This window comes from Diadema antillarum, unplaced genomic scaffold, assembly GCF_040938485.1.
Source record: "Diadema antillarum isolate AM-2024a unplaced genomic scaffold, OU_Dant_1.0 seq00001745_RagTag, whole genome shotgun sequence".
Classification (NCBI taxonomy): domain Eukaryota; kingdom Metazoa; phylum Echinodermata; class Echinoidea; order Diadematoida; family Diadematidae; genus Diadema; species Diadema antillarum.
Window position 1 is genome coordinate 44,575 of NW_027272428.1, and position 144,179 is coordinate 188,753.

The 144,179-nt window shown below is 38.4% G+C and overlaps 3 protein-coding genes across 3 annotated transcripts; 1 reads left to right on the forward strand and 2 right to left on the reverse strand.

The window, feature by feature from the left end:
• Positions 1-13,277: 13,277 nt before the first annotated feature.
• On the reverse strand, positions 13,278-43,008 carry LOC139711990 (nucleosome assembly protein 1-like 1). Its single transcript, XM_071623834.1, has 13 exons — positions 42,993-43,008; positions 42,169-42,220; positions 30,809-30,945; positions 29,448-29,544; positions 28,664-28,805; positions 27,803-27,931; positions 24,302-24,344; positions 23,649-23,791; positions 22,637-22,776; positions 21,774-21,942; positions 20,811-20,927; positions 14,187-14,273; positions 13,278-13,313 (listed from the first exon to the last, which is right to left on the reverse strand). The coding sequence occupies exons 1-13, from the start codon at positions 43,006-43,008 to the stop codon at positions 13,278-13,280; spliced, it is 1,308 nt and encodes a 435-aa protein (XP_071479935.1).
• Positions 43,009-55,506: 12,498 nt separating this feature from the next.
• On the forward strand, positions 55,507-64,827 carry LOC139711988 (tetraspanin-9-like). The gene is made up of 6 exons (XM_071623831.1): positions 55,507-55,569; positions 58,708-58,905; positions 59,917-60,102; positions 61,351-61,473; positions 62,440-62,523; positions 64,691-64,827. The coding sequence occupies exons 1-6, from the start codon at positions 55,507-55,509 to the stop codon at positions 64,799-64,801; spliced, it is 765 nt and encodes a 254-aa protein (XP_071479932.1). The 3' UTR covers positions 64,802-64,827.
• Positions 64,828-70,710: 5,883 nt separating this feature from the next.
• LOC139711991 (A disintegrin and metalloproteinase with thrombospondin motifs 6-like) lies at positions 70,711-96,148 on the reverse strand. Its single transcript, XM_071623835.1, has 22 exons — positions 96,097-96,148; positions 93,244-93,392; positions 92,756-92,819; positions 91,792-91,937; positions 91,008-91,091; positions 89,356-89,480; positions 88,605-88,766; positions 87,287-87,421; positions 85,790-85,940; positions 80,850-80,954; positions 80,248-80,399; positions 79,763-79,826; positions 78,832-78,943; positions 78,152-78,303; positions 76,960-77,080; positions 75,895-75,972; positions 74,849-75,003; positions 74,240-74,378; positions 73,571-73,703; positions 72,978-73,165; positions 71,481-71,677; positions 70,711-70,884 (listed from the first exon to the last, which is right to left on the reverse strand). Exons 1-22 carry the CDS (start codon positions 96,146-96,148, stop codon positions 70,711-70,713), a joined length of 2,838 nt encoding a protein of 945 aa, XP_071479936.1.
• Positions 96,149-144,179: the final 48,031 nt, after the last annotated feature.

The window sequence follows — 144,179 nt, forward strand, 5'->3', positions numbered from 1 at the left end:
ACCAATAACGCATACTGCAAATCATTAAAAAAAAATATATTCCCCGTCCCCAAGTTTGCTCGCATAAGCATTTGGACCAAGTTTACATTTAACCCTAACTAGGCCGGGAGCCGGGGGAGGCCTCCCAGGCCCCCCCTCCAGATCTCCGCCGGCGACCGCGCGATCGCGACAAAAATTCGCACACACATTGCCTATGATGTAGTATAAAGTACTATGAAATTAAATTTAAAAAAAAAGTATCAATTAATGCTTAATTATGCTAATTTATGCATAATGATGCATGAAATCAGACAATTTGGTATAAATCACTAAGTAAAGCTCAAAATGGGCACGTTTGTTGTGTAAATATTCTTTTTAGTGTCCTGAGCAAATATAAGAGAAAAAAATTGTGCCATGTGAAAAAATTTCTTAAGTATTTTATTGTTTTTTGAATTTCTTATGTATTTCTTTGTTTTTCCGACTTAATGTTTTTCTTTTTTTTTTTGATAAAACGTGTCCGCGACATTGTTCCGAACAAGAAAATATGTTATTAATTGATTTTAATCAATAAAACCCTAAAATAATCATGCTTTTATGAAATTTGCCTGTAAGCACAGTTTGCATTGAAATTGTACATGAATTCACATTTTTGAGCAATTTTTGGTCTGACATGCACATACATATTTATGCACAACTTCGGAACCGTGCGCCCGCGCATCGCAAATTTGGTGTCAAAAGATGCGGGAGACTTGAAAGAAAAAAGTCGTGAAACGTCGCGGAGTTAGCTTTTCGCGTTAGCGATACATCGCGCGAAACGTCGAGGGGGGGGGCCTCGGAGGCCCCCACCCCCGGCCTAGTTAGGGTTAATGGACAAGAATCAATTCATTTTTCTTGCCAGACAGCAAAGTTCTGGTTGCCCTCGGCAAGTTTGCTCGTGGGTTTGCAGCGCCTGGCATAACTACTGTAAAATGCATGGGAAAAAACAAAAAAAATGACCGTAGACTTCCAATGGTCAGGCAGAACATTTCTCCTATGTGCTGCAATGTAATGCCATGTCAGTTTTGTGCAAAGGGATACACCCGACAGAATGAAGTTTTCACCCACCTCCAGATTGTTCCCTTTTTGTGGTGAAGCACTGTTGTGGAAGTGTCTCATAGGGGTTTGGATTTTCCATGGTCCTCACATAATCATTGCCGAAAGTATGGCCTGTAAATTGCTTTGTTCCTGCGGATATGAAAGATTTGTGTCTTCTAAATGTGTGGTGTTTGTTTTTTTTTTTCCAGTTTTCGTAATTCCTGGCTTTCATTTTTGATTGTCAGTCCTTGTCACGTTGATGTTGGAAGTTGTTCATGAACTCACTGTCTGATGGCAGATTTGTAGTCCAAATCATGGTTGCACATGCAGTTTATTCTTCTGCTCTTCCTCAATTGTTTAATGCTATGTAATATTATCTTTACTATTTTGCGTCCAAATGTCTTCTCTTCGAAAGCAGGGTTGAATAAGATAGATGATAGATGGTAGACTAGTTCTAAAGAGCACTGATTCGACAAACTCATTTATAACCAAGTTAGTTTCTAGCTCCATGGTTCAGAGCTTCTCTTTATTTTATTGTGTTTGCCAAAAGTCCAGAATACTGTAAATGTGGAAATTTTCGGGGTGTTGAAATTTTTGCGCAACCAGAAACTAGCGTGAAAATAAAAGCATGCAAATATTTTTGCATGCCATATGTTCCACTAGTCGATGTCTTGATTCGTCAGAATTAAAAACACCCGAAACTCTTCATAACCGCCGAGCATGAAAAATTAGTTGCACGCAAATACATGTATCCACTTTTACAGTAACAGGATTTTGACATGACAGAGTGAATTAACCCGTCGAGGACGGTTTGATTTTACTGCAACACGCATTTCCCATAGACACCTGCCCGAGTATACTCGGGACTCGTCCTCAACGGGTTAATTAGTCTCAATCATAATTATTGTCATGATGGGAGTCTGCTATATTATGTTTGGAAATTAGAGGGTTGCGGTGATCTTAGGATGTAGGACTTGACCAAAGAACCATTGGCAGCGCGTCCTGTTCTTGTGAGGGAAAACTTGCATTTCTCTCAAAAGTGTGTGCAATACAATACTAGCAGGTCGTTGTGTGGTAGCGGAGTGGCTTCTAACAAGAACTCACCTAGTAATAGATTAGTGATTGCAAGATTTTGGGTGTTGTACATACCTAGAAGAGACGAACAGTGATTGAGGAGTCTTTGTTGATGTTAATTAGTGTACATAGTGAGTTGTATGAGATGTTGCTGGCATTGCTAAGGATTACAGGGGAGCCCCGTTACAGCAAAATCACTTATCAATGTAGGCATCACTTTCAACGAAGTGAATTCAGCAGTCCAGATTTTTCGTTACTGTCTATAAAGGACAAGTTCACCTTCATAGACATGTGGGTTGAGTGAATGCAGCAATATTAGTAGAGCACATCATTGAGAGTTTGAGGAAAATTGGACAATCCGTTCAAAAGTTATGAATTTTTGAAGTTTCTGCTCGCTCAAGGCTGGATTAGAGGACTACTATAGCTTGTGATGTCACATGAGTACAACGATATAAAGAAAGAATAAAGAAAATTCAACATATTTTCACTTTTCTTGCATAACAAAAGAACACTCGACTTCTCTCTTTCAGAAGGCAGGGGAAATGATATTACCCTTAACATTATGTCAGTAACAAGTGGAAGAAATGTGCACTTTATTCAAAAAGTAAAGTTTTGTGAAATTCTCTTTTTATTTTCTTTATATGGTTGTACGCATATGACATCATACACTGTAGTAGTCTTCTCATCCAGCAGTGACTATGCAGATACTTTAAAAATTCATAACTTTTGAACAGATTGTCCAATTTTCCTCAATCTTTCACTGATGTGTTCTACTAATATTGCTGCATTCACTCAATCCACATGTATATGAAGGTGAACTTGTCCTTTAACCGGTCTCTGTTGTAGAATGTTTTACAGTGAGGTACCCAGTTACAAAACAGTAAAATTGGCGGTACCCAGCAACCCTGTTGTAGTGGAGTTTCCATGAACTGTAATTGTGAGTTGGTGGGTCTTCTTCTTTTGTGGCATGCGTAGGAGTGGAGCCAAGGTCGGACCTGGTACGGCAGCGAATTGAATTGTTATTGATGTGTACTGAAATCTAATCTCTGTAATTCATACGTTATACAATGTATTGACACAAACATAGACACTGTATGGAGAAGACAAAACTTTACAGCTCATTGAGTCAGTAATTGTTGCAGGGATGGTTGGTTGGGGGTTTACAAAGACTTCTCCGTGGGACAGGGTGTATTTTCTTTATTCCGCTGGAATCTGATTGGCAATTCAATGACATTTCCATTTTGAAATGCTATCACAAAAGTGGATTTAAGAGGATTCACACTTTTTTTCTTTCTTTTGAAAGAAGTATTGCTGAAATTTCATTGAAAATTTGAAAAGACATTGCACTACCACTCGGAGAGCTCTGGGTGCTGAAATTTCACTAAAAATTTGAAAAGATGTTGCACCGCACCAGTAGAGATGTTCTGATTCGAAGAAGAAAAAATAGAATGAGAGAAAATTCCCCAACTCATCTTGCATTCTGTGGCACAAAAGCTGTTTAATTATAAACGTAACATAATACTTGTGAAGTTCTCTCTCCAAAGGAGATATATGCACGAACAGCCATATAACTATGCACAAAGAGTTAATTGATACAAGTCATATCCAAGTTGTACAATATACTCAGCCAGGTTTTAATTAGAATCAAGTTCAATGCATGAAGTAGTTGTGAGTGCAGTTAGCCAATCATTTCGTACTTAAATAAATATGGAAATAACAGTTACTGAAAGGTTACACAGCTGTACATGCACCTCAGTAGTAGGCCTGATAATACTGCAGTGTATGTGTAAAATTGGGAAAGATCCAGTTGTGGCTTGCACCCATCTTCATTTTGAATGTGTAGGACTGTTGGGGAAAGCAATTTTTATTCAATGAAATGGATTTGGAATCCCTCATGAAGTTCACGTCGGGAAGCTGACATGTGATTTGACACGCACAAGAGAAAGTTACGAAGTGCTCTTTTTTAAAGTGAAAGTTATTATGTGTGAGCAGCGGATGAGCGAAAGCATGAGAAAATAGGACGGAATAATGAATTTTGAATTCTCATCAGTCCCATACATGTACGTGCACAGAAGTGTCGACATTAATCTGAAATTGAAAAAAGATGGCTGATGTAGAAGCAGATTGGAAGTTGCATGTAGTAGGATACATAGGGAATGACTCCAGACAAATTGGACTGGACTTGTGGGGCTTTTTACAGGCAGACCCTGTTTTATTTACTAGATAGTCGGGACTGCGAGAATTTTTTAGTTCAATGACGAAATGTCGTCGGAATGGACAAAGTGATTATCTGGTAGGGGAATTTAGTGACAGTTTTGGAGTAAAACCCTCTGGCATTCGACAAAATCTTGCTGAATCCATGTTTGTTATGATGGGATTCATTTGTGCATTGTATGTGGTGGTGACAACTTCAGTGTGATGATTTCTATGTATATTTTTGCACTTGCATGTATTTTCTATTAAATGTAAAACCAGGAAAAAAATCTTCAATGTCACCATACTGTGTCATTAGTGTTTGCCCTAGGGTGAGTGTATACCTTATGACCCCTCCCCCCCCCCCCCCCCCCCCCCCACAAAAACAAAACAAAACCAACAACATACAATTGGACTTTCCACAACAATAACTTTAAAAATAGTGAATCGATCCGCGAGAGGAGGAGATTGTTTTGGTTTTGGCATGGGCTATGTAGCTCCATGGTGCGTGTGTGTGTGTACGTGTGTGTATGTGTGCATTACACATTGTCAGCACCGGCAAACTGGCAATGCTCTCCTTCGTATTCCTGTATTTTCGTTATTTACGGGTCAATTTTTTTCGTTCGAAATGTAAAATGGATGACCATAGAATTTCTCAATAGAATATAAAATTGAAAACTTTAGAAAGGATAGAGAAAATTGAGTTCACTTTGAATGGTCTGCCACAGGCAGATATCCTTATCATGCTCTTACGTAATACGACAGCTGCTGGAGTCATTAAACCCTGGCTTGGCCTCCAGGTTTGTCACGCCTGAGCAGAAAGTTAATTTGCAATGGATAAATACTTTGACTCCCAACTCCCAAACGAACAATCTTTAGCGAGGTATAGCACCCCATCAGCTTTGTGGAAGTGGGGTCTCGCCTCAAACGAGGGATTGACGGCATGTTTTTTTGTCCTAGTTGGTAGCTTTGTAATATATGGGATCTACTCCCCAGAACTAGGATACACAATGTGTTGGGCTGAAGAATATTGTTCCAAGTTTGACAAAAACAAGCACACACAAACACACACACACACACACACACACACACACACACACACACACACACACACACACACACACACACACACACACACACATACAACTTACAACTACTTTCACAATTGCATTTCAGCCATTCCACACCTGCTGCACATTTCCAAAGAATATTGATCAGGGGCAGATCCAGTTACAAAATCAAAGGGGGGGGGGGGGGGGGCACAACTGGTGAGCTCCTCCTGGATCTGCCACTGTTGATCACATGATGGGGAATGCTTGCTGAAAACTTGATTCCCTGATGAAACGCAGTAATCCAACAGACTGATTGTACTAGCATACTGTAAAGTGAGAAATATTCGCGGCATGAAATTTTCGTGAATTGCAGGCGACAGCCTTTTTCACGACCCAAAATTTTCACAAATTGCCACTGGCATCAAAATCATTTAATATAGTCTGTGTAGACAAGAGCACTTGCAATAATTCTAATTTCAAGAATATTGGCTCTTCCAAAATTCCCTCAATTAAAAAGCACACAAACATTTTTTTGTTGTATACTAGGTGCCTACATAAATATGCAAATTTTATGCATGGGTTTCTGAAAAGTTTTTCTCTACAACTTACAAGTTTGCTCCCTATAGCAACAACTATTGAAAGCAAACTGGATTCCAAGTACAGTTGTATTGAAAACTGCTTTTTGAGGTACAGGTCAATACAATAGCTCATTACCACATCACGAAAAAAAAAAAAATCATCTACTAAATTGAATGTCACTACAGTCGACACCCGTTATAACGAAGTCCTCGGGGACCGGCAATTTTCTTACTTTACATCGAAATTTCATTATAACCGAACAAATAATAAAAGATATAGAGCAGAAAATGTTTGGGCCCGACTTTTTGCTTCGTTGTAACAGGAATTTTGATTTAACTGTGTTCGTCATGACGGGAATGCACTGTAAACTGATCCACTACTGGAGGAGCTTGGTCTCTGGTTCAAGTCACATGGCTGCTGCTATTTTGCCCATAGTCAAGAACTTTATCCTAATAAGCCAGTTTGGGGTTCCAGTTGTGCATGATAAGAAAAGGGTCATTTGCACCGAGAGACAGGTTGGTTTTTAAATTCACTGAGTGAGATAATCATCTGTGATGCAATGATTATTCATGTAATCCTTAAATGGTGCTTGCCAGTACATCCACCTGACAGCAAGCCTGGTATTTGGCAATGTTAACAGAAAAAAAAAAATGTTAATGCATTCAATACAGCACAATGAAATGATGCTTCCCAAAGTGTTGACGGACGAACCACATTGTATTCTGTTCACTTTATCTACACAGGTTCATTCTTTGTTTGAATAAGAGCTCCAATGAATTGTTACGTCTGGCAAGCTTAAATGCATTATGCCTCTGAGGTGCCTAACCAACTAAGAAAAAAGAAAGGTCAGTTGTAACAATGTGCCCACGAGCTAATTACAAACTGGCTTACTGCCAAGTCATTTGGAGGGAATGCAGAGCAATCCGTTTTGCTGTAGCTTGCTCGAAAGCATGGAAGTGCTGTCTCAAGTGGCCAGAAACAATGTAACCTGAACACACACACGCACACAAACAAACACACGCAAACACACACACACACATGCTCACACACCCTGAAAAATTTGTAAGAGTTATCACAGGGCAAACCTGCAAATCGCGATCGAGTACCAGATCTTGACAAACACAGAGAAAACTGCAGCACACTACATGTTCACAGTAACAGCTTTTAACATAGGTTTTATTTGTGAGAAATACCATGCAATGGATAGACATTTCCAACATTAAAACATCTTCCATTGAAAATATCAAATATGATAGTGAATTTCTTTCCTGAATTTTGTCATTTGTCTTAATTTCTTTTTTCGTTACTGAATCAACATCATGAAAAAATGCAACAGCTAATCATTGTCTTTGCTCCCATCCTATCTAACGTGCTGGGAGATATACTGTCAGTATAAATAAATCTACTCCGCAGAAACACAAGCTTCTTCAAATGAAGACGATGAATATTAACTTGAGCAGTTCAATAAATTCAGAGATATTTTTTTTTGTTTCGTTTTGTGATTTTTTTTTTCCTTGTTGTCCTCTCTCACTCTCTCTCCCCTTCTCATTTTTTTTTTCTTCGAAATTTGCTTTACAATAAGAATATTCACAGACAAATGTACACGCAAATACAAATACAACCACAGCCAGATACATGTATTCGTACTGGATCTGTAACCATACAATAAAGCCAAGTTTTACAAATTTCATTTGTACAGTAGAAAATGGTTTCCTCTCCCCAGCGCGCGTCTCTCTTCTCCCAGTCTTCTTTAGTACCGTTAAGTCGTTGTTGTCGCTGTCTGCTAGTTTTTCCCTTTTGGGTGTGGATTCTCTCTGCACAGGTTTCGGCATCATATGTAATTTACAAAAAGTGCGCCTCGAAAAAAACAACATCACCAACAAATCTGCACCTGCATTTCATGAGATCAAACCCCCTTTGAGACGCCAGTTCCTCTAGAGTTTCATCCGACTTGGGTTTGCGGTGGATGGTGCTTGTAATGCCCGTTTGTTGTTACACGACCAGTCAGTCGATGGATAGATTTAAAAAAACTCAAAGCACCAAATTCATCACAACCTTACGTTCTCAGCAGCAAAGCGCCAATTCAAAAGAGACAAGCCCGATAATAAATGCAAGCAGCCCAAGGCAGGTCCGTCTGGGGTTGCTACAGCGGTAGAAGTATTTTGTCTCTTTCTGGATGTTGATGCCATCAAAGATTTCATATTCATCTTCTTCGCAGGTAAGTAGTAAGATTTGGTCACTCCGGTAAACTGGACTTTTTTTTTTCTTTTTATTATCATTATTATGATTATTTTATTTTATTTTTATTTTCATTTATTTATTTATTAATTTATTATTATTATTATTATTTTTTTTCTTTTTTCTTTTTTTTTTGGGGGGGGACCCCCCGAGAACGGTATCATGATTCATCCCATGTGCCTCTAGAAGCTCATTCCGAGAAGTGACTGGGACGAGTCGTAAGACCGCTCCTTCAGTGGCTTCCTCTCGAAGTTTCAAGTGGACCAGATCAGAACAAATCATTTTGCCATTTCCATATCAAGTTGGCCTCTTGTACCCAAATGGGTCCCATCTAACAAGCAATGCAGCAAGCATATAATACAGTACACTCCCATTATAACGAAGTTCCGGTTACAACGAAGTAAAAATTCAGGCCGCAACATCATCAGCTCTATATTCTTTTATTGTTTGCTTGTTCGGTTATAACAAATTCCGACATAACGAAAGAAACTGCCGGTCCCGAGGACTTTGTTATAACGGGAGTCCACTGTATTCACATCACAGCCATTCTGGGCAACAAAATACATTGTCTTCTTTCGACTACTGGTGGAAAAAAAACCCAGAAGATCCTTCCAGTGCTCAGTCCAAGCACGCACTGAACTATAATTCAAACACATACATATCTGACAAGACACTCCATCTGTTAATGGAATGTTGATGGATTTTTTTTTTTTCTCTCTCTCGAGGTGGGGCTTGGGAATAGGGTGGTTGTTATTGGCGACTGCAACAAGCTTTTTTTTCTGCAACAACCTTCAGTTCTTTTTTTTTTTCAATATAAATTCACGCGACATTACAATCATACAAACGAAAGAACTGTACAAATTCACAGCTTTTGCCAGCAAATTGTTATACCATGGAATCATATCCGTAATGGAAATGGGACAACTCGTATCCAAAGTGAAAGGCTTACGCAATACAAACTTGTGTACATGGCAGTGCGAAGTGTTAAGTGATAATACAAAAACTACCTTCAGTACTGCAGAACTATATATCATAAGTGGAAATTTTTGCGGTGTTGAAGTCTCACGACATGAAACTAGCCTGAAAAAACAAAAGCATTTTTTTTTTTTTTGCCTATTATTTGTAATATCATCATATAATTGTGATTCTGTGATTTGGTGAAAGTATAACCATTCTAAATTCATCTTACCAAAATGAGTGTGACCAAAAAGTCGCGAAAATTTCCACTTTTACAGCATTCTAAGAAGACTTCTACATAATGTGCAACAACAATAGTGCATGTCCAGCTACAAGCATTTGACAACCGCTAATGAGCTCGAACAGAGGGGGCCTTACGAAATGCCACATTCCTGATTTCATCAGAAACTCACGTTACATATCAAGACAAGCACTGGACGGGAAAAAGAGGGAAAAAGAATGTTGTTTGAATTGGTCAATAGGCTGCATCGACCATCTGCTCTTGCTGTGTGAAACAATGTCCCATTACATGAAGGTGATCATCACATCACAATTATATTCATTATTTACCCTCATTCTTAATACAGGGGAAACTCATTGCAAAAGGACGTAACAACCACGAGAGTACTTTGCTAATGATATCTCCGTGGGGTTTAAATGCCATTTCAATTATTTTCCATACACGTCGTTTCATTCATTTTTCGAACACAGAGAATATCGCTAAGACTGGGCAAGAAATAACCAACCACCCAAATGATTCTTAACTGTGTGCTTGCAATAACAATCTCCCCATTCAACACAGGGGCTACGTTCAGATGTATTGAGTATTGCATTATTCTACCCCTCGTCCACATGAACAACAAATGTAGGTAAGTGACAAAAATCATTCATATTTGATAAATCAATGTTTTTTTATCACACCCAACTCCTATTTCTCTCATTTGCCTCGTTTCAGCACACTCGTCCAGTTGGTATATTATTCAAGATGTTACAGCATTGCATCAATATCAATGTACATGCCACGTGCACCTTTATCACTTGTTACCGGTACAGAAAACTTTTTCTTGTCACTTGCTTCCTTATGCCACATTTAAACCACACAGAACCAGAGGTAACTTTCATTTCACGTTTACCAAGAATGTGCATTCCTCTCCAGAAACGGTCATCGTCGTTATATCAATGATGATGAGGGTGATTCCTACTTCAGAAAAAGAAAAAGAAAAAGAAATGCACGCACACACACACATACACACGCCAGCATGCACACACAGTGGTAATTTAATTTACCCCAAGAGCACAAATCTTTTTGACCATTTAATGCTCTGCTACCCCACCTCCTTCTACCATTTCATTCATTTCCCCTCTCCCCTGAGAAAGCACTTTAATGATGAATTAATTCTTTCGTTAACTGTTAGCTGAAGTCATGTGAGAGGTTCTTCCACTTTTCTTGTGGAAACAAGCAGCAAACAGCTACACGCTTTTAGAACAGATCCAATCCCCTATACACCTCCCAAAGTAAAAAAAAAAAAAAAAAAAAAATCTCTTCCATCGCAAATATCTACCCAAAGCATGTGTACCTGACAGTATAGCGTAGAAAAACACAGAGCGTTACATGTCTCCTTAAACAAAGAAGAAGAAAGAAACAGACGATGCACATTGCAGTATCTATCATGCTGCGACAATGCCACAAGGAGTACGTTTTCTGTTTTCTTTGAAAAAAAAAAAATTGAAAGCAATCTGACAATTGTCCCATGTTTGCTAGTGATTGTGGGTATGAAACAAACGCCCGAGACAGTCCCATACAGAGTGATACATGGTTACTGCCCTGCAATCTTCTTTGGGATACGTTTGAGCAGCATTTGTCTCGGGGGGAGCTGGCATCATAGCGTGACCATTCTTTCCATCAGCACCCCCCCCCCCCCTCATTTCACTCAAAACGTTACACAGCGCGAGGAAATGTTGACAAGGTGACGCTGTTCCAATATTCATATTGACATGGTAAACAGATACAAGAAAAATGAGCTATCTCTTTGTAAGTGAGCAATACATATATAATCTCTTCACAGCGTTAAGATTATTCTGGTGCCAAAAATCAGCAAGAAAGGTGTATTTTGGCATAACTCGTGATTTCAGCATCACCCTTGACATAAAGGGGAGTATGTGTCTCTTTCAGACCAGCCTCAAAGCACTCTGGGATCTCGGAATCTTTCCACTTTTCATGACAGTATTGCTGAATCCAACATGACATCGTTTTGAAAGGAAATCAATCACAATTATTCTCACAACCAATCACAATTCTACATTTCCTTGGATGCAACATCCAAGGAAAGTAGAAAACATGTGATGAATCCTCGGCATTTTCTCAACAGCTATAACAGAGTCACTTGCAAATGCCTCATACTGGTCACAAAAGTGGTTAAAAAGTTTTGTGCAATACTACAATTTCAGGCAAAGAGTGAAAAGAATCAACATCACAGCTTATCATTAATAAAAAAAAGCAAAAGCAAATTTAGAGACCTGCAACAAGTTCTTCCAACAACTTCTCGCTTGTGTGATGGCCCTACTGCAATGGGAACTAATTTGACATAAAGTAACTCTGTGCTGAGCACGGAGCGTGAAAATTCGGCTCTATTCTTAACGAAGAGCTCGGTGGCGCACTATCCACAAGTCTGAGAGCTGTCCAATGAAAGGGCTTTGTTGTGGATGTTTAAAGGTTCACGAGTCACTTCAGCCGAATGCATATTTTAGAAATTTGCCAGGTGAGAACATTTAGCCACAAGTCAATTTAGGAGAAGCTGACTTTTCTTGACAAGCCCGACTGCAACTCCACAAAAAATTCCCATCAAGGCAGCCGTCCCATCATTGCTCAACCTAAAAAGGAATGTAAACATGCTGTGCTCGTTTCTCTTTCAGCCCTGCAACACATGGATGAATAACAATCAAAAGCTGCTTGGGATTTTTTTACTCCGCAAAGACTACCTCCTACATTGCACATGCAGTCAACAACACGTGGGGTAAAAAAAGAAGCCCTAAAATCCTGCTGCCCTCCGATGGGCTGTTCAATTGCTCTTTGCACCGTTTCATTGGGCAAAAAAAAAAAAAAATAATAATAATAATGAGAAAAAGCTAACTTTGCCTGCTCTTGCAAGGGTCAAACACGCTAATGTGCCGAATGCAAAGGTACGCAAGAGCCAGCCACAAAGAACGACATCGAATCATTAGAGAAGGATATACAAGAAAGTAACGGCAACAAAATGAAAACATCTCACAAAATTGAGAAGAGAGAGAAAAACAAGAGTTTTTGTACGCCAGGAAGGTCGAGACACATCAGTACTGAAGTAAGGAAGCAAGCACCCACAAACAGACAGACAGACGGACAGACAGACAGTACGCAAGAAGACAGACAAGGTCGCACAGAGACAAAACGGAGCTACGCGCTACACAGGCGCATCCTATGTGCTGACTCCTGGAATCTGTCATATTGGCAACATTCGTTGTTGTCGCTGATATCGTTGTTGGACCCAAACATCGTACACACACACTCTTGCATTTGCTCCTACCGCTGAACCACCCATCAAAACCCACACACATCATCTCTCCTTCCCATATATCAGATAACTTCTCCTTCTGGCCGGGTGAAAACAAAAATTATATAAGTCGAAAAGAGACACAACCAAACATTCTTCACTTGAGCATGGCTCAAGCAGCAAATATATCTGAATGGACATTCTATCCTGAGCATGGCTCAAGAAGTAAATATATCTGAATTGTCTTACTATTTAGAAGACAAACAAGAAAAGAAAACATGCAATATGGCTACTAGTCATTTGAAATGCCTTGGCAAGGCTTCCAGTGGCAGATAATTTTACCCCGATGCCCCCGAACCTCGAAACGGGAAAGAACTTTCCACCCTCACGAGACATCTGGATGATTTGATCTGTTAGTGCAGTCTGCTCAATACACAAAGTAGTTTTTGTTTTTTGTTTTTAATGATTTTTTTTCTCCTGTTTTTATGAAGTTGGTCGCGGCTTGCTCCTCTCCCCATGCTCTCCCTGGGCCGAGGCTAGAATACACCCCCGGGATTCACCCCCCGGGGGGCTTCCGTCAAGAAAAAACCCTGGCCAGTGCACTTTACTGTTGATTGCATTCCTGTGGCTTGGCCCCGTCCTGTTGGAAGAAGAAGAAGAAGAAGAAGAAGAAGAAGAATTTGACTCCCATACCCAAAGGAACACACAAACTAAAACAAACAGACATACAAATGCAAACAAACAAAGTCATATCTTATAACATGAGTCATATCGTGTGATACTAGCGAGCTTTCGCAAGCATGACGTGGCCGGTAGTCGAGCATGCTGTGTGCAAAATTTGCTTCTCTGCATGATCAAATCCGAGAAACGTCCAATCCTGGGGAAAACAAGAACGGTTCTCGGTCCCAATGCTGGGTAGCATTGAGACAGCCAGCCAGCCAGCCAATCAGCTATCTTGTCCCCACGCCTCTGTCCACTCAGGAAAGTGAAACTGCAAACAGGCAATTCTATTCTCACAGGCCCACGCTAGTCATGGTTTTCGAATGTCCCATCAAAGGAAAGCAAATGAAAATTGATTCAATCATACCAACTTTCTCTCCCCAAGCTAATCAGGACCCGTTTTCATTAAGCTGTTCGTAAAGTTATGCGTGACTTCTTTAAGAACGACTGGAATATGAAGTGCCAATATGTATGCCCATTTTTTCCCCCTTACATTTTAACAAAGTACAACTGTATGTCAACATTTCGTCTCCATTGGGGCAAAAATACACTTTCAACTAAAAACGTGTGTTAACAAGTAAGAATAACAATATTTTCATCTGCAAATTTCAACTTTATCTATTGAAACTAACAATGATTAGGAAACCCACATGGCTTGCCATATTTAAGTCAATCGTAAAGTCGTGCGTAACATTATGAACAGCTTTATGAAACAGGGCCCGGGTCTTTAAACAAGTCCAATGTATACAGAGTACAGTCCCTTCTCGGACAACCTGGTTTGATGGACACTCACTTTTCCTGGATCGAAGTCGGGATCGTTGTCGTCCTCTTCGTCGCCTTCCTCACCCTCCTGGTCATCATCACCGTCTTCCTCCTCGTACTGTGATGAACACGATGTCGGCACACGTGGACAACGACGATGACGGTGGTATGTGGAAATATTTAACAGGAGGAGAGGAAGAGAAGCGGGGAGGAGGGGGGATCGAACGAGAGCAAGAGTAAATAAAAGAAACGGGACACACAAGAAGGGACGAGTACATGGTTGGAGAAAGGACGAGAAAGCAGGAGACGGGGCAGAAAAATGGTGAAAGGTGATGACCGAGTATGTGAAGGGGTGGATTGCAACAAGAGAGAAAGAGAGAGAATGAGGGAAGAAGAGATGGAGAGAGAGAGAGAACGAGAAAAAGAGATAGAAAGACAAAATGAATCATACTGACATAGTTTGACAAATAAATGGAGGGGCATTCTGAATGACATCTCGATGATATGTTACATATTCCTAAAGCAATTCATTACTGTGGTACACTAATACCACACAATATATTACATATATTTGCACATTGTGATCTGTTTGGTGAACCAAATTTCATCGAAGATACAATATCAATATTTTGAGTAAGAAAAAACCGCATCCCCATGGCCGGGTGATATGTCAAGAGCTCACATCCAACATCCATCTTTGGGTGGGGCATGAAATCTGTGCTATCACAGACACCTGCCCCGAGTCCTCTCAACATAATGATCTTAAAAGGTCAAAGAAAGGGAAGGGGGGGGGGGGGGAGGAAGATACAGTGATCTTAGCATTCATGCTTTTGGCCAGAATGTGCAGCAATGAGCCACGCCCCTTACCCACCTTATATTTCTACTCTACATTTTCTGATTTGTTGGCTAGAGTACCTGAGGTGGAACTGATGCTCGGTAAAAAAAAAAAAAAATTAATGAATGTCATAATGGGCTTTGTGTGTGCACAATATGTATGCTGCACATGTTGACTTTGTCAGCTCATGGCAGAAATCAGCCTGTTAATAGGTTTTGTCCTGTGTGTGTGTGTGTGTGTGTGTGTGTGTGTGTGTGTGTGAAAATGTATATAAGACGAGGTAAAATATTCTGCTGTGTTTTCACTGGTACATTGAAATGTTATTTTCAACTACTATATGCTGGTCAGTAGAGGGCGCTGTGGAGAACAAGCTCCTGGAGAGTAAAAGTGGAACTGGTTGACAGAGCACACTTTCCAATACCTTCTACAACACAAAGATCACGAACGGAGATGTGAGATGTACGTCACATGCACACATGCACTATCATCTAACTGAAAGTTAATTGGACTGTATGTGTCGGGAATTTTGGACGAGGATGGCTTTGGACGGGTAGGGGTGAATAAGATGTCGATTTTATGCCACGCACTTACAAGGTCAGTTGACCGACATAGCATGGACAAAGTGGGCAAACAACCGACACGCATGTTTCATTTCTGAAGTCTTCTTCCCCTCTCTACATCACTGAATGGAAACGCAAACACGCCATCTCCATAATCCAATATACAGGAGAAACAGTGTCAAACGTGGTAGGTATGTTTCATAATCAATTTGATCTAGCTCTCCAAACTTGAGGTGCTACAAGTATTTCTCTTTTCCCAGGTAATACACATGACCTTTGACCTCTGCCTGTAATGAGGTCTCTTCAAATCCTATCCCATCCTCTCCCCTCCCCTGCTCCCCCCAGCATCATAACCAGTCTCATGAAATATGATTGCTTTCTGACTCAAGTTCACACACCCAGAAACAAAATAGTTCTGAAGCTGAATTGTCATCCATAATTAGCTGAAGGATATCTGGATGTATTGCCCAAGAACAATTCCAACTCCTTCTACAGAATTCTCCTCCACCTCCCCCCCCCCCAAAAAAAAGGGGGGAAGTTTCATCAAAATTTGACCTTATCAATCCAACAATCTACTGTGAACATGAACTTGCTAGTTACTTCACGCTTTCTCCAAAGTTTAGTGGTACTCTGAACCAATAAAAAAAAACAAAAAACATTGTAAATCCATACTGTGGACTTCCGGAAGCATTATGGAGCAACCTTCCAGATGAAACTATCTATGCATGCAAAACTAAAATGTGTTTCTCTATCTACTACAGGACACACATGGACAGGAACACTATGGACAGTCTTCATCAACGCACATCACGGGGGTGTCGGAGCAGGGTGCAGCTCTTCTAAGCACTGATTTCCCACTAAAATAAGTAAAATCTATTTAAAGAATTGGGCCGAGGATTGTTCAAGTTAAATCTGCCACAATGCTTCTGATATGAAAATGCCCTTTTCCAATGATATTTGTCTCAAATACTGGAAGTAAAAACATAATTTCTGAGCTCTAATGGCAGAGCTCTAATGGCAGAGAGAAAACGATTGTACCTTGAACAAAGCACTACACACTTCCACTGAACGGCGCTGCAGAATCATGCCAATACATATCATGTCTGTACTGAGCCCTTACATACAGGGCTCAGTACAGACATGAGGACCCACCCATTAAAGATACACCAACAAAGATATATACATGAGGGACTAAGACACTCTAAATATGCATGCTTGCATTACAAAATCACAATGAAGGGTAGGAAAGGAGCTAAACAGACTTAAACTGTGACTTGCTCTGTTTTGAAACACAACAAAGAATTCACACTGTCAAACAGAATCTTTGTGCACAAATTGTTCAAATCTTATTTTCAAGAAAACTTTCAGTTATTGACTTTGACTTGTGGCCTTTAACTTCCAGATCTTTTGTCATTGCATCTGTGAGTGATAGCAGATATGATAATAGATATTCATGTCCAGAGATCTGCCAACTTCTTGACATAAAAAAAAACAACAACAAAAAACAGAATATGAAATGAAATCTGGACACCACCACTAGCCCATTGGCCCTAGGCCAGTGAAATGTCAGAAAATGTTTCCTTGGTAAGAACGGGCAAGTAAAATGTTGCCTCTTCATTAACATTGATGAGAAAATTGGAAAGCATCCGTGTATTTCCCACCTACTTAGGCTTGTCGTCCAATGTTTTTGTAGGGGTTGCAGGAATTTAGTAGTACATCTTTCTATATGATGACATGGTTTTCTATTTAAACTACTGGCCTTTAAATTATTATACCTTCCAGCACACTTAGCAGATCTCAGAGATGGAATTGATGGTGGTTTTACCAAACTTTGCTTTCAAATGCTGACAAATTTTTGAATTAGCCTCTTCTATAAGAGGTTACTACACTCTTGTGAAATATAACGACCATATCCGGCACCGAGTTAACAACTGACACGATAACAGTGCACTCCCGTTATGACGAACACTGTTATAGCAAAATTTCTGATGCACTGCTCTTCCGTGAAACAAAATAATGACAAACGAAAAATCAAAAGAAGGCAAAAGATCTGTGACAGAGCACAAAGGTGGCAGGCGGGTGCCAGACGACTGGAGGTAAAGAAACCGTGTTCAACGGACCAGAACTACCACTGGGATGACAAGAATCTAGGGGTCAAAGGTGACATCAATCCTAGTCTACCTACTTGGACAAACCAAAAAAAAAGGGGGAAAAAATCCAGAAAGTTACCTTAGAAGAAGTGTTACACTTTGGAATGAACTGCGGGCGCCGAATGGAAGTGAATGACGGAGAGTTTGAAAAATAAATATAAAATAAAATCAAGCCAGGGATCAATCTTTAAAACTCGTCACTCTATCTCTCGCACAAAGTTCAAGGGAAGGGTGTATCTAGCGACAATGTAATACAGGTACAGTTGACAGCGAAATCAGGCCAAGATACGCACAAAAATTGGTTTAGTTATAATTCTAGGCAGGTGCACCACATGTCTGACATAAGATTGTACGAAATTCAAGAGTACATTTGGGGTCTTAGCGGCATGTGTGAAAAACAATGGACACGTGTTGTACTAGTAATCTAGCAATACTCCATGCTGCTGTGGTATCATATTTCTAATTTTTGTGTTGGTATCTGCCTGTCGACGCATAGTCTCAGCGCAACACATATTAGGAAACATGAGTGCAAGGCCAAGTTGTGCATAAGGTTCCTGAATGATTAAACCCGCAGTGCATGGAGGGGAACAGGTGGGGGGGGGGGGGGGGGGGTGGGGGAGAGGGGACTGTCTCACACGTGCATTATTCATTATCAAACAGACAAATTTAACCACGATAATAATGTGCACCCATACAAGTGTGAAAAGCTTGCTGTGAAATTCCTGGCACGTGCAACTTACTGTACTCCCCCCTCCCCCCATACATTCACAGTTAAACCAGGGAAGGACGTACACCACACTGTTTGCACAAACCATAACCAAAGGATTTGGCCGATTATTAACATCCACAGTGGCAACGGCAGAGACAGTGATATTCCATTAAACATAATTGCCCTTCTTTACTTAAAAAAAAACATGGAATTCCATAATCAAATATGGTGAAAAACAAGGAAACTTTGTTTTTGCCGTGGATCATGAACACAAGGAATTTCTTTACACACAAGATTCCCATTTAGTTCATGAACCAGAAAATCACTGTCCCTTCAATGGGTATGCTGAAATAGAAACTGATTTTTACGAAAGCTTTCTACCTAGGGTTGTTCCCTTGGCAACCAGGGAGCTCGCCCGAGACGTAACCCGATATAGCAATAACCAATGCATGCACAGTGTACTGTAAGTTCTGCACTGGTACGTGGTAGGAGGGAATATCAAAGCGAACTATTAAAATGAGCTCATTGTCGGGTCAGCGAGGGGGAAATTGTGGATTTGAATTCATTGGTTGTCGGTGCGATGTCACATCGATGCTCATGTCATGCTAAGTGATACTTGGTGGACTTGCAAAATGTACCATGTACTGTCCATCAAGGAAGACCAGTAACCAGTGGTTGTATACCACCATTAATCAGTGTGAGACAAACAAAACAAACAAGCAAACAAAGAAAACATAATGCCTCTGGCGACACTTTGTGGCGGAGGCATAAAAATGTGAGAGGAAGGGAGGTAGACACTGCAAAACATAACAGTAATGCTTTCGGTAGAGGACACTACCAGGCCAGACTCTCCTCGTACTGTGCCTTCTCATCACTTAATACCACATTCTAAAGCACAAGGGCGTGGTTTGGGTGGAGGAAACACAGGGGGATGCACAATTGGCGTGTACAGGTTGGCAGGTGGCAAGTTTCATGGCCACTTTTCTTTTTGTCTCTGTTATCACTCTGTCGGGAGTTGATTTCATTTCTTACACCTACCACCCCTTCAGTCCTTCCTTTAATTTCATGTCTACACATTCTTGGAGCATTTGGAATTAAACAACAATTGCGATGTCATATTGTTTATTATGATGGAGATAACACCAATGATAATGATGATGATAATGATCATGCTGATGACAATAGTGATGGTAGTAGTACTAAAAATAGTAACTATAACTATCATAATCATCATTGTAACCATCAACATTTGTTTCCACAAAATTTCTCGGGCTGCCTACAATTTCCCCTCCATTTCCCTCACAACATCCTTCCACCCTGTGACTCCATTGTTAGCATTAACCATTCAAAAGATTGAATATGATGATCTTTTCACATAAAACAATGTAAAGCCAGTCACCGCTAAAACAGATGATGATCTACCTCTGTGTATCCCAGAGCATTCCATTTCAAGCGTGGTCATACCACACGATCTGGGATGTGTTTTGCAAAAGCTTAATGCCAATATCATAAATGAAATTAGTCTTTCTCATTTCTCATGGTACAGGTATACATGTACATATGTAACCATGATGACTATTATGAGGTTCTCTGTACAACACCACATAAAGCAAGTGTTGCTGCATCCAATCTCTTTCAAATTATGGCCAAGCTTTTTCCCTCTATCAGCGAACATACGCAGAGGTTGGTAAGGGTCATATTTTCAAAATTGTACTACAAATGGTAGACCCTTTGGAAATTGAATTCATGTAGCAGCACATCAAGGGAGATGGCATTTGCCCCGACAACAACGTCATAAATCTTGTAGCCCTATGGGAGTACGATTACACCTTTATGGAAATCACTTGCCCTGAACAAAAAATCTACCTGCAGCATTGTCAGTACGAGACTAAACATTGTGGATAGAGAATGCTTTTATCCACATTGTGGATTTACAGCTTTATCCCTTTACTTAACCTTCAGCATACAAATGTTGAGAAATGTGCTTGCATGTGACCTGGCATACAAGTACACTATATGATATCACTGTGAAGATCACATACAGTGATTGCACTAATGTTTCATCAAACAAGGTTGCGATGGGTCAAGAAGTGCTCAGGCATAAAACTTGTTTAATGGCATAGACAACCCTCAATCCTTTCCCTAAAAAAGTGACGGATGATTTTGAAGCAATTACCAATCCGAGGGTCTGACTTTGAGATTCTGATCAACAATTTGCCCCGAGAAAAACACTTGCATGGAAGTGCGAAGGAAATGGATTTTAAAGGTAGCACCCCTCTTAAGTAAGTTTTCTAGTGGAATAACCCTTCACTTGTAATTACATCATGGACCGTACCATGAGGGGAACGGGGTGTAAAGGGAAGTTGGAGGAGGAAGGGGAGGGACTGATAATGTTACTTACCTCATCATCCTCGATGGCCTCCCCCGTGAAGTAGAGCACCGCCCTGGGGATTATCCTCTCCCTGATGAGATGGCCGATCTCAAAGTCGGCACTCAGCAGAGCTTCTGTCTCCTCATCCTAAGAAAATACAAACATTTTGTTTCAAAAATGTTTTGCTGATCCTGTGTACGATCTGTCTGGAACCTTCTAAGAAGTGCCAAGTATTTTGCATATCATAGTGACCCATGTTTGAAGTAGCATAGATTGTGTAGGTCTGCCACATTCCCACATCCAAATCAGGGAGTTTCCACACAGCAATCACGGAAATACCTGTGTGTTACATGCATTTCAATGGGCGAAAATAATGCCCAAATCAGGGAGATTTTCATATTCTCTTATTCAGACATGAACAGATTTTGACATTTTCAGGGAGACTCCTGCAGAATCAGGGAGACTTGGGCAGCTCTGGATTGTGTCAGAGAATGACTAAAGATACTGCATTTCATTACTGCCATTCATTCAATGGCAAGTTCACTCTCCAACCAGAACTCTCATGACATTCATCTACAAGTTTGACATTGAATGGCTTTTGCAGCTTTGGTTTCTTGTTTATGTTCTTATCAAGTTCATCTCTGCTCAAACAATGTTGATTTTCAGACACTTTTTCTCCTTACACAAATGCAGAATTCAATGTAGAAGTCCCAGGTCTACTTGGGCAGGTGTCTATAGGAAATGCATGTTACAACAAAAATGGCCTGTTTCCTAACGGGTTAATGCACAGTATGTGGGCACAGGAATGACATGATCTAAGCCCTCACTCATATTCACTTTCACATTCTGCACCCCATGCAAGCACAGACACACATACACACCCATACATGCAAGGACATCATTGAGTGAGTTTTGGTAAATCAAATTTCTGGGGATTGTGGCCAGGGGAGTGGGTTGAGGGGGCCACGAGGGGGGGGGGGGGGGTCAACTCACCACCTCTGCACCCTCCTCCGGCGCCTTGGGCGGGTTGAAGAAGTTGAAGAAGGAATCGGTCTGCACCGTCTTGGTCACCATGCGGGTGGTGCCCCTCCCTTTGTGCTTCTGCTTCTTCTTGATCACCTTCACCGTCACGTTCTTGCCTTTCTTCCAGTCTATTTCACACCTAGGTGGGGTAAGAGGGCACGTGACATGACATGTCAGCCGGTGCTTTACAGCATCATAAAGCCGCTATGAAGCAAGACTTGCAGTGCAGGGAAACCCAGTTACAGCAAGGTCACCAGGTCTGCTCATTTTTCTTCTCTTTATAACCAGTTCCTCATTAAAATCGTATTAAAAAAAAAGACCAGTTAATTTCAGCAAATGGAAAATTGGGACTGCCAAATTAATCTCATTAAAAGCGGTATCGCTTTGTAAGCAAGCTTTTTTTATATCAGGTTTCCATGCAATACTCTGCAAATTCAATGGATCACATATAAGTGTACACAATCAGTCGCTAGTGGTTGTGTCCGTACACTGGCTGTATGCTACATGCTTACGAATGAGGTGTTCTCCACATCCGCTTGCAACATGTGGAGTCATACTTTTGTGGTTCCCTCCTGCAAAACATCCTAACCATGGACAAAAATACACTTCCCTCTGAATTCACAATGGTTGGCGGGGGGGGGGGGGGGGGGGGGTGGGGTGGGGTGGGAGGGGCATGGATTACCTCCAAGAGCCAACAAACTCCTTATGAATATATATATCTTTATCACAGGAAGCAATTCACTTCTGACCATTAGATATACTTTCCAGCCTAAATAAGCCTCCCCTTGCCTTGGGGACCCACGAATCCGAAGGTCTCTTCTAGCTTTTCTTACCCTTGTGAGCTGATGATTTCTGGACCCTCAAAGCTGAATGGATCGCCCTCCTCCGGCTCCGATTTCATCTGATAAGTCTTTGTTAGGACGGTGTTGGTGAAGTAGTCATTGGGCGAGAAGTAGAACTCTAATGTGAAACCCTGTTACCATGGGGGAAACAGACAAGAAAGAGACGAAAATGAAACTTTAGCCAATTCAATTTAACTGTGGCATGCTCCGTGATGTTTTGCAAATCCCAAAGCATCTTTCAGCAACTGCTAATTTCTTTGACAACAATTCATTATGAATATACTCAACATTATTTGCGGCTACCTGAATATATGTGGTAGAGCATTCTAAACCCTTTCCACCACTATCATTAATTACGATCATCTCCCCCTTCTTCTGCCCCTACCTCTAGCACAGGGCATGGCAGGTGACATTCACACACCATCATCAAAAGGTTTGAAAGAGGGGACCCAGGGAGGCTTTAGTACTCTCCTGACTGCACATGAAGAGATTTCAGTCTATCTCTATTGCCACGGCAACACACCCCTGTCAACAGCCACGCCCCCACACTTCCTCACGCGCCATCTGTTCCCCCTTGCCTCTGGAAAAATTAGGCAGGCAGACTTGGCAGCTCTGGGTATTGTCTGATCAGTATGTTATGACATGAAATATGGCATATTCGAGCCATAGCTTTGGTGAAGCGAGTCCTGAAAGTTCTCCAGCCATTGTCGAGATTATGGCTGGGACACTCTCTCCTATCAAATTCCCAGAAGATTCCCATGCGGGGGATGATGATTACCGGTAAAATGAGATTTTAAAATCATGAAGAATGTATGTGGGTCAACCATGTTATCATAGGGCTGCAAGTTTTCACATATCAAAATCAGTGAGAATCCAGGCAGTTTATACGGAGACATGAGTGTTACACCAAACACCACCAACATCATCCTTGTCAGTTGCCACGGTGACTCCTCCATGGCACCAGCCACACCCGCCCCTGCCCCCCTTCCTTCCCTCAACTCACCATCTGTTCCCCTTGATGAAACGTGACCCGGATGTCTTGTAGGTGACTGAGGATGGGGTCGTCGTTTTCTTGCACCATTTCGCCGAGGATGTCGACGTTCTTGAAAATCGTCAGCCAGAAACTGGGAATGCCTGAAGGTGCCTCTGCAGAGATGACATTTTGAGGTCAAAGGTCAGAGGTCAGAAGTCACGAGTTCAGCTTGTATCTTTGACATGATTGAGAACTTTACCTACATTGGGAATATTTCTAATGCAAGTGTAGCGATATCAATTGGGATAAATTTGAAATGCCACATTCAAATGGTGTGTGTTTGTTGTTTTCTTTTATTACACCAAACTGGAGTGTAAAGCTTATATCACTCCTTCCTCTCTACATACAAAATGAACGGAATGTATCATTTCAGAAAGAAATATGGGGAACCCCACACTAACAAAATCACAGGGTCTGCAGATTTTAGCTAGTTACAACTGGTACCTTACTGTAAACCTATTTAAAAAAGAGACAAGCTAATTACAGTCATTAACAATTGCAGAGGCCGATTTCACCTTGTTGAAAGCAGTACCTTATTGTACGCGGGCTCATTATAACGGGGTCTCCCTTTAGGTTAAATGGCATGAATAAAGTCATATGTCTGGTCTCATCCACTCACTCACCTTCTTCATCTTCTGTGACCTTTGCCTTGTCCTTCAAGTCACCCTAGACGGGAAAAGACACAGAGGGTTAATCACTAGGAGAGGATGCAATCACCGTTATTCTACATCCGTCCTTGTGGATTTACACCGGGGGGTCTGGCTACATGACTCCCTCTCTTTTGCCTTCACCACCTTAACCCATCCAGCCCCCCAAATTACATTTCTGAGGTCTGTACAGTTGCAGTATCCGTTCAGAATATTCCCCCCATATTCATTCTTAGTATCTTATAAGATGGTGACTAAATTCTCTTTCATTGTAGCCCCTATGTTGTTCATGATATAATTGTTTTCCAAGCTGCAGAACTCAAACACAAAGTATTTCACTAAAATTCACATTTTCCTAAATTGGCACCACACTCTGAAAGATCAAAATTCCTCTCTCTCTCTTAGATTTACAATTTTGTGTGTGTGTGTGTGTGTGTGGGGGGGGGGTTCTTTGTGTATGAGCAGATTTAAATTTAACCACATCTTCCAACTAAGCTCTAAAACAATTAATGAGGTAAAATTCAGGGGCCCGTTGCATAAAAGTTACTATTATGGTAACTTTGCCATCCAATGGTAACTACCATGGCAACAATACTCAACAGCCAATCAAAATCAAGAATTCCATGGAAGTTACCATTGGATGGCAAAGTTACCATAATTGTAACTTTTATGCAACGGGCCCCTGATGTGCCAATGATAATTTCAAAAGGAAATTTCACCTAAGGATCTGATGCAGTAGTGTAAAAGTGGATATTTTCGCGCGACTAATTTTTCGCGCTTGGCCGGGACAGAAGAGTTTCGCATGTTTTTAATTCCGTGGAATCAAGACATCACGCACAGGAACATATGGCATGCAAAAATATTTGCGTGCTTTTATTTTCGCGCCAGTTTCTGGTTGCGCGAAATGCGCGAAAATTTCAACACAGCGAAAATTTCCACTTTTACAGTAATAAGAATGTTTTGTTCAAGGAAAAAGTAGGAAGATTAAAATCACACCCATAACGAAACAAAGTATTCTACAATGTGCAATAATCAGTGTCTTACAGATGCAACCTGAACTGGAAAAGTATTAAATTTTGATTTTTCATCATATAAATGGCGATTCTTTCATACAACAATTTTCAGTGCCAAGCAGAAAAAAAAAGCAAAATACAACTAAAGAATCTTCATCGCAACATAATTTCGCCTTTCCATGACGTCACGCTAACTATTCCATCATGTGCAGCTCACTCGGTGACATTATTTAAAACTACGTTTCACTAAGAGCTGTCTTTTATTGCAGGCATGAATTTCAGGGAATGTTCCTTTATTTCTGCATATGAATGCATTCACTAATGGGCACTTTAAACACATTCCTAAAGTTGATGGTTCGTGTAATCTTAATCATGTTTTTTCCTGATTACTGAAGGCGAAATGTCAGTACGAGTGCCAAAACACAACAGCGGATTTGGAGCAGTGAGGATAATTCTAATTGCACTGAAAATGAAAATGAACATGTTGAGGACGAGTTCCGAGTATTCTCGGGCATGTGTCTGTGGGAAATTTTGCGTGTTGTAGCAAAATCAAACCGTCCTCACTCAACGGGTTAAAGATTTAGTAGCGTGGGGAGACATGGGGGGGGGGGCGATTGAATTGATCTTCATTCGCAGCTGCCGCCCACCAGGGGGGTGTTTCATAAAGCTGTTCGTAAAGTTACGAACAACTTACGAGCGACTGGTGATCAGTTGCGATGTGCTGTACTTACTAGAATTTCAATAATTCACCACAAGAACTGATCACCAGTCGCTCATAAGTCGTTCGTAACTTTACGAACAACTTTATGAAACGGGGCCCAGGGTACATTCAAAAACCACAAACAGCACCCATCAAAAAATATGTGCATCAAAGCGCACACTCACTGGTAACGTTCGACACCAGTCAAGCTTCTTCAGCTGTGTGTATACATGTACTTGCATAGAGATCAGTGATAAAGCTGTGCACAATTTGTTCAGGGGATTCTTGAATATATTTGAGCCAGGCCAGCCTTCCTACTCCATGGTATCCCCATGGTACCTGGGGACCGTTTCATGAAACTTTTCGTCAGTGATTTACACTGACAACTGTTAAAAGCTACTGAAATCCTTGCGTCTGATTGGCTGATAGCAAATTTGTCGGTGAAAACCTCCGACGAACTCATTGATGAAACGCCCCCCAGGTCTTCAAAAAATTAATTCATACAACAAAAGCACACCACGTTTCATCTAAATTCCTCCCCATTTCCAACATTTTCGTATACCTACAATTTTTCTGTAAACTTATCCTTTATTTTGTATTATGATGAAATTTATGTACTTGTATTCAATTTCTGTAATACATTTATATGTTTTTGTTGGAAATGAAAAATAAATAAATGAATGAATGAATGAATTGGCCACAAGAGATTACAATTAGGCGTATTTTTTACTTGCACACAGTTTTGCAAAGTATTGTTAGTGTAGGTGTGAGTGTCTTCAATTTGTCTCCCTCTACAAATTAAATTTGTTAAGATCGCAATATCTTTCTTTCATTTATTGTCAGTCTAATTCACATGAAGAAAAAAAAATGCCACTGTCTCAAAATTCTTCACCATATTTATCACTATTATCATTATCATTATCATTATTTTTGCACCGAAATGTTCAGAAAATTGCATACTCAAAAAAAATTTGCTCTAAGTACTATTCAGGCAATGGGATCTTGTAAGGAGATGGGGGTTGTAGTTGTGCTGTTGAAATGACCCCCCCCCCCCCAAAAAAAAAAAAAAAAAAAAAATAGATACAATCATGTGCGAATTTGAGACAACATCACGGATGAATTTGACTTGCATTTGTGGTTGCAACCTGTCAGCATGTAGAAAAAGAAACATGTGCAACTCTACGCTAATTTATATTTCTTATTCAATGCTAATTTCATGAAAAAAAATCAACAGTTCTCTTGTCATTATACGGCACTTCCAACAGTCAACCTTAACAGAGTGGTGCTACACTGTTAAAGTCAATGACTTCAAGGATGCACAATTACACCTCCATCTTCTTTCAAATGCAGCACTGAAAGTGAAGTTGCTGAGAAATGAAAAGCACAAACTGCGCTGTCATTACAGAAACTCTGTCCCAACGTGTTTCAACATAAACGACATCCATCTTTGTTGTTGCTCTTTTTGCTGCATTTGTTTTTCATGCCAAACATGCACGGCTTTTAGTGCGTGAAATAAAAGGAAAAGGTGCGGACACTTCATTAAAAGGAAGAAACACAGCAAACTAGTTGCATTTCAGAGGGCAGCCTGGTCTCGCAAATTCACAGCCCCCGCCGCCACGGAACTGCCGTGTCCCAAGAGCGCTGGCAACGGTAGCGTCTCGGACCGCGGGCCGTCGATGGGAGGCGGCGGGGCGAAAAAATGTTAGTGGGTTACGAGGGTAAGCTGACAGTAACACGGCTCGCCAGAGAGTAATCCGGGCTTACCGCTAATGCATTAACCTCTTTCTTCCCTTCCTCCATCTCCTCGTCTTCCTCGTCGTTCTCGTCCTCGCTGGACTCCCACTCGCAGTCCGAATCTGTCGGCTCGACCACCCCGTTGACGACGTCCTTCCTCTACAAGAAAGAAAGGGGAAAAAAAATAGATCAAATGGCATGTCTGACACATCTTTATTTCTTCTCTCTGCTGAGGATATGATACTCATCTTTTTGAAAGCCATAATTGTCAACCATGTTCCTGATATACTGTATATGCTGAATAATTCGCAACGTTTTTATTTTCACGAATTTCGCGAGTCAGTCCTGTGCTATTCGTGAATTTTAAGACACGCAAAAATATTGACTCTGATCCCGATATGAATGTGACATGCCCGTATACATTCCTCCATTCAGTACTAAACTCCACAACCATGCATTTAACCACTCGCGATATCGGCAAGTCCCGATTCGTGAAAATTTAGACTCGCTAAATATATGGCATATACAGGTTGTACAGTATCAAAACTGAAATATTTGTGTGATTTTTGTTTTCATACATCTTAAATGCAGACAGAATATCTTATGGCATTATGTGTCTCTAAGAACTGAAAATTAATCAAAACCATAAGCATGACTGCTTGTGAAATCATGGCATCCAATGAAGCATCAGAAGTATTTTTAAAGCCTCTGACCTCTTCTTCCTTCCCTTTCTCTAATTTTCAAACAACTAAACGTCACACAGGCTTTGCACCATTGTTTGGCAAAGACAAAAACATGCACATACTCAATATTGGCTGTATTGCCTTTATGAAATCACATAAAATTGAAGTGAATTGAATTGGAGTGAAATTGCGTTGAAAATGTGCTCACCTTGTCGTAGAGGGCGTCGTAGAGTTTGGCATATTTGCACTCTAGTTGATGGACCTCCTCGTAAAACTTGGCTTCTAGGTGGGTGTGTTTGACTTGCAAGTTCTTGAGGGCTTTTATCCTGCGCTTGACTACCTTGGGAAGGCTGTAGATTAAGTGAAAATCAACCAAACCACCAAACTTTAATATTTGAATCATTAAAAAAAATATCTGTATTAGGCCTGTTCACATTTTTACCAATTACAGTGAGGTTTGGTTCATCTCACAAATAAATTGATGTTTGCACCTGTGAGCATGGTCAAAAAGTGCACTAAATAGAGTTTTAATGATGATTTGAACATTTTTGCAGCTATTGCTCCCTGTCTTCTTAAGGAGGAAAGTCAAGTGCTCTTCTATTATGCAAGAAATGTGAAAATACGTTGAATTTTCTTTATCTTTATATTGTTCTACGCATGTGACATCACAAGCTGTAGTAGTCTTGTCATCCAGCAATGGCTACACTGAGACTTCAAAAATTCATAACTTTTGAATAGATTGTCTGATTTTCCTCAAACTTTCACTGATGTGTCCAACTAGTATCACTGCATTCGCTTGATCCCTGATAATATGTAAGTCAGGGAGATTTTGAAATCTCTTATCCAGACATGAAAAGTTTTTTTTTTCCTTTTCTTTTTTTCCCCAGGTAGCCTCAAGCAGGGTCAGGAGACTTGGTAATTCTGCAGGGGGTACATGCATGCATACAAGCCTCCCATGGACACCATGGCAACGGGTTGCCACGGTGACGTACCTCTCTATGTAACCACTCCTCTGGCCGACGAGGCTGTCGAGGTGGCCCTGAAGGGCGGCAAGGGCCTGGGGATTCTGCATGACTTGTGACTTCAGCTCTGGAGGATGAGAAGATGAAAACATCGCCATGACAACGAGACGGTAAAGTGGTGGGGTTTTTGTGTCCACACACCACAGGCAAAACCTCGAGATTTCGATCGCAATGCAAATCTTGAGATTTGTATCCCATATGTAATTTGCATACATGTGAATCCCACTATTAATTCTGATACCAGGGGATTTTTGCATTCTCTTGCAGAGATAAGAACAAATGTTTAAGTACTCTTGGAGGCTCCTGCAGGATCAGAGAGATTTTGCAGGTCTGGCTATCACTTTATCCCAAGACTTAATGTCCATCAATACAATTTTGCAAGGGCTAGCTGACATTTAAAATCTTTGTTTTATTCAAACTGCATTGCAGCAATGTAGTGTTTCTCTTAACACACTTTATTCTCATTCTCTCTTTATTCTTATTCTCGACACACATTTTTGTTGCTCAGTAAACAGTTTAATACACTTCAAAATCTATCTTTGATGTAAAAACTGCATCATAATATTCATTGTTATATTCCACATACTAAGAATCTTGCTATACATGTAGGATTGGTCGAGAGCTGATCACGTGATAAAGCGCCCGAGAAGTTCGTTACACTCTATGACGATAGTCATTTTGTTTCGCTGGTCTCTTAGTCCACACAGTCCTGACGTGTGATATAACTTACAATTTTGCGTACGCAAAAAATAAAGGTGCGTTGTACTGTGGTCTATCATTTGACCCGAGTCAAGTGATAGACCACAGTGCAACGCACTTTTAATTCGGTGCATCCCACGCGTGGGGCGTGGAGCAAATTCCTTGTTTTGTCATCTACACGCATACGTCTAAAGTAAACTACTGTACGTAGCCTAAGCCCTGAGGATACCTAAAAACAAAAACGGTTTCAGATGTGGAATAAAATGGGAATATCTAGGACCCTATGTGGAATATAAAGCAAATAATCAACTTTTAGTTTCAGGCAATGAGACAAAGTATCACTTCCTCAGCGATCTGAATGTGTACGCCATCTTTCCTCAGCTGCGCTTTGGAAAGATAGCTACATCCAGATCGCCTTGGAAGTGATAGTTTGTCCCATCACCTTTACCAACGTTGATTATTTGCTTACTATCATAGCATTACCATTTCTGGATTATCACTTCATGTGTGTTGCTGCAAAATTCTGTAAGACTACTTTTTCTTCCTTATTTAATACTGGTTTCAAACTATGCATCGCCAAGCATGGGCAAATGACAGCAACCTGCCGTTGCCGTGATGACACCAAACAGTACCTGAAAGTGCTATCGTGTCTGACGAGTTGATCTTGGGAGCTGTGGATGTGTCGATCACCTCTACGCCCTCCAAGTCTTGCCCGTCGCCCTGTGGTCCTGGATCCATGTCGACGATTGTGTCTCCTGCAGAAGTCGGTCTGGGGTGAGAATTTCACGCAATGAGAAAATTAAAAGGGTATGAACAAATAGTCTTTAATCAGTTTGAATTTTGCAATCTGTAATTCAGGCAGGAGGACATCATTTGATTCATGGCCTGATCGAAAACCAGCAACCTGCTGTATCAGAAACCATAATGCAATGAAAAAAAGAAAATGAACGATATCTTCCATTAACCGCTGAGAGAACTGCTTTTATAACTCTAATGCACTAGGACATTATAATGACAATGGACTGGTTGTGTGTGTGTGTGTGTGTGTGTGTGTGTGTGTGTGTGTGTGTATGAATTCCCAAGTTCATGATGACTACCCACAACATGACACCACTTAAGTGTCACTTTGCTGTCAAATCACATAAAATGTGTTATTTCTGTGAGTCACATGAATGAAAGTCTAACAGCAGCACATTCAAATATATTTTTGTACAGGCCTGGGTGATGCTGGTTATAAAATACTAGAGCTGTCAACTTCGGCAGGAAAAAAAAAAAGGATTAGAAATGTCGCTATGGCAATTGGTATGCTTCCGTCATTATCGCATCGTTCTCCAAATAGGTCAACAGTACATCTTGACAATAGACAAGTGTGACATGATAGGCAAAAAAAAACCAACAACAACAAATTGAAATGACAAATTTGAAAGTTTGGCACAACCACAAATGTGTTGAGGGTTTACAGTCCTTGAACAAGATTTTACTTGGATCAAGTTGGATGGCTATTTTTTTTTTTTTTTTTTTTTTTTTTTATTTTAGAGCAAGTATTCAGGAATTTGAGCATTTTCACTTGTGACCTTTGACCTTCACCCTGGCTCACAAGTGCGCACTAACTGGCAATATCCAATTGTCATGACGATACTTTGAGCTTTTTTTTTTAATTTTTTTTTTTAAATATGAGAAAAATGGTGACATTGTAACATTTTCACTAGACCTCTGACCCATAGCCAATATTTTTTTTTTCAACAGCCTTTAAATATTTTGCAGTAATGATTACTTGTACCTAGCTTAAGTTTATGCATTCAGTGATCTTCAAGGTATGGAGAAAAAGTGAAGTTTCAGCTAAAAGTATAATTTTAGGATTTCAACCTGACCTTTGATCCAATGACCCCAAAATTCTTAAGAGAATCTCTGATGGGCAGTACGTACTGTATGTACTAAGTTTCATGAAGATACCTTGCAGTCATTTCGAGATATGGTGAAAAAATGAAGTGAAATTTTAGAAATTTCACTTGACCTTTGGCCCCTTGGCCCACAACTTTCCCCAGAGAATTTTTATGCGTCTATGTATACACTAAATGTATCGAGGAAAATACCTTCAGGCATTGCAGGGATATGGGGGAAGCAGTAATATTTTAAGAATGTGAACCTTGAGCACGTGCACCTAAAATTTGACAGACACAGCCTTGTTCATAAGGTTGTACACTGTATAGTATGCCAAGTTTCATTTGAATACCTGACATGGTTCACAAGTTATTACAATACTGTCCACAAAATTGATTATGGACAGACAACCTGAAAAAATAATGCCTCCAGTGACACTTTGTGCTGGCTGCGTAACAAGAACAAAGAAAGACTGAACATACTGCTGCATGGCAAAAAACAAAACAAAAACAAAACAAAAACAAAAAACAAAACAAAACAATACAAAATAAAACAAAAAGAAATAAACAAGAACAAAACAAAATAAAACAAAACAAAAAAATCCTTTTGGTGAAAAATGTTGAAATTGTACACACATGGTAGGTTGTTACATTAAATTGAGGGAGAAAAAAATAATTTCAAACTTATTCAATTAAGGGAGAGGAGAGATGTTCTTTATATTGTTAAGATGTCGGGCCGACTGGTTGGCAGCTTTATAGAGGGCACACATTGCACACTCAAATAAATCAACAAACATCCCAGAATGCACTGCATTCACTTCCATTCTGAAAGATTCATGAACACAACACGATACAGCAAAACCACTAAAAAGAAATGCAACATTTCGTAACTTTGAAACAAAACCAATTCTAGAGTTAATTCGGTTTTAGAATTCATGACTTTATTACTAACACTTGCCTATCATCCACACTGAAACCCCCCCCCCCCAAATCAAACATACAGTACATCAATTGTGCTGTGAAATCTTTCATAACATTCATAAATGTAACATATTCTAATGATTTTGAAATTCCAGCAAGAATTTTTTATCAAGAATCATCTTTATCATACTCACTGCCCCCTCCCCCCCCCCCCAAAAAAAATGGTACTTCCCGGTAACAACTAAAATAATAAACTAATTGTAGATGATAGTAGCAGTAAAGTCATAACCCATCATTAGAATACTGTATACGCTGAACATTTTGCGAGGTTTTTATTTTCGTGAATTTCACGAGTCAGATGCTATTCGCGAAATTAAAAATGCGCGAAAATATTGACTCTGATCCCGATGTGAATGTGACGTACGCTTGTACTCTTCTCCGTTCACTACATGACTCCACGATCGCGAATTTAACCACTCGCGAAATCGTCGGGAATTCCCGATTCGCGAAAATTTAGACTCGCGAAATATATGGCTTATACAGTACACTTTGCCACAGTGCATGGCACATTTTCCTATTTTGCTTGGGGGAAGAATGGAGTGGGGGGGGGGGGGGGTAGAAGAGAAGGAAGGGTTGGTATATGATACTCGTGACAAATCTACCCCACACCAGTGATTCAGAAAACATGTACAGCTCTTAGTCATCAGGTAGCAGCTTTGATTACAATGACTGTCACAGCCGCCAGGATACTTCTGAATCCACTCAATACATTCCTGAATACCGGTACTGCATTCATACTCCACAATTGATGATGCATCTTCCGCGATGCGACTCAAGTTTCAATTTCTTTTTCTTCCTCCTCCGGATCCTCTCTGTATTAAAGGACAAGCCCACCTTCATATACATGTGGATTGAGTGAATGCAACAATATTGGTAGAACACATCAGTGACAGCTTGGGGAAAATCAGACAATCCGTTCAAACGTTATGAATTTCTAAAGTATCTGCACAGTCACTGCTGGATGAGAAGACTACTACAGTGTATGATGTCATATGCGTACAATGATATAAAGAAAGTCAAAAGAGAAATTCACAAAACTTTACTTTTTGAATAAAGTGCACATTTCTTCGACTTGTTACTGACATATGTTAAGGGTAATATTATTCCCCCTGCCTTCTGAAAGAGAGAAGTCAAGTGTTCTTTTGTTATGCGAGAAAAACTAAAATACGTTGAATTTTCTTTATTCTTTCTTTATATCGTTGCACTCATGTGACATCACAAGCTATAGTAGTCTTCTCATCCAGCCTTGACTGAGCAGAAACTTCAAAAATTCATAACTTTTGAATGGCTTGACCGATTTTCCTCAAACTCTCACTGATGTGTTCTACTAATATTGCTGCATTCATTCAACCCACATGTCTACGAAGGTGAACTTGCCCTTTAAGAGTTCAGTGGATCCAACGAAGCTACATCAGGTACAGTGTAAGTATGTGGGTGTCTCATTTCCACTGGGAGATAAAAACTTTCTGATACCCCCACCCCCTTTGAAAATATATGGGCACCTGTATGATTCTAGGATCAGTCTCTATTTTCACATGTGTCTAAATCAGGTCATATGAGCCATTTCAAGAGTGGAACGTGGTAGACTATACATGTACTCCACAAGTCCTCTGTTAGCTTTGGATTTGTGAAATATAGTCTGGCTCTATTTACAAATCAAATTCTGTCTGTGCACCTTTGCTCAGCTGCAATAAGAGAATTGCATTGTGCTGGTACTTGTAGGCCATCAATTCTTTCAGGAAGCGTTGATAAATGTCTCCTTTTTTTTCTCTTTTTACAGGATAAATGCAAACAAACCACAACCTCTTAAAACTTTATTATACATTACAACTGAAAAAGATTTAATAGGGAAGGTGACATGATAAATATCAGTTAGAAATAGTTCCTTATTGGAGGCATTACAAAAATAAAAATGAAAACAAAAACAAATAAAACTAAAGACAAAAAAAAAACAGTTATCAAATCAAAATGAAAAACGATTTTGAAAACTTCAATGTGCATGCAGGAAATCTCACAACAGAGATTATGAAAACTTTGTTGACACTAGTGCACTCTTCAATGAAAATGAAATTATGTGGGCAACCATCTCCCCCCCCCCCCCAAAAAAAAAAGGTAGGCCAGAGATAACCGAAGAAGATAGCTGCAACGCCACTGTGTAAATTGGCAATACAAGCAATGATTCATCACCCATTGTCAAGTGTACACTGGATTCAATAGTTGAGGATGTGACATTGTCAATATTTCATTGGTTAAACTCGAATGAACATGACTGAAACTGCATCTGAAAATTTCGAGAGCAACTGCACAAGTGGACAACTAAATCCTACAAGTACTGAATGTGGTTTGTGTGTTTGTGTTGGGGGTCTTTTTTTTTTTTTTTTTGGGGGGGGGGGGGTGTTCTTCTTGGTCTGCAAAGTTTTTGTACAGAGGCTGATACCATGCCCTAATGCAACGCTGCACACCGGCACTGTCCGACAGTCCTTGACCAGTAAAAATCACTTGTCGGACCAGTAACCTTTTCAGGAATGGACCAGTAGAAAAAATGGGTTAGCGTGCCCCTGCCTAGCGAATGCAAGAACAAAATCATAAACCACACAAAACCGCTCAAGAAACTAAAAATGTAAACTCAATTAGAAAGTAAGGGAATCCTTACGCTACTCTGCTTTCTTCTGCCATGACTCGGAGCAGTGGGAACCTGCTGCAGGACAGAAATTGAAATACAAGACTGTATTTAAAAGAACATCATCTACAGTGTAGGTCTACACTGTACAGTGTAGATGATGTTCTTTATGAACATTGTATATTACAACCAAATGGCACTCCATGTAAACTGCACCTGTACTGCACAACAGGTGAGTTAGCCATTATGTGTATCAATGCACAGGAACTGGCACTGATGATATTATGGTAAATACTGCTATGGTGCCCTCAGTGCGCAGGCTCTTTACAAGCTGATTCTAAACAATAATGGGATCAATCCTCCACAAAATAAAAATTCCACCCCATAGCTGACCTTGTTTGAACATGTTCTGTGCTTTTGTACACTATACATTTATGTCTATAAAAGGCCCCATTGTATATGTGACCTGGATTACGCTGAAAGGTCGACTGGATCACACGAGGGGATATCTCATCCATATGTGATTGTATAGATCTACCACATATAGGCCACAAGAACATTCTGCCCCCACTTATAAACTGCAGGCACCATACAACATGGTTTAAATGACAAGTCAATCCTTCAAATGTGTAGCGAGTCTTCAGTGTTCCAGCACAAATTAAGTACTAAAGATGAATGTTTTGTGAATTTGGGGCATTTAACCCATCGAGGACGAGTCCCAAGTATACTCAGGCAGTTGTCTATGGGAAATGTGTGTTGTAGCAAAATCAAACCATCCTCAACGGGTTAATGAACATTTTATATATTATTCCTGCATTGAAATGACTCATTCCTTTAGTCTTTGTCTTGGTAAAGGGTAGAAGGGTTAATTCTGAACAAAAGCCTCTGCTAAAATGCACATACTAGAGTTGTGAAGCATTTCAGCTCTGGATGTGTTCTAGTGCGTTCAAGGGTGATTGTGTGTGCGTGTGTGTGTGTGGGGGGGGGGGGGGGGGGGGGAGGAGGAGGTTTGCAATTTAGCTTTTGGCTGGAGCCGTCTCAGAATTCAGTGCATGTCAGTGCATGTCAATTGTCACTAGAGTCTAGACGTCTACACTATGCATCATACAATATGCAACTCACTCTTTCAATAGGCGTTTTCACATCAGCCCGATAAAAATCCAAGCTCGAGATATTTTTCGCGATCGCATATTAGGCCAAGTAAAAAAAGAAACCAGTTTCTCGTCCTCGCGCGCATCGATTTTGGCCGCCGCGTCGATTTTTTTACTATTTACTATTTTCAAAATGGCGCTGAAAATACCAAGAAATTCATAATTCTCGTCCCAGCCCGCTCCCCGCTCGCATCGATTTTCAGTTGCCGCATCGACTTTTTTGATATTTTACTATTTTTTCGGCCGCCGAAAAAAAATCGACAATTCACCTACCAATCGTGATGTCTCATCTCTAATTACGCCTTGCGTCCTCTACTTTATAGCTGTAGTACAGCTGTAGCTTCTGTAGTGCGTATGTAATAACGCATGCATTTCACACTGCGAGCTCGGCAAGAAGGAATGACCCACAAAGCAGTTGAACTGTAATTGGATGGGCGCGGGCGGGCGCGGCCTGGGCTGTGATGTACAGCGCACTCGGTACGTCGTGGTGTAGACAGGACGTTGAGCACCTTCTGTACATTTTTCTCGTGCTGTTGCCCGCTTCATGTAGTGCTAGATTGATTGCGCGATGTAACCACATACTAGTCATAGAGGAGACCAGCCAGCCAGCATAGCATGCGCGCGTTCTGGAGCTGGAAAAAAAAAAATCGTGGAGTGCAGTGATGGAGAGAACCGATCTCAAGCGCACGTGTGCACAGCGAACGGCTTTAATACCAGGGCCCCGTTTTATCAAAAGATATAAATCAATTGTAATTGTCCTTACTACACAGTCTGTCATAGACTTACAGTTGAAATTGACTTCATAATCAATTCTAACTCTTCATAAAACGGGGCCCAGAGCTGCCAACCTTTGGAAGCACAAATTAGTACTCAGCAGCTCCAAAATTCATATTTTTCCACCAGAATTCGTATTTTTTCAATCTCCCTCTTTTTGCTATTTTGAATTAAACTCGTCGACTTATGAGGCCTACAGGCTCTAAACATAACGTTATGACACATGCCGAAGCATCGAGCTGGTCACCAGCACGATAAAGATGCCAAACTACGCAATGTTCAGCGTTGATTGATTGCTTTCTCGCAGTGAATGTGTACAAGTGCAAGTATGTACCTCCAAAAACTTGCTGGGATGATTATGGAAGCTTCCACTATCTAGCAGGGGACGTGGAATGCTTTCATCTTCTCAAGAGAGCTTCTTTGTGAGCGGATGCGATACCGGTACTCTGTTCCGTGTTTCCAATTATCGTTTACTATGAAAACATAATCACGCGTTGTTTTCAGGCTTTTTTCATTTCATTAGATTTTAAACATCAGTCTTTTCCGAAGTATTCCAATTCCTTTTCCCCTGACTGGAATCGGAAAGTCTGCTATAACGATGATCGCAAAATGCCGCGCTGTGTGTGGAAGCGCCGATGTACAAACACGTGGCTTCACTTTCAAGTTTAAAGGAATGCGCCATGTGCTCCTGCCTATAAGAGGTTACTGCAAGTTCGATGAATCGAATGCGCCGTAGCTGAGCTGAGCTGAATGGCTTATTTACGGTAAACATGCAGTTTACGTTCGATACGAAGAAATCATTACGTCTTTCACGAGGGAAAAACACACAAAACAAACAAATAAAATACACCCACAAACGAATGTTAATAGCCAAAACTTTGAAAAGTAATAAGCAGTTTTGATGAGCGTGAACTGAAATTGTCATTACACGTTGTATTTTGCTGTTTATATCACTGCTGCTTCTTGGTATCACTGTAATGATGGCCATGGAAGAAATGAAGGGAGAATGTGACTTACCTGCACAGGTACATGTTTTACTACATTTATGTAGTTTTGGTATACAATAATTCATCATCCAAATGATGAGTGATTATCAAATGTCTTTTTAGAACATGAAGAAACATCTTTAAATGTTTAATGCTATAATGCCACATCAGTATCATTTTGACATCCATCTGCAATTGTACAAGCTAGTTTCCAGTTGAATGTGCTACAATTGTACTGTGAAGAACTATACATACCAGCTGTGTGGACTCAAAAAGTCATAAACACAAATGATAAATAAAGCAGTGTTTTGAATATCATGGAATTAATTTCAGTCGTACATTTGTTGAAAGACATGTTTTATACCTGTTTCAATTAATAGCACAATACATCAGAATTGCAAGTACACTGGTATCAGAAATACCAGTATTAAGATGGTCATTTTCCCTTGACATCTGTAGTGGAAAGAAAAAGCAAATGTATTTCTGCATGCATGAAGTTTCGTTTCAAGTATGGTACATAATATATCTATTTGTTTGAAAATGCACAGAGTGCAGGCAAGACATACACTTGGGACCCGGTCTCTCATAACACAGCTACCAGAGTGATATTTCATTTCATAAATTGGATATAGAAAATAGTAAACCCCTCTCTCGTTACCTTTCTCAGAATTACCGGACGAGAAACACATATTACTGTACTTTCATTTTGACAATCCTCGAAAAAATAGTAAGATATCAAATAGTAAGGACCTCCCTCATCGCCTTGCTCAAAAAACCCGGACGAGAAACTGCTTTCTTTTTTTACTTGGCCTTAGCGCGCTATTTCATTTCCTATTCACATCAGTCCGAATATTATCAAATAGCGCGCTGGTTCGCATTAATCATCCTGCTACTTCGGAAATTTCCGAGTTGGACTCGAGAAATTTTTTCGATCAATTAGCACGCTAATTTGTATTCACATTATCAAATAGCGTGCTATTTCGTGATCGGGTTAATTTCCCAAGTCAGAAAATAGCGCGCTATTTCGAAACATCCGGCTGATGTGAAAACGCCTAATGTGTCATGCAAATAATAATTACATGCACATAACAATGTATTCAAATCATATTTTAGGTGTCGGCCTAAGATTGCTTTTGAATTACCCCCCCTTCTGAGTTTGGGAACTGACAAGAAAATGGTGTAGAGAGTGTGTGCATGGGGCAGTGCACTCATGCATGTCTCTGTGAGACTTCTGCTGTTCATTTTGTAGAACAGTGTTGGTTTTTTGGCTGCTAAACAATAATCAATATACTTTTTAGGCCTACTGCTAACAGTCAATCAATCATGGCTGCATTTTATTCTTTATTTTTGTGTGTCGTTGTAAGCATATTCCTGTGAAAGAAAAAAGAAATGCATTGTTTGCATTTAGAAAGTTTTGTTTTATTGCAATATATCCAAGTTCAAGTGATGTTATCTTTTTTGTGTGTGATATGATATTATTTTGCACATTTTAAATGGCAGATTTGTGATCTTGTATAACCACATCACCTATCTAGATTCTAATTTGCATCATAACTGGCCAGGACCTGCAATATCGTCTCTTACTGAAAACATAACAATCGTTAGTACCTTACTTTTAAAGTAATAACTCTAAATATTCTGTCTATAAATCTTGATGAATTCACTGTTCTGTTCTATCTCACTTTACTCTGGATCTATTTGACACAAAGTCAACTTGAAAAGAGTGTGGAATTTACACAGTTTAAAACACAAAAACCTACAGGAGCCTTACAAGAGACAATTGCTCACAAAAAACAAAAAAACAAACAAATACAAAAGGGTCGATGGACAGGATGCAACAAACACTGTCACTAGACTGGTATGCTACAGGAAACTTCCTTTTAAAAGAAAAGAAAAATCTGCATTGCTCAATGAGAAGTGTTGCAGAGACCATCAATTTCAAAGACAAGACTTCACTAACGTAACATGTTAGTTGCACAAAAAATGGCAAGGCAGCTGAATATTTTTTTTTTTTTTTTGTCTATCAAAATATTCTACCTCGATAGACGATGATGAAACATGTGCTCAATATTGTCAATGAAACATTAGACAGAAAGATCTGTCTGTCCGGAGGACTCTTTTACATTTTGCCATTAACGCTGTCCTCCGTAGACAGACGGAAGGTTGCAGTACCCATTGCTGTGTGGATGTTCTTAACCACTGTCTCTATGGAAAATTGGGTGAGGTACCTCACCCTTCTCAATTGCGTCTAATTCACGGCCCTAGGTCGGCAAATTTAAGCTTGTATGGTGAAATTAGCTTTTTAAGAATACATAACACTCACCAGATTAATGAATAATCCAACATTTTAGTAGAATTTCCAACGTAAAACACAGCCTGTCGCGTCGTCACATTCAAACTGCAGGAACATACACTATGAATCTATTAGCCAATCACATGCGAGGTAGTTTCTACGTGTTTGTTTTACTAAAACGTGTACCTCGCATGTGATTGGCTTACAGATTCAAAATGGCGACTTACTGCTCGCGGACGGCGATGTACTGCTCGCGAACGGCGATATTGCGATATCGATAAAATTTCTGCGTTATAACCGAGTTTATGTGAGTATTTCGATTGCACAATGTGAGAAATTTATCCCAAATATTGCTGCATAATGTGTCATGTCATGTCAAACTTATTTGAATGTAAAAAAGCTGTCTGAAATTTGGTTTATCGTAACGTTTGATCTGTGCGCTACTGCTCCACACAGGAGCCGCAATCATTGACTTCGGTCTGTATACGGAGGGGATCCGTGAAGCCAGACGCAGTCTCCGCGGAACATTCCCCGACGGACAGATACAGACCGATCTTTCGGTCAAATGAAACATGTGCTCGATAATGTACCACTCAGTCAATGTGGAGACACAGCTAGAGCATGCATTTAAATGAAAGCCAGATCCATACTTGGACCATAGCATAAACCTCCGATTGTTAGTGTCCCAATGTCGAGGCAATGAGCAAAATAGTAGCCAGTACACCGGTCACATTAGCTACATTTTGTAGCGCTAAGAAAAAAAAAAATGTGATCAAGTGAACAAGAGCCAAGGGCCAAGGCAATTGGTAATGGCAAACATAACCATGAATCCATGATAAAACTCAGCGTCTCTGCTCTGCCTTGTATTAAGTGGTAAACTGAAAATGATAACATAACAATCATGATAAGGTTCCTCATAACATTAGATAAGCTAACCATAATTCGCTGGGAAACATGTCAGAAAATATTCAAGAATGTTTCAATCTAACAATATGAAGTTTACTGAGTGAGGAACACTTCTCCCGTTCATCATGTTCATATTGCATTGGCGTTGCATCTTTCAGATCCATGCGCGAGCGAGAAACCATCGTTTGGTCATGTGTGTCCATGGCCGGCGCGCGCTTGCAAAATGAATGAGTCGCACCTGACAGCTGAAATAAAATGCTGTTAATTGATGTTCTCCGGCTAAAATCAAATTACTGAGGCTGTTAATCGGTTCTCACACAAATACGAATCACTTTTTTCGACAACGCTTTCACATCTACGTTGTAGGTTGAAAAATATATCGAAAAACGTGTAGCGCTTACCTAAAAAGATGCAATATTGTCTCCTGCGATGTCAAGATGGCGGGTTTTGAAACTGTTTCGTGATTGGTCCGAGAATGACGTCAGAGTAATTCAATAACCAATTGGAACACGTGGTTCTTGTAAACAGTATTTTGGCGCGGGTGCCCCAGGTGCAATGTGCATGTCAGAGTGGAAGGTATTTGAATGACTATGGCACGCATTTAAAGAGCAATGCGTGTATAAAAGGCTAATAGTATACGAAAGAGAAACGAGTGAACAGAACACTGTAATAAATATACTGTACTTGTAGCTAGTTCCAAAGAAGTCCACCCCAAGTTACCAACGAGATAGTCGGGGTAGCAATTTTGACATTGAATAATAGATATTTCTGCGCAGCGCATACCGAGTACATTACCCCCTTTTTTGTGTAGATTTCGTAAACAAGAAACTCGTTTTCTCTTTTCTTTCTTTCTTTTTTTGTATCGCTAACTATCAGTCCAACTAAATTGTTCCAAGTTTACAACAGAGCATATAATTTCACGCAATCGTTTGTTGCATTTAATTCGTCTTCAATCTCAGGTACTAGCACATACTATATATAGGCCTATACTGTTCATATTTGCTCCAATGAACTTTTTTTTTTTTTTTTGGATTGGCTGTTCTGATTTCTATCTCTCTCTCTTTTTTTTTTGGGGGGGGGTTACGTGGTCGAGAAAGAGTGCACTGCCTGATTTAAAAAAAAAAATGAAGAAAAAATATGGGATTTCTAGCCTAAAATTGGAATGGCCCCCTCCATCAAACTGAAGAGACGATTATGAAGAAATCGATGCGAAAGCCTTCCTCACATTCTATAGCTATCATACTGCGAGTTTGGGACAATTAATAGGCCTACATAGATGTGGCCCAAATTAATAGCTTGTCATTTAATAGACCTATGAAAAAAGAAGAAAAAAAATCTAAAGCAGAACTATTCTAAAGTATAGAAAAATAACACAAAACTACAAAAGAAGGGGTGGACAAAAAAAAAAGTTTGGGGAAAATTGGACAATCCGTTCAAAAGTTATGAATGTTTGATATACGCTTCTGCTCGCTCACTGCTTAATGAAAAGATTATACAGCTCTAGCCTGTGATGTCGCATGCATTGTGTAGAACGATATAAAGAAGAAACTTCAACATATTTTCGCTTTTCTCGCACAATAAAGGAACACTTTAGACTTAGGGGGAATAATAGGGAAAATAATATCATCCCAGCAAACACATAACATTTTCAGAACGTTTCCTAAACGTGTTTTTTTTTTTTTTTTTTTTTTTTTAGGTTCCGTACGTCTTAGTATAAAATGGACGTTTTTACTAAAACGTACATGTATACAACGTCAAAGTTGGGACTTTGCATTTACCGCAAAGCACATGTTTTTTGTGTTTTTTTTGGAAAACGTTTTAAAAACGTCAATGGACGTTACAAACGTTTTTATTAGGTCTGCTACGTCGACTTCGTCTTTAATGAACGTTTAAAAAACGTTTTTATTTGGTCCGCTACGTGTTCGTCATTGGTTTCCTTATCATGAATATTCATGCCTATTTGTAAATATTCAAATAAGAAAATATAAGATTTGAAAACTATTGGGGGTATGCTGGGTTCAAACTTTATGTCTTAAAAATAAACTTACCTACGTTATTGATAAGTTATTCACAATTTCAAATTGTGTTATGAATACGTATTTTCATATGTTGATAGGCCTAATTAAGGTGTGTGTGATGTAATTTTAGTAGCCATGTCTTCGTGCATCTCAACATTTTGCTGGTATATAAAAGAATGTGATAAAAATTCATCAATTGGGAATAGGATGTAGTGTAATAGATGGTAGGACATTAGGAACAGGTTATAGGATAGGATTATATAGGATTATAAAGTTAGGGTAATCCCAGATTGTGCTTGTATAATCTCATAACTATATATATATATATATATATATATATATATATATATATATATAAATATATATATATATATATATATTTAGTATATGTAATACCCAATCTTAAAAGGTTTTCTGGACGTTCTAGACAGATATGAAAGGTTCTTTAAACGTTCCCGGAACGGGTCATATCTATATATTTTTAGACTTTTCTTAAAACATTTCTTGAACGTTCTAGACGGGTTTTTTTAAAAACGTTGAAAAAAAAAACGTTTTTAACGTCCATTAGAAACGTTTTAAATACGTCGAAAACGTTCCACAAAGAGACGTTCTGAAAACGTTTTGACAAAACGGCCAAATAGAACTTGGAACGTTTCAAGAACGTTCAGAAAACGTCTAAATGTTAGCTGGGATCCTTGGCATACGTCATCAGTGACAAAAAGTCGAGAAATTTGCACTCTTTTCAAAATATAAAATGTTGTGATATTCTCTTTATATTTTCGTCATCATTCTACGCATGTGATATGACACAGTGTCATAGTCTTCTCATCCAGCAGTGACTGCGCCTACTTTGAAAATTCAAAGCTTTTGAATGGATTGTCCGATTTTCCCCAAATTAATCTTTACTGATGTGTTCTACCATTGCTGCATTCACTCATCTCACATATGAAGGTAGAGCTGTCCTTTAATGTAGATACCACGACTTAATGTTCAACTTGAAATAGGTCTATACAAATACGAATTTTACACCAATCAAAATGACCGGCAAAATCTTTCGCCGCCAATGATCGTACACTCTAAAAACCCCGAGTCAGAACTGACCGGAACTGGGTCCGTTGGGGTCACACACCGTTCCGGGTCAGAAATGACTCGGAGTTTGGTCATGAAGACCCAAAATGGGGTCACCCTGACCCAATTCATGACTCTGAATGGGTCATATCTGACCCCATTCCTTGTCATTTCTGACCCGGAACGGTGTGTGACCCCAACGGACCCAGTTCCGGGTTAGTTCTGACTCGGATGTTTTAAGAGTGTATGTGTGTGTGTTATACGGTGTGTAACTTGTGAGCTTTTTATATACGCTGTAAAAAAGGAAAATTACAAGCAACATTTTGTTGTTTCAATGAAAAGCAATAATCTGCCCCAACCAAAATAGGGTATACTGATGGAGTAGTAGCTCTGAGTCGGTGGACATGCAAATTCACCATTCTCCGATTAAAAAAACCTATAGCCATATTTTGAGTTGAATTAGAAAACCTCACCAGCCCACAATATACATTATAGGCCCAATAGAATCTTCATTTGATGCTGTTACAGCAAGTAATACTCCTGATGTAAATCATTTTTTCCACCATTTTTGTTTATAGTCAAGATTTGTGTGCGGACTCCTAAGCTTATAAGCCTGTAGGTTAGAGGCTTTAATAAAGAAAATTAAAATCCGACATAGGCCTAAATGTGAATTGAATGAAAGTAGTAATAATTATTGCAGAACACATCAGTGAAAGTTTGAGGAAAATCGTACAATTGTTATTGTTGATTCAAAAGTTTTGAATATCAGTTACTTATTAAGTTTTGGTATCTTCATCGCTGGACAAGGAGACTACAATAGGCTCAGACATTTCATGACGTCATTATGGACAACAGTGATAAAGAAACATCAGAAGAATTCCACAAAACTTAATTTTCATGAAAAGTATAGACCCTATACACATTCCATCGACTCCTGTTACTGACAACGTCAAGAGTAATGCTTTCCCCCCACTTTCTGAAAAAAAAGTAAGTCAAGTTCTCACCTTTGTTATGCTAAATAGAAAAGTTTAAGATGCAATCAGCTGGGCTATATATGCAGCTAACCAAGCCCCCGTCGTTCCCCCCCCCCCCCCCGCGGTTCCGTCGGCTTGCATAATTTTCATGATTATCTTCATATTTGATATTGTCAACTTTATAATCTGTTTCCTACTTCTCGGACAATGCCAATTGGCTTTACCTTGGAGAAATACTCAGTATATAGAGGAGTTTGAGACAACTATATATGACCATTATTTCGCATTACGCTATCATGATGCATTTTACTTGAGCATGAAGGGACTATTATTATTTTCTCTTTAAAGTCATAGTATACAGGAGCAACGGCGTAGCCAGGATTTCATCTTAGGGGGGGCGGTTAGTCTGCGAGGGAGCGAAGCGACCGAGCCCGAGCGAGCGGAGCGAGCGAGGGGGGGGGGGGGGGGAGGGTGTGGGAGGGGGGTTTCCCCCCTCCCACGGTAAGAACTTTTTGCATTTTGATGTTGCAAATGGTGCAATTTGATGCATGTTTTTGCGCGTTTTATCGAAGTGAAATAGTCCCACTGGTTTAAGGTAGCAGTTTATTTTGATGTAGATTATTATTGAACAATTTGCCTATAAAATGGTATAATTTAGATACACGTCTTGTGTTAATTCTTTTCACTAAATATCATGAACGCGACTGAACCCGAGCGAGCAGAGCGAGCGAGGGGGGAGGGGAAGGTGTGGGAGGGGGGTGTCCCCCCTCCCACGGTAAGAACTTTTTGCATTTTGATGTTGCAAATGGTGCAATTTGATGCATGTTTTTGCGCGTTTTATCGACGTGAAACAGTGCCACTTGTTTAAGGCAGCAGTATATTTTAGTGTAGATTATTATTGAACAATTTGCCTATAAAATGGTATAATTTAAATACACTTCTTGTATCAATTCTTTTCACTGAATACATTAACGCGACTGAACCCGAGCGAGCAGAGCGAGCGAAGGGGGAGGGGAGGGTGTGGGAGGGTCGTGTCCCCCATCCCACGGTGAGAACTTTTTGCACTTTGATGTTGCAAATGGTGCAATTTGATGCATGTTTTTGAGTGTTTTAACGAGTGGAAACAGTCCCACTTGTTTAAGGTTGCAGTATATTTTGATGTAGATTATCATTGAACAATTTGCCTCTAATATGGTATGATTTGAATACACTTCTTGTATTAATTCCTTTCACTGAATATCATGAACGCGACTGAACCCGAGTGAGAGGAGCGAGCGACGGGAGAGGGGAGGGTGTGGGAGGGGGGTGTCCCCCCTCCCACGGTGAGAACTTTTTGCATTTTGATGTTGCAAATGGTGCAATTTGATGCATGTTTTTGCGCGTTTTATCGACGTGAAACAGTAACACTTGTTTAAGGTAGCAGTATATTTTGATGTAGATTATTATTGAACAATTTGCCTATAAAATGGTATCATTTAAATAATCTTCTTGTATTAATTCTTTTCACTGAATATCATGAACGCGACTGAACCCGAGCGAGCGGAGCGAGCGAAGGGGGAGGGGAGGGTGTGGGAGGGGGGTGTCCCCCCTCCCACGGTGGGAAAATTTTGCATTTTGATGTTGCAAATGGTGCAATTTGATGCATGTTTTGCGTGTTTTAACGAGTTGAAACAGTCCCACTTGTTTAAGGTTGCAGTATATTTTAGTGTAGATTATCATTGAACAATTTGCCTATAAAATGGTATCATTTGAATAATCTTCTTGTATCAATTCTTACACTGAATATCATGAACGCTGTCTGTTCAGCAATCAAACAGAATAAGCATGCACACGAGGTGTAGATAGGGGCCCCCTCCAACACGGAGGTGATTTTGCGTTTTCAGACCTGAAATTCAGCGATCTGGTGCAAATTTTTGGTGCAATACTTTTTCATCGAAGTGTTAAAATCACGGAATTTAGCTCTTATTCCGAATGTGCACCATCTGTGTGTATGTATAAAGTCTAGTGAGGTAGAGCTTATAGGGGAAGGGGGATTCCCCCTCCCGCTCGCGGAGCTTTTGCGTTTTTAGAATTGAAATAAAGCGATATGGGTATAGCCACAGTCTACTTCTATGCATGGCGGAAGGGGGGGGGGGGGAGGAGGAGGGGCGGGCGATCAGGGAAAAGGCGTGGGCGAGTGTTATCTCCACCCTTACCTTCCGATGGAGCTTTTGCCTTTTTAAGGTTGAAATTGAGATAATCTCGTATACGCATATTTGATGGAATCAACGTTTGGGAAATCACACACACACACACACACACACACACACACACACACACAAACTGATGGGGGGAACTGAGGGAGGAAAGGGTCGATTAGAAGGGGAAATTCCCCTTATACATGAGGGAACCTTGAGTTTTCGGAATATAAGTGATAAGTCTTGTGCACTCAGAATTATTCATATATATATTTTTTTTTTTTGTAAATCTAAAAAGTGTACTAAGCTAGGGAAAGAGGCACAGAGGGGGAGGGTTTGGGAGGGGGATACCCCCTCCCAAGCACGAGAGATTTTGCATATTTTGAATTGAAATTCAACGATCTGGTGCACACTTTGAGTGAAATATTAAAAAAAAAAATCTTGATGAAAGGTTGCAAAGGACACCCGCTTCATGTGCATGCATACAGTATACACGCATTTTTTTTTCCGCCTCCCAAATTCGCGGTCCAAATCTTAGGGGGGGCGACCGCCCCCATCGCCCCCCCCCTGGCTACGCCAGTGTACAGGAGAGTCTTTCGGGGCTGACTCAAAGACGAACTGCTCTTGACTTTCACACTTGTCTCCATCATGATAGCTCGTTGACACGTTGACTCACACCTTGACGGGGATTCATAGCATGCGCGGCTTTATTTGCGGTTATGAACCGAGAGCACGTTGGTTGCCTATACGGAGCACCACATTCCCCGTCTCTCCGTCCGTATACGCAAACGGCAGTCACTATAAACATTTTAATTTTTTATTGATATGATGCATGGCCGTGCAATATTAGGAGTGCTGTTCGTCATTCCGAAGGGTTGTTGATCTGAACGAACATTAAAAATTTCGTTATTCCAAACATATAAATTCAGTAGGGCCTATATAGGCCGCCCTACCTACATTTTCGTCTATCCGAAAAATGAAAGGGTTCCTGATGTGCAATCAAAACATTATTTGAAGAGTTTGTTCGCAAAATCCGATAAGTCCGTATTTGCCAAATGGGGATATTTGTGATTAAAGGTCAAGAAAAATAAAGAGAATAATAAGAAAATTTTTGCTTCTTTTGAGCATAACTTCAAAAATGTACCTTTATATGTAGTGACCAATATATCATTTAAAAGGTATTATTTTGTACTTTATGACAGAGACCGTACTTCAAAATCTTCAAAAATGAACTTATCGGTTTTTGCAAACAAACTCTTCATTTTTTATGGTGTCGTTCCGATGGTTCGTGACTTAGCCCTATAGTTTTAATGTCCAAAGGTTAGATCAAATTCCAAAGTTAAAGTAAGGTTCGTTATTTCGAAGGTTCCTTAATCCGAAAATTAAATTTGTGAGTTCGCTTTTCCCAACTGAGTTTCGTTAGTAGACCCCAACTGCTCACGTTTTTTTTTTTCCACTTTGGGATAAACGAACCTACCCCCCCCCCCCCGGCTATCGAATCTTCGGAATAACGAATATTCGCAATAGCTAACCTTATTTCATATTCGGAATTCCATACGAACCTTGGGAATTTTTACCCCCCCCCCAAAAAAAAAAAAAAAAAGAAAAAAACTTTCGGAAAACCGAATTGTTACCTTTTCTTGCCGTGACATCAACATTGAACTACTAGTTATACAAAATGTACATATTCGAAATGCCTCCTTCATTCCTAGCTTACAGAGATTTGCTTCAAGACTAAACTAAAGAAGAGGTAGTCGCAGTAGTATATTTTATAGTGGATTGTTACGGTAAACAACGAAGCATGACTTTTAGAGTACTCATTCATTTTTTTTTTTTTTTTTTTTTTTTTGGTCAGGAACACGTTTTTATCTCCAAAGGGTTTTAATCTCTACACTATTAGTGAAAAATCATTCTTTTCACAATAAACGATCATTTCTTTACATCCTCAACCCATTTGACATTTGACTTAATATTTGTTGAAACTTAATGCTATACCATCTAACTTTGCGAAACATTTACTGGTACCTTAAAATCCTCTGAATGCCACATTGATTTCCTCTCTATAGGTTTGTGTGTGACATTAATTGTGCACATTTGACTTATTGGCACAGAAAGGGTTAAATGCATATTTTATGTCAAGCTGTCATAGGTTCAAATCGTAATCAAGTGGCCTTCTCTAACCAAACGTCGCTTCTTATACAAAGTGAAGTGAACATGCAATATAATGCTTTAGTTTCGGAATCACATGTTGCATTTTTAGTTCAGCCTACTACTAGTAGAGTTAAGGATAAAAATGAATGATAAAAACGGCTCTGGCACCGCTCAGTGTAGCCGTATACTAGTATATTACACAGCGCCATCTATTGGGCTAAAGCAAGACAACTACAGGTCCAAAACACAGTCTGATTGGATCCGGAAATAAGAAACCACTTGATGTCAGTACATTCCCCCATCTCGCTCCCGCTAGCGCTGTGTGTACCCGCGGTGGCCCCTTTTACGCGAATTAAGCACAGGAGCTGTGCTAGTTGCCTGTACCATTCGGGCTATATTTATATTCCTCACAGACGCTACCAATGTCTAATGATCCGCTGTTGTAAGCCACCACTTGCTTAGCGAAGTGTCCTCCAAGATTACCGAATACACGTTTTAGGTAAGTTTGGTAAGCAACAAATCACTTCTCTAAAAGTATGAATGTAAAGTTGGAAAGCAGAACGGCCTGTCTTTGCAATGGTATGGGTGCATGACGTAAAACGACTGCATGACTATTCGTACAAGGGAAAGAATCGACAACTTAGAGTGGTCTAGTAGTAAAGCTATAGCATCTAAAGACCGAAAGATCAGTCTGTATCGTCGGGAATGCGAATTCCGAGGAGACTACATCTGAATCAAAGTAAAAAAGAGGATATGAAACTCCTCTGAACAGACGAATTTTTCTGTCTATGCTGCTACCACCAGCAGCCAGTGATAAACTTTGGTATTTGTATGTCGGGATCTAGGAAAGTGAGAGCGGAGTGTGGAGCGGTACTTCCCCGCGACTCCAGTCCTTCGTCAAATCGAGGTTGACCACTAAAATATTTCCAGCAGTTTGTGTGGTTTTCAGAAGACCAAGCATCCCTCCACGGTCACACCCTATTTGCTGTTGGTGACAGTATTAAATGATAGCGAAGCAGGACACATCTATGATTTTGTAGGCCCCTAGTTTGTTTAAACATTGTGTTCATTGACTGTGTTGCAGCATCATATACAATATGCTACACTCATATTATTGACAGTTAGGCATATAATAATATGCCCAGAGGTTGTACAGTGTTATATATCCAGAGAGTAAATCATTCTCCATGCAGTTGCATATCCAGAGGGGCACCCCCTCTTTATTTTTTGTGAAAACAAAAGAAGTAAAAAGAAAATAAATGGAGGGGGTGGCGCGTGCGCTCCGGCCCCTTTGATTTTGTAAAGGTGCCTCCCCTTTGCGGAATTCCTGGATCTGCCCCGTCCATGGCAGGAAAATTTCACTGCAAAAGAAAAAAATTGCTATTGTGTGTGTGGTCTGCATGATGAAGGCCTATACATGTACAATGCACATATTATTGTACACTGTATACTCTCTGTTGCAGATGTGATATATTTTTGTTTTATACTACGTACCTCAGTATATGATTATATAGTATATTTTGCATGACTTCTTCACTTTGCAAATTTTGCAATTTTCATAAAATCAACAACTCATGAAAAAAACAATTTGCTTCATATAACACAAATATATATAATGTTAAATGCACGGATACAAAATGTATATCACTTTGTATATATTGGATCTTCAGATTGACTTGGGAAATTGCCACTTTTTCTCTTCTAAAGTGATAAGATTTCTTTCTCATTCTGTAAATATTTTGTTTTGATCAAGAATTCAATCACTCACAAAATTGGCATGTCTACATGTCCCAAAGTTTATGCAAGATCACATACTCATATAATGTATTTGTAACTTAAAAAATTCTAATTGCTCAGAAAGGTAACATCCAGAAAAGCATCAATTAAGAAATATAATTCATATTGCTATATAGAATTTTTAAAGTTACAAATACATTATATGAGTATGTGATTAGCTCGTTTGTACATTGTTACAGGTTAATGACCTTTCTTTTTTCTTGGTTGGTTAAACGGCACTTCACTTGTTCTGAAAGCAGCATAATGCATGAGCTTGCCCAATGTAACGAAGTATGGAATTCATGCTCAAACAAAGAATTAAACTTGTGGAGAGCATGTGAACAGAATGATCTATCAATTACAAGTATAACACCTGCGGAAGCATACATTTGCATGTTTTCCTCTGAATGTATATATATTTTAATACTGCCAATACCAGGCTTACTGTCTGGTGGATGTGCTGGGAAGCACTATTTATAAGGATCACGTAACTAATTATCACAGATGCTTATCTCACTGAATTTACAAACCAGCACACCTGTTGGTACAAAATTAATGACCCTTATCTGCTCATGTGCAAAGTGGAATTACAAACTGGTGTTTTAGCTATTGCTTGCTTCTGCACAATAGATACAAAATATATACACTGTACATATATTTCAAGTGTATAGCTTAGACAAGTGTACAAAATTTGTACATGAGAGACAAATGATCATAGAGTGCACTCCCATTATAATGAACACAGATTACACGTATAATGTAATTCTACTCATTAAAAACGACATCAAAATTGCAGGTCCCAAGATTATCATCCTATATGTTTATGCTTTATATACACTATTAGTGTATATAAAGCATAAACATATAGGATGATAATTTTGGGACCTGCAATTTTGATGTCATTTTTAATGAGTAGAATATATACCGTTTGGTTTTGACAAATTTTTGATATATTGAAAGAAATCCGCATATCCCGAGGACTTTGTTACAATGAGAGTACACTGAACACTTAATGTAAATGCCCTTTTTGTGATGTAAGATGAGTTCACAAAGTTTGCTGTGGAGACTTTTCCACATGTTGATTAATATCATGTATGGGGTTCAAATCATTAAAGAAAAATGAATTGAAATCTGGATTCACAACGACTTGTGCATCTACCATTAAGTTGTGTCATCTTTTAAAATCTGAAGGAGTCTAATCAGAGATTTTTATCTACCCTCCACCAGAAATGGTGCTAATTACAAATTTTAGTGTAACAGTTTTGTATTGCATGAACATTGTAGAATTGGGTTTTATATGTACTGCATCCTTCTAAAGTTCATTACAGCTTAAAAGGCATTATTTACCATTTGCAGATGAAACAAAAACCCAGCATCAGTGCTTTAGAATAGGCCTGTAATGTGAGTTAGGGATAGAAACAACCACTGTAAAAATTTGAATCCATATTTGGCATATAATCGATGTTAGAATATAAGTATTGTTTCATTGTAACTAATATTAACATTTTGTGTATATACTAAGTTAGTATATACACAAAATGTGAATAATAATTACAATGAAAATGTTTTCAGACTAAACTGTCTACAGTTATGGTTTATTGAGAAAATATACTGATATCTCCTTATTGTGAAAATTTTATATGGTGGGATGTTTTGTGATACAACAGACATACAAATGTACACATATGAATCAAATGTGATATCTTGAAAAATATGTAAATCACTGCTCCCAAAGGTAACAAGGACCTTTAAAGGGGTGGTATAGTTGTGATTGGCAGGTTGTGTCTTTTTGCAAGATAATCAGAAACCTCTTATATAGGAAATATTAAAAAGCATACAATCCTAATCTGAGGAATTAAAATTTTATTGGAAATGATTGATTTTGAAATGGCTGATATATCAAAAAAGTAAAACAAAGTGGTCGTAATGAAAAGTAGGTCCACCTTTTGTTAGAACCTCTTTGTTTTTGAATATCTCTGCCATTTCAAAACCTGTTTTCATCAACCAAACTTTCAATTCCTCTTAGAATTATGTGCTCTTTAATGTTTCATATTTAGGGCCTAAGTGGTTTCTAATTATCTTGCAAAAAAGTTAAAACCTGAATCCTCATCTCAACCAAAAACTATCCCTTTAAATGTGTGTGTGCATTTGTATGTGTGTGCAACTAGAAGATCACAAGGTGAGCTGACATGTCACGAAATGCATGAGTTGCATAAAGTTGTAAGTTACAATGTTGTAGGGCTAGAGGTTTAGCAGTGGAACTTGTATCATTGCTAACTTTAATGAAGGGAAACATACATGTTCATATTGTAGATAATTGTAGATATTCACTCTTTTTCACAATGCTTAATGTGGAAATTCCCTAGAAGATGCTTTGTTTATATCTGGAAAAAAAATTACTTCCAGTTCTATTTAGAAGTGATGGTATTATTACACATTTCATAAACAATACAGTTTGTATGTACACTGGGATCTACTTGAAGAAAGGTGTTTCTGGGATGACTGACACTGTTGATTTCAGAAATTAATATATTTTTATAAACTTAAATGAATTAGAATCTGTGGGTTTTGCAGCAGAAAGGGAAATGCAAAAATTCTCTGTTTTTTTCCCCTCATAAATGTTTTGGTATATGTTAGTTTGGTTCAATGAATGTTAACAACACTTTTTTTTTTGTCAGAGTGAAGAGACTACATATACAATGTACATAGCTTGTGAAGTTCAGTGTTTATTTGGAATGCAGAAGAAGATTTATGCCTCTGTAAATCACAGGGGGGGGGGGGGGTGGCAGGGGAGGGAGAAGGGCAGGGGGGTGTACCCTCCTACGTTTGGGTCTGTTAACCCATAGAGGATGAGTCCGGAGTATACTCGGGCAAGGGTCTAGATGGGAAAAGTGTGTAGCAAAATCAGCCCGTCCTCAACAGGTTGAACAAATAAATTGCAAGAAAAATTGAAGAAGAAGTGAGGGGAAAGAAATGGCTTTCAGAAGTTTCGGTCGTTTACATTCTTTCTTTTTGAGTGCGGGGGCAGAGTTACCATTACCATTGACCCTCCCCCCAGCCCCCGTGGACCCTGAATCAATCAATATTATCTTTAACTTTGACTTTTAAACACCAGTTTATGAGTCAACTTCATGTACAACTTTACTCGATAATGCTGATATTACTTGATCACAAAATTCCTCCTGATATATCCTCTTCTCCTCTTTCCAACATGCTGCTGTTTATATTAAAGTGCATAATGATGTAAACTACCTGCCTTGCAGAAAAGAAAAATTATTTTGTTGAAGAGTTTATGGACTAAAGTTAATGCAGTTGAAGTATGATGTAAATAAATAGCCTTTCATTTGTTTGATTTTACAATCTGAACCATACATAGAGTATAAGTCGCTTTGCAATAGTGCAGCATTTGGGGTAATCCCCACTGATGCTATTTTGGGGTACCCTTCTGCATTAGTTCATAGTCGGCTTGAAGTGTACCGGGTAAGTGTAAGTGTAAGTATTTCTTCTAATTTGACCTCTTTCTCAAAATTTGTTTTCCAGCTCTGTAGGACGTCTGACCAAGGAATCCAGCCAACATGTGTTGCTGTACAGTCGAGTGCGTCAAATGCTTCCTCTACTTCCTAGACATTGTGTTTCTGGTAAGTCCCATTCCAGTGTATCGAAAATAGTCAGTATGTGTTTTGTGATTTGCTTTGCTGGGCATTGCAAATGTGCACATACATATAATGCAACCATGCAAGGTTTTCAAGGATATGGAGCCGTATTAAACAGTCCTTCTGCACAGGTGCACATATGATAATTGTTCATTCTACGACAGGTAACAATATAGTCGCATGAGGTGTTTAGCATAGTTGGGTTCCACTTTAATTTTTTTTTTTTTTTTTTGGGGGGGGGGGGGATAGGGGAGTACAGTACATACCTGCGATATGTGCTCGCTTGTTATGACAAGACATTTATTAATATTACAAAATTTCACAAGAGATCTTTTAAAGTACAGTACAATCTTTATTTTAAACAGTAAAGAATGAAGGAATCAGAAAAAAAAATGCAGGATTTTCAAAAGGGATTTACTCAGTAAGTCATAAAAGAGTTGGGAGAGTACATACATACATTATAGGATTTGGTTTGCCCATGATACAGTCTGTAGCTACTGTCTCATGGGAATAGAATGCATCTCTTATCAATGCTACAAAATGTTATCGCACCTTGAGTGTTTATTTGAGGAACTGAGTCTATGTATATTACCAGGTACTGTTGAGTCACTCTGCAGTTATATTAAATTAATCAAAGATTGGTTCACCCTCTCAAACACTTGACTTGAGGGAGAAAGAAAAAGGAGAAAGGGATGGGAACTAGTGATGATGTTAAAGAAGGAGAGAAAATGGCAGAGAAATTTGGAGAGAGAAGATTTTTAGATGACGTGGTTTAAAAGAAAACTACATTTGTATACATAAATTGTTGGAGTTGGTTGATGTGTTTGTTCTTTTCAGACATTGATTTAACCCCATACTGTGAGTCATTCATAACTCAAAGTCCATTTCTTGATAGGTGTTATTGAAATATTGGCTGTAATTCTCTTGCATGCAGCTTTTTACTAGGACTGTAGGAGCAAAGTTCATCACAGACTGGGGGTCATTAGCACCAAGTCTGATCCAAATATACAATTAAGCATATTAGGCAGACATACATGTACGTACTTCTTCGTCTCAAATGATATGAGTACATGTATATGAGTCACCTTAGAAATATTTGAGGTTGGCAGGTGTTTTCATTTGTGAGAAAAAGATACCATTGGTAACAAGAAACACAAGCAGGCGACACAGAGTGCTGTATATAGACATTGTTGCCACTATTTACACAGCTCACTCACAGTGAAATATGTATTGTAGATGAGAAGCACACACTAGGATCTGTGTCAGACACAAACCCACACACACACACACATAGATTTACGCAGGCCACAGTGACAGAATTTGATTGTAAGGGCCTACTGGAATTCAAGACCACAGTATAATAGTGAGAGGTGGCAGACCGTTTCATTCAATTCACAGTGTAAAAAGGAGAACAATACAAGTGGCGGGGGGGGGGGGGGACATAAAAAGAAAGAGAGAGAGAGAAAAAAAAGATATCAGTTCTGTGAAGGTGTGTGTGCATTAAAACCCCAGTGCACACTTTAAAGAAAATACATGAAAAAAGGGGATTTTCATATCTTCTGAACAGATGTTCTAATTTTCCTCAAACTTCACTGATGAGTTCTACTTCAGTATTAGATATTTTGCTTCACTCAATCAACATAATAAATACATTGTATATTACGGCTCATTCTCCTTTCAAAATGTTGCTTTTTTCTGTCTTTCCAAGAAACAATTAAGATATAGCAGAGGACTGAAAATACTTGGGAAAATCTACAATGTGGCAGTAACAAAAGAAAACTTATCAAAGTGGAAAACAATCCTACACAATAGCAAGATTAACTGCAATTAGAAAAAAAAAATCCAAAATGGAATCAAAAACCTGTCCATGGAAACATAAGAGTCCAATGAAAGAATAAATTTCTTATTTCTCTCTCAGTGAGTAGACTTTAAAAACATTTTTTAGAAACATAGGAATTGATGATAATGTCTCTTTTATTCATCAAATATAGGAAAATATTTTTGTTGTTGTTCTCCATCAAATATAGGAATATATTTTTGGAAATAACAGGATAGCCTTTTTCTGAAACCTTTGATAGCATGATTAGTATGTTTAATTTTTGAACGAAAAAGTGATTTTGCCTTAAAAATGTGTGTGTGTATGTGTGTGTGTGTTGTTTTTGTATTTTTTCTTTTTGTTTTATTGTGTATCAGTCTATTTTTCCAGTCAGTAAAGGTTGGGAAACATATCAGATCTGCCAAAATGGTTAGCCCAAAGATTTTTTTTTTTTTGAAAGGTTAGTACTGGAAGGGGAAATCATAATTTTCATATGGAAGAAATCTAGTTGAGCCGAACTCTCTCAGTTTTGACTGTGGGAAGCTCTGGCAAGAAAGGACCCCAGTCAATTCTCAGGAATGTCATGTGGGTGGAGAAATGAGAAGGGTGAAGCACAGGTTTGTGATGGAGGTCAATGGTCATTTCCATGCAAAGATTTTTCTCTTTTTTGTTCTCTTTTCCCCACTAGTGGAAGATGTGCGTACCTCCCACTGCTTTTGTGATTTTTTTTCCATTTGATTTGTGTCCATTCCATATCTATTTTTTCTTTCTGAGGGTACTTTACAAATCATTGTATGTGTGGGAATATTATTTGTTGAATGATATTGAATAGTAAGATTCATGCATATTTTGTGAATAATGTTTTACAGTCTGATGTAGTGTCACGATATCATCCTCTTTGCAAAAACACAAAACATTAACAAACAATACTTACATGTACCTGGCAGCAGATTTGTGAGCTGTTCATTAGTTTAGATTGACAGTTCTATGAGATAAGAATGGTTTTTATGTCAAAAGATTGGTATTATGAGGTTTTTAGGAACAAAATAGATTTAAACTGTGCAGTACCAAAGGGTACATTGTACTTCCACTTTTAGTGATCATACTTTCTTCTAGTCCACATGATTTTAAAGTTAATTATAGTTCTACCGATGCTAAATTCAATCACTGTGATTGCAAGCATGCATGATAGTAATTTACACAGCATCTCAATCTCTCTCTCTCTTTCTCTCTCTGACCCTGTATGTCTGTTGATATTCTATCTGTCTGTCTGTCTGTCTGTCTGTCTCCACAATTCCTATAACTAGCTCTCCGGGGTGGGGCTCTTCATTACCGGTATCCATGTACTGGTGGGGGTGACCTCAGGGGCGTATGCCTCCCTCCTACCTGGAATCTCCTACATGCACGCAGCATACATTCTCATCATCCTGGGTGTCTTCATCATCGTCGTCTCCATCGTCGGCTGCATCGCCGCCATCCGGGAGAGCGTGTGTTGCCTCCTCGTCGTAAGTTCTCTCTGCGCCATTGAACCTGACTTCTACTAGTCAAATTCCACATTACTTAAAGGAATGGTATGTTATTGTAAAAGTGGACTTATTCGCTCGACTAATTTTTCAGCTGGGTAAGAAGAGTTTTACGTGTTTTTGATTCCGCGGAATCAAGACATCGACTACTGGAACATATGGCAAGCAAAAATAATCACATGCTTTTATTTTTGCGCAAGTTTCTGCTTGTGCGAAATGCGTGAAAATTTCCACTTTTACAGTAGTTTTGGTTGAGACCTGGCTTCAGGTTTCTAATTTTTTTTTTTGTGAGATAATGAGCAACCTCTTATGAAATATGAAAGAGCATGTAATTCTAAAAGGAATTCAAAGTTTATTTGATGAAAATTGGTTTTGAAGTGGCTGATATATCCAAAACAAAGTGATCCTAATAAAAGATGGGGCCCACCTTTTGTTAGGATTGCTGTGTTTTACTTTGTCTTTGGATATCTGAGCCATTTCAAAACTGATTTTCATCAAATAAACTTTGGATTCCTCTTAGAATGATATGCTCCTTAACATTTTTTTATAAGTGGTTTCGATTTTCGCAAAAAGTTTAGGACATCCTGCAACCAAGTAGTTATGGTGCAACTCAAACCACATTTCTGTGACATTTTCGATGAGCATAGGTGAAAACAAACTCCTTCAATAGCCCCATGAAACTTGAATACTATGTGTCTTGGCATATTGAAAACTTCCTGTACGGATGCAATTTATAACACACGAACTATTTCTGGGACAGTGACTCTCCTAAACACTTTGGTCTGCTGACTGGTGAGCCAAACTTTAATTTGGACAACTTGTGCATAAGTATGAGTCACTTTATTTCCTTAATTAACATGTATCATGCCTCATTTTGATATTTATGAATTGATAGATTGTTGTTGTTGTTGTTGCTGCATTTCAGCAAGGATCAACTGTCATACCGTAATACATCATGCTGTAAAATGAATATCTTTTTCCTCTGTCCATTAGTTCTACTTCATGGTGGTGATCGTGATCTGTCTGGAGGTCTCCGCCATCATTATCGCCTTCGCCGGTCTCCATCTCCATGACGACATGGCGGACTACGTCCGGGCGAGCATGAAACGAGGTCTCTACCTCTACACGGACCCCGATTACACGGAGATGAAAATGGCCTGGGACAGCCTGCAAGAAGATGTAAAGAACTGCAAACTGTTACTTTTAGTTTCGTTCCTCATTTTCTTATTTTCAACAAATACTGTTCTATTCTGTCGGCTGTATTGAGTTATGTTTATTTTATATCTTAGGATTGTTGTCTTGTATGTGTTTGTTTACAGGGCCCTCTGGAAAACAGTACTTGATTACTGACGGGCCACCCTGTATAAATAAAATGAAATAAATAAATAAGTAAGAACACGGCCCCCTTTCTAAATATCCTTCTACAAAAGGTCCATTCACACACGTTGAAAAAGTGGGAGTGAATCAAGATTCAAACTGCATTTGTTTTTCATTCTGGTTCCTCAAAACAAAGTGGTAGCTTTGTTGCAGAAAATTTACACTGTATTTGTGTCACAATGAATATGCACAGAGTTTGCAAATTTCACCTCCCTGATGATATATTCTGCCATTGTGATTATTATTTTTTTCCATAGTTTTCATATCTTGTTGCCCATAATTTAACAACTACAACCCCCTTTTCCCTAAAAGTCACTACTGCTAAGCTATCACAACACAACCATAATTTGATGTCAAAGATACAACTTACTCTTTTATTTCATTAAAGTTTAATGGAAATTATCAAAGTGTAAAGTTTTGTACTGGATATTTGGAAGATTGTGAAATTATCATATTGTCTCAGACTCTAGTTTGCATACTTGTAAATCCAGAAACTTCTGCATTCATGAAACGTCCCCAAATTTTGCAAGGAGCCAAGATACGCAAAAGTAAAATGCGTGTAAAAATTCTTGTCTACACATTGCATTGAATGCCAGTGGCAATTTTTGAAAGTTTCATGCCGCGAAAAGGCCATCGGCTCTAATTAAAGCAAGTTCCATGCTGTAAATGTTTCTGGTTATACATGATTTTGATTGATAGATGCTGTGAACAATGAAACTTTAAATACCTATTACCTTTTTTTTTTTCTTTGTGTCCTTTTCTGAAGGATTTCTGCCACTCTGTTCAGTTTTACTCCAGTCAGTAAAGTTTACATGATCTCTATAGTTTGGAATTGCATTGCCATGCATAGGAATGTTCATCTTTATGTGTGATCATGCTACATAGATAATGCTATTACAGCAAAATTCTGCATAGTTTTCTGACAAAGTACCATTGATATTTGCGTGCTTTATTTAACAATGTTGATCTCTGGGAATGCGATGGTTGTACAGCTCAATAGCAAGATCAATGACCTTTTACTCTTCTTTTGGGATTAATTTTGTCCTGCAGGCTCAGTGCTGTGGTGTGTCTTCACCCCAGGATTGGGAGATCACAGGGGGATTCCCCCCGGGGACAGTCCCCAATTCCTGCTGCAGTGGTCCAGAGGGAGCCTGTATCACCCATTACGAAGAGGTATGTGTGTGTGTGTGTGTGTGTGTGTGTGTGTGTGTGTGTGCGTGTGTGTGTGGGGGGGGGGTGCTGAAGGGGGCGAGGGGAGAGCCATTGAGGGTCAAACAATCATTTGACCTCCTCTGTATTGCAGAGTGTTAAATGTGTGTGTGTGTGTGTGTGTGTGTGTGTGTGTGTGTGTGTGTGTTTGTATTCAAAAGTGTCTATACAGTCAACCTTGCTTAATTTGACCTTGCATAAGTTGAATAATTGGTGAAATCGAAGGTCTTTTCAAGTCCTCTTCTCTTTGTATTCTATTGATTTTAATCCCACATAGGTCGATTTTTCTCTAAGCTGAAGCTGTTTCTTCAGTCCAAGTAGGTTTGACTTAGGCAAGGTTAACTGTAGTGGGTGGTTTTTTTTTTTTGGGGGGGGGGGTGGAGTTGAGGGGGTGTCAAAAGTAAACACTTTTATCCTTGGTGTGAATTTCTGAGTCCTTACAAGGCACTGTGATCATACAGCAAGCTATGATATCATCAATGTGCTCAGCATATTGTTTTTCTATCCATGGCAGTTGGGAAAAAAGTTCATGTCATTTTATACTTGAAGCCTTTTAGAGTGCCTGACTGTATCATTCTATGGTATAAAAAAACTGAAGAGTTGGCATGGATGACATAAATTTCATGTCAATGGATGCATATTGTAATATTCTGGAATGTGACCTTTCATACACCCCGCATGCAAACTTCTGTATGTCATTTTATGATTGCAATATGATATAATGATTATTTCATTATCCAGTGATATTATTTAATTTTTTGTATGTGACGTTTATTTTACTTTTTTACAGCAAGCTACAGTAGCTGTTGAGTAAAAGCATTTGTCTTTTTGATGAACCTAATACTTCAGCACAATGCAACCATGCATTTTCAGTAGTCCTTTGTTTAACCTTAATGATGATTTTTTGATGACCTTTCTGGTGACCTTTAGGGCTGTGAGGACATCATCATGGCTGAGCTGAGAGACTGGCTGGTCCTGATTGGAGTGGTCTGTCTCATCTTTGTCATCATCCAGGTAATCCTATCACCTTCCATCATCATCATCATCATCATCATCATCATCATCATCATCGTTATTATCCTCCTCCTCTTCTTTCTCCTCCTCCTCCTCCTCCTCCTCATCCTCCTCCTCCTCATCATCATCATCTATCATCATCATCTTCATCATCATCTATCATCATCATCTATCATCATCATCACCATCAACAACATCATCATCATCATCATCGTCATCATCATTTTCATCATCATTGATCATCATCATCATAATCGTCATCACTATCACCATTCCCTGTGCTATTTGATATAATCCAGTTACCATGGCAATAAATATTTCTCTGATACATTCCTGTATAGAGATGATTTCATGCAGTTACCATGGCAGTGAATATTGCCTCGATATGTCCTGTGCAGAGATGATTCCATCCAGTTGCCATGGCAATGGATATTGCCCTCATATGCCCTGTACAAAAAGTCCCTCCGTTGAGAGTGAATAATTGGTGTGATGATGATGTGTTGATGAAAATGATGATGATTCTAGCTCCCAAGCTTTCCTCACTTGTCATCAGTAATTGCCTTTACTTGAAGAGGTCTCAATAGCCCCTTATCAATGCATATGAGTATATGAACATAAGAACGACCCAAGTCCATGGAAGACCATTTCGAGTAAACTAAAAAAAAAACTTCATATCTTTTTTATTTGTCCAATAATATTCTATTTAACTGTGATGGGAAGGCAACATTGTATATACAAATTAGAACATATAATTAACATTTACATTAATTGTGGAGAGGCCATTTTGTGTGGTGGACTTGGGTCGTTCTTTGATTCATATACATGATATTCTGCTATAGAGATGAGAGAAGGATGAGAGAGGGTGCTATTATATGAATGTAAGAATTACCCAAGTCCTTCATTCTTACATTAATATAAGATTTTACTCATTCATTTCAGGCACCTCCGGGGGGTAACGAGGATTTATCATTTATACACAAGATGAGTCCATGCATAAGCTACAATTTCCCACGTCAAACTGAATTTGGCCAAAAATTGGACTTGGGTCGTTCTTATATTCAGGTCTTCATATATTTTGTTCATTACTTTAACAGTTAAGCAGTTTTACAGTTAGTACACAAATGCGTTTCACAATTTTCTCTTGAAACTGCTCATAGAAAATTAATCCAACAGCATTATTGAAATCAGGCAAGTCCTGAAGTTTACTGCTGAAACAGAATGAATATGTACAAAATTTTGTGTGCTTTGGTAATCATTATTGGTATCCTTGTAGTCATCAAGCATGAAGCACCAAGCAGGAATATTCTATTCCTGATTCTTCTTTTTTTAACGGAGGCGACACATTGTGGTCAGTAATGATAGCTGTGCATGGAATACAGTGGTGTTTTACAAAGTGTGCACATTTTCTGATATCTAATGTAGCATTTGAAATTAACATGTAGCCTTTGTGAATGATATGAGGGAATATTGAGTGAATTCTTATTCTTACACGCTGTTTTCTCTCATTATCTTCTCTTTTTCTCTTCCTGTTCATCTGTACATCTCTCCCTTTCTTTTTGTGCATCATTTTCTCTACCTTGCTTCTTTACTATCTCCATCTGTCTGTCTGTGTGTCTTTCTGTTTTCCACTCTGTGTTTCTATCTCTCTTTGTGTCTCTTTCTCTGTCTTTCTCTGTCTGTTTATCTCTCCCTATCTCTCCTTTTCTTTGTCTGTATCTCTCTCTTTATTCCTCTGTCTTTTTCTTTTCTTGTCTGTTGTCACTGTTTGTCTGTCTCCTTGCTTCTTTCTCTCTTTCCTCTTTATTCTATCTTTTCTCTTCTGATCCCAGGTCCTGCTCATTTGGTTCATCTTCATCCTCTTATTATTATTATTATTATTATTATTATTATTATTATTATTATTATCATTATTGTCATTATCATGATTATTATTGTTATTATTATTTCTATTATTATTATTGTCATCATGATTATTAGTGTTATTATTATTGTTATCATTATTATTATCATTATTATTATTATTATTATTATTATTATTATTGTTATTATTATTATTATTATTGTTGTTGTTATTATCATTATTATTATTATTATTATTATTATTATTATTATTATTATTATTATTATTATTATTATTATAATTGTGACCTTTTTTTCTGACCCCCAGGTCCTACTCATCTGGTTTATCCTCATCCTCTTCTTCAAGTTACATCGGGGGAGCAAGAGGTACTGCTGCGGCTGCTGTGGGGTCTACTCCTATGTCAAGGAGATTGACTAGACCAGATGAAGGCTGCGATTGGTGGTTTGCAGGGGATTAGGGATGGGATTGGGGAGGGAGGCTGGGTGGATGGAGGGACGAGGTGTGGGTCTAATGGGGGGGGGGGGGAGGGATGTTATGCCACTGGGTCACTCTGTTACCCCTCCATACTCTTCAAGTGGGGAGGCGGATAGGAGCTATAGGGAATGGGGTCAGGAATTTTTCACTTCTCTTGATGAGGGCACAACTTTTTGGATGAGCCCATGCAAGATACAGGACGCAATGACATTGCCATATGTGTATATCCAACATAAGCACTTGTATGTCTGTATCAGTATGTAATGTCCAATATCCTTTGCAATGTGGTCAATGTAGCTCTGTGCTCTTCTTCATCTAGTTGAATGAGGCAATCTCAAGGAAATGTCAAGGAAATACAGATATAAAGTGATTTGGGATACGTAACAATAAGCAGCAGGGTGTGTTCTGTGACCAGCATGATGGAAGAGATGTGTGGTCTATCTCCATAAAATCTCTCCCTTTTGTTTTGCACTTGTGCCGGTCGTGTTCTGCTCTCCTGTACAAGAAGTTGAGTGTATGTATCTGCCATCAAGCTGAACCTGCAGGTCCTTCTCCATAGTCTGCATCTTAGACCCATATGAGAGTATTGTAAAATCAGAAACATTTGTGGTATGATACTTTCACGAATTGGAGCCAGCAGCCTTTCTCGCGTGAAGCTTTTTTGAATTGCCACCGCCATTGAATGCTTTATGTAGATGAAACCTTTTGTATGCATTTTACTTTTGCCAATCTTGGCTCCTCGCAAAGACTCGTGAAAGTTTAATGCACATGAAAGTTTCTTGTTCTTCATTGTGGTGGTACTTCCTTCTACAGCTGTGAAGAGAAAAGATGGTATGGGCTGAATAAATGCAAATAGAGAGATGGACAGTGATCTTTGGGTCAGGTTTTTGCCCTCAAACAACCCACTCTCTTCATGATTTCCCTGAATGCATCGTGCGGCGATGTCAGGGCGTAGGGGAACAACAGTATGGAAAGGGGGGGGGGGGGGGAGGGGCCAAATAGTATTGGGTGGGGAGGAATGAGTACTAGGAATTTGGTTTATGAACTTGCCCCTCGCATGGATGTGATGAAATGGTGATAGGTTAGGCTAGAGAGATGCTATAGCCTATGAATAACCTTGGAATCACGATGCCCATACCTTTATCCTCGTGAATTTTCAGTGTAGTAGATGGACGGGCATGGGGATAGGGATGGGTTTTGGGGAAGGAGGGTGTGGGAAGTTGTATGTTGAAAGTATGAATTGAAAAACGATTTTTTATAAAAACAGTGTTTTTAGTATGAAAAAAGAAAAGGTGTTTCTGAGCATTTCTAGGTAGAGGAAATGAAAGTTTGGTGCTTTGACTCTTAGCTTGTCTGATTTTAACCTCTCCATGTTCAATATGGGTTTGCTTTCGTACCACTGAATTTTGAATGGGTGGTTGTCCCCGTAAACTCTAAACAAGTTTTGGGTAACATATATAAGAACTGTGGTCATAGACCCTAGCCTCATCTTTTGTGCTATAGTTATAAGAATCTTTTGGCAGTTTAGTTGTCCTAAGTACATGTAGACAAAGCGAAAAATACATGTTTAACCATGATGAGCAGACAATAATGACTGATGACTGTGTGGAATAGGGTAGCTAATTATGTACTTCACTGAACTATTGCATCAAATTATATGCAGGCAAATTTCACTGGAAATGATCCAAATGCACAAAAATAAATTGCATTAATTTTTGCACTTTCACAGTACATGTATGTTTGCCATGGGATAGCATGTGTATGTGTAACCTGAACTGTGTGTCAGCACATACCTGTAGTTATAGTGTTAAACGGGTATTTATGTTGTAAAAATTTGTACTTAGTTGTGACTGATAACTGCTATAACCATAGTTATAAGATATATACTTGTATACCCTCATTGAGTTCTTCCACAGTTTATATATGCCATAAGCAATTAAGCAGAGATAGAAGTTAATCTTAATCGTAATGGTTAGGCAAATTGATTTCTCATGGGTTTTGATGGCAGCATTATGTCATATAGTGCATCCCACAATAATCCTTACAGTGCTTCATGCCCCACTTTGCATGTCTACCAGAGGGCTTCCTTCGCCAATAAGCACCACAGGAGCCTTGCTGTTAACCCGTTTCGTACAGTAACGGGAACCTGGTGGCCAGCATAGTAACTTTATGGGCATTTCAGAATTCTGTGTGGAATGGGTTAACTGGGCACGAGAAGGGATTATCCAATTCTCTAATCCCTTTGGTCTCAACACGGGCTTTCCTTTGAACTATGGCATAGCTCCATTGGAGTGGGCCATCTTAAGTCTAATGGGGATGAATTGAAAGCTGATGGGAAAAACATTGTTTGGCAGTCTATTGTGAAGTGTCATGGAACATAAAGGGTTAATTGTAAGTTGATAAATTTGGTAAGTTTATTAATATCAATATTAGATATAAAAAGTAGAGATTGTTGTCTCGAAAGTGCTTCCACAGCCTCTTCCCAAAATTACATGTGAAGAAATGTATGTCTATAAGATTAGAAAGTAATGTTATTTATACATGTCTTCCATAACAATCTAAACTTTGTTAGGAACTGAACTCTTTCAGTCAAGTTGACATAGTTTTGGTAGTCAATGTCTAGGATTTTTGCAGTTGGTGCTCAACGGGTTAACCACTTTGAGCAATAATTTTAAACAGTGAGAGACAACAGCAGAAAAGACATTCAAATCATATACTTGATAATCGTGGAGGGTATGCAAAAGGACATTAGATTGATCATGATTGAATGGTGATTATATGAGAGCTGTATAAACCACAGTTAGTATACTGGTACAGTGTATTATCATTACTACATGAATGATTTAGACAAGATTGGAACTTGTATGCGAATTAGTAAATCACTGCACTGTGTACTCTACGCAAACTTCACAAAGTTAATTTATATCTATCTATTCCTTGACATATCATACTGTTTTGAAACTATGCTGTTTTTTGTATTCTCACAGAAGAAATTTATTGTTTTGATATATTTGCTTTCCTCATAGGAATAGAACTGTCCCCCACTTCTATTTCTGGGAAACTATTTGATATTTCAAATTATCAATTATTATGTTGTTGGGCTTTATTTTTTTTTTAACCCGAAACCTTGGTTGTAGCAGTACTTCCATAGAGCAATGCATAGAAAGGGGATTTTGCTTCTAGTACTTGTGAAAATAGTGTATTCATATTATTTAAAGTGTAACCTTGCATTTCTTACCTTGTAATATTATGTCTTTCCTCTTTCAATTTTCTAAACCTTGGATTGTATACCTATGCTCAGTGTCTTCCTTGAAAATGTAAACAAAGTGTATTCAAATACAGCTGCTATGTATATATTGTTTGCTTTGTATAAACTAGCACAACTCTGTCTATATTTGTATATTCTATTGTGATTAGAATCAATACTGTGATACGGGGAATGAACAGTGCCTTTTAAGATGTATTCAAACATTTTATTCTATTTTTTGAGAGTTTCTGAGTGACATTTTATATCATGAGATGATTTAAAATACTGTTTTAAAAATGAAGTAGGTAGATTGCAAGCTGATGTTGAATGCAGTTAGAGGTCTTTGTGTATCATAACCGTGCTTTATCACTCTCAGTGTGATAATGTTTCACTGTGAGGTCTGCAAAAAATCTGCTTTCATGGTATTATTGTACCACAATGTGAGAGTAAACTATGCCGCAAGGGTATACAGTGAGAGAACTGTACATGTCGATTCAGTTGGAACCACAGAACTGGAGCAATGGATCAATGATATATATAAACCTTGAACATATGCACAAGATGATTCTGGCCACAAGAGCAGAGATGGTTACACAAGTGGCATCCTAGTGGGACTCACTTGTTCACATTATTGTAGTTTTGCTTTGCATCTATACTGTAAAGGAGAATGTTACTTAACCCCTTTTTTTCAGAGGAACATTGGTTTCCTGTGGTAGTTGTACATAACACTTATCAAGTGCAGCCATGTTCTATGGCATCATCTATATTACCAAAGGAAGGAAGTATAACACTCTTGTGGAGACACTAAGTGGAGAGAAAAGAAGAAGATTTAAAATGTGTCTTTTGTTGGGTACAAGGCAGATTAATACGTTGTACTGATGCCTATAAATGTCATAAACATGATACCAAGATGGATATACTACAGGGGTCCCCAAATAAGTCATGCTTAACCCGTTGAGGACGAGTCCCGAGTATACTCAGGCAGGTGTCCATGGGAAATGCGTGTTGTAGCAAAATCAGTCCGTCCTAAACGGGTTAATAAACCTAGCTATGCTTCACATGCTCTCTGTTGCTGGTACCTTAATGGGTACATAATGTATTGTCACTGCCTTTATTCAAAATGACTTCCACTGTGTACAGACCTCCTTCTGAGGATGTTTAAGGATATTAGTGTTTAATATCTCTTTTGCTGTGTTTGTGATATCTGCATTCTGCTTTTATCTGTCAGAATTTTAAGTGTGGTTGTCGAGTGTCTCCAAGAGATGCTTTTGAACATGTCTTGTCATTTGGCTAGCTAAGTGTCGTTCTCTGTGGAAGTCATGTCTATTCCTTTGTTGCTGTCGTAGGGTTTTACCACAGTGCCTTATGTGTGGCTCCTTTTAAAGGCTGATAATTTATCAATCAACTTTCCATGTTTGTTTTACTATACGCCATGCAAATGCTTTCTGTTTGTACAAGTCTGGTAGAATACAGACACCATTTTTCTTCCAGTTTGACTTACAAGTAGTGATTCTATTAATCTGAACCAGACTATGGTGTTTTCATGGAGAATTTCAATGACTCTGTGTGACAATAACAACATAGGATTTGAGGTACTGCTCTGTCCATAGAATCAAGGTTTTAACTGGATGGCACATGCCATTTATCCCTGATCTGTCCTTGCTGTATTCATGGCTACACTGCTCAAGTGTCAGTACTCTCTGTTGATTGTATGCACCCTGTTATCTTGAAGATTCATTATAAAAGTACACTGTACTAATAATATGTAATAGGTACTCACATCTGTATCATTAAATGGTTTGGATACATAAATTTATGTATTTTGTCATTGTTTTGTCTTTCTTTTAGAGTAATGGACACATGTTAAATACTGGATAATGTTACCTTCCTCTCTCACACACACGGTCTGTACTAAGAAATTCTTGGGATAAATGACAAAACCACTGGATTCAAACAGTATAGTGCAAAGGAATGTCCTTCCATTTATACTTGAGATAACGAAACAGCAACAGTAACAACCAGAAAATGATGTGGGCATGTAATAAAGTCTGTAAGATGCTGGCATTTTAAGTATAAGATTGCAGGCTCTTTTGATAAATCCCAAAAGTTCGAAATTGGAGAGATCCCCAAGTGGTTGGTACTTTAAAGAGAGGGGCTTTGATGGGTAAGCTTTTATGAACACCCACACATGACACGGGTGGAATCGATTCTGCGTCGATACATTGTATTATTAACAAAGTAGTCTATGGAATTCATGAAGAGTCCATACCTTGCATACATCTTTGCAATGATTTTATTATACCATGGACATGTATGAATATCACACATCAACACAATAATGTCTGTTTCGGTGATAATTACTTTCTCAATATGTCACGCAAGTAGTATCAATACATCCATCAACAATGAAATGATATTTGCAGCGCCTGTAGAATATCACAGGCTATATCTTTTCTCTTTAGTCTACCTACCAACCAGCCTACCAAAGAAAAGACGTCTACATTTATGTGTAAGGCTCCAACATTTATAATCCTTTGAGTGCCGAATGACACAAAAGACCCCATAGCATTGTACACAATGTCCAAAGTAGCTGGTACAGAATGGGTTAAGGATCCAGTTCGTCAAATGTCACGAGGAAGCCAGTCCGCTGAATGAGATGATCGCTCTGGAGCCGGACCAGTGCCGTGTCTGATTCTACCACTACGGAGAAGGGCGTGTCTCTTCGCCCGCACAGCCTTGTAACTTGGGACATCGCTCCGCTATCTTTGGATCCCAACACCTATATGCATGACAAGACGGAATTTGATATCCTGTCAATAAGCCTCCGTAGAGGATTTCATTTTGTTCATATATAAGCACATACACACTCAGACATAAACATAATACAACTACATGTACATACATATCACACACACACAAACATACACACACACACACACACACACACACACACACACACTCACACACAGGCCTATGTAGTTGTCTGTGCAAACATGAAATATCAAAGAAATCATCAGAATTGCAGTATAGTTGTGGCGTCGCCGTCTTCTATTTCTTCATTTATTGTTTTTGACAATAGAACTGGGAATAAAATGAAAACGAAGAACATTTCGACGGACACTTGTTTCCGAATGTATTGAAACAGTCAGTTGGAAAGGCCAAATTTGTAAATCATTCGCACTTCAAAATTCCCGTCAAAATTTATTCATAACCGTTACGAATCAGATTCCCCATTCATCTAGACAGTAAACGACACCGGAAAAGACGTTTTATTTCAAGAGTGCTATATAGAAGTTAAGGGGAAAACGCACGAAGTGTTAAATATAACTTGTCTTCCCACATACGATGTTGATTTAGCAGCGACCCACGTCTCACCTCGACAAAGTCAAAGACACATTTCCCGTGGGCGGGGGACGAGCCTTCGAGGTCAAAGGTCATGAAGGTAAGCTTGATCCAATAACCGTGATTGACGCTGATTGTCCAGCCGCAATCGATGTTGGGCGGGTAGGCGCCGGGGTGATTCGGCGAGGAGAAGTGTCCCGTCGAGGCAGATATTGTCAGGTTGCACGTCGCTGGAGAAGATGACGAATGTTTTCAAGAAGATGCATTTAGATGACAAAGTATAAAGTTGTGAGTCGAGAGAAAATTAGGTATAGGCCTACTGAATGTATATAGGTCAATATGAAAGTTCTCACTGCAAAACGAGCTAACTTTTTGCCTATCATGTTGAGATATTTGCGATTAAAGCTACTAAAATATGACGATGATATTGATAAGAAAATATATGGATATTTCGAATCGCAACTTCGACAATAATCCTGTTATGCGGCAAGTGAGGTGTCACTTGAAATGTTTTATTATTTTGCTCTATCTGATGATGGAATTACTTTAAGGTTTAGGAAATGCCGCTTGGCCTATTTTGAGATCACTCTCTTCATTTATAGGCCTAAAATGTGTGTGTTTGCTGGAAAAAGTTTTAAACAATAAATGTCATGCTCCTGGAGGCAGATTATGAGGTGAAACGAAGGAAGATTGCACACGACTGTTTCGTCATTCAATGTAGGATGTAGGATTGCATTGACCGTTTTGGACGAACTCTCTTAGAACCACGATTTTTGTCAAAATGTCCATGCTATTGTTATATTAACAAGGTGTTAATAGAGTACCGATCAGTGATGATGTCACAATCTTTTGATATAGCTCGAGTTGGAACCAGGTGCGAGCATAGTTAACAGTATAGTGTTCATATTTCGCGTCAGGCGAGGTTGGTACGAACCAGTTTCCATGGCGATGAATGGCTATGTCATCAAACATTGGTACTCTATAGTATGTACAGAGCTAACGCGTAAATATTACAACTGAGAACTGTTCTACAAGCTCGAATGAATGATAAACGGCCGAATGATCACCAAGAATGTTCTTTTTTTCATGACAAGATCAAAAGATGGTTAATGATTATGATCACTTGTCGCAATTATGATGAAGCAAACACTGAAATATGACACGAGACTATCATTTTATTACACGTAAGAGGCATTAAAGAAAGCAATGAAATGCGGCCGTAGACAGATTTGTAACAGACCAAGTGGAAAGCAAGTAACCATCCTGGTATCTGAACTACAGCAAGACAGCGAAGAAGATAATCCATTATTGTATATAATATTCTTTTCCGCAAATTATAGTTCATCGCTTTTCTTGTCAAATCCTCGCGAGATTAAGGGTTCAGGCTTATTTACATCGAGAGTATAGGATGTTTGATCCCTGAGGATCTGAAAAGGGCTATTCAAACAAGCATTACATTATACATACACCGGTGTATACATCGTTCTGTTTAGATACATGAAACAGGGGATCATTTACATAGATGCTCACCATCATCTGTACAAGGTGGGAGATGACACTGTTCCTGATGTACAGGCTTCGAGTCTGCACCGTCGCACATCTCCTCCGAGCCAACTTCCGCTACACCCTCCCCGTTGCTCCTGGCGCAGAATACCTTGCGCCACCGTACGCCCCTGCCGCATGCCACGTTGCAGTCTTCCCAATCACCGACCTCCCACCTGTGACGCGAAGGAGCAACGGCAGTTACGACTTGTAATCTTCAAAAGGTCAAGGACCATTTTAATGAATTTCATGAAAATCTATAATTAACCATGACAACCTCAACAAAAATATATCAAAATTCTCTCCAATGAAACAGAACACACTTCTGCAACACATGACATTATTACAACGCAATACTGTGCGACTCCAACTAATTGATATTCATATCAAGCAAAACCTACAAATCATTTAATTCTCTGTACTCCATCTGATTAATGAATGTAAAAAAACAACAAAAACAAAACAATATCAAACGCAAAATTGCCTGAGGAGTAAACAAAATCGTAGAATCCTCGTACCGGACTAGCCCCCAATACAGCGAGTTTATAAAACAAATACGACGCGCATGCATGCTTCGTTACCTGAATGGACAGTTGAACGTGTTGCACGTCTCTTCCTTGACCGGTGGTCTTTGAAGGTGTTGACAGTTAAAATCCCCGACAATATGTGCGTCATTCCCTACCTCCCTGCAGGTAACCTCCGATCTTAGGATCCCTACATGTTAAGAATACATTATGTTGCTAGAAATAGACAATATTTCCGATATAAGATTATATTATAAGGTGTTTATTCCTCAAGATAGACAATAATGAATACTTAAAGTCTTAACAATATCACTGGAACAACAGCGCATCTATAAAACTGAACAGAGTTTCGAAACGCCACAAAACTATAATGCAACCAATAACCATAAAGTTTCATCCCCTCGCAAGTCACTTCACTGACAGTCATGTTGCAAAATTTGGTTAACACTGATATGTAAAGCACCTAAAGTGATAACAACGTGGATACTTGTCTTAACGTATTTTAAACAGACTGATTTTCATCCCAGAAATCAATTCACGCCAAAATGTTTGGACACAAGCCCTATTCTAAGTCATCTTATAATCATTGTAATTCATAGGGCCGCACCTTGCCCAACAACCGACATCCTGATAATATTCCGCGGTATTGATGGCTTTGGAAGGACGTGGAGTAATTGATTTAAATATAAAAAAGTTTCTTGTCCGATTCTTTGTTACTCTACTCACCAAATCCACAGGTTTTGCTGCAGTCAGATTTCTCCACAGCCCACTCGTATGTCTGTCGCGGCTCTTGATTCGGTTTGTAGAGCGACCACTGAATAGCGCACTCTACGGCCGAGGCTGACGACGTATTTGTTTTATAAATCTGCAATGAATGATAATAGTAATTAAAAAAGAAGGTTTTATCGGAATTTGTCTCACAAGATTTAACAACAGTAGTGTCATGGCAACAACAGCAGTAGAGTAAGACTAGTGTTAAGAGCACAGTGGATTTATTTTGAAAACTGCCTGTACAATTTCTGCACATTAGAATAATCTATCTCTGCGACGAAGAAAACAAGAAACAGACAAGAATATCATTTGTCTGTGGCTTTTTACGATGGATTACCTGGTTTTCAATAAACTTCTATATCATATGATTATGATATACTCGGTAAATTTCCTACGACACTGAAAATTCATGGAAACTGCGATACTAATCATTTTGGATATACAAAAGTATCATTTTCTTATTAAAGAGAAAATTTCCACAGGAATACATTTCAATTGACAGCGGGTAAAATTCGCTTTTCACAAATTCCTTCAATAATTTTGAGAGTCGGTGGCTGAGGTCACCTGTATTGTCAAGTTGGTTGTTGTAGGCCCTCTAATATGTATGTTCTCATGGTCACCGGTGATATACGAGATCACGTCAGTACCCGTCGTGTAAGCCTTGGATCGGACTTCTTGGCCGCTGTCGCCGAAGACGAGTTGTTCGCCAGCGATCACCGCTAGGGGCGCAACGATAAAATCTCAACCGTCAGGATGAACGTGAAGCTAGCTGGGTTACACATACTATATAATTATAGTACACACTTCACTGAATCCATCGTAATTTAAGAAATACCTAAGAACGAGCAACAGCTTTTGTTATCACACGCGTCTCTCTCGAGGAAGTTGTCAAGATATGTGAGGTCGAAATCAGGTCACCTTGCACATTGTACCGCTTATAGGCCTGAGGGGTTTGTCCATCACAGATATAAAATATACTATAGAACGTTGGTGAATTAACTCATCTGGTCGTGGCATCTCAAAGTCAATGGTGCATCAATGAAGTTCGTTACCTACATACGCTCGCCATGGTAGTGTATACGATTTTGTTGAAATAATCAATTTCGTGAGAAGATACGTTCAGGTCTACAATCGACGCTTAAAATGCCAAGGTATATGGCCAAAATAACTGACATGTGTTAATTTCTCTCATACTTTTCAATGCCAGGATGCATAGTAGGCCTACCAAAATGAACTTGATCACTGAATGGCCTTAACATACAAGCTCAAGAACTGCGATTAAGACATATTGCTGACTGTCGAATGAGGTGACAGTGTGGTTAAAAATGATAAGCAAAACTACACAATAAATACTTGTTTTAAAAGACGCAAAAATGTATTAAAATTACGACAACATATGACACTGTGTATAGATTTTTGAAAATCTCTCCATCCCCCTCTCCTTTCTTCGTCTTCTTCGTCGTCGTCTTCTTCTTCTTCTTCTACTTCCTCTTCTTCCGGGTTTGGGTAATAGGCTCTAGGTTCGGATTGGGAATTGATAGGAAAGGGTTGAATGGGACGTGCAGGGGTCTCCGAAAAAAGAAAAAGAAAAAAAATGTAACACTGCTTACCGAGGTGGCAGTCATTGTTGAAGTTGGTTACATTTACAAACGTTGATCCGTTAGGAATTTCTAAAACGGGCTCGAACCCTGCAGTCAGAGAAGAAAACAATGTAGACGATGGTAAATTTAAAAATAAGAATAAAACTAAAAGGAATACTGTACATGTTCTTTTTCAAGTATCGTGCGCGTAAACGCTCCTATCGCAAGAAAGCACGCCTTGATTTCAGCAATTATACAAACCTATCTTTGCACAGATATATCAGATTTTGAATGCTGACATTGTGTGATGTTATAGATATGGCTACTGGAGAATTTACAATTCCAAGAAGAGAAAGAACATAAAACAGAAGGGAGGAGAACTAGAATTACAACGTGTTGAACGAGAGCAGATCGTTAGCAACGTTTTGTATGTTTGTCTTTCATTAAACAGGATTTTAACATCTGTCTTCCAGAAGATTAACAATCGCATTGATTAATGTGATGAAGAAATATATTGTGCGTAGGCCTTTTCAACAAGAGAAAATCAAAACATCCACTTGCAAACTTTTCATGTTCATCAAGTCTGTTATTTAGCATTCTACTCTCTCATGTCTGTGTCTAGATCGAAGAGATGGGTCTGGATGTACATCTGTAATATTTTGTACTTAAAAAGTTTTTCAGATCCATTTCAAGAACTTAAAACACTGAATATTCTGATATTATTTTGTCAACAAATACTTGCCTCAAACTTCTAAGCAACCAAGTCATAATTCGAGCTGACAATCAATGAAAGATATTACATTGAATGGATGAATCACATAAAAACTACAACACCGGTGTTGCTCAAAAAAGGCGCAACGTGACGATGTGATTGTTTATATCAGACTTTTTGTCAAAACTATTGAAATGTATAAAACTGTATCAATATGTATAAAACTGTATCAAAATGTATATGTAAGTCCATTGAAGGCCATTAGCCCTCTGTGCATGACACAAATTTGATCGTTCACAGCGGTTACCGTAAAACACTATTAAGGACAAACAATTTTCACAAAAATAACAACAACTCGAAAATGACAGCAGGTGGATTCTCACCGTTCCCGATGTTAATTCTGTTCAAGTCACTGTCGAGGTCGCAAGTTGTCTGGTTACCACCGCACACGCCACAGGCGTCGTAGACACGGCTCGAATTAGAGTCGAAATCGCACGCGAAGTTCTACTGAAGTAAATCAATGACAAGGATACCAGAGGCAGAAAGAGAGAGAGAGAGAGAGAGAGAGAGAGAGAGAGAGAGAGAGTTAGTTATATATACAACAATGAACAGTGAATAATGATTATTAAAACTGCCATCGACATCGAGCGCCAGCTTATATAGGGACAAGACGAATATAGGATTCAAGAGAGCGCTGGTGCATGGACCCACGCTTACGGCTTACGCAGATTGCCATGTTCCGAACGTCCGAGTGATTTGCCGAGTGAAATCGATTCCTAATGTGAATGTGTCGAAAATGGCCGAAATAACGTCAATCTCAGTTCGTCCATAGCTAACTATAGTCACAGAATTAAATAACGCCCTCGTGAATTCCTTGTCTGTGCTCCTTTAACCCACTCTGGCAAAACCCAAAGACACTGTATGACAGTGTATAGGTCCCTATTAACACGCTGCCATGGTAATAACAGAGTAAGATACTTATGACGTCAGACATTTTGAAGTCCACTGAAAATGATATTAATAACATATTGATTGGATAATATAAAGACACTGGCAGTGTATATTAACACGTTGCCATGGTAATAACAGTGTAAGATACATATGAAATCAGATATTTTGACTAAATAAGTCCACTAAAAATGATATCAATACCATGCAGCTTCACAAGTTGAGAAACAGGAACTATTAGTGCCGCTTTTCTCTATGTGCTCAATAAAGCTTTTACTTTGGAGCCACCAAGTGGAGATGCAATTAAGGCATCATAATGTTGATGACTTGAGGTCACTATATTCAAAGGTGCCCGTCATAATCATTAAATTTTCAATGTTTTCGTATATTTTAAATTGTTAGCAATCTTATTCAGCATGTTGTGTCAAGAAATCACTACTGTCATAACTGTTATCATAAACATCGACGTCACACAATCCGAATATATCATCATTTTATCCACATCGTCATCAATATCGTTTGTTTGTTGTTGGTGTTTGTATCTTTGGCAATAGTATCAAGGAGCAGGCTGAAGCTCCTTGGTTGTAGCAAGAAACCGAGCAAAATGGGGATCGAGCAATCACTGACCCGGCACTTCTCGGCTACGCACATGGCGACTCCTCGATTGAACACGTCCACCACATCGCATCTCGTACCATCGACAAAAGCGCCAAACTTGACGACGATTCCCCGCGAATACGACACGCAGCTCTGCTGGCAGAATTCGTCTGCAGAGATGACTAAACCACAGTTACATGAGAACGTGGAAAAGGGAATATGTAATTCGCTGATACTCATTTCCCTTGAACCAACCCTGAAATACATTCTTTTCAAGTTCATGATTATGAATGTCACCAAATACGTGAATAAGATTCTTTTAGTGGCAGGCGTTGATGAGAGCCTGAACCATGTGATTGTATGAAAATGAGACGCATGATAGCAGATATCTACACATCTTTCTGTTTATTGATCTATCCAGCTATCCATTCTTGCACATTACACAAACATTTATGCCTACCATCTGCCTACAGGGAAAGAGGAACAGAAAAAGAGACTAGCAACAGATTTTCATTGTAGGAGATTAACATACATTATACATTATGTACCACCGTTTCAATACTAAATTTCATACAAAGACTAAAAGTGCGCCAAAACAAGGCATAAATGTCGGATTGTTGATGCTATCCCACAACCAATCAAATAATCATTCCGATAGCACTACCATCACAAACCCCTGCTACGGCGGGGGTTGGACACGATATGCTCACGTTTCCTATCGGTGTACGGTTCCCATGGCAACAGTTCTTCCTTGTATGGTAGGGCATCCCTCGTCGCGCATTGCTCCTGGGCGTACCCGAGTTGGTTTCCGTCTTCACAGTCCTAATGAGGAAATTAGGCTAAGAGGTCAATTGATTTCTTCTGAGAAGTTTTCTACCCCCCCCTTTTTTTTTCTCAAACCAGAGACTTACCAAAAAAAGAACTTGCACAAGAGGAGAAACAATAATGAACATAGATACGATTATGTTGGTAAGTATTCACAAGTTGGAGAAAATAATCGTTCATTAGCTATCAGTCTGTTTCGAACTTCTGCCTCTATTTGTGATTCCATCTAACTTCCAACATACTTTAAATATCTATAGACCTATTCTCATTATAACTAAGAAATTCTGCCTCAATGATTTTTGTGACTGCTACAAGGAAGCTTTCATTCTCTGTGTTAAAGCTATGGGTAATTTCTATAAATGTAAAGGCGATTCGACATGGTGATGACGATGATGATGAAGATGATGTGATGATGATATTGGTGATGGTGATGATGATGATGATGATGTCGATGATGACGATGATGATGATGAAGATAATGTGATGATGATATTGATGATGATGATGATGATACTTAATGTTGTAATTGTGAACAGTCATGACAGTGGTATGTGTGCTGGCGTGAGAATGGTGAGGAGAGAGAGAGAGAGAGAGAGAGAGAGAGAGAGGGAGAGAGAGAGAGAGAGAGGGGGGGGGGGGGGACCGGACATACGTGAAGTGATTATGATAGAATCATAACATTTTGTGGTTAGTGGATGTAGTAATGATGATAATTACTATGACTGTTGTTATGATTATCGTTACTGTCATAATGATGTCAAGGTCATGATTATCATCATGCATACAAGCAATGTGGTCTCGTGTCCCTATACTCACGAATATGTTACACGCTTCAATGATTGTATCCAGACCGATGCAGTTGGCTCCCCCAAAGGAAGGCCTCCATGTAGGAACAGAGATAGTATAGGAGAGGGAGACGTACATGGAAGTGTTATAGGCCTACAAGTAATGAAGTGTGATGGGCAGTGCACACATCCTCGTTGATAATGTGTCAACAGCGCCACCTTGTGGTGCAATCCATGTGATCAGCAGTGAAGTAAAAAAAATCACACACAATACTATTCTCTCGCAAATCTCCTCTTCTAACTTGTGTGAAGTGTCTAAGCTTTATATAGTTCTAAGATAGAAATAGAAACAGCAAACCCAGTCCACACCAGTCCTTCAAAGACATAGAACAATGTCAATCTATTCACATAATTACCTCTTGATAATTTGACGAAATTGGCCGGAAACCTGTTGCCATTACGGTGTTCATCATTAATATCGATATCATTGTCATGCGTTTCGAGTTTTTTAACTACCTGGGACTATTGCAGTGTCTATATTTCTTCCGGATTCCTCCGCCGCATGTTCGCGAGCACTCGGAGAAGTTCGGTTCCCATTCGGACCAGCCGCCGTGAATCGGATCGGGCCCACGCTCTCCGTAATCCACACATTCTCCACCTATACACCACTGAATCAAAATAAAACCGGAGGGGGTGATTCAACGAGGAGCTATGGCTAGTTCCCCCCCCCCCTCCCCTACACCATTGGGAGAAATTTTCGAGAAGAGAACGTCATGGTGATCGCAGCTACAAGCCATGGTTTGTAAATTTAACGAAATGAGGATAATGAAAAACACTATAGTCAATCATTATCAAAATGGTCATGTAAGATTGTTTCCTCAGTTTCCTTGTTGAATGGGGGGGGGGGGGAGGGGGCTTTGTAGATAGTTTGAAAAAGAATTCTCAATTTACCCTTGCCATGTGGATTGGCAAGGTGATATTTCCTTTCTTACATTGATCCTAATTTGTTTTGTTAATTTATCTATCAAGGTCCCCTTAAACATGTGAGTAGAATTGGCTTTGAGTAAACACACTCCTATCCCTCACAACCATGGTAACACTTCATTGTTGGAACGTACCTTACCCTCACCACATTCAGTGCCGTCTGCAGGTGGGTACTTATTGGTGCTGCATACTAGGACGCCCTCATTCGTTCGCCCGCACCACAATTTCTCACAGTCATCCTGCGAGAAAGAAAATAGATGTGGACACAGGTATGTTTATTCATATGCCGTAATCCAAACGGAAAGTATTAACATGACTGTAACTTCGCTCCTGATGGGCATTTTACGGCTTTCACCTCTGAAGAGTGACAAAAATTGGTCTATTTTCTGTCTATACAGCAACTACTTATTTCACCGTTGATGTGTATGTGACAAATGAACGCTCAGTAGCCCTGAGTTTAAGAGTAGATTACAATTCATTAAAACGATTAAGAACTAGATAATATAAAATGGTAAGGGGCTAAACAAGCGAAAACAAGGAGACACAACACACTTATGCAAGTGATTTGTCATTTCATTTAAAACTCTTCCACAAAATCGGCACCTGATTGCAAAACTGCAATCTGACCTGAACAACCAGGAGCAGTACTCCCGCAGAAACTGTCTGCGCATTTTTGGTGTCCCGGAAGCTGACAAGGAAAATACAGATGACGTTGTCTGTCGGATCGCCAACCAGAATCTCGGAGTGGAGCTACGACGAGACGACATTGATCGCAGTCACCGCGTTCAACGACGATCTCCACCACCAGTCGGATCATCCAAGCCGAGAGCGATAATTGTGAAGATGACATCATACCGACTTCGCCAACGCCTGCTCACGAACAGAAAGAAACTCAAAGGCACCGGCCTGAGCATCTGTGAAGACTTGACCGACCCCAATCGATCTCTCCTCCATGATGCCTTTCTTGCCAGTAGAACACAGAACAGCAAAGTTGTCTCCGCTTGGTCACAAGATGGTAGAATCATCGTCGCAGTGAGGACATCAGACGGAAAGACAATGCGGAGACAAATTCACAGCAAAGCCGATCTGACCAGGTTGTAGTACGTGCAATGTTGATCCTCATAAACATGGCATCTTCATTTTAACTTTGGTTTTGTGCAATTAGAATAATGACATTAGTTCTCATCCTAACTTTTAACTAATCGTTTCTGAAAAATGACAACCCTCCAAGCATCATTTTATCTCCAATTGGTATATTACTTCTTTTCTTGTGTGTTCCAGTTTGATATATTCACTGTATATGTTTGTATATTTGTATTTTGTGTGCAATAGTGTGTAATGTCATGTAAGCGTAGATTTCTAGGATGTCTCGATGATGTAGACTTTGATACTCTTAATGAATATTTATCACCACCTGAATCTGAAGTAAATAATGAGTCATTTCAAACAAATTGTACACCTGAGGAGTTTAATGATTTTATAGAAAATAAATATTCTAATGATGATTTGAGTAAATATTTGTCTTGTATTCATATTAATGTGAGAAGCTTGTGTCATAATTTTGATGATTTATCACTTTTTTTATCTTCTTTGTCCATGCAAACTAAAATTGTTGGTATCAGTGAGACATGGATAAATGATAATTCCCCTTTATCATTGTGCAATATGAATGGTTATGAGTTTATTGGTAACAGCCGCAAAACAAAACGCGGAGGAGGTGTTGGATTATATGTACACAAAGACATATCTTTTAATCGCCGTTGTGACCTTGATACCAATTCTGATTTTTTAGAAAGTATTTTATATAGAAATAACAAATTGCAATTCCTCTATTCTAATTTGTGTTGTATATAGACCACCCAATAAGTCAGTTAAAGAATTTTGTGAGTCTTTGAATGATATTTTAGATATTGTAAAGAAAGGAAAGAAATTTTTTTTTATTTGATGGGAGATTTTAATATTGATTTGCTTAAAGTAGGGCATGTGCAATATGTAAATGAATTTGTGGAATTGTTGTTACTGAATTCTATGCTACCTTTGATTCTTCATCCTACACGTGTATCTGACTCTTCCGCTTCATTACTTGACAATATTTTCACCAATGATTCTTGCCAAATCCAGTCCGGAGTTATTCTTACTGATATATCAGATCATTTTCCTGTTTATTGCATTTGTAAAAGTGTCATTTCATTGGTAAAAAGAGACCAAAGACAAGTAAAGAGGGATTTAAATGAAAATAATATTATACATTTTTTACGGTCATTGGAATCCATGTCATGGGTATGTGATAGAAATGATGGTAATATTAGCTTTGATAACTTTTTTGGTTCAGTCACTGACAAATATAATAAATCATTTCCATTAATTTCAACTTGTAAACACAGGAAAAATGATAATGTATGGTGTACAAAAGATATTCGTAGATTGATAAGGAAGAAATGCAAAATGTATAAATTGTATAAGAAGAATCCGACTGATTATCGTAAAGCTCTTTATAAGAAATATCGAAATAAAGTTACTAATATGGTGAAATTAGCTAAAAAGAAATATTATGAGAAAAAGCTAGCTGACAGTAGTGGCAATAGTAAAAAGACATGGGATGTGAGAAACACTGCCTTGGGGAAAAAGTGTAATTCGAAAACAATCATTAAATCTATTAAGTGTAATAGTGAAACAGTAGTAAATAGCAAAGAGATTTGTAATTTGTTGAATACATTTTTTGTCAATATTGGTAATGATATTAACTCTTCTTTTGATGATTCATATGAGTATGATTATCTCCAATATGTTAAAAAGGTTGAGTCAACCGCATTTTTTAAACCAATTACTTGTAAAGAAATAATTGATATTGTAAACAATTTTAAGAAAGATGTAAGTGCTGGATATGACAATATTGATGTTCGAATTGTTAAAAGAGCTATTCATTTGTTATGTAAACCCCTATGTGCAATATTTAATAAGTGTATGGAATCTGGTATTTTTCCAGATAAATTGAAGATAGCCAGAGTTGTACCAATCCTAAAGAGTGGTTCCTCTGATGTAATGACAAACTATCGACCAATATCAGCGTTATCTGTTTTTTCCAAGGTTTTTGAAAAATGTATTTCCAATAGGCTTATTGAATTTCTTACGAAGTGCAATATCATTAAGAAAAATCAGTATGGATTTAGACCGGGGCACTCCACATCTTCTGCTTTGATTGATTTTATTCATAAGGTGATCTGTGCAATAGATAGGGGAAAATTTTACTTGGCTTATTTTTAGACCTCAGCAAAGCATTTGACACACTTGATCATAATATTCTTTTAGCTAAATTAAGTGCGTATGGATTTCGTGGAGTCACTTTAAAACTTTTGAAAAGTTATTTGAGCAATCGTAAACAGTTTGTGTCCATTGATAATAATATATCAGACTACAAAAACATAAGATGTGGAATGCCCCAGGGATCGATCCTCGGGCCTATTTTATTTCTTTTGTATATAAATGATTTACCCAATGTTTCTAATATTCTACAATATATTTTATTTGCAGACGATACAAGTATATTTCTGTCTCATGATAATATTGATTCTCTGCAAGAGGTTTTTAATAAGGAATTGCAATATGTTACAAATTGGCTGCGAGTGAACAAATTATTAATCAATATATCAAAAACTAATATTATGATATTTACAAAGAAAAAAATTAACACTGACAATGTATTTATTAACATGTGTGGTTGTCAAATTATGCAGACGTCTTCAGTGAAATTCCTTGGAGTTCATGTGGATAATAAATTGAATTGGTCGAATCATATTAATTTTGTTTGTAATAAATTATCAAAAAATATTGGTGCAATGTATAGACTTGGTTTTCTCCCAAAGTCTGTTTTAAAGTCAATCTATAATGCTATAATTTTACCTCATTTGTATTATGGAATAACTGTTTGGGGCAATGCTCACGAATGTTACATTCAAAGACTTTTAGTGCTTCAAAAACGTGCAATACGAATCATTTCCCATGCCACTTTTCTTGCCCATACCCAGCCACTTTTTTTTATCCCTGAAGATATTGCAGTTGAATGATATGTACAAATATCAAGCTGGCATTTTTATGTATTTGTGTAAAAATCGTTTATTACCAAAGACTCTCTTAGATTTGTTCACTTTTAATAATCAAATTCATAATTATAGCACGCGATCCGCGAATGATTTTCACCTACCTCTATCCCGTACTTCTTTTTATCAACGATCTATCATTTACTTGTTTACATTGGTCCTACCCTGTGGAATTCTTTCCCCTGTGCAATTCGTAATGCTATCTCTTTGAATACATTTAAATCTGGTTACAAAAAAAACTCTCTTTTATAATTATAGCCAAACTCATTGAGGTCAAGAGTATAATCGTTTATTCTTTATGATTCCAGACATCCCGTATTTTGTTGTCATTGTGCGTTTTGTTTTGTCTTGTCTTGTCTTGTCCTGTTCCTGCACTTTACTTCAATTGAACACACTATAGATACATGTAATTGAAATTGAATGAATGATTTTAGGTCAGCTAAAAATAAGGGACATTTCATTTCTGGCTGCTACCTTCCATAGCATATCTGTTAAACCTATTCATGTATTTGTTATTGTCAATCTATTTCTGCTGTATTTTTTTTTCCTTTTCACTGTATTATTGATATGTTTGTAATCGTATCCGAATATTGATGTATGTATTGTTTTTTAATATGTTCCATGCTTTGGTGAAATAAAGAAACTTGAAACTTGAAAAATATTATTTTCACAGTGTTATATATACACAAATAGAGCCTTCATACGGGATTCCCCACAATATTAGAATTATTGGTCATAGGGAAAAAAGAAAGAAAGAAAGAAGAAAATAGAAAAGATAACTGCAGTACAAAAGGACTTACCAGTCTTTGTGAGAATTGAGGACAATCTCGTTCAAGGACTTGAAGACACTGGGCAGGATTCAAAAGCAGGACCTCAACTTGAAAGTCAAAAGCCTTATCCTTTTTACCCCAACTGTTAAAACAATTGGGTAATTCTTTATGACCTATACCCAAACAAGATTGCTGATAGTTCCCTACCATTTTCTGACTACAGGCCCCCGTGCTGTCCGCGTAAAGGAATTTACACTGCTCGTCTCGATGGAATATCTGGCCAGGGCGCCACCCACGGTAGAGCGTCAAGTTTTTGGTCATGCTCGGTCGGTTGTTAAGGCAATGAGATATTGGTGAACTGAAACAAAATGTGTTTATGATTTCACCTCTTAATGGAAAAAAAAAACATTTGCAGGGTGAGATATGTAAGGCCTACCTTATTATACAACGGGGAAAAATATTTTTCCTCTTAAAGCGGAAATCCGGTCCAAATATAAGATAGTCTGATAAGAAAGAGTGAAATATTACGAGTTCAATGGTATAATTTCAATCGAAATCAATTTAAAAAAAGGAAAATATGATATTTTGAAGTTTCGCCAGTTTCTTGGAAACAGTTCTTGAACGGTATGCGAATGGCAAAGTGAGCATGTCATCCCCTCACAACTTACCATAAAGTTTGTACATAAATTTTTGAAATTTCTAGTTTTTTCATTCAAACGCAAATATGCCCGAGGCTCAAATCCTCGTATATCTAACTAATCACTATTCTGAAGTTATTCAACCAGGAATAACATCATGTTTCAGACTTCAATGACAGAAACATTGAATTTTCGTTATTTTTTGTTGTTGTAAACGACCAATGGAAAACTGTGAGGGCATGATAATAAAAATGGTTAGCTCACTCATTGCATATTAATATCCACTGCACAAGAACTGTTTTGAAGAAATTAGCCAAATTTCAAAATGTCATAACTTCCTTATCTTTCATCCGATTTCAGTATTTTTTTTTTTACAGTTGAACTCGTAAGATTTTGCTTTTTTTTATCAGACTAACTTATGAAATTTAGACTGGATTCCCCTTTAAGTCAGGTTATTGAGGTAATCTACCATTCTTCCATTGATTGTTAATAGTTTTCAGAGCACCAATATTTATATAATAACGAATGTTTCCCCCTTTGTAATAAGTTAAAGACACCATTTTTGAAAAGAATTGTATTGTAGCCTTATTCGCTAATCCAAATGCGCAATATCAAACAGTTACAGAACTTTCCTCGTTGAAACTGGGGTAAGGATACATGCGTAGATGATAGTCCTCGTGTATCCACACGCCTCTATTTTTTCACTGGAAATAAAAATTATGAATGACAGAATACTGATTATCTTTCTGCTCAGCTTTCGAGCCGACGCGCGTTAAAAAGAAACGGCTGGCGAATAAACGACTATCAGATGAGGTTTAGTAGTAATTGCGCACTGTAACCATGGTGACAGTATATCATGCATGCCGTTCTGAAAATACGTTGGATTAAAAAAGTGTGACAGAATGGACTTTTATTCTGAAGCAATATAGTTCGGCGAAGCAAAACATAGATGAATAACGCTCGTGAGTTTATGAAGTAAATTAGGTAACAAAGTTAATACTGGCTAACAGAAGCTTTCTTACGACATCGTTGATTGTTCTTATAATCTCGATATTCAATACCATACCGCAAGAACGTGTGCAAATACTCCACGCTACAGGATGACCACGTGTAGGCACCCGGGCCCGACGGGGCGAGTGAAGCCATGACGTGTCCAGAGGTGGGGCAAGGGTTCCTTGCTCCGTCATGCTCCATACCAAGGCTGAGGAGGAGGGGGAGGAGGAGGGGGAGGAGGAGGAAGAAGAGGAGGAGAAGGAGGAGAAGGAGGAGAAGGAGGAGGTGGAAGAGTTGGAGGTAGAGGAAGAGGAGGAGGAGGAGGAGAAGGTGGAGGAGGTGGAGGTGGAGGAAGAGGAAGGGGAGGAAGAAGAGGAGGATGAGGAGGAGGTGGAGGAGGAGGAGATGGTGGAGGAGGAGGAGGAGGAGGAGGAAGAAGAGGAGGAGAAGGAGGAGAAGGAGGAGAAGGAGGAGGTGGAAGAGTTGGAGGTAGAGGAAGAGGAGGAGGAGGAGGAGAAGGTGGAGGAGGTGGAGGTGGAGGAAGAGGAAGGGGAGGAAGAAGAGGAGGATGAGGAGGAGGTGGAGGAGGAGGAGATGGTGGAGGAGGAGGAGGAGGAGGAGGAAGAGGAGGAAGAAGAGAAGGAGGAAGAGGAGGGGTAGAGGAGGAGAAAGAGGAAGGACGGGAGAGTGATGACCACGTCAGTTAACCCTTTGTGTGCTGTGATTGCAGATTTGTGACCCAGCTGCGTTGTATATAACACTGTCTATAGGCTAGTCCTTGGCAGAGAAAGTGTTAAACGCTCTGGAGCTCGGTGGGAACTGAGATAACTACATAATGATCCAAGATTAGGCGTTACTCTCTCTGGCACGCTCTTCAGACAGTTGATCTACCCTTTCCACTTTTCTTTTTCCAAATTATAACTGCTTTCATTGATAAGTTCGGACGGAATCCCCATCCCAAAACAATTTCGACTAATTAAGAACAAGCACCTCGTCACTTTGTGAATGGTTATGCTTATCATCGTAAATATTCAATTCAGTCCCATTATCCTACATTGAGATACAGTGTATTTCAAAAATGGAACAGAACAATGACTTTGTCCAAACTTCAAGGTAAAACAAACAGTGTCTTAATGGCGTCAGTTGATGTCTTAGCTTATAGGTCAAAACAATTGCCACATTACCGCAAATTTGCACTGTCATGCAAACAAACAAACAAACAAACAAACAAACAAACAAACAAACAAACTACAACAATAACAAAAAGCGCCTTATTTCTTATATTATGTCTTGTACGTCTAAACCCATTTTCTTTTGTACCCCAGATTTATATGGTTTGGTTATTGTAGCTTGGATACAGTATGTAATAATTATGTCCGAACGGTTCTTACGTGTGTCCAATCTCGTGGGCGAGTGTGAGCCCAGTAGCCAAGCCGCTGTCTTCTACGATGAGGCACCGACGGGACGCGACGCACGCGGACGACATGTGCGCAAGACCTAGCACGCCTTTCACCGTGTTCCCTGCTATGACGTCATTTCTTGTCAGGTCGTGCCTGAATCGTGTACAGTAATAGAAAAAGCTTTAAAACGATGTAGCCCCCTCTGCTTTTAGCTTTCAATCAGTTTACCCAAGTTCTATACAAAGGTGAGCTTTGTTTGTTCTACGAAACGATATTCGACATTATGAGGAACTATCCGTGGTTTTTCGTGATTTTAAAGCACGATGCTTTTGAATTTTTATTTTCTAAACCATAAGCAGTCTTCCTGTTGAGGAAAGAAGAAAGACACATACATTTGATAAATTTCCAGTCATTGTCTAACTTTGTTTAATGCCCGGTGATCTGTGTAAATGAAAAGAAAATGGTGTTGTGGTGATTTGCAAACCCTTTTTTGATGTTTATAAAATACCTGCAGCTTATGGCATTATGAAGTGAGTGATAACAATCACGTAGGCACTTGCACCTCGAGAAAAACAGCACTGAGAAGTAGCAACATTCCGATCAAAATGTGTCGCTAAATATAATAAATAGTAGTGTTTTGAAATTTTGATGTTGTTATCAGTGGAAGAATAATGACGGGGTGATATTGTGCACGAAGCGTCCCTACGACCATTCTTTGCAAACGACACTCAAACTGTCAAACCTTGTAATCAGAGCGGCCACGTCAAAGTGTCCGGACTCGCCGACGCCCTCCGGGTACACGCCCCTTTGCCACTTGCAGAAGTTCCGCAGTGAGGTGCGCGCATCTGGTTCTATGACTGGATCCATCTGTAGGTGGTAGATTTTTTTTTCGACGGCAGTTGCACAGGAAAATACTGAATGAGTGACATATCGCAAGCAATAACCGATAGTGTTATTTTATTTCCTCAATGATCAGGCAACTTCGTTGATTATCGCTGTTACTATCGACAGCAGCAGCAGCCCTAAATCTTTCCAGCCAACCAAACAACGAAGGTGGACAAGACTGATGAACATGATGGCATAAAAGGACATTTTAAAAAAGGAAGGCTTGGAATATCAATAGTTTACAGTCGTATAATGTACCTCCAGTCTGACCCACGAACCTCATATACATGCTAATATCACTATACTAACAGGTACCGCTATTATCATTACCTTAGCGTGGTCAGGTGCTATTTTTGACATCTTCTTCCTGAGGACATTGAGGATAGAGCATTTTGGTTCCTGGATGTTCAAACAGGGGAGGATTCGAACCCGCGCACTCTAGTTTAAGCGTCCAGAACCTTACCCGCTACGTCGTCATGCTTCCAAAACAGAAGTTGTCTTACGCTTAACACATACTTCCTCCACTAGACAGCCGCTGAGACTGTACACTCGAACAGGACATCTCTTTTGGACTTCGGGGATAGACTCAAGATTGATTATGTAGTTGCGTGTATTTTGAGTGTCAATTATACAGTGGCGGATCCAGAGGGGGGGGGGGGGCGCAACCGGCGCACGCCCCCCTCCTTTATTTTTCGTTAACAAAAGAAATAAAAAGAAAAAAATGAAATGAAACCCGGAGGTGGCACCAGAAATATTACTCACGCCCCCCCCCCCCTTTACAGAATTCCTGGATCCGCCCCTGTTATAGGTATACAGAAAAGCCATAGCATTGTGCACACTATCCAAAGTCCCTTACAGCACGGAAGGGGTGAAGTGTTACGTCATGATCTCCCTCTAGATATCACTTCTTCCTTATCTTTATTCACCTTCAAACGCAAATTAAAACAGTTATTACTTTATAGTGGATACACACTACCAAGCCTTTAGCAACCTTTTTACGCTCCCAGTCTTTTGTCCTTGTCCGCAGCACCAAGTTACTTAAGTTATTTCATGGTACCGATACATCTTTTAATAATACAGCATTTTTGTTATTCAAACACTGCGAGATTTGCATGCAGTCTGGTTTGTGCGATATCTATGTGGTTCATTAGTTTATTACTCATCTATTTTTTTGTACTGGTGTAATTTTTGTTGGTCAAGACAAACATATCCGTTCTCCGTGTAAAATTATATGCCTATGAACTCGGGAACCTACAGTTTTACAAGCTTTAAAGCTTTTATGTAGGCCCCATCATATTTCTTATACTTACTAGTGACATTTTCATACGATGTGACCATGTACATTTGTGTCAAGTATATTTTCTTTTTCTTTTTCTTCTACAATCAAAAGACATGATTGTATATATTTTGTACTCTTGTTTTGTTGTCAGTAATTTTGTAATGTCATCATTGAGAAAATGGAAATATGAAATAAATTTGAACTGAATTTGAATATTATTAAAAACTTACTTGATCCGTCTCCAACACCACACATCGCACCACGTGTAGCGAGATACTCGCGGAGATAGACGCACTGCGGAACGCACCTGCCGCCTGTATAATAACAATTATTATTGAGCAAACATACGGGCTTTATATGACGTCACACTTTCCGCTCATCGACAATAAGTACCAAGGTATACAGCCTGTCTTTTCATCTCTCGCGTACATGATACTTCTTATCTACTGTAGATATTAACACATCAGCCAGAACTTTTAACATCAGTATGCAATGTATCTGCTCATTTCAGAAAACTTTTTTTCACTCTTGGATATCAGGGACGTTTGGCCTCAGAATTAAGTAACAAACTACAACGTGATCGCTAACTCCCTGCCGCGTATCAACTTAACAAACTGACAAATAAAAACACCAAGTATTACCGCTTCGCTCAGAATATACTGAGTCTCCCTTACCCCTCCCCCTCTCTAGCTCTCTCTCTCTAGCTCTCTCCCCCCCCCCCTCTATCTCTTCCTTTACCTAGCGACGGAAAATGATTCGACCGCTGTCAATCATATTTTCCCCTGGGTAAAGGCAAGCATTCAAGAATTGGTATGGGTACATTGCAAATCACAAAAGGCCTAACTTAATAAATTAACTCACAATGGACGTCCTGAAAGAATTATACTTTCACATTCCACAAAACTTACGGACATATTGAATCACTTGGAAGCATGTAAGGAAGTTCAAAGTATATATTTCTGTTTTGCACCGGATTGTCGATGTCACATTCACTCAAAATGATGAGGCACTCACAATGGACATCACCGTCTTGAGATAATTCTCCAGTTCGTTGCCATGGTAACCAACCATTGTTGAGTCGGCGACCACCATCAGCTCAATGTATTTGTGATTCCCGCCAAGTACATCTGGCGCTGAGCGCCTGACTATCTCACTCTTGACTTCGAGAAGATAAAAAAAGGAAACAAAGTTGCGACTAGTGACGTGGATTGACTGAATATACTAGAAGGGAATACAATTTGAAAACTTAGAAAGCATTTTTACTAAGTCTTATTGGCTGCTTAGAGCCACCATAGTGCATATCTAGAGGATGTTTCTGTGCAAAAGTAAAACAACGATGGAAAAGACCTCTTTTTTTTTTGAAAATCGAGTGTTCCTCTCTTCTAATATGGATACTCATTCATGCAATACTTGACAAATCCAAGTTTGATAAGAGATACTAAAAGAAGGAATGAAGTACCAAACGTGATGAAATCTAACAAATTACCAAAATGACCGAAGCAAAAATCGCTTTTGACGATTAATGACGAAAAAAAAAATAATTTAAAGAAGGTGAATTCTCTTCGAAAGTAAACCTCACTTGAAAGTGCTTCCTTATTCCCAGCCCCAAAAGAAGGATGACTCTTGTTTTAAGCCATAGATCAGGTGTACTTAAAGGTAATAACACTGTCCGTCGTGTCTCCAGTTTGGAGTTCAATCAGTGAACCGTTAGGAATGACGTGAAACAAGTCGCTTCACTTAGAAAGATTCATATAATTTTATGTGTTTTCTGTTTATCATTTTGAGCACATGGTTTCATTAAACAGTTTATAAATGTACTGCGCCAGTTCTCACAATAAGAGTATTGGAAATATACATACATACGTACCGCCTACACTTGTTCGCCTTCGCATCCCAACGTAACCATGGCAACTGGTGCGCGGTCGTCTCACGGCAAGATGCGGGTAAATAGGGTAATCACCGCCTCTCGACAGCTCACCTCCGAATCTCTCCGGGACCTCTCTGATGAAGAAATCTGAATCCGTTGTGGAGACCAGCCCGTTCTGTAGTAAATGATAATGGCAGAACGAATTAGATGGACAGCACAGAAGTGAACAGAGAGAAAATATCAAGAATAAAGGGGCTCTATAGGACGCATGCGTATTCATGTAATGCATCATGTAATACATTTATTCCTAATATGCATATTCACCATTCGTCTGACTTCCGATGCGATGGAGTCCAAATCATGACATTACGTTTTACTTTCCTGTCGTAACATCTACTTCCACATCTGGAAAGTCGAACAATTCTGCCAGTGGTGTGAATGTTGACCCAAGGGGAAAAATAGTAATTGGGAAGGTTAGTAGGTTTAGTTGTTGCGCGAAATCAACTAGTATCAGCAGAGCCAGCAGAGTAACCTTATCATAACTGTGGTGAAACTGACAGTGGTAGCAAGAATTATGATTGTAGTGATATCGTCTTTACCAAGTGACCTTTGCACACACTGATCTCGATCGCTGATTGGTTGTCTCCAATGATGTCACCCCGATAGTGGCAATTAGACCGTTGAGCACGAAGTGACGAGCGCCCTCTAGTGTGCTGGTGATGAATTAAAAGACTTGGAGAGAAGACATCTGATGGAATATCAAAATAAAGATCAATAATTCATAAGTCTTAATTCTTTGTTTTCAATGTGGGGGTGGGAAATGGGGGCAACGTTTAAATAGTTTTGGTATATTATCATCCTAGATAACCTAATCGAGCTGACAAGTTTGAATGTTAACCAACTTTATGTATGAAATACTTTAACGTAGGGAAATTTTAATTTCTTACTGTAGTATAGGCGAACTCAAAAAGTGCTCAGAATTCAAGTTAAATCGCTTCTGGTTGCCAAGTAAGATGCCGTTCATAACGGTCAATGCATTAAGCGAGAACTTGCATCCAAAATACTTGCTTGTTGCACTTTTTGAAATGTAGTAAATGAAATACATCTGTGATGTTAAGTGATTTCTGAAATAAAACAGAGAGATAACATTTTTTTTTTTTGGCTCGAAAGACCATCGACTAACACAAAGCGTGTAGAATGCAATATTTTTGAGATGACACCCTCAAATTTTATCATCATGAACAATTTTTGTGATTAACATTTTTTTTTTTGTCTCATAACATACCGAAAAGTCTACTGTTATGAGAGGCAAACTGAAGTCCAAAAGATAACGTACAAATTTTTACTTCTTATAGCTTCTTGTCATTACACACATATCACACCGTCATCTTTCTTTAACCGCAGCACGTGTTTTCTCCCAAAAGCAATCAGCTCGTAATAAAGTAGTCCCGACACATCACGGCTTGTTTTCCACTGGTGGAAAGTTCGGCGATGTTCTGTTGGTCTTTGCGTTTCTTTTGTCAGTTGTCTTGGGTACACTATTTCGTATTCTGGAACTTAGGAGAAGAATAAGGAGAATACACATTACATATAACAGAGCTTGCTCATGTTCTTCAAAAACGTGCAATCAGAATTATCGCAAAATCTCAACCCTTAACTCATACACAGCCTATATTTGAAGAAGTTTAGATTATTGTTAATATACTATCTGCATTTTTATGTACTCGTACCTTAATGATATCTTGCCCAAAAATTTCGGCAACTGTTTCACTCTTACTCAGGTTAGAAATACATATAATACTAGGCAATTTCACAATTTGTATATTCCAAATCATAGATAATATAATCAGACGAACAATATATCATGCTGGTTCTTTTTATGGAATGCCTTACCGAATGGCTTTAAGTGTACGAACAGTCTGAATTTATTCAAGAAAAGATATAGAATTATAATACATCTATTAAGTCAATAATTTTTCTGCTTTATATGATTTTTAATTATGTTATTCAATTCAATTCAAAGTTTATTTCATTTTTCGACAAAAAACATATGTTTCACTTCTTTTGATAACAGAGAATTAGGTAAATAGAACATAGTGAAACGAAAAGACTGTACAACAATTGAGGACCTATAGTAATCATATATTGTATATTAAAAAAGAAACAGACAGTTATTATGCATTTGAGGATTAACATATTGTGCTAACTTGCTTTGTTGTCTTGCCTCCTGTCGGTTTTGCACTTTGTAGTGTCTTCTGTTTAAGTTTTTATGTGTGTTTGGTCTTGTCCATATAGTTGAATATATTTCTTGGGGATTGACCTTGAAAGGCTGGTTTAAGCCTATGTTGATTCCTCCACTTCTCTTACAGCCTATAGATATGTTTTAAATGTATTTCATTTGCCTTACGATGTACGCTGTATTGTACAATGTAGCTGTCTTTTTTTATCAGATTTGTAGAAATAAATTGAATTGAATTGAATTGAGTTGATATGAATTGAATGTAATTTCTATTTTCACCATTGGTGTCAAACACTGCGAGTAATGTAATTCGCAGTTGCAAAATCATGATTGCTATCTCAACGTATGTTGTAAATTAATTTCTGCTTGGGTTATCCTCATCAATCTTCTTTGTTTCTTCTTCTTGCGTCTGGGTCAACAGCTCTTCCAAGACACCCACTGCCATTCGCGGCAAAAAATATCTTCTAAGATGAGCGATGGATGGAGAAACAGGACCGGGCGTTCACCCGCTGGCTAAACTACATCTAAACCCCCGGAGGTGGGCACGCCCAAGGACCCCAACAAGTGCAGTGGTGATTGTTTGTACATGATCAAAGGATGTGTATTATTGCTATCTCTCATTAAGACATACATTGTATTGATATGTGTACATACAAAGGGTATCCATTCATAATTTTCCCCCTGGTCTTTGCATTCTACAGGTTAAACTGAACTGCTTCATAAAAACTACCTAAAACGACGTGTTTTTTTTTTTTGGTTCACATTGCGATGCTCGGGTTTTTGCCGTCAGGAAGTTTATAAAGCAAGGACGAGGAAGAAGAGTAAAGAATAAGACAGGCTGAATACTTACAAACATTCCATAATTCCAGGACATTTCAATGTCTGTATAAATAATAGAATACAGTCTTACTCTTGGTTGTTTATACAGAAGCGTTATTAAAGTAATCAAAACCACGATGATAACGGAGAAGTGGTAATTCTATTGAGATACGATAACAGTAGGTAACAATCATGGCGACAATGATGATAATATAACTATAAAATCGCAAAAACAAAATGTCACGATGTGAGGTGGAAAGAATATGAATATTACGGTGACGACACCACTATCTTTATTTAACTTAGACAAATGGAGCGCAATATCTTGTATCTTGTAGCTCCTTTATTAGAAAATAAATATTTAAAAAATCGTAACATACTGGTATTCCCTTACCATCCGAGGGCGCTCTAACCCCAAACCAGTCCACCAGTTCTTCATCCGACATGTAGTGATGAATCTATAAGGGAATGTGTAGATCAATATAGTATCATAACAATTATAATCATAGTGCACACCATAACTATACACACGTTTTACACGTTCCACATATGGAAGTGTTTCCTTACAATGTAATTGTAATGGACATAAAATCATAGATTCATTATTAGTATCCATGGCCTAAACAGACTTCCGGGCAGGCGCGCCGGAAGCAGTTTTGGATTGGGGGGGGGGGGGGGGCAAACATTGGAGGGGGCTCAAGATTAGACCATGCATATGTTACACAATATACACACCCACACACACACACACACACACACACGCACACACATCTATTATATATATATATATATATATATATATATATATATATATATATATATGTAAAGTGGCGTACGGTGGGTCGAAACATGGGGGGAACCATCAAGTAATTTTGACGGTCTGTATGCTTGTGCGTGTGTGCGTGAGCAATAATGGGATTACAATACATTACGGAATGTGATACATTCAACAACGCAGTCATTGAGGAACATTGTAAGTTTTCCTTACATGGATTATAAAATGACGGTGTGAAACGATCGACAAATTATATACTGTCAGCAACATAAGGTGAATGGCATAACAATAAAATGCGAGCGAGCGAAGCGAGCGAGCTTGAAAATTTTGATATTCTACAGTTCCAAAACTGGAGTTTTGTAGCTACATATTTCACTTTGAAATAAATGGGGGCGCATCGGACGCAACTGCTGGCAATTATTGGCAGCAACATTAGGAGAATGGCATAACGATTCAATGCGAGCGAGCGAAGCGAGCAAGCTTGAAAATTTTTACATTCTACAGTCCCAAAACTGGGGTTTGTAGCTTTATCTTTCACTTTGGAAATTAATAGGGCGGCGCATCGGCCGCAGCTGCTGGCAATTACTGGCAGCAACGTTAGGAGAATGGCATAACGATTCAATGCGAGCGAGCAAAGCGAGCGAGCTTGAGAATTTTGACATTTTACAGTCCCAAAACTCCCGTTTGTAGCTATATCTTTCGCTTTGGAAATTACGGGGGGGGGGGGGGGCATCGGACGCAACTGCTGGCAATTACTGGCAGCAACATTAGGAGAGTGGCATAACGATTCAATGCGAGCGAGCTTGAAAATTTTGACATTTTACAGTCCCCAAACTCCCGTTTGTAGCTATATTTATCTTTCGCTTTGGAAATTAAGGGGTGGGGGCACCGGGCGCAACTACTGGCAATTACTGTCAGCAACATTAGGAGAATGGCATAACGATTCAATGCGAGCGAGCAAAGCGAGCGAGCTTGAGAATTTTGACATTTTACAGTCCCAAAACTCCCGTTTGTAGCTATATCTTTCGCTTTGGAAATTAAGGGGGGGGGGGCATCGGACGCAACTGCTGGCAATTACTGGCAGCAACATTAGGAGAGTGGCATAACGATTCAATGCGAGCGAGTGAAGCGAGCGAGCTTGAAAATTTTGACATTTTACAGTCCCCAAACTCCCGTTTGTAGCTATATTTATCTTTCGCTTTGGAAATTAAGGGGTGGGGGCACCGGGCGCAACTACTGGCAATTACTGTCAGCAACATTAGGAGAATGGCATAACGATTCAATGCGAGCGAGCGAAGCGAGCGAGCTTGAAAATTTTGACATTCTAGAGTCCAACAACTGCCGTCGTAGCTATGTTTTTCGCTTTAGAAATTAAGGGGGAGGCGCACCGGGCTCAACTGCTGGATGCGAGCGAGCGAAGCGAGCGAGCTTGAAAATTTTGACATTTTACAGTCCAAAAGCTGCCGTTTGTAGCCATATTTTTTCCCTTTTATTCATATATATACATATTTATTTTATTTGTTTATTCATTTATTTTTATTATAATTATTATTTCTTTTTCTTTTTTTTGTGGGGGGGGGGGGGCTTTTTGGGGGGGCAAAAATGCGTTTTGCCCCCCCACTTTTTGGATTGGGGGGGGGGGGGGGGGGCGGCCGCCCCCCCTGCCCCCCCCCCCCCCCCCCCCCACTTCCGGCGCCTATGCTTCCGGGCACCCTGAAGCCATGCACTTACACTTGATGGAAAATTGCAATTACAAGAAAGGCGACCACCACGTTAAGACATCCAATCTCACCGTTTGTTGCTGCTTTAGAGACGATCCCTCAACTATATACAGAAGAAAGACAGCGACAAGTGCCAGATAGATGCTCAAATCCATTTCCCGCGCGCTTCCCGCTTTCCGTTTGAACCAGACAATCACGCTTTATACATACTCTCTATAGTTTGAGACCGAGTAGATCTACACCACTTAGATTTGAATAGGCAGTGGCGTAACCCATGTCAAGACACAATCACATGGGTTGAAAAATATGCATCCCAACATACTGGTATCCCCAACGTAAGAGCTATGGTATCTTGGCGCACCTGTTGTTTAGTGTGAAATAATTTCTTTTCTCTCGAGAATACCAAATGTATGATTCCTGTCAGGACAAATCGTAGGAATGTATTGAAAGGGGTTTCTGGTTCGAGGCATGCATAAAAGCGTAGTCCTAAGGCTGCGTTCACATAGAAGTATTCGGTATTCGGTATTCGGTATTCGGTATTCGCTATTCGCTATTCGCTATTCGCTATTCGGGCACCGAGTAAACCATCACCCGCACCGTCAAATCACCATCCCATGCAGTGAGGATTTCTTCCTCCTACATCCCAGCAAATCTTATTAACAATTTCTAAATTGCATCAGAATGTCAGTCTACATGCTTATTTTTGCTAAAGGGCAAATCCAGACCAAAATTGTCATTATTTCATAAACGAGAAACGGTATACGCTGCAAGAAAATCGAACAAGCTCGATTCCCACTTTGCTATACTATTCGCAGCTATTCGGTACTTTCGAATAGTGCCCTCTTATGTGAACCGGTGTGAGGAAATCCTATCGTTCGATTCAAGCTATTCGCGTGCCCTCGAAAACGAGCCCCGAATACCCGAATAGTATACTTCTATGTGAACGCAGCCTTATAGAAAGGGAATGGAGACTTTAGCTTGCAGTGGTTGCATTCGTGATGCACTTTGAAGTACAATCTGTAATACGAATCTTTTGCCCTCAATTAGAAGACGAAGTATTAACAATGGTCACAAAAGTTCAAAACTTTTTTCTTTCATTATGATTCAGGGAAGAAAAATACAATGTCGTAAAGATGATAATGATAATCATAATGGATATGATCATGACAAACATGAAAATACCAGTGAAGATGAATACCGAGTACTTAAAGTGCAATGATGATAATAGTGAAAATGGGGGGAAAAAATCACACAATATGATTTGGACCCAACAATCAGAACAAAAATTACATCAGCGTTAATTTAATAGCAATAATGAAAATGATCATTAATAATGTCCATTACCACGATAAGGTAGCCACAAAGCTCTTTACTTCAACAGTACGGATAGTCAGTAACACTGAGTGATGCTAATCCATATTATAATGATTTTTATAGACCCGCTTCAAGGCAGGCACACATTTTGGTACGGTGAAGAAATTCTCTCGAATTTTAAGACACCGTACACACTATCTGATATCATGAATTAAAAAAAAGATGAAATGGCTAAAATTAACAGTGGAATCCAAATTGTTAATAACATTTTTTTTTTGGTGCTTATCGTGGTAATCAATCTGAATAAGTTATCGTTAGGCTTTTATATGGATAACAAAATATATATTTTTCCACGAAATCCAGGTGTTAAAAATGCTTACCGGTACCTGACAATGGCTCCCCCTGACAATACAGATAATACATGGGTAATAGTAATGACAGGGAACACGGAACACCTGTCAGTACTCTCACCAAAGAGGTTACCCTTGATAAACAACACAAGATTAGTTATCGTCATGCCCATTCGGTTTATTCGCTTTTACTATGCATCTGAAATCAACTTGAATATCGGGCGACACGGCACTCTTTAAACCTTAGTAAACTAGGTTTACGACAGCAACTAACGGGTCAAAAGAACTTGTTACTGGCTTCGGTATGATTGGAGCGAGACGGTTTGTATGTGTGTGTGTGACACCATCAGGCATTAATTGTACGTGTGTGAGTGGCCGACGTTGACCAACTGTGCCGGTAATTTAGTGAAGATGAATAATCGTCGAGGGGATATTGAAATTTTTATCAGGAAATTAAGATATCCTGAAAGACCGCGGGCATCCTATTAAAATATGCCACGATGACCATCGTGGACAGACAAAAAGAAAAAGAAAAAGAGAAGTAGGACTTCTTAGCTCCTAAGCAGAGGGGCATTCATTTGTGATATCTCCCGTTGAAAGACGCATGGGATGAGTGTCTCCGTGTGTAAGACCATTGGAATCGCCGCACTATAGGAAACTCTCGGTAAAAGGACTATTATGTTTGTTATTAAGTTATATACTCCTTGTGGTCTAAATCATATTTGGAATGCTTTTAACACCCACTCACGTCAACTCTCTGTTGTAGCGTTTTGTTGCGGATATCAATAGGCATGATAGACCACTCTTGGTGGCAATTTGGGGCATTATATAGTGCAGGAGTAATCACTTTATTGTCCAAGAAAAGTCAATCTAGTAACAAGAACTTTTAATTTTATCCGTTAAGAAACCGCAAACGAAGTGGCTAATTTCTTATTTCCACAGCATACGATAGGTTATCAATGGAGTCTTCCAAGTAGGCATTTCGTAATCCGACGAAAAGTATCGTGAATTGTTTTTGTTACATGTCGTGTTTATCCACTCTGCACATTTTGTTTTGGAATCAACCACCTGTTAATGAATGAGCATGAGTGTCAAGCTATGCGAAGGGTTGTTTGATTAAAATTTACATAACAATATTATGGGCTTGTTTCCACCTGTCAACAGCCATGCATGTCACGTTTTTAAGCTGCTTCCACCTGTTCATGAAGGTGGTTATCGATTGATTCAAGAACAGTGACGGAGGGTAACATTCTTGGATACGTTACGTCATAAATCTGAGAGTGTGTAAAAATGCTTGCGACCGACTGTAACCGACTAGCACGCTTTTTTTTCTTCGCACGAAACAAGTAGGGCATTGGATTTCCTCATTCGCTCGTTTAACAGTACTTACGGGGGAACACTGGGATGCTCGACTCAGAGTCCATAAAGAATATACATGAGGGGATATAATTATACAAACAATAAAGATTAAAAAAAGAGATAAATCGACGAACGAACTAGCAAGCTCATTACATGGGTTTTTCTTAGATGATAATATGTCATTTCATGAACATTGCTAAAGCTTCCCTATGTAGGAGAGCCAATTAATAATGTATTAAAGAAATATCATTTTAAATACGATAATTGCTGCGATCTGATTGTAAAAAAGAACTTTGGTGACTTTTATGCTTGTATGAAATTAATACAAGACTATGACATGTATGAAATGTAACTTAAAAAGGCGATTTCGATACCGAAATTGGATTTAACTACATACCACTTGCGTAGAATACTCACGAAACGATACCAATGGGGTTATTTTTTTTCATATTCATGTTCCATATTCCACATTTCGTACAAGTTTTATATTCCATTTGATTTGAAGCAGAATTGATTTACACACAATGGTAAGTTTGAACCAATAATGCACAAATGTATACGGACATATAATTAACGTGTAATATGAGGAACCCACTAAAAAGCAAAGCTTGTAGGATGTGGGCTGCAAAAATATAACATTTTGAGGGTTTTAGTACAATATATCAAAGTCAGAAGTGACGTAACATGCAGAATTCAAGATATCGAGAATATAACAATGTTTACGGGATGTACAAAGTATAGTATATAATGTTTATGATTAACTTATGGTATAAATGCTAAGAAAAATAGCAAGTTGATCAAACTGATGAGGTCATCCGAGCGAGGCATCATTTGAGTATATGCAATAACATTTTCAACGGCAAAATAATTAGTCATAGGATTTTAGAAAATTGGCTTTGAGATTTTTCTTAAAGGAGCTTGAAGAACTTGAGTGCAACCGAACCGAATCTAACTCATTCCAGAAAGAAGGGCCGGTAGATGTAATTGTCTTAAGGGCTAAAACTGTACGAACAGGGGAAAAATGATAGGATTCACTGTGTCTTGTAGGGTAAGTATGAATATCACTGTTTTTCACAAACATTGAGGAACATATACTAGCAAGGTCACCAGTATTCAACTTATACATGAAAATTCCAACATGATATAAATACAAATTAGAAATTTTTAACAATTTACTTGAAACAAATAATTCATCCGTGTGATCAAAAAATTGTGCTCGATTTATAATCCGCAAGGCCTTTTTCTGAACCAAAAATAACGAATCAATTTTAATCTTTGAGCAATTCCCCCAGGCTAATATTCCGTAATTCAAGTAAGGTAATAATAAAGTTGTATAAAGAGAATGCAATATTGGCTTTGGGAAGAGATATTTCAGTTTGTGAATAATTCCAACATTCTTGCACAACAATATACATATATAATCATCATGTACCTTTCATGAAAGGTTACTGTCAATATAAATACCTAAAAATTTTGTTGAATCTATTTGATTTAACTGTAAACCGTTCATTAAAACTAATCCTGGAAGAGATTTTATTGTGTTACTGAAAACCATATAATTGGTCTTATTTATGTTAAGCGACAATTTATTTGCCTGAATCCACTCAAACACCAACTTAAGTTCATTATTCAAAGAATCGAGCAAAACATAAGGATCTGAGTGAGAATAAAAGAGACTTGTATCATCTGCGAACAGAAGAAAAGACAGCAGAGAGGATGAGTTACGGAAGTCATTGATGTATAAAATGAATAAAAGAGGACCTAAGAGGGAGCCCTGTGGAACACCACAACAAATCGAGTTTATATCAGATTCATGATTATTTACGGAAACAAATTGAGTTCGACCGGTAAGATAACTTCTGAACCACTCCAAGGCCTTTCCACGAATACCGTAGTGATTTAATTTATACAAAAGAATTTCGTGATCTATTGTGTCAAAGGCCTTGGAGTAGTCCAGAAACAGACCGACTGTATGCGACTTTGTGTCTATGGCTCTTACAACTTTCTCAACCAGTAGTAATATAGCATGGGTGGTTGCATGTTTTTTCCGGAACCCGAATTGATTATCAGCTAAAATATCACATTCGTTTACAAATTTGATTAGACGATTATAAACCTCCTTCTCGAGTAATTTAGAAAAGGATGACAGAAGCGAGATTGGTCGATAATTTCCTAACTCATCCTCTCTGCCTTTCTAATAAATTGGAATAACTTTAGCAATTTTCATTTTAATGGGCACAATACCAGTTAATAAAGATAAATTCAAAATGTGAACTAATGGTGATAGTATTTCGTTTACAATACATTTCATGAGGTGATTAGAAATCCCATCATGACCTGTACTCTTCTTGGGGCTAAAAGAATTGACAATATCTACGACCTCTGTTTCAAGTACTGGGAGAAAAAATAAAGACTGTGGATTGGAATTTAAAAGGTAAGAATGAAAGGGTCTGTGTACAGATGAAATATTGCGGGCCAGATTCGGACCAATATTAACAAAAAAAAAAAGAGTTGAATGTTTCCGCAATTTCCACATTATCTGTTAAATTCTTCCCTTCACAAAGGATATTATCAATAATACCCTTATCTACACGTTTATGAATAACACTATTTATTACATGCCAGGTAGATTTTGCATCTGACTTGTGCTGTTCAAACAAAGAACAAAAATAATCTTTTTTTTTTGCTTTACGCAACAGGGATGTAAGAGTATTCCGATATTTAATGTACTTTGATTTGTTCAAAGCTGTATTACGTGATTTATATCTGTAAAATAAAGTATTTTTCTGTTTATGGATCTAAGTAAAGCTTTTGTTATCCAGGGTGAGCGCGGAACTGTTTTGTAGTTTCCTCTTTGATTTCTCAAAGGGAAATGCAAGATAAGTGATATAAAGGTACCAAAATATTCATAAATCTGTCGTACGCGTCATTCGGATCAGTGGAGTTTAAAACCTCATTCCAGTCAATTTCGGATAAACTTTGTTTGAACAGCTGGATATTATGATCGGAGAACACTCGTGATTGCGATAAATTTTTACACACCTTTTGTTTATGCGATTCAGGTATAGTAGGAATGGAAGAAACTATAACGGGAAAATGATCTGATACGTCCGTAACAGCGATACATTGATCATCATAATCATGGCTGTTTTTTTTTTTGTTTTTCCATAATCTTTTATTGATTCCATATTCAATACAATTTCATGATAAATTGAATTACATGTATTACAGAATCCACGATTCAACAAAACACAATTATAATAAAATCAAGCCAAACTGTACTTTCAACAGGAACAGTGCATTCGTAAAGAAAATACAATGTACCGAAAAAAACCCCATACACTACAATTGTGTACTTACTTACTTTCATTAAAATCAAATGGAGCTGTCCTTTTAGCATGAAAGCGCATTCATAAAAAAAGAATATTTATATTAAATGGAGCTGTACTTTCAGCATAACGGTGCTTCATAAAAAAAATATCTAACACATCAATATGCACCCAAATAGAATCGATATACAACCAAATGGAATCGATATTCCCTTTAATCACCCCCTCCCCCTCCCCCTTCCCCTCCCTCTCCCCACTACCCTTCCCCTCCCTTCCCCCCTTCCCCGTGGACATCTGGCTCCGGGTCCTTCCATACTTATTTTCAAATTTCCCCGATTACTAAAATGAATGGTTAAAGTTCCCCTCATTGATGCTAATTTCTTTTCCTCAAATCTATCCTCTAAAATATTATTTTTTATTTCATTATATGTAGGCGGCTTTCCATATTCTCTACTTTTAAAAATCGAATATTTAACCAAAATTAAAATATGATTTAAAAATATGTTTAAAAATATGTTATCGATCAGTGTTGCGGAGGCTCCAAATAATCTTGTAGGCTTGGTGATACAAGGAGTGAAAGAGGATGATACCATAGTATCAAGAAAATCACGTGTTTGTGGCTTACCATAATCAAGTAAGTCTAGGTTAAAATCTCCCATTATTTACACGTGTTTGTTGCGGAGATAGGGCGAATCTAAAATAATTTCTAAGGTTGAGATGAAATCAGAATGATTACAATTTGGGGGCTTATAAATTTCTCCTATCAATACTTTTTACCACCTGGCATACTTATGTCAATGAAAATACTTTCAATTGAATCAGACATATCATTTAGTTGGGTTATCATTTCAAATTTCAAATTATTCTTCACATAAAATGCCACACCTCCACCTCGTTTACAAACTCTGTTATTTGTTACCAGTGTGTAACCATCTAATTGTACAAGGGAAGTGAAATTTTCAGTCATCCAAGTTTCACATAATCCCAAAACTGAAAGTTTTACATTCAAAGTGTCAAGAAATGATTGTAAGTGGTCAAAATTTTTAATCAAACTCCTTATATTATAATGCAAAACTGAGAAAGTATACTCTGCTCTGAAAGACTTAAGCTGTGCTACGTGTTGCGGTAGAATATAACAAGATGTGGTTAGTTTCGGATGGAATGAAGCGTCATGACCATCATGAATGAGGTCAAGATTAGGCATATCATCATTAAGAGTATTGATATCATCAATACCGTTGGATACACTACCTAACATTTTTAACAGATATACATGGGTAAGGTAATAAGGTGGAGTAACATTGCTTGGGACCACCCTCAGAAGAGAATACAATAACATCAGATATCTCAGTTTGCTCAACCAATTTGTTACAAACTGAAATGCATATGAAGACGCACATAGTACGAGTATCGCAAGGGTGACTTGGCACCATCAGAGCCGTAGGGCAATGCACACGACAGTATGCACAAAAGAGAAAGCATGAGAAAAATGCAACTTTGAACTATCACTGAACTGACGACTCGATTTCCACAAACATAGACTCAGTTTTAAGAATACAGTAGCTGTGAATACATATTTAGGTCGCTTAGACAATTAGCTCCTTCCCAAAACTGCTATACTTTCTCGTCACAGCAAATTTCTGCAAGTGTCCCATTTTTTCCACCCTCAATTATTCCCCCTTCTCGATTTTGATCTTGTCTCAAATTAATTCCCACCATCTGCATGGAGGCGGGGTAACCTTGAATCAACGGTCTGTTGTGCTGCGATGAATTTGTATGAATCAACATGACTGCGTGTGTGTGTGTGTGTGTGTGTGTGTGTGTGTGTGTGTGTGTGTGTGTGTGAATCGCATACTGAAAAGGACTGATTCTTTTATGGTAAAATTAGAGTGGCTTAATTATTCTTAAAAAAAAACAACCTCAACCCACATTTCACGTACAAATTTTTGACAGAATGTGAGGTATGCCATCATTGTCGTGTAATTTTTGTTTTGCCAGACCATTGACCGATTATAACGCTTTTCTATGAAAACATGAGAAGGTGTAACATTTATGTGTACATATTTTTCTCTGCTTTCTGGTTCTGTTCGGATGATTACGCGGTATATCAAAGTCAGCCTGAACGTATGTGGAAGCTATTCATTTTTTTGTACAATCACTACGTATAGATAAGATGGAAACAAAACTCAACATTTTAACTTTTTAACACAATGAAAACATTTGAATTGTCCCTTTCAGAGAGCAACGGAAAAATATTATCCTATAGAGATGTTTCAGCAACAATACACGGGAATGCATACGTTTCATAATGAAATTCAACTTTGATTTCACAGATGAAAAATATGATAATGTGGAATATTCAATAAAGAAGATATTAGCACAATGGGTGTTAATCATTTCATTCGAGAAAAGGAAAAAGAAATTGAATCACATGATATGCGCATTGAATCTATTTCTTTTTTCATTAAGAATCCAAATCATAGTGCAAATACTCAGAAAAACCGACCCAGCGATACTTGTCTGATGAACAGAGTGATACCGCACTGTGTACACCATACCTGATGTAACCGAAGTGTATATGAAAACAAAATGAAAAGTAACATTCATATCAGATTGATATGTTGACAAAAGAATGCGGTGTCATGTTTAATGTTTTTTTTTTTTTTAAATTAAGCGTACGATAACAGGAAAGACCGGACTCTATCATTAAACACTAATGAGGAAGTATAGCTCTATTTAAAATAGGTTAGTGTTCATGAGTTTATTATCCAAACATCTGAAATTGGATAGTTCAGGATGTAACTTGTATCCACTAGTCAGTGTATAGTGTAGCAAAATGGGAAATGGCTTCTAAAGGGACATGGGATACGTCCATTCACTGCCAAACTATAACGACACCAATGATGATAACATGAAAATAGGGAGATTTTTTGGGGGGTCAGTTTTTACGTTTTATTGCCAAATAATCCTTCTGCGAAGAAGAATGTGTCTTGTAAGAAGGAAAATACAATAACGGCTTTTAATTCCAATTCCACCATGTCTTGGCTGTGGGCTGCTTCGACGAGATGCCATCTGATGTGGTGTTACGACAGACACAAATGCAATGCACTCTACACACACACACACACACACACACACACACACACACACACACACACACACACACACACACATACACACACACACACACACACACACACATATATATATATATATATATATATATATATATATATATACATACATATACTTATATATACCTGTATATATATATATATACAGTCTGTACTCATGACTAAGTGCTGGAACAGCAAAAGCATCAAATTACATGCTAGTTTGCTAGCGTGGAAAGCTTCCCTGCCAAGGACGAGTGATGACCGTGATGATTACAAAGCTTCATATCTCTTGTACCTCTAAGAATCGTTATTTGTCACCAGAGGAACATGGTGGGCCTGGATTCAGGAAATATATGTCAACACCATGAAACAACTAGCTTATCTTGCTAAAAAGAACACACTGTCTCACAGTGTGTTCACAATGTCAGCTAAATGTGTTCACATAGCCGACTATGTGAAAACAATCGATTTTAACAGTGTGAAGGTGATTTCAGACTGTAAATTGATGATTCACATTGTGTTTACAATTTTGAAACGCTCGAATTTACCAATATGAAGAGATTTCACACTGGGTTCACATTTTTTCACACTGTGTTTCCTATTGTGTTTCACACTGTGAGACACTGTGTCCTTTCCAGCAGTGTTAAAACAATGAATGGAGACACAATATTACTGTCAATATGGTAATCAGGCCATCCGATGTTTATTTAGGAGTACATTATTGTACAAACGTGGTAAAAACATAAGTGTTTATGTGACTTTGTATAATACAAAGACGCGATAGGAGGAAGTAGATGTGCAATTGTCTTCATTATGTATAGTTACGTATACTCGTATGCAAAATAATATATGCAAATAAGCACAGAGACGGATATATATATATATATATATATATATATATATATATTGATATATTATAGATATAATATAAACATATATATGATATATACGTGTGTACATTATGAAGAGAGAGTGAGAGAAAGAGGGACAGAGAGTTATCATCAAACTATTTCCTTCATATCAAGGCCTTGAAAATTATTATGGCAAAGGAGGAACTGGTAGAAAACTTTTACGTGTCAAGTTGTATTTGTAATTGTGGAAATGAGCATTTATATCATCCCCGTTTATTTCAAAAGTTTACTTTCCAATTCTTAAAGAGTCTGTAGCAATGTAAGAGCAACACATTTTTGAGCCAGTCACTCTTAATTGTCGAATGATTTTGTAGCAATACATAAATTTTACTATCTTAAATGTTAGTTGATAATATTTGGCTCCCTTTCTTTTCAATATCAAATCTTGAAAGAGGGTATTTTGACCTTTGAAGTGATATTAGTAGCCCATCAATACATAGATGGTAGTAAACCAAGCATTTTGATTTTTTTAAAGGGGCTTTGTAGTTAAGAATTCATCGTACTGCACTGACTTCCTTTCTTTGTTTTTACATTTTGTTGTTTTTGTTTTATGTGCGACAAAAGGGGGTTTATACAACTATGGCAGCCAATGGATTATCAGTTTAACCTTACATTCTAAAAAAATCTGGGTCGGAACTGACCCGGAACCGGGTCCGTTGGGGTCACACCCCGTTCCGGGTAAAAAATGACTTGGAATTTGGTCATGAAGACCCGCAATTGGGTCACCCTGACCCAATTCATGACTCTCAATGGGGTCATATCTGACCCCATTCCTTGTCATTTCTGACCAGGAACGGGTTATGACCCCAACGGGCCCTTTGCGGGTCAGTTCTGACCAGGATGTTTAGATTGTAAACTTGGTGCATACATCATTAACATTGTATTCTTGACTATCTGAAATGACATTATTGAAATGTAATCAAAGCCACCGCTGTTTATTTATCTTAATTTCTTGTGGCTTTCGCGCACACTTTTACATACTTCCTTGAAAAAAGTTGAGGAGACCTACTTCAATCACAGATTTATAAAAAAAAAACAACACAAGAAATCGCCTGTTGAAACCTGAAAAAAAAAAACAAAGTTGAAATAAACAAGAACTTAAAGGTAGCTTAGTCAGAAAATTAACTAAACCTTTAAAATCGGCGGAATATCTAACGTACATGCATAATGCCAACCCTATATTGAAAAGTCAACATTTGCATTTTTTTTTGTGGGTTTGACATTGACGGTCTTCATCTTATGGATATAGAATGAATATGACGCAATGAAAAACTATCCAATCGGAGTAGAAAAACCCTACCGTTATTCCCTTGTCACCATATAATCATGTATACACATTTCAAAATATCTTGGCAAAGTCTGCAGATGGACCACCTTAATAACGTTAGCTCGGTCTACCGATGTATAATCTACATCCTATATAGACCCCCAACACCTATAAAGGTACTTTATTATGGGACATTGTATGCTAAACCTGTTCCTAATTTCATGCTCGGAGACCTTTCTAAGATGGACAGCCTCGTACAATTTGTTTGATTGTCAGGATAAGTATTGTCACACAGGCTGCACAGAAAAATAAAGGTATATATATTCGTAAACCGTTCTCTTCTTATCATTCAGAAATCGACAAGACACTTTAGGGCCTACTGTTGGCATCTATTTAAAGCGGAGTGATATTGCTAGACCACCAGCACTGCCCCGTGCTTCCGCACGATCACTCTCCCGACGAGAATCTTGTCACGATATAAATGACTCACAAACTTACGGCCTTAACAAGACGACATCGCAGACTACACGTGTTCTGACTTCACTCGTGATCATGGTAGGAACACTTCAAGAAATACACGAACTTCGACCCACGTATATTTGATTTTGAATTTGATTTTGTATTTGATATTGAATTTGATATTGCCTCTTATGGGAGGGGTTGTTTGCAATAATAGCAATGAAGACCTGGTATTGTTGACTTTTAAGAACTTGACATGAGATTATTAAATTAATTTCTCCATAATGGTTTGTATTCCGACACAGATAGGTAGGATATCCATCAACAACGTTCATATCGCATTGTAACGAGTAAAATATATTCATTCTAACATTTTTGTTTTTAATTTTCTTGCAGATGGCAAATTTGGACTCTTGGAGGACCAACATGGCACAAGTTACACTCACGGGTGGAATCCTACTCTTCCTGGTACATTCTTGTGGTAAAATAATCTCCCTTGCATGTCTTCTTATTATAAGTCCTCATGGGATTATACATCATTCTAACGCTTCAAACAATTTTCGTGTCGATATACAACTACAGTACATGACTATTTGACAAAGTTTTCATTTGGAAGCATTTTCTTGTCTAAATTGTGTATAAAGATATTTTAGAGATTTTTAAAGCAGGATATATACATAATACTGTACACAAACAAAGGATAAAGCAATTATTTGCGTGAAAATTTTTTCCATCTTGAAATAAAGAACGGGAATGGATAAACCGATTAATACATTTTAAGTTGTTGTATTGGGTATTTTTGGGGCTCTTCGCCGCAAAGAAGTCTCGTTAAAGAAAGTAGCTTTGATGTTAACATATTTTAACAGTTTAACAATACTACCTACACCAATAGATGCTTTCCTTGAGGTAAATACGGTCATTATAAAACATTATTATTCTTCACTGTCTTTACAAATTGAATGGCCTTGTTTTAATTTCATTCTACAGCCGCCGTGACTTTTACCGTACCAAGTTCCCTGACGGCTAACCGCCAAGTCACTGCGCGGTGTACCGAGAGTGGAGTGCTTGAGTCACAGACAGCGAGTTGGTTCTTGGACGGCGTCCAGATTACTGAGGGCGTGGTCACAAATAGCAATCAGGCTCGACAAGACAAGGGATGGGGTTATCAGGGAAGCATACAATCTAGTCAACCCACAGATTCACACTGTATAGGCTGACCGGAAAAAAGTTTGGTTCGTTATGTAATGCGACCTCATTGCGAAAAGTGAGACAAGGATGTATTTATCTTGCGTAATACGTACACCTCATTTGCTGCAGGTGGCGTGTTACCAGGTAAATTTTTGGTAGAATGTCTCCCTAAACGGGAACATTTCTGCCCTTTTGATCTGCCATAACGCATAAAAGTAAGATCGTTGACAATTTGGCATTTTTTATTGACATCTCAGGACGCTTTGACGGTGTCGTGATATCACTATTGTTTCGTGATAGGCAATTAAGTGTACAAAATATTGATAAGACTGCATAAGAATATCTTCATGTTCGCGAAGAATATTTTGTTCATTCTCTTAGATGTTCACTGTACCTAATATTGACTGAATGTAGGTACACGTATATGTTTATGTTCAATCATGCATTAATTCATTAAAGTGAACTGCATCATTACCACTAAAAAAAAAGCGTTGAACATACTGAACTTTTGTATTTAATGTATTTGGTTTTTATCTCTTTTCAATTTTTTTTTTTAACTTTCCAGGCCAAAATAAAAATGTCAATCGAGAACTATACCTTGCGATTCATGTCGTTAATGACACTTTTTACTGGAAGATAATATTTTTTGTTCGAGTGATTTTTGTTTTTCATGAAAGTATGACTTTTAGTAATTCAAGAAATATATGTATTTTTTTTTCTAAGGGAATTGTTTGTTTTTTGTTTTAGTATGAAACTTATTGTACATTTAGGAAGGGTCTTGGATCTGTGTACGTTTGTGTGTTCTGTTTCTTTGTGGTGTGTGTGTGTGTGTGTGTGTGTGTGTGTGTGTGTGTGTGTTTGTGTGTATTTGTATTGTCTGGGTGGATGTGATAAGTGAGTGCAATAGCCAGACCAGAATTCTGAGGGATGATACTATTTTTAACTGTGCGGCATGCGGGAGTCTCCACATGGACATCAGAGACGGAAGTAACCTTTGTGCGGTAAAACTCATGTGGGACAGAAAACTCCCTGTAATGTCGTTCCTGATCATGTCAGCGCTAAAAGTCTCCACGGAATAAAGACTATGATATCTTGAGGCACTTATTATCACTTCAGAAGGTATGAGAGAACATTTGTAAAAAGAACAGCATGCTATTTCAGTGTTCATGTAGGTGAGATTTTCAAAAACACGTTAGGGCAGAAACTGCAATGCAAAGAATCGGCCTCTCTACTTGCTTAGGAAAGACGGAATTACCAAAAATCAAGAACAAACCCATCGGCAATACTACAACAATGACAAGACTACAGTATATACTCAGAATGTAATTTTTTTGAATTGCTTACATGCACCCTTTGCACAAAACACACATTTTGTCGTTGCCATTCGGCAGGTTTTTTCTGCCAAATCGTTCCAACCGGAAATTAGCATCCTTTGACTCACACATCTATATACAGGATGCCATTTGTTTGGCATCCATGTCAAATGCATCAACCCGATAGTAACGACTATAAAAAGTTCGAGATGTTGACAATGTGCTGATCTAAATAGTAATTTTCTTCGTCGAAGACGACGGAAGTGACATTTGATGGCGCTTAATGATTTGAGGTAAAAAAAAGTGGCTGTTTCTAAAAATTGGATGCCCTTGAATGTGTCATGCTAGCCAAACGAGTAACATGAATCAAAGAAACTAAATGATGTAAAAAGTGTATCATCTTGGCTGTTGGTTTCACGAAAAAGCCAAGATTTTCCAAAGAATTAGTAGTTGATGACTCGAGGTCTCGCTGGAAGATATCAGCATGTCTGATGTAGACCACTCTAAGTCACTAGCAAGTTCGCCCAAATAACAGATGTTCACCAAAACGAATTTAAAATCAGCCTGTTTAGAATAAGGCCAAATGAATAAGATCATCTAAGTTTAAATTTGTCGTAGCATTAAGTTTTACACCCCAACGGACAAATATATCTTGTTAGACAGCTGCAAATTTTCTTCCCACTTGACTGATTAGTTTTCATATGTTCAAATGTCCGCATTGAAAAGCTCGAAACATAAAAAGGAGAAGCTTTGATTGTCGTTGTTTTTGGCCTTTATATCTCTTGTTTTTTTTCATTATGATCTTGGTGGTTAAAGAAGGATTCATAGTCTTATAATTGGGGATAACTATGTAGTCCAAACGGGAGGGGTGATATTTCAAAGATATAAAAAAAAAAAAAACATATTAAGCAAATTATCGAAAACATATGAAAGTGTAAGCCATTTGTGGTGTCGGCAATTGGGACTTTAAAAGCATTGGAACCACTGTAAATTAGTGAAATCTAAACTAACTCATTATCCTTATCTTGTTATCCAGCATTAACGGCTCATATCTTCAAAACAGTAGCCGCATGAAGAATGCCACATGATGTGACAAGCTTGTCACACAAGTTGAGTCGTTTCTGGGGCATAAACGTTAAGCTCTTCATCGGTGTCTCTAAGCTGTAGTAGAAAATAGCGTAGCCGTCAAAAGTTCTCACTAATACCCGTTTACCTGCAAATACAGGCATTTCAAAGAAGACATTGAAATATGTCCCAAAATCTATTTGGAGCATTCAAGCAATACAACTGCATAAGAAAAGGCAACATTTCCTTCAAGAAAGCGCGACAATTTTCTGCCCTTTAGCTCGTACACAAGGAATCATGTTTAATGTCTCACCATGGTGCGTACACATGGTTTGAGGAAAAATTCATTTATTGTGGATTTTTCTTGTAGCCGAAACGTACGTCACTAATTGCTGTCTGTGGAGAATTAAAAGAAATATTGATCCTAATCGTTGGCAAAATGATGAAAGTGAGATGACAGTTGAATATAGAAAAATCACATCAAATTATCACTATAAACACCAACTCAAGGATTGACAACAAATAAACTCTGGTAAGGCAATCTATTGCTTTGAAATAGCCATAGTTGTCTGTCTATCTAGATATCATCTCCAAATCGTGTTATACCATAGGCATATAATAATAGGTACAAATATGTCACTCAATTCTATACCAGGGAAGTAATTTCTGAGTTCTGAACCCTTTGCGACGATCCTGACTGTGAATCAGTATGAGATGATATGGAGTGCAAGGCAGAAGGATAGAGTATGCGTTCGGACTGCATAAGTTGGGAGTATTACTGCACGTCTCGCTGCTATCACTACAAGACGTATTACAACATCGAAAGTGTGTTGACCTTCACTCCTTCCGCTGATCATCATGGAAAGACGCTACAGTGCATCATTTCCGGTTCTCAAAGATCGGCCACGCTCAACGTCAGACGTATGTATTCAATGTTATTGCATAGTGTACTAGTATAAGCTGAATGTATTTTTGTGCTGTGTGTGTGTGTGTGTGTGTGTGTGTGTGTGTGACAGAGAGAGAGAGAGAGAGAGAGAGAGTGTGTGTGTGTGTGTGTGTGTGTGTGTATGTGATTTCTGTGTGTCGCATACGTGAGATATTATGTGCCTCTGGACTTATAGATCGTTGGCATACAGAAAAAAAAAGAGAAATTGATAAATTAAAAATATTCGTCCGCCAAAACTGTCATAGTTCATGTAGTTCGGGTGTTTGAAAAATGAATCTATTCTAAAAATTCTTTGTTGGGTCTCGCAAACAAGGACATTATAGCTGTGATCAGTGCCAGTGCGGAGAGATTTACTAGTATTGACATTTCATCCTTCATTAGCGCGCTACAAAACAGAAGTAAGGGATGAATATTAAATATTCTGTAGCCTCCAACTTAGAACTATCAGGAAGACAATAACAATAAAACAAAGCACAAAGGCCACGCTATGAGGAAATTCTCGAGGCATGTGATAAAACATACTTTAGTGTTTTTTTTTCTGTCTTGATTTTGCTTTCTCTCTCTTTTTTCTTTGAAGAATAGTTGCCGGACCGATATCCATTACAAAACGATTATTGAGTACACCATTCAACGCTAGTCGGCAAACGAGATATACAATTTCGCATCGGATTTTTTTTTTTTTCGAATACGAAACTACAAAAAAAAAAAAATGCCAGTAGCCGGACCTCACGAGACATTTTTTTTTTTTTTTAAGCGCTAAACTTTAGAATCGTCATATCATTTTTTTTTCAGTGATTCATATAATTATCTCCTTACTTATTTTTCTAAATGCATTTATTAGTTTATCCCGATTCGACACCCTGTAGATATATGTAGTCAAGGCTGTTTCGCAAATTTTACAGAGCGTCGCGTCGCCCCCCCCCCCAATTTCTGAACAAAAAAGAATGTGTTTTATTCAAATACTTATTTTTCTCTAGAGTAATCATCATTATTATCATTATCATTACTCTTTTTTGTTTTGTGAAGAGCTGTATGGATTTATGGTGTTATTGTGAAACAAGAAAAGAAACACGTTTCTTCTATATATTTCTTTTTAGACGATGGACATCGACAGATTATGAACGTGCCCTCATTTAATTAGCATCCTTTACTTTGGAGAGTCGAAAAAAAAGAAACGGAATACTGAGGGACTAAGTACATTTTGACAAGGGGAAATAATGTTCATTTGAGAAGTCATGTTGCAAGACTTTTTTTTGTCTCTTGTAGCATTTGATAGATTTTGTTTAGGGTCTAGTACTATAGCTAGGTCTTTGAATATTAGTAGTATAGATATTTAGAGAGAGAGGGCAATTACGATGGCGTTGATGTGAAACTTTAACATAACAACGTATTTTTCTTGGGCAATGTCACTGTTCTGTTTGTTTGGTTTGGTTTGGTTTTATTTCTGCCTTTTTCCAAATCACACATAGCAAAAGAATATATATATTTAGAAATTAATATTACACGACGTATAAGCTTACATACTGTCTTACTAATTAATTCAAGTACATATACATACACAATGAACACGACAGTATTCGATGTATGAGTCGTTTAGCATAATATCACAAACACACACACACGCACACACAAATGCTCAGAAGGAAATCGTGGAATTAACAGTTGTAAATTATCTAAAGGATGAGTGATTATGCATTCAGAATATGTCAGGTCGTTACAATAAACGGATTTCGGGAAAAGAATAAAAGAGAGGGATTTGAATGAATTGATTTTAGAATTGAGCATTTTTGACATCATAATAACAGAAAAGCAGGAGACCGCGATCATAAGCAGCACTTTGACATAAAATATCGTAATAACTTGTGAGGTCAAAAAGAATAGAGGGAAATTTCAAAAGAGTTATCGTTTATTTGTTTTCAATAGGCATTCATTATTATTATATTGTGCTGAGGTGAGTGCTGTACTGTGCTGTGCTGTGCTGCGCTGCAGTGTGCATGCCATGAAATACAATTTTGTTAATTTAACGTTTGGGCATATAATACATAATTAAGTGTTTTTATGTGTCATGTGCATGTCTGTTACATATTTCTGCTTACAATATCAATTTTAATATAATCATAAATATGATAAAAACAACTCATGCAGCAAATTACTAAACTCTTAATATAACGCTATAAGCTGTTTAACAGTTTAACATAAAACTTTAACATAAAACGCCCAAAATTTCTTATCCCTCATATACATTATTATATTTCGATAAAATATATTTTTAAGTGCCTTAAGTGCCTTAAGAGAATATGATTTAGTGGTTGCCTTTATTTGCTCAGGGAGATTATTCCAAACGTCTGGTCCACGGTGTCAAATTGACTTGAGAGCTATCATTGGCTTGGGATTGTGAAGGTATGATAATCTTTGGAATATCGAGTTGGGTAAGCGTGGACGCTGGAGTTCACAGTGAATACTAGTAGGTTGTGGAACGAGGAAGGGAGGGTGTTGGACGTGTATCATTTTGTACATTAATATTGCGCATTTTAATGTATGAATATCGTTTATTTTCAGGGTTATCAACTTAGAGAATAATGGTTCAGAGTTTGCAAGACAATGTAAGTTGGTGCAAATGCAGAGTGCTCTTTTTTGGAGAAGGTGAACTGATTGAATTTTTGTCTTGTTGGAATATGCCCATACCAATTTACAGTACGTGATGTATGGTAAAATCAGTACATTATTAAAAATAAAAAGAGACTTTTCTATCAAAAGATCTTTCAGTTTGAACAATATACCTATTTCTCGATATAATACTACTTATATTGTTTACATGCTCACTCCAGGTAAGATTGGCACCAATATCCACACCAAGGAATTTAGTGGACTTGTTTTCTACAAGGGGTAACCCATCAATATGTAAATTACATTGAATATCAGAAGGATGATCATTTTTTAAATATATAAAATTACTTTTATCAATGTTTAAAGATAGCCTATTGCATTTGAACCAATGTTTACAGTTAATTTATTGCATTTGTGTCGATTTTGAGCGCCGACACCGTATATGACCTGTCTTATCCAATGTCCATGAAAAAGGAAAATGAGTACTAAAACACAGTATTTGTGGAATTTGAGTTGTATTTTATAGATCGGCAAACATCACTTTCACCCCTTTCTGAGAGAACGAGACATGCACTTGCGTTTCTGTTTTTGTAAAGTATTTTGTTTACACATCTAAGGCCTACACAGAAAATACGTTAGTCCGATAGCTAATCATCTATTAAATCTCACTTGATGAAAAACATCGTTTACATGGTTATTAACCCAAAAGTAATTTTGCCACCTCACAAGCAAGAGTGGACTCAATTTACCTTATTTTTGGGAACCAGCATAGCACCACTACCAGAATTCATTTAGTGAGTTATTAACACGGCATTCAATTTAGGCATGTGCAGGTTTCTCCGATCATTGTTGCAGAGTTTTTTAAATCCTGGCAAACGGCAGTTCTGCCATGTCTGTAAAGCAGTGTGAACTTACATAAATAGATTTTGATATAGGTTTTCCCGGTCAATTTCATACTTTTGTCATTCAAGTTCCTATTCCAAGCATTCGATTTCACGCATTCCGCGCTTGCAGCACTGAATCAGCAATCAAATTCAAAGTCCGGTCATTCGAATTCACTATCTGAGCATTCAAATTCACTGTCGGAGCATTCAAATTCACTATCGGAATATTCAAATTTACTATCGGAGCATTCAAATTTAAGAGAGGAGCACGCATTTCATCAATGAGCATTCAAATTCATGTCAAGCTGGCGACGGAATCTCGTCGGTCATTCAAATTCGTGAATAGGCAACCATGTTCCAAATATCTGCATTCAATTTAAAAGAAGTCCTGAATGTAGTTAGTTTGGGGGCATCCCACGAGACCGACACCCACGAGTCATACGGTCCACGAGACCGACATCAATAATAGGTCCATGAGTCATACAGCCCACGAGTTATACGGCTCAGGAGTCATACAGCCCATGAGTTCGACACTACGCACAAAAGGCTCATGAGACCGACACTAAGCAAACATAGCCCACGAGACCGACACTAAGCAATAAAGGCTCATGAGACCGACACTAAGCAAAGAAAGCCCACGAGACCGACAGTAGGCAAAAAAAGGCCCACGAGACCGACAATAAGCTAAAAAGGCTCACGAGACCGACACTAAGCAAAGAAAGCCCACGAAACCGACAGTAGGCAAAGAAGGCCCACGAGACCGACAGGATAAACAGCGCCATCTACATGTCAATCACCTGTACAGGGTGTTCCATGAACGGAAAAATAACATACTGGCGGGTGTAATTTCGTAACGCTATCAATTGAAAGATGGTGACCATCTACATGATTATGAACGTCATCAAATATGTATTTCTACATACTGGGGGGGGGGGGCAAGTGTGTCAGGGAACGACATTGTTATCAAGTAGACAAATTGAATTGTATTCTTCATGCCCCCGCTCCCCCCCCCCCAAAAAAAAAAATAATAATAAAAAAATACAAGAATTAGTATTCTTCATCCCCCCCCAAAAAAGAGACAAATAACACAAATGAATTTAAAAGAGGACAATAACGATGTATGGATTAATTTAGAGCATTGATAATGCCATCGTGCTTTTTTAATAGGCTTTACCAGTTTTCAGCTAGAAAATGGACAAGATATACATTTTACCTCTTCTCTTTCCCGATTCACTAGTTACTTATTCTATTTTAGATATTCTACCCTCCTGCTTTGACGTTTTGCAGTAAGATCTATTTGTAATTTTCTCTGTAACTATGATGTATGTCGCAGGGATTCACCTCAATTTTGTGGCTTGTGTTATTCTCTTCCGAACAGTACATTTTATCGTGAAATACAATAACTGTTTTCATGGATGCATCTGGTTTTTTCCGAATCCCTAACGCTACCTTAATAGACGATTACGTTATTTTTTATTTTTAATTGATACTAAATCAACATCCTCGCAGGTTTATTGTAGAAAGATCTGTTACACACTTTTACTGTACTTTGTTCATTTTTTTCCACAAACACACACCCATGGAAACACAATTAAAGATCCTGATCATTTGGGGGGGGGGGGGGGGGGGGGGGGCAACTGATGGGGTAACACCCTGCCGGAGATGGCAACTCTTCTTGTCCATCTCTCATATCTTCCTATGCTATTACAGGTATCAGGACACCCTTAGGCCCATACAATTTATTGGTCGATAGGTGGCGCTGTTCATCCTGTCGGTCTCGTGGGCCTTCTTTGCTTAGTGTCGGTCTCGTGAACCTTTTTTTGCGTAATGTCGGTCTCGTGAGCCTTGTATGCGTAGCGTCGGTCTCGTGGACCTTTTAAGTATAGTGTCGGTCTCGTGGGCTTTGTTTGCTTACTGTCGGTCTCATGAGCCTTTTGTGCGCAGTGTCGGTCTCGTGAGCCGTATAACTCCTGGGATTATTTTACTTGATGTCGAACTCGTGGGCTTTATTTACTCAGTGTCGAACTCGTGGGCTGTATAACTGGTGGGCTGTATGACTTGTGAGCTGTATGACTCGTGGGCTGTATGACTTGTGAGCTGTATAACTTGTGGGCTGTATGACTCGTGGGTGTCGGTCTCGTGACGTGCACCCGTTAGTTTGGGGCCGTGTATACGTGTGTTTTTCATTTGGCTTTGAATATATTGGGATTTATGGTGATTATTTATTTTGCAGTAGAGGTCCACCTGTTCATTGACAATTTTGAACTCGAGCTTAGCGAAAAGGAATATACAGGCACATGTCCCTCGGATTGGACATAAAATGGAGATTCCATGTGTGAGAGAGTCACAACTCATGCACGTAAAAAAAATCCCAATTCATTTATTCATCGAAAAGAGCAGGGTGTTTAATTAAGGCTTATATTCAACTGGATCCCATATGGAAGACCAGCTATTGCAGCTGAATATGGGTTATCCAGCCATCTTCTTAGATGGAAAATGAAACAAACAAACAAACATTAGGCACTGTATAGGCCTACAGACGAGCATAATACGGAGGTTTGGTTGACACCTTCGAGGAAAAAAAACCCCAATTTCGACTATATTGAAACTGATACATGAACATTATGTACGTCTTGTTTGTTGTGTTTTGCTATCTTATTGGTCTACTTTTGCGGGACTATGTGAGATAATTGTGTGTCAGCTTGTCTTTAAAGGGACTGTACAGTACTGGTTGAGACCTAATTTCAGGTTTCTAACATTTTTAGGTGAGATAATAAGAAATCTCATACGAAATATGAAAGAGCATGCAATTCTATGAGGAATTCAACGTTTATTTGATAAAAATTGGTTTTGAAATGGCTGAGATATCCAAAAAGAGCGATTCTAATAAAGTGTGGGACCCACACTTTGGAACGATCACTTTGTTTTATTTTGTTTTTGGATGTTTCAGTAATTCCAAACCCGATTTTCATCAAATAAACTTTGAAATGCTCTTAAAATGGTATGCTCTGTGCTATATCATAAGTGTTTTCTGGTATCTTGCAAAACTTTAAAAGCCCAAATTCTCATCTCAACCAAAACTGTACTATCCCTTTAAATTGATGAATTGTCATTATGTGGTTGGTGTTGGGGCGTTTTCAGCATGCAGTATCATCAAGAAATGTGATTAGATTGTTGTGTTGTTTGGATGCACTGCTGATTGGACCTTATAATTTGAAATTTATTGAGATGAAAAACAAAGAATACATGAACAGAGAACAATGTAGAACCTGTAAACAATCATAATTACACTATATGCAAGCCTTCATTGGTTGTGTTGGCCCCTTTTCCTTTCTTAAAAAGTCTACTCCATTTTCCTCGTTAAATTGATTGCACAAAGTAAGAACTTGATCGCCTAAAAATGAAATTGAACGCTCCAAACAAGCTCATCGGGACTATCACATGACTATCGCGTGAATCTGAATGCACGAGTAGGAAAGTCGGTGCTCGCATTTGGAAATTGAACGCCCAATCGTGAATTTGATTTGACGAAAACGAAATAGAACGCCCATAAATGAAATTGATCGCTCGGATTCTGAATTTGAATGCCCGAATATTTTCGCGTGCGTGCGCTGTGTGAATTTGAATGCACATTAATGAATTTGAAAGGCAAAAGTATGAAATTGACCGGGAAAACCTATGATTGATGCATGTTTAAACATTACTTCAGAAAGGAAAGATAATTTTTCAAACTGCATACTGCAAAAAGTCCGGTGTTAAAAAGTGAACACCGAGCTGGTGTTAAATTTTCGGTGCTCATTTATGGTGTTAAATTAACACCTCCGGGTGTCATTTCCAAATTTTAAACTGTTTTTTGAGGAGTTTCTTAGTAACTGCACTTCTTGTTGATTTTTAATTTAAACAAGACGATCAAGAATTTTACATTAAAATACTAGATTTTTGAAAAAATGTGAAAATAGATTTACACCAAAGTAACACCAGCTGGTGTGGTCTCTTATTGAAGCTGGACGGGTGTTAAACCATTGATATTAACACCAACAAATATCAAATCAACACCATGTGGTGTCATTTTTGAATTAACACCAGTACAGTGTCAAAATAACACCAGGTACAGTGTCAAATTAACACCACGAAGTGTCAGGTGAACACTTTTCAACACCATCACAGTGCATTTTTAACACCTGTGGGTGTGGTCCTTTATTGAAGTTTGATCGGTGTTAGATTTAACACCCGTGGTGTTAAATCTAACACCGATGTTTTTACAGTGCAGTTGTATAAAATAATGTATTCAATTGACATGGACATTTGACTAATGACATTTCTATATTACGAGCAGCTTTAACTTCATTCATGGAATATATTGTTGTCTTTAGCACTGCATATTAAAAATACAATTGTAAACCCAGGTTAGTCACTTTAGTGTTAACGCTATCTTTCCAGAAAGTGCTGCCATTATTACTACTCCAGCATTTTCATGTGACCATTTTTACTCCTTGCTCAAGAGGGGCATGGTGGGTAAAGACTTCTTGTCCAAGGATAAGCACTTAGCATTAACTCGAACTCGGGATCTCCGTATAAGAGTGAAAAGGCTTATCCATTATACCACAGTGCCGCCAATCGGGTCACGCCTTTCATGTGTATGTTCTGGTCTTAATACAACGGATATAAGCAACAGCAACACATCATTTTTCTCTCTATCATTATCAACATTGTTTCAAAAGGATCACTTCAAACATCATATCCTCCATATTTACGCCTCTCTAGCATGTCTAGAGCGACGTATTGAAATTAAGTTATTATCAAATATTTCAGTATTTCAATATTTCATTTGTTCCTTGTATTCATGTGTCCACTTTTAAATGAAATTAACGGCAGTTTCTAATTTCAAACAATTCACAGATGTCCCGGCAGATGACGTGATAACTATCAAGACACGTGATCGGGAGTCTTCCCTGGAAATAGAATGTTACGTGAGCCCACAGCACCAGCCACATCCAGCCATCAATTCATACGTCATCAAAGCCGATGGAGACATACTCTCCCAGTCATCTTCCCCTACTACTCGCCTTTCTCCACGGCCTCGTTGGTGCATCGAACTGTCGTGTGAAGGAAGAAACGACCTGGGACAGACTTCGAGTACATCGATCTATTGCCCACGAGGTATGATGATGCAATCCATGGAGCTTATTCAGCAACTTAAATACAATAACTATATCGATATGTTATGAAGACCGTTCATTTCGCATTACTACTAATAAAACAGTATGACTCCATTTAAAATGTGTGATTCGGTACGATTCTTTGACTTCAGATATCAAGTATATATCTTTTCAGCTCTGTTGATAAGAGTAGTTGAAGGTGTCTTGATGTTGAAATATCGTGTTCCGATGTTTTATGTTTCCCTCTACAGCACCTCCGGCAACTGATGCTATACAGATCGAGTTCCAAGAGTTGGGAAATTTCAGGGAGGTCGGAGGTCACGTTAATTTGACTATATCCTGTGATATAGCCTCTCATACTCGACCATTCCCACCTATCAACCGGTACGTCATCAAGAGAGATCGTCAAACCGTGTCGACCTCCAGCTCGGTCACCCTGTCGCCTCGACCAGAGAGATGCACGAATATCACGTGTATTGGTGAAAATAACAATGGATCGGCATCATCAGTTGAAACCTACTGTCCTAAAAGTAAGCCTATTTTTTCCTTCTTGATAGTTTCATTTTATGTCATATCACATACACCCATTCATATTGCATCGTGTGTATAGAGATACACATTTATAGATTTTAATGTGAGCATAAATGACCTGTGTGCATTTTTTTCCAGGAATATTACCTCTAGCTCTTACACATACGTGCCAAGTGATGCATAATCATGCATACAATAACACATGTTTCGTGTAAAAGACCAATGCGTTTAAATAGGCATGCATGTGTGATGAAAGGAATATGATAAACATAATTTATGATCTTTTTTAGTTCAAACATGACAACCCCGGATATTTATCATGCATGTTTTTTTTTCTTTTTTTTTCTTTGCTTTGAAGAATGTTATTTCTGATATGACGTCACGATTGCTCTACTTCAAAATGGTTGACCTTGTTATGACTTCCTTCAAACGCTTTCTGTGATTCGTTGGCAGATCCGCCACGTGACCGTATCATTAGCATTGAGTTCGACGAAGATTTGGATGGCAATGGTCGAGGTATTGTCACCATTTCTTGTCACGTGACCGACATCGACCAACCCTACCCTGCTCTCGAAAGGTACGAGATTAAAGTTGGAAGTGTGACAGTGTCAAACTCGAGCTCGTCATCGTTCACGGTATCGCCAAGCCCTCCAGGCTGCACGAACGTCACGTGCCTTGGAATGAATGAACTTGGTTCGACATCTACAGTGAATGAATTTTGTCCAACAGGTAACTTTCGTGAATCAGGTCTTTTGTTATTGACCGGGATCTAGAATTGACGAGACTATTGCTTTAAGCAGAAGGGGAAAATAATACAAATACTGAGAATATAAATGAACCCCATGTAATATTCTTAAAGCTTCATTAGCATTATTTACTGTCATAATTACGGAAATCGACATTAGCTGTTGTTGTTATTGTTTTTACTTCCGCTTTCAAATAAAATTATACACATTTTGCATATACATTGCATATACGTACAGTATGAAGAAACGGGGGATTGCCCGTTCAGCCATATCTTCAGAATATGACTGTTCTTCCACAGCGTCCCGTATATTGTATTCAGTGAGAATACTTTCCCATTAATGATTTTGTTTTGGTATCCTTTACACTTTCATACCTACACCTAGTGAGAGCGATAGTTATCTATTGTCAACATGCCATCTTTGATTTAAAACAGGATATTTCGGACCGAAACGAAACAAACTAACCCTATACAAAATATTAAGATACTTGTATGGGTTCCCGATACTTCAGCCATTCTTAACTTTGCAAGAGTAAGATGTGTAGATTATCCCTTTTATTCTCGTATAAGTAATGTAACATAGAAGTATTAAAATGTATAAGAACTAAAAAAACTAACGAACTTCAGAAAGGTTTTTTTTTTTTGAGGAATGCGAGATGTTTTCGAATGTAATTCCCAATGTTTACAAAGTAAGGTTACGACTAATGAACATGAATGATAATACATAATATTTGTTTGAATTTTTTCATGATATCAATTTTTTTTTATTCACGTTCCATATTCCACATTTCGTGCAAGTTTTATATTCCATTTGATATGAAGTAGAAATGTTTTTCACACAATGGTCAGTTTGAACCAATAATGCACAAATGTATAAGGACATATGATTAACGTGTAATATGAGGAACCCACTAAAAAGCTTGTAGGATGTGGGTTCCAAAAATATAACATAGGGTTTTAGTACAGTATATCAAAGTCAGAAGTGACGTAATATGCAAAATTCAAAATATCGAGAATATGACAATGTTTACGGGATGTACAAAATATAGTATATAATGTTTTATGATTAACTTATGGTATAAATGCTTAAAAAAGTAGCAAGTTTATCAAACTGGTGAGGTCATCCGAGCGAGGCATCATTTAAGTATATGCAAAAAGAAAAAAATTTAAGCGATTACGGCAAAATAATTACACATAGGATTTTAGAAAATTGGCTTTGAGATTTTTCTTAAAGGAGCTTAAAGAACTTGAGTGCAACCGAACCGAATCTAACTCATTCTAGAAAGAAGGGCCGGTAGATGTAATTGTCTTAAGGGCTAAAACTGTACGAACAGGGGAAAAATGATAGGATTCACTGTGTCTTGTAGGGTAAGTATGAATATCACTGTTTTTCACAAACATTTAGGAAAATATACTAGGAAGGTCACCAGTATTCAACTTATACATGAAAATTCCAACATGATATAAATACAAATTAGAAATTTTTAACAATTTACTTGAAACAAACAATTCATCAGTATGATCAAAAAATTGTGCTCGATTTATAATCCGCAAGGCCTTTTTCTGAACCAAAAATAACGAATCAATTTTAGTCTTTGAGCAATCCCCCCAGGCTAATATTCCGTAATTCAAGTAAGGTAATAATAAAGTTGTATAAAGAGAATGCAATATTGGCTTTGGGAAGAGATATTTCAGTTTGTGAATAATTCCAACATTCTTGCACAACAATTTACATAAATATTCAACATGTACCTTCCATGAAAGGTTACTGTCAATATAAATACCTAAAAATTTTGTTGAATCTATTTGATTTAACTGTAAACCGTTCATTAAAACTAAACCTGGAAGAGATTTTATTGTGTTACTGAAAACCAAATTAAGATCCTCCTAGGGAAGACATCATAACTCTGCAGATTGAAGAGCAGATAGTCGCGAGGGAGGTTAACCTTGAGATCACGTGTCACATCGATCCACGTGACCAACCCACACCTCCAATCGACTCATATGAGATCTCCGTTGATGGTGACACGATTTCATCGTCAAGTGTCCCGTCTGCGATTGTGGAATCTCGTCCCAACAAGTGTATCAACATCATATGTGAAGGAAGGAATAGACATGGCTCAACGCGCTCTACGGATTTACACTGCTTCAAAGGTAAATAAAGAATTTCTACTTTGGATGTTTCTCTGGAGTCCTCTATTGTTTCTACTGCTGTCTACTTAAGACATTCAGGATAATACACAAATACAGGTGAATTTAATGTGTAGCTTGGCTTTTCCATGATGGGTCGATTGATTGATTGTTTGTTTGTTTGTATCTAAAAAACCGTATTGTAAGAATATGCTATGAAATCATAGCTATAACAAGTTGCTATCTCCATATGACAGTCTCAGCACGTGATTCCTGCACGTGATAGGCAGATTCCACAAACATTTGAAGGAACGGCCTCTGAAGTGTAGTAATGCATCTAAATCCCTGAGCAAATAGATTTCCCACATGTGTCTTGTCCTGTCTTTCTAACTGTGTGAGAAGTGTTTTATAATGTTCTCTCCTTCGAATTACGTGGTTGCTACTTCTCTTTTACGTATATTGAATAAATAGATGACATAATCGATGTTCAGTTCAACGAGCGCGTGGGAGAGAACAACGGGAAAATCTACACAGTGGTCTGTGATATCGACGAGGAGTACCAGCCGACACCAGGTATCCATACCTTCCTCATCACAGCCGATAACGTCACTCTCTCATCCTCCCGCTCGCCGTCGACTGCCTTCACCCCTCGGGCCAACGGGGGCACCGAAGTCACCTGTACGGGATGGAACGATTTTGGCTCCACCACTGCAACCAAGACCTTTTGCCCGTCAGGTAAGCCTTGACATAAGCCTGAAAGCATGCTTAGGGAAGAATAGTATTCAGCTATCTGTTTCATATTTCAATTTATGAGTATTATGATTTTTGTAAATGGTCCTCTCATTGTTATCTTTATAATAATGTTCTTTACAATCCGAGGAGGGAATACAGTAGTTATGGAGGTCATCATTTAAGTGTAGTGCAATCCTATTACTATCAAAGGAAAAAGAGATTATTGGATGATATCTCGATATCCCGATTTTCATCAACACTGTTCTGTCCTTCTTTTTTTTTTTTGAACTATGCTTTCTGGAAGAAAAAAAAAAACACCATACAAATTGCAAAGCTGAAAACTGAACTGAAAGCATAACAACACATGCACTATAGTCTAAAAAAGGACTTTTCCCACTATTTTGAATATTTTAAGTATCTTTCTTGATACTGAGACATTCATAAACAAAATGTTACGACAAACGCTCACACCTGTTCACACGCACACACACACACACTTATGAACACGCGCCTGCGTGAATAAAGTCTTTTCAATGAAAAGACGTTGGGTAATTGGTAGCCTACAAAAATATTCACAAATTAAAAATACCTTGTTGTTCTGTTTCTGCGCGAAGGTAGCCTTCATGAGTGTTCTAGATCGATGTACGCTTAATCTCTGAAAAGCGGAAGTGAGTGAAAAATCATATGATATCATATTAAATGAAGTTACAAATTCCAAAAAAGTTAAAAGTATAAAGAGACGATGGATGTGACGGAAAAGAAGATTGCTCTCCATCTTAAAAATTTGTTTCACTAAGATTTATCATTTTGTTGTTGAAAGACATAAAGTTTACAAGGAAACAGTAAATGTTGAATGAATTAAACATAATTGATCTCTTTCATAGGATATTATTGTCCTATTTTTGCTATTATTACCCCCACGTTAATTAAGCAAATGAACCCGCACGTTTTTGCCTGCGATTGAGAACCTTTTACATTTATCACCCTAGCATATTACGAAATCATGTTTAATGCTGTCTTTAGGACTTGACCATTTGTCTCATTATCTTTCATAAACTCGTAAAAGCTGTGGAAATAATAGCAGAATTTCAGCGTCAAGGAGCTCTTCAACGATCGTCGACAACTTACGCTCTTCTTGTGGTCGTGTTCTTCCTTTCCGTAATCGTCTGCGTCGCTTACGTCAACAGAAGAAGAACATTCTTCCCCTCGGACGAGGTATTGAAAAGATGATCAGACCACAATGCCACAAGAAAGCACCAACACCCTTCAACTTGCACTTCACCAGAGTAAAAAAAGAAAAATTGTGTCAAAGTTTTGATCAGCAATTTGTCCTCAAGGCATGCTGAGGATCTTTCATAATAAACATACGCGTCTCCATACCTCAGCTTGCATGAAAACCTGACAGTTTGGTCTATAAGGTTTTTAATGATTTCATTTCATGTGCGTATCATTATGATATCTTTCTTTCTTTTTTCTATTTTCTGAGTGTGTATCGTCAAGCAACTGCGGTTCAGGACCAAATTTTATGTGCAATATAAAGGAAATATAATCTTGCCAGTGGAGGTAACTTATATCGTAACCTGTACAACTTTGATGTACGTACATGTGTTTCTGTGTGTGTGACTGTGTGTGCGTGTGTGTGTGTGTGTGTGTGTGTGTGTGTATGTATGCGTGTGTTTGAATGGAAGGGCAGATTAACAATGCCTGTTTTGTCATATAGATTATGTTTGTATCGGTTTGTAAACATTTAAGAGTTGTTGTGAATGCGACCCCTCAGAAAGTAACGGCTAAAGGGAGGCGAGCCGAGGGGTCTTACGTCGGTAGGGAAAATTGTTATTCGCTATATACAGTGTTGTGTATTAACTTACTTCGATAATAATGACACAATAGTTTGCACCTAGAATATGATTTTATAGACATGACAATGTACATTCCAAACTGAAATTGATTAGTGATCAAAATTTTCTCTTTGCAGGTGCAGAGTTTCGACCAGTAAACGGATTCATCTTGGACTTATATGGAATACACATTTTCCTTCAGAGAGGATGGTTAATTTTCGACTCGAATATTCATTAATGTGACACTAGGATAACTGCAGAGATAGATTTAATCATAATTGTGTCATTACAATGGACTATGACTATATCCTACTTGATCACATGTTCATAAAATGCACGAGTGTGCGGTTTCCTGACTTATGTTTCTTTTTTCTCCCCACCTAGAATTGTCAGACATTAAAGCCATCACCCAATTGTCGAATTCATGCCCAACGTTTTTAGAAGTTATTCATCATATCCAGTGCGAGCAAAAAAAAAGGTCATGATCATTTTTGTAAAAGTCATACTGTAGTCCAGATTTATTTTCCATGATCAGATTTGCCATTAGATGATGTTGTAAGGGTTTGCTGGCAATTGAAATACAACGCTACAAATATTCTTTTGATTTTCCTTTTCAATTCTCCCATTTGATTCCAATATGTAAAAAAAAACAATCCCTGTTCTTGCAATATCATTGCATCTGCAGCGAGTTATAGTTTGTTCGAACTTTTGTCTGAGAACTGCAAATTGTTGTATTTTCAAATGCAAATCGTAGATATTCACAAATATTCTACCTTTTCCGATTAATGTTATGTAACCTCGATATCTCGTATGGAACTTGCATTAATTCGTTAATCTAAGATGATATTAACTGAATAAAACTTCGAACATGACCAGTCAAGGTTATCACTTTCAAAGCAAAATCTGGCCTTTTTTTCTGATCTGACTTTTGTTATCTCGAGATGTTAGTAAACAAATTTATTTGCTCGGTTCTATTGGGTTATTATTCTCCGTTATACGTCTAGTTGCGATCAGCATTAAATTATCGGATATTCAAGAATTGAAAAGATTGTTTGTTCTGTTGGATTTTCTTTTGCCGCATGGCTTATTATTGACTCGTCTTTAAAGCACTTAATGTTCAAATAATATTGCAAAATTACATATGAAGAGTTTGTTTGCAAAAACCGATAAGTCCATTCTTGAAGATTTTGAAGTACGGTATCTGTCATAAAGTACACAATAATACCTTTTAAATGATATATTGGTCATTACATATAAAGGTACATTATTTAAGTTATGGTCAAACGAAGCAAAAATTTTCTTATTATTCTCTTTATTTTTCTTGACTTTTAATCGCAAATATCTCCATTTGGCAAATATGGACTTATCGGTCTTTGCGAACAAACCCTTAATATATTTCTACTTTATTGTAGTAAGATTCTTTTTTTTAACATATGAAACCATCTATCTCTTGTTGTGATAAAATCATGGTATTTCAAAACACATGATTGCACTGCTATAAACGTCAATCATCAAGAGAATAAAACCGGTTTATTCGCACAAAGAGACTCCCATCGCTTTCATGTGTTTTAAAGTGTATGTGTATTGTGTGAGGATATTAGAGGTGAGACTGTCATTGTAATACCCATCCCCATTGTTCCACGAATGAGATTGTGATTGAGAAGAAAAAGTGCATTAAGAAAAGAGAAACATGAGAATACATCGTGAAAATTATATTCACAGAGCTATGTACGAAATTCCAGTGTAGATGAAAGTATGTTCACAAAGTTATCAAACGTGATAATCCGACGTGATCGAGAAATGTAATATAGTGGACTCCCGTTATGACGAAGTCCTCGGGACCGGCAGTTTTCATTCGTTATATCGGAATTTCGTTATAACCGAACAAATAAACAATAAAAAAAAAGATAGAGTGGATAATGTTTCGGCCTGAATCATTACTTCGTTGGAACCAGAATTTCGTTATTACCGTGTTCGTTACAACGGGAGTGCACTGTAGATATTTGTAGACACAAAGACGAACATATATAACGCACCATCATATTTGAGAGAATGAAGGAAAGAATGTGTCTGAGAGGATATTAATATGGCCAAGGCACAGAAGGAGAGGGAGCTAGGGAGAGAGTGAGAGTAAAAGAAAGAAGGAGACCAGAAGAGCGAATATTCAGGAGGCAAAAGCAATAGTGTGAAATGCAAACATTCAGAATACATTGCATACATAAAGCACATTTATACACATTATTTCAATTATTGTAATTATTGCAATTATTTTAATCAACTTCGTACAAAACATTTCATTGATTTGGAATTTGGAAAAATCATCACTCGAGCGGCCGCAATGGATAAACTCTTTGCTTAATAGCAAGTCCTTAAAGTGCCAAAAAGTCAAGCAACCTATCATGTCTGATCATGTCTGTACTTTAGTTCTTCCCTCCCTTACTGTCTTTATGTGATGAATCAGACAAATTTCACGAGCAGGTCTACCAAAGTCGTCTACTGTAAAGTACTTTGAATTCAGCAGATTCTTTCTTCGTCCCTGCAAAACGTGCACATAATGAGACATTCACTGCTCTTTTTACCGAATGGTAATGAAAAAAAGTTGAGCTCTGAAAACGTGAAAAACAAACAAACAAACACATTTAAAACAAACAAACAAACACTCAAACAAACACTTTTGTGACTACGAAGTTGATTCTTGCGCTGGATCACAATGCAAAATGATAAGTCAGTAATCACGTACACGTACAATGTAGACTGTACCAACCTTTTGGGGTGTTTGCGTGTTTGCAGGCACTATGATATGAGACATAAGATTATGAAAAAAGGGGTATGCCGTGGTTCCGTAATGCTAATTTGCTTGGAAATAAAAAATCTGTGGCAAGCTTATACCTTACGAAGTAATCATATTTGCACCCCAAACACATGATCATGAATATATGACTAACCGTGATGATTAGAATTATTTATGAGAAATAATATTATGTATAACATTTGCTTCAAATTGGAGGCTTTAATTACACCTGTTGTAACTGTGGTATACACACACACACACACACACACACACACACACACACACACATATATATATATATATATATATATATGTATATTACATATACATATATATGATTATAGTATATAATTATATATATATAATTATATATAAAATTGTATATATATATATATATACATAAACATATATATATATATTTTATATACATTTATGTACAAACATACATTAATACGTAAATTCTGTCTTCTGAAATTACCTCATTTGTATTTATAAATGTTGATTTTCCTAGACAATTTTACCTGTACAGTAAAGAATTTATCAAGGGATTGTAGCCCCGAAATGTCATTTATCGGTGGGAGACTCGCTTACCGTTTCCTTAGAACGTTTTGCAATTAAAGTGGAGCAAGTCATATATTTTCAAAGAGTAAGATGAAAGTTTTAAAAACATGGGAATAGGAAAATAATCAAGTTGACGTTCAAGCGTACTTAAGCATTTTCTCGTATGGTCGGTTCACGTAGTTAGATATTAGAGACGGATAATGAATTTGAGTGAATGACGAAGGTGTGATTAGTCAAATGCAGTTTGATGTATCACCTGGCCACTGGGAGAGTAATGTAACTGCATGGAGACTAGTTGTGAATTTGGGGTTTAAAAAGGGTGAACCGATGTTCCAATGACGAAAATTGCCTGAATAGTATACCCTTACTATTTAGCAGTTAAGTCCACTAATTCACAGAGAGGTTACACAATATGTTACGAATATTGAATAATTTCTTGACCTTAATCCTGTTTGGATTAAGAGCTTCGGAAGGTGTCATAGCCATCAAGTTTCACGATTAATCGGATCCTGATGTCGAGCCTGGTCTTATCATTGAGTGTCACGTAGGCATTGTCTAATACTTTCAATGATTATTTAATATCCATTGGTAAAGATTTACATGGTGATAATGTAGATGATACAGATCAGTGTGAAGAGTCATGTTTGTCTTATCTTGATCTACCCTCCTTTGTGTTTCAGGATGTCATGTCCTCTGACGTTGAAATGATGTTGAAAAAAATTATCTGAAAGTAAGGCAACAGGTCCAGATAATCTACCAGCTAAGTTGTTAAAAGCTGTATCCATTATTATTGCACCTGTTGTCACTCACATTATTAATCTGTCACTACATACTGGCATTGTACCCAGTCAGTGGTAATGTGCTAGGGTAACACCTGTACATAAAGGGGGTAGTAAATCATTGTTGGAAAATTATAGACCTATCTCTGTGACCCCGATCTTGGCCAAAGTTATGGAAAGTCTTGTGAATAATCAACTGTTCAGTTATCTCAGTATTAAAGTATGATGTGTTATCTGACTGTCAGTCAGGTTTCAGACCTAAATAATCTACACAAACTGCCTTATTAAATGTGACAGACAAATGGCTTTGTGAGACAGACAAAGGCAATTTTACTGGGCTGGTAATGATTGATTTGCGTAAAGCTTTTGATACGGTTAATCATAGTATATTGCTCAAGAAACTAAAACTGTATGGGTTTGATAATTCTACTATGAACTGGTTTAAGAGCTACTTTGATGGAAGAACTCAGTTCACGTTCATTAATGGTTATGCATCCCATAGTAGTAGAGTAATATGCGGTGTACCACAAGGGTCCTTGTTGGGACCGTTATTGTTCTCCTTGTTCGTCAATGATATGCCAAATATATTGCGATGCCATGTATCGCTATATGCAGATGATACGTGCCTGTTTACGTCTTCAGAGAACATAGCTAAATTGTTACTAAACTTGATCACAATTTAAACAGTCTATTACTGTGGTTAAAGCAAAATAAATTGTTAGTGAATGTGAAGAAATGTGAACTGATGTTCATAGGAACACAACAACGTTTGAAATATGTTCAAAATGATCTGGCTAACTGTCATATTTATATTGACAATTATATTATATATTGATAATCTGGGTCACACAAAAAATGGCGCCATTACGCTTACTTTCATGTGATACAAGTGACGCAGAATTTGAAAGTGCGCAGTAGTTACAATCCACGTTTGATATTTTAGGACACATTACCGGTATAATTTTGTATCACAATGGTTTTTCCCATTTAAGCTCCAACAGACACCTCGTCCTCAAAAGTGCATAAATGTCGTGTGTAACGGAAGCAACGTACACGGCTGGAGTACTTCACTCGATCTGATATGTCCAGGAGGTAATAATCTTTGATTTATAAATGCAACCAAGAAAAGGTTGCTGTCTTTATCCACAAAATAGGCCCTAGGATCACCAAAAAGATCAACTCTATGTTGTTTGGAATGGTGATCTTCACCAATATGACTTAAATTTAGCGCAAAAAAAAAGAAGAATGAAAATTAACATAAATTCAACTTCAATAGTATCACCTCTACTGAGGCGAGAAAGCGTTTGGCTAACTGCATATTGTTTGAATTTTGAAGCAAGATTGTAAATCAGTTAAAAGATTTATAGGCACAATGAGTGAAAATTTCATCAGAATCGGGTAATAAGTGAGAAAGCTATGATACGAACTTGTGAAGTTTCGAGAATTTTTAACCGAACTCTTCTTGAATAGCAGATATAGATTTGCAACTGATCATGAAATAATGTCATCATTTCACAATTTGTCATACAGTATGTTCCCCCAAAACAACAAACAAACAACAACAACAACAACAACAAACCACACAATTGGATTTTCGCATCGAAAATTTCCAATATGTTTAAACTGTCTAAATGCTACTTCAGGGTCTAAGAATATAACATCTTAGCAAAATTTGCAGAAAACCCCGTTCAATTTGGTTAAGTGGTCACAGAGAAGTGTGGATCATTGTAAAGTATGTCATGGGTCTGATTCTCCCGAGTTTAGCACCTGGATGCTCATGGAACTGCATAATGTGTGAAAACGATGGACAGAACAGGGAGGGAAGGGATTCTTGACATGCTCCTCAAAAGTCATCATTTCTCTTTGACCACTGAAGCAAATCGGATGTGGCTTTCTGTAAAGCCCCCGTTCCACTATCACGATTTGGACCCCGATCTGTCTCGATCTAGCAGATCGGGAGAGAGCGGCAAAAGCGTACGGGGATCGGAAGCATCGTACCAGCAGCGTGTGGAGGTCGGGGTTGGAGCGGACATGTTTTTTTTTTTTCAGATCGGGAAGAAATTTTGAACCGGTTCAAAATTTCTTCCCGATCTCCCCGATCAAAATTGACCTATTTTAAATCGTACGGCAAGTAGGGAGAGCGTAGTGACAGCGTAAACGCAGCGGGGAGAGCGTAGTGACGGCATAAACGCAGCGGGGTGAACGTAACAAGGTCTTTCTGAGCGTAGTAACATCGGCACAAGAACGGGAAGTGATTTTAGCTGTAATTTTCGAAGGAGAAGAAGAGGTGAAGAAAAAGAAGAGAAGAAAGGAGCGAAGCAGCTACCCAAAAGGTGAAGAAAGAGAGATTGCACGTGATGCTGAAAGAGGAGGAAGAGGACATAGCAGAATTTTGAAGAATATGAAATCATCTACAACAGCTGGAGGAAGACGAACTATAAAAGCAAGGACATCAAGAAAAAGCCTTGGAAAAATCAGCACGTCTTTGTTTATACAATGCATTGCTGCAAAAGAACCGTGAGTTGAGGAACCTCTTCGAGGTCTACAGTATATCTCTTCGGTTCTGCATGCTAATAAGTTGACTGACTGCAGATCGACAGTCGAATCGGGGTACATCGGGGCACATCGGGCACTTTTCAGCTCTCTGAAGGGGGTAACAGCGTGATTAGATCGTATAGATCGTTCAGAGCGTAGATACAGCGTGCATCGATCGGATAACATCGACAACATCGCACTGACAGCGTAGCTACATCGTTCTAAAGCGTAGCTGCAGCGGCAGAGATCGTAATGCCTCATTCCCGATCATTGTAGTAAGAGCGTAGAAAGCACGTGGTAGTCGTTAGAGCGTTCTTAAGCCCCCGTTCCACTATGCCGTTCTCGCTACGATTTGACAATTTTCTCAGGTCGGGAAGGATCGGGTAAAACCTGAGCAGATCTGGACACAGTACGATGTTAGAACGCTCTAAGTACGCTGCAGTTACGACTACCAAGTGCTTGCTACGCTCTTACTACGATGATCGGGAATGAGACATTACGATCTCTGCCGCTGCCGGTACGCTTTAGAACGATGTAGCTTCGCTGTCAGTGCGATGTTGCCGATGTTATCCGATCGATGCACGCTGTATCTACGCTCTGAACGATCTATACGATCTTATCACGCTGTTACCCCGTTCAGAGAGCTGAAAAGTGCCCGATGTGCCCCGATGTACCCCGATTCGACTGTCGGTCTGCAGTCAGTCAACTTAATAGCACGCAGAACCGAAGAAATATACTGTGGACCTCGAAGAGGCTCCTCAACTCACGGTTCTTTTGCAGCAATGCATTGTATAAACAAAGACGTGCTGATTTTCTTTTTCTTGATGTCGTTGCTTTTATAGTCCGTCTTCCTCCAGTTGTAGAAGATTTCATATTCTTCAAAATTCTGCTATGTCCTCTTCCTCCTCTTTCAGCGTCACGTGCAGTCTCTCTTTCTTCGCCTTTTGGGTAGCTGCTTCGCTTCTTTCTTCTCTTCTTTTTCTTCATTTCTTCTTCTTCTTCGAAAATTACAGCTAAAATTACTTCCCGTTCTTGTGCCGATGTTACTACGCTCAGAAAGACCTTGTTACGCTCATCCCGCTGCGTTTACGCCGTCACTACGCTCTCCCCGCTGCGTTTACGCTGTCACTACGCTCTCCCCGCTTGCCGTACTATTAAAAATATGTCAATGTTGATCGGGGAGATCGGGAAGAAATTTTGAACCGGTTCAAAATTTCTTCCCGATCTGAAAAAAATGCCCGCTCTAACCTCGACCTCCACACGCTGCTGCTACGATGCTTCCGATCCCCGTACGCTTTTGCCGCTCTCTCCCGATCTGCTAGATCGAGACAGATCGGGGTCCAAATTGTGATAGTGGAACGGGGGCTTAACATTGTACTGTGTCCAGATCGGCTCAGGTTTTACCCGATCCTTCCCGACCTGAGAAAATTGTCAAATCGTAGCGAGAACGGCATAGTGGAACGGGGGCTTGAGATGTGGGTAATGAATTATAGTTTCATATGCTGAAATAGTATTTGGATTGATTCACTATTTGTAAAGTTATCATTGTGAAAGTTTCCGTTGTATATCTTTTTTTTTTTTGGGGGGGGGGGGGGGAGGGCATACTCTATAGTTTGTACAAAAAATCTTGAAATTTCCATCTTTTTATTGTTCAAATGCAATTATGCACCAGTCTGAAGTCCAAATATATCTGACTGATCTCAACTTGGAAGTTATTCAGCGAAGAAAAGAACAACAACATTGTTTTAATACACTTCCACACTTTACACTTATCTTACACGATAAAATGGAAAATTGTGACGTAATAACATCATCAGTTAACTCCATTTGTACATTCTTATCAAACGTGTGTGGAAAGTTTTGCAAATAAATAAATAAATAAATAAAAAGATGAATAAATAAATAGATCAATGAATGAATAAACAAATGAATATTACCAGAACTTCGCCATTGTCTTTGTTTTTTCTGTCTATATTTTAACTGGCTCAGAATTCCACATTAAAGGCTTCCTTTTCTTTTTCTTTCTTCTGGTTTTATTTCTTTGATGATTCTTTCAGGACACAATGAAATAAACTACTTTGTGTATTTACATCTTATAGAGGCCTATTCATGTCCTTCGTCTTTTCCCATTGCTCTAATAGATGAACAATATGACCTATTCTTATCCAATGTTAGTGAGTTCAGATATAAAAAAATCGGTCACGAAACAGACGATTTGATGCAATGACAGTATACTGAAGGGTGTCTGTTGGTTTTTCTGATATTACTAATTTACATAGTTTCTGTATCTCACTTTTCTCTTTTTACAAACAAACAAATGCAAATCTATGACCCTTATTACGAAGTTACAGCTACAGAGAGGAAAGGAAAATGCACTCCAAATTCGCTTGCAGTTGGGCAAGAAAAAAAAAATCGCTTGAATTAACTGAGAACTTAATTCCTAAAGTTACTTAAAAAAAAAAACATAGGGTGAATCCCGGGCTTGCTGTAATATAAAAAGAACATTTTTAAAGCAATTTGTGGGATGCATGCATTAAACTCCCTATTTTTTTTTTTACAGTTTTTTATTCTTTTTTTTATTATCCATTCGTTTTTTTTTGTATGTTTACTCTCTTCATTTTCTTGAGAATGGAAAAATGGCATGCCATGTGCAAAAACACATGATTAGTGAGCTGTTCGTACAAACATTTCAAGATACCTCTTGACGAAGCAAAAATACAGGAACCCTAAATGTACAAACTTTTAACTTAAAGTGCAATAATTGAGTTTCCCCTGTATACGTTATAACTTTCAACCCTAAACAGTGCTAAACGCAAGGCATTTACCGTCGAACTGAAACCTAGGGTTGAAACGTATTAACTTGTACCTGTCAGTTTGTTTAAGGGTAACTTTATCACCACTAAATGTACTGCCTATATCACATTAAGAATCGATATCACATAATATAATCATTTTATAGGGGGACATGTTATTACATTTAGGCTAGAAAATCTTATAAGAAATGGATATATGCAGATCCCCAAACTAATAATGAAATCAAATAGATTAATCATTCTGTCTCATTAATAGAACTCTTCCACAATTGCTAACATTACAATTACACATAAAATCCCTAATAACTGTGTGTGTGGGGGGGGGGGGAGGGACGAGGAGGGGAAGGTATTAGAATGTATGACTCTGATACTCGAATGATGAAATAATATGCCTTCATTTCTAGACCGAGTACTATAATATGAATATAGTTAGTAGTGATAGTAACAGGTTTAAATTGAAATAGATTAGGGGAAACACACCGCTATTATCTTGTCACCACATAATCTGGTACACACGAATCACAATATCGTGGCGAAGTCTGCGGGTTGACTACCTTAATACCGCTCGGTAGGCCTACCAATGTATTTACATTTTATCTAGATCCCCAACACCTAAGGTACTGTATTATAGAACATTGTATGATCAAACTGTTCCTAAAGTCGTGCTGGCAGACTGTTCTAAGATGGGCAACGTCGTACAACTCGTTTGATGTCAAGATAAGTATTGTCACAAAGGTTGCACCAAAAAAATACCGGTATATTGGTAAACCGATCTCTTCCCTATCATCAAGAAATCGACAAGACACTTGACTGTTGGCATCTATGAAAGGCGGAGTGATATTTGTGTTAGACCAGCAGCGCTGCCCTGTTCTTCCGCACGATCACACCCCGAAGTGAAACCAGTCACGATACAAAATTAATCAATCACAGATTTACAGCCTCATTAAGAAGTCTAACTTCCCTCATAATCATGGTAGGTACTAGAACTTTGCTCCAAGTAGCCTACATTGCCTCTTTATTAGGCCAAAATAAAAGATAAAGAAATAAACGCCTATAGCTTTGCAACAGCATCCAATATGACTTTTTCTTTTAATATTCAAATCGTAATCTATATCTATATCGTTTTTCGCCAGTATACCCTGTTTTCCGACACAGCAAATATTTGTATGTGGGCTACACCAATCCATTCTGTTCTTAGTGTATGAATATGCTCCAACAACTTCGCATTTAATTTTCTTGAAGGGGGCAAACGTGGACTCTTGGAGGGCCATCACGGCGCAGCAGATTACAGTCACGGGTGGAATCTTACTCTTCCTGGTTCATTCTTGTGGTAAGCTGTCCTTCCTCAATTTTTTTTTTATCGTATAATGTGTCTTCATGGGGTCATAAGTTTCATAAAGAGTGCTTTCGAACGTTTCGAACCGTGCCCGTTTTAGTGTATAAAACTAACGCAATTACCATTCCACTTCGCGCTATTTTCTTGTCCGAATGGTTTATAACGATATTTTCGAAATTTTCAGGAAAGATACGAAATACCAAGCATGAACATGCAATATAGCAAATTATTTGCATGAAAACCTCAGTTTTCTTGAAATCAAGAACGGGTATGAGTAAAACATAAATCAAGTAATGATCTTAAAGTTATGTATTGCTAATTTCTTGGCTCTTCACTGCAAAGATTTTTTTTTCTCCAGTTCATTGCAAAGCAGAGAATTAATTAATGTCTTTGTCTCCATTTACAGTCGCCTTGACTTTCACCGTACCGAGTACCCTGACGGCCAACCGCCAATTCACTGCGCGGTGTACCGAGAGTGGAGTGTACGAGTCACAGACAGCGAGCTGGTTCTTGAATGGCGTCCAGATCACTAGGGGCGCGGTCACAAGCAGTAATCAGGCTCGACGAGACAAAAGATGGGGTTATCAGGGGAGCGTACGATCTAGTCGACCCACAGCTATAGACCATTCTTTATAGGCTGACCGGAAAAAAGTTTGGTTCGTTATGAAATGCGACCTCATTGCGAAAAGTGAGACAAGGCTGCACTTATCTCGCGTAATACGTGCACCTCATTGCTGCAAGTGGTGTGTTACCACGTAAATTTTTGTTAGAATGTCTCCCTACACGGGAACATTTCTGCCCATTTGATCTGCCTTAACGCATGGAAGTAAGATCGTTGACAATTTTGCACTTTTTAATGACATCTCAGGACGCTTTGACGGTGTCGTGATATCACCGTTGCTTCATGATAGGCGATTAAGTGTATGAAATATTGATAAGACTACATAAGAATATCTTCACGTTCGCGAAGAATATTTTGTTCATTCTCTTAGATGTTCACTGCACATAAAACTAACTAAATGTAGGCAATACGTTCAATCGTGCATTAATTCATTCAAGTCACTGCATCATTACCACTAATCAAAGTGTTGAACATACTGAAGTTTTATATTCAATGCATTCGGTTTTGATCTCTTTTGTTTCTTTTTTTTCTAAGGGAATTGTTTGCTTTTTGTTTTAGTGTGAAACTTATTGTACATTTAGGAAGGATCTGAGCTTTGTGTAAGTTTGGGTGTTTTGTTTCTATATTTTTTTTCTTTGTGTGTGTGTGTGTGTGTGTGTGTGTGTGTGTGTGTGTGTGTGTGTGTGTGTGTGTTTGTGTGAGTAAGTTTGTGTGTGGTTGTATAGTCTGGGTGGGTGTGATGAGTGAGTGTAAATGCCAGACCAGAATTCTGAGGGATGATACTATTTTTAACTGCGGCGTGCGGGAGTCTCCACATTGACATCAGAGACGGAAGTGACCTTTGTGCGGTAAAACTCATGTGGGACAGAAAACTCTCCCTAATCGCATCTGTGAGGAAGACAGGGCTGAAAGTCTTCATGGAATAAAGACTCTGATATCTTGAGACACTTGTTGTTACTTTAGAAGGTATGAGAGAACATTGATTTGTAAAAGCAGAGCATGCTGTTTCAGTGTTCATGTAGGTGAGATTTTTAAAAACACGTTAGGGCAGAAAATGCTGTGCAACGAATCGGCCTCTCTACTTGCCTATAGGAAAGACAGATTTACTTAATATCAAGAACAAACCCATTGCCAATACTACAACAATGACAAGGCTACAGTAAATACCCAGAATGTAATATTTTTTAATTCCTTACATGCACCCTTTGCAGAAAAAACACAGTTTGTCGTTGCCATTCGGCTGGATTTTTCTGCCAAACCCCTCCAACCGGAAATGAGCACCACTTGACTCACAACCAATATAATACAGGATGCCATTTCTTTGGTATCCATGTCAAGTGCATAGGCCCGATAATAATGACTATAAAAAATTCTGGATATTGACATTGTGCTGATCTAAATAGTGATTTTCTTCGTCGAAGACGACGGAAGTGACATTTGATGGCGCTGAATGATTTGACCTAAAAAACGTGAGATTTTCTCGAAATCACATATTCATGAATATGTCAAGATAGTAATACGAGCCTCAGGGATTGAAGAAACTAAAACATGTAGAAAGTATATTAATTTCTCTGTTGGATTTTTGGAAATCAGATTTCCCAAAGAAGTAGCAATTGATGCTTTTAGGCTTTAATGGAAGAAAGCAGCACTCTCAGTACAGTCTAGCGAGTTCGCCAAAATCACAGAGGTTCACCGAAACGAATACAAATCAGCCTATCTATCCAAATGAATAAAATCCTCTTAATTTAAATTTGTTGTAACATTAGCTTTTAGAGACCTATAGAGAAATGTATCTTGTGAGACAGCTACATATTTCTTCCCACTTGGCTACTTAATTTTTATATTTTAAAGTGTCCGCATTGAAAAGCTCGAAACATAAAAAGGAGAAGCTTTGATTATCGTTGTTTTTTGGCCTTTATATCTCTTGTTTTTTTCATTATGAACTTGCTGGTTAAAGAAGGATTCCTAGTCTTGTAACTGGGGATAATAATGTAGTCCAAACAGGAGGGGTGATATTTCAAAGAAATTAAAAACATATTAAGCAAACTATCTAAAACATATGAAAGTGTAAGCCACTTGTATATTGGTGTCAGGAATTGGGACTTAAGAAGTATTAGAACCACTGTAAAATAGTTGAATATAAGTTAATTCATTTTCTTTATCTTGTTATCCATCATTAACGGCTCGTATCTTGAAAACAGTACATAGCAGCATGAGGAATGCCAATGATGCGACAAGCTTGTCACATTAGTTGAGTCGTTTCTGGGGCACAAACGTTAAGCTCTTCATCGGCGTCTCTACGGTGTAGTTGTGTAGAGTTACCGTCAAAAGTCCTCAATAACACCCGTTTACCTGCAAATATAGGCATTGCAAAGAGGACATATTGAAATATATTCCAAAATATTTTTGAAGCTTTCAAGCGATACATCTGTATAAGAAAAGGCAGCATTTTCTTCACGAAAGGCGACAATTTTCTGCCCTTTAGCTCGTACACAAGGAATCATGTTTAATGTCTCACCATGGTACGTACACATGGATTCAAGAAAAAATCCTTTACCGTGGATTTTTCTTGTCTCCAGATAAAATATCATGAATTGTTATCTGTGAAAAATAAAGTGGATGTTGATATTAGCCGTTAACAAGTAGATAAAAGTAGTATGACAGTGGAACGTTTAAAAATTATTACAATTTAGTACTATCAAAGCCACTCCAAATGTGTCCGTAATAAACTCTGTCGATGCAATGTCGTCTTTTGCCTCGAAACAGCCATAGGTATATTTCTGGCCAGATATCATCCGTACATCATGTTATGTCAGAGCTATAATTAAATTTGTGCAAATATGGTATGGGCTCTTTACCAGGGAAGTAATTTCTGAGTCCAAAATGTTTGCAACATTCCTGACACCGGATCAACATGAAATGATCAGAGTGCACGGCAGAAGGAGAGAGTGAGCATTCGGACTGCATAACGTAGAGTCTACCACTGCACAGATCGCTGCTATCATTACAAGACTTATTACAACATCGAAAGTGTGTTGACCTTCACTCCTTCCTCTGATCATCACGGGAAGACTCTCCAGTGCATCATTTCCAGTTCTCAACAATCAGCCACACTCAATGTGAGACGTAGGTACCCATTCTTATTGTATAGCTACCTGTAATTTGTGCTGTGCTGTGTGTATATGTGTGTGTGTGTGTGTGTGTGTGTGTGTGTGTGTGTGTGTGTGTGTACATTCGTGAGATATGGAGCAATTTGACTTGCTGAGCTTTGTGATAAAGAACAGAGAAAAAAATGTGATAA

Coding starts and splice junctions, on each gene's coding strand:
- LOC139711991 (XM_071623835.1), bottom strand. CDS start 96,148: ATGTCGGATGAAGAACTGGTGGACTGGTTTGGGGTTAGAGCGCCCTCG. Junction 78,304..78,831: donor ACCGTACACCGATAGGAAAC/GTGAGCATATCG, acceptor ACTGTGGTTTAG/TCATCTCTGCAGACGAATTC. Junction 73,166..73,570: donor ACGTTCAACTGTCCATTCAG/GTAACGAAGCAT, acceptor TTCGCGTCACAG/GTGGGAGGTCGGTGATTGGG.
- LOC139711990 (XM_071623834.1), bottom strand. Junction 24,345..27,802: donor AAGAGGTTAATGCATTAGCG/GTAAGCCCGGAT, acceptor TTTCCCGTCTAG/GGTGACTTGAAGGACAAGGC. Junction 20,928..21,773: donor CGGAGGAGGGTGCAGAGGTG/GTGAGTTGACCC, acceptor GTATTTTCTTAG/GATGAGGAGACAGAAGCTCT.
- LOC139711988 (XM_071623831.1), top strand. CDS start 55,507: ATGTGTTGCTGTACAGTCGAGTGCGTCAAATGCTTCCTCTACTTCCTA. Junction 58,906..59,916: donor GCGTGTGTTGCCTCCTCGTC/GTAAGTTCTCTC, acceptor TCTGTCCATTAG/TTCTACTTCATGGTGGTGAT. Junction 60,103..61,350: donor GGGACAGCCTGCAAGAAGAT/GTAAAGAACTGC, acceptor TTTGTCCTGCAG/GCTCAGTGCTGTGGTGTGTC.